This window comes from Cataglyphis hispanica, chromosome 4 (assembly GCF_021464435.1).
Source record: "Cataglyphis hispanica isolate Lineage 1 chromosome 4, ULB_Chis1_1.0, whole genome shotgun sequence".
Taxonomy (NCBI): domain Eukaryota; kingdom Metazoa; phylum Arthropoda; class Insecta; order Hymenoptera; family Formicidae; genus Cataglyphis; species Cataglyphis hispanica.
In genome coordinates this window covers 5,710,001-5,849,828 of record NC_065957.1, presented here as the reverse complement: position 1 = coordinate 5,849,828, position 139,828 = coordinate 5,710,001, and the positions used below count along the sequence as shown (strand labels likewise).

The following is a 139,828-nucleotide window of genomic DNA, read 5'->3' as shown; positions in this document are numbered from 1 at the left end:
CGCGAGACAATTTAGATAGCGCGCGAAGAAATTTAGAAACACAATACTCGAGCGAAAGCGAATCCGAACTAGCGGAAAACGTCGTCACCGAACGCGAATTTCCGTTTAATAGTTTCGACGAAAGTCTATTCCCGAATAACACGACTGACCCCACTGACAACACTCAACGCGACACCAGACGCACGAGACCGTATCCTAGCAGGACTCCGAGTAGAGTCCTCCTATCCTTACGACGCGAATTTTCGTTAACCTCATACGAAAGCGATCAATTTGATCCGGAAGAAATTTATAGTGCTCAGGCAAATAATATGGCCGAATCACGATTCGCGCAAGATCACACTCCCGCGAACGTACCGCAAGGCGCAGTAGACGTCGAGATCAAAAAGATGCGTCGATCCTTCCGACAGATGGACCAAACTATAGCGGAGGCGGATAATACCCCGCCCGTAAATCACGAAGAAAGAATAGAATACGCGCAGTTACTTGATGTTTTAAATGACCTACGCGCAAATGTGAACTCTCTAAACCGGCGAATGACTGCGATGGAAAACACATCGAGAGAAATGCCCCAAGATTATCGCGATAGAGAACGACATAACGATACGTTTGGTGAAGCATATGGACGGACTAATCGCGACATTCGAAACAGAAGAAGCATCGCACCACATTACGTACCGTTAAAAGAAGCAAGGACGATGATCCCCAAATTTGACGGGACGTCGCGACATAAATTACAAGAATTTTTAAATGCCTGCACGTACGCCGTCTGAAACATAAATCCCGCAGACGAAGAATCGCTAATGCAAGCAATCTTATATACCAAACTAAAAGGAAAAACCATGCAGGATTTCGAAACGCGAGATATACAAACGTTCGAAGAATTAAAGCATCAACTCGAGACTTGTTACCAGACTAAACAAAGTACCACATATCTACAAATCGAATTTAATTCATTAAAGCAAAAATTAAATGAAACCGCGCACGCGTTTGGATGAGTTGATTTACTAGCAATAAAATTATACGATTCTATGATCGAAGGGGAAGAACACTCCGCACACTCAAAGCGCACGATTCACGAAACAATTAAGAAACAAGCATTAATAAATTTTCAAATCGGACTTCACGACAAACTCAAGGTGCACGTACGCGCCCAAAGATATACAACGCTCCAAGAGATAACGAGTGCAAGCGCCGAAGAAAAATTACTTGGACCGACAAAATCAAATTACTTGTATAATAAGAATAAGTTCGAATCAGCTAATTCGCGACAAAATCGAAGTTTGATCCCCCAATGCTTTAAATGCGGAAAAAACGGCCATTACAGACGCGATTGTCGAAGCCGATACGCGCTCCCAAAACCGGAGAGATCCCCACGAATAAACACAATAAATAAATATTGTAAATACTGCAAAAAATCCGGGCACAATCGTGAAGAATGTTGGAGCTTAAACGGACGACTGAGAACACACGCGGATAAATCAAATAAAAAATCAAACCAAAAAATTTCCGAGTCGAAAAGACTACCACGTCAAGTTAAACGAAATTCAGAATCCGATGGTAGCAGCAGCGGAGAAGAAAAGGATAACTCTAAGAAGCAAAAGCGACCCGCAGCAGAATATCGGGTTGCACACATAAAAGAAGCACCGCGTAATCGAACAAAAAACGAATTATTGTTAGTAACCATTTCCACGACAAATAAAAAATGAGGAAATTATTGTTAGTAACCATTCCCGCGACAAATAAAAAATAAGGAAATACAAATGTTATATGATTTAGGCTCTACTATATCATTAATAAAATTAAAACATTTGAAAGACGACACGCCCGTCCAAGAGGAAAAAATTGCGCTCACCGGAGTAACCGGATGTTCGAGATTGCAGCAATCTCGAACTCGCATGTTGTCGCCGCACGACCGCGTCATCGCCGCGCGCGCGATGCGAGGCAGCGTTTCTGCGACCGAGCGAAAACGCGCAGCAACAACAAACATCGTCGCCCTTTTCGAAGGATCCAAGATAAAATTGTGACAAACAAGTCATCTAAAAACTGTCGGCGGAAGTGAGTAAATTTCTGGAACCTTCTGGATCCTTCGAGAAGGCGACGACCGTATAAAAGTGAGCCGACAACCGAGCGCGGCGCGTTCCGCTCAGAGTACTTCGACGCGTGTACGCTGTTCAAGTGAAAATAAAGATTCGGTCTCGTTTACAGAAATAGACATATTTCAGTGCCGTTGTGTGACTACCGGAATTATTCTGAGACAGACGATTTATCGCTGTTTATCCGCCGCGTGCGAATTACGATTACAGGCGTGTGACACGCGTAATCTGTCGTGCACGTATATAGTGTGCATCGTCCGAGACTTAATCGCGTTGCGATACTCGCGGGTGCGTTTGTCCGTCGGCCGTCTCATTTTGCGCTTGTCCTTTTTTTTGGGAGCACGCTCGCTCGCACGCTCACTATAACTTTCTCGCACACCGGACACAAAATATACACCATCGGAAAGATGTACGGAATAATCAAAATTAATAATCAAAAGATAAAACATGCATTTTACGTGGTAAAAGATGATATTTCAATCGAATATGAAGGGATTTTAGGAATCGATTTCCTTCGTCAACATTCCGTAACCTGTGACTATAGACACAACCAATTAAAAATAGGAAATGCCGTGCTAAATTTCCACCCATTTAATAAAATAACTTTAAAGCCGCGCAGTGAAACGATAATAAAGGCAAGAACGGATCAGAACCGAATAGGAATCGTCCGCGTAGAAGAAAAAGCACTCGGAGTATATATCGGGAACTGTATAGTAAACACCACAGACTACACGTGCCCCATCAGTGTCATTAACACTACAGACAGAGAAGCCGAGATGCAAACACTTCTTATCGCACTCGAAGAAATAAAGAGCGACATGACGTCTGAAATGTATACGATACACACAAGGAATAATTCAAAACCTAAAACCTTGCGAAAAACACATATCTGACAATTATTGCGCACCCAGCACCTAAATATCGAAGAAAAACAGGCACTCTTACGGGTATGCGAAGATTTTTGTGATATATTTCATGCGGACGGAGAATCACTGACCTGCACCGCGACGATCGAGCACGAGATAAACACGCGCGCCGATACCTCGCCGGTGAACGTGAGACCGTATCGCCTTCCGGAAAAGCACAATGGAAGTAAACAAACAAGTACAACAAATGCTACAGGATCAAATTATACGGACCAGCACAAGTCAATGGAATGCACCATTATTAGTGGTACCGAAAAAGGCAGATGCGTCGGGAAAACCTAAGCTCCGAGTAGTAATAGACTTCCGGAAGCTGAACGACCTGACTATAGGCGATTCATTTCCACTGCCCCCTTACGGATATATTGGACCAGCTAGGAAACGCTAAATATTTTACTACTCTAGATTTGGCATCAGGTTAACACCAGATATCGATGACCGAAAAAGATAAAAATAAAATCGCATTTTCAACACCCTACGGACATTATGAATTTAATAGAATGCCGTTTGGGCTAAAAAATGCGCCAACAACATTCCAACGTCTGATGAATTCAGTGCTAATAGGAATGCAAGGACTTAAATGTCTGGTTTATTTAGACGACATCGTGATTTACGGGTCAAGCCTAGAGGATCACAACAAACGACTCAAGGAAGTATTGCAGAGACTCCGAGAGAATAATTTGAAATTACAACTGTATAAATGCGAATTTTTGCGCAAAGAAGTAATTTATTTAGGTCATATTATTTCGGAGAACGAAATATCTCCGTCAAAGCTAACGGCGATAAAAGAATTTCCAACTCCCAAAAAAAAATAAAGGACGTATAATCATTAGGCTTAGTCGGATATTACAGGAAATTTATTGGACTTTTCCAAAATAGCAAAACCGTTGACAAAACTAACGAAGAAAACCGAAAAATTTGAATGGATAACGGAGCAACAAAACGCCTTTGAAATATTAAAAGAAAAACTAATGACGGCGCCAGTGCTAAGATTTCTAGATTTTAATCAAGAATTTGTAATTCCGACAGTGACCACTGATGCATCCGACTATGCATAGCGACACCATAGCGAAAAATAATATATAAATATAATATTGCAGGATACTCGTCAGCTGGAATAGCCAACAATCCAAAGGTCTCACGGAGCCCGATGAAATAAATTCATCATGCGAAATCCAAGAATTTCAACATAATCCGGGCTTATACCTTGAAAAAACCGGAGAACAATATTTTATTAAGGAAACATGGAAGTCATTAAATTGGACCTAATCACATTAAACAAAAGATATGAACAAATATCTAACTATTTAAAAGAAACCGAAAAAATGTGCGACCATGAGATTACAAAATTACTACCATCGGGATGCATGTAGTGCACTCGATATAATAGCAAAAAGGGAAGCCAGATATCTTAAAAATATAATGACACAAATTCAAACAATCTATAAACCATCGACTAATCGACGTAGAGGACTGATAAACGGAATAAGCTCGATAGCGAAATCATTATTCGGAACAATGGACGCGAATGACGAAAATCGTATCAATGAACAATTAAATCTATTAGAAAATAGGCAACAAATAATACAACACGTAGCCAAAAATCAAATAAAAATATTAAATAATACTATAGCACACATTGAAAAGACAGAAGATATAATAGATCGGAACAAAAAACTTCTGCAACAACGGGTAACAGTATACACGGAACGCGTCGAAATAAATGAACATTTCATAATAATTACCGGAGTTATTACAGAACTCATACGCGACGCGGAAAATATAATTGAATATCTAACGTACACACGAAAAGGAATAATGCACCCGAAATTAATGCCAATAGAAGCAATTATTACAAGTCTAAAAGAAGCGACGCAACAATTGCAACAGGGACTTCCCCTTTAAAATACACGCCGAAGGTTGGTTAGCAATAGAGGATCATACCACAATAAGCGTTTTACGATAAAGGAAATGTTTATACTATACTAAAATTTCCGATAATTACACAACCAAGTTACGACATTATAAAAGTAATTACACTTCCCGTACCTACATAATAATAATACATTCATTGTAACACAAATAAATAATAATATAATTGCCGTAGATAAGGAAAAACTAACCTATCTTAGAGTAACGGAAAACGACTTAGAAAATTGTATAAAATAAAACACTAAGTATACATGCGAAAATGCAATACCGGTTTATCGCACGAGTCAGAACACGTCGTACGAGAACTGTACACACAGTCACAACAACACAATTGCAATACAAAAACAATAAACTCAATAAACGCGATTTGAACTAGACTACAACAGCCACATACCTGGCTATACGCAACTAACGCAGACCAGCAAATAAATATACAATTGCGATAAGCAAACCGAACGCAAAAGAATTATTAAAAATACAGAAAAAATTTTATTATGAGGAAAATGTAAATTGACAACGCTAGACATGATGATTCAATTGACAAAAACCGTATACGAAGTAAATATAGAAACCTACTTACCAGAGTCAAATATTACACTCCTACAAGAGGAAAAAAGGACAAATGACAACGATACTTTAAAAGACGTGACAGAACACCGAGCGGAATTTATAAAATTAAAAGCTGAATTAGAAAAATTAAACAATAATGTACAATATAACGAACAAAAATTCTTTACTCAAAAACAATTTGTTTATCCCATGGCAACGAGCGGACTAATAACAATAATTATAATAGCGATTGTAACATACATAATTATAAAAAACAAAAAGAAAAAATTTAAGCAACCATCGGTAAGGATATGCGAGGAAGAACCACGTATATCTTATGGATTTCCAAGACCGATATTAAAGCGTAGTCTAAGCAATTTTAGATAATAAGAAACGATTATATCAAACATTATAAACGGGAAATGATTGTAATCATTAGAATAAGAAAGGGTATAACTAATTGTAAGAAAAACGTTGTACCCTCGTTTTTCTTTTTTCAACGGGGGAGGGATGTTATAGCTCAAATAGCTATAACCGAATTATTATTAATATTAAATAACTTAAAGAGATATTTCTTAACACGGTAGCGAGATATTGCGAAAGGCGTGTAAGGTTACCAGCGCTGTATGAAACGCTGACGAAGCAAGCCACGCGCCGAGGCTAAGCGATTGCGAAAAGGATCGAATCACCCGGAAATGCAAGGAATTTCGAACGATCTCAAATTGCATTTTCGACCTAACGATTCGAGCGACACAACCACATATGGTCGTGTAAGTGATCCCCTCCAAAAAATCAGCCAAACAGGAGGCAATAAAAGATACCACCGCGAATACGCGGCGGGGAGTCATTCCAATCAATTCATATAGGGCAGTCGTAACTATCAATTTATTTCGGACAGTCATTACTATCAAATCATATCGGGTAGTTTTATCACCGATTAATATCGAACAGTTACCGCGATCAACTCAAGTCTAGTCGCGACTCGAACTATTACGCGAACGAAGCCACAGCTGATCTTGCAACCGTGATCGCGATATCCGATTCGTGCCGACATAACTCTACACCGTGATACGCACAACTGTGAAGGGGAACGAAAAGAAAGTGACTCAATATATAAGAATAAAACTGATTTATTTGGACGAAAAGTCATAGAACTTTCAATACACCGGCTCCCGACCCGGTCCTCGGTTCCTAAGCCCTTGGTGGCGAAATCCCAAATTTCCAGTGCCTCCCCGCGAGACACAACAACAAGAATAATAAAATAATTTATTTAGACAGTTGTATTATTTTATATCAGCGCGTGAGATATTTTTATTTAATAAAAATTTTTAAACAACTGAACTTTTTTTATGTATTTGCATGCGCGATATAGTGAGAATGTCTCAATAAAATTTTACTGTTTTGCGTAGACGGTAATTCTCGATGTTCTCGTATCCAGTCTAAGAAGGGACGTAAAAAGCTCCAACAGGACTGCTAAACAGATTTTATTCTACGATCTAAATCTCACCATTGATTATGAAGACCTCACGAGGATCTTCCGATAAATATGTCTCGAGCTTCTCTTATAACGCCTGAGAACAATTTGCAAGCCGCGGATCGTTGTAACATTGTGATACTTGAGGTATGCATCTAATGCATAATAAATGTATTTTTTTTTTATTAACGTGAAATTTTTCTTTAAATTATTTATTTATAATAAAAACATAAAAAAGTAGTTAAATTTTGTCGAGTAGAATATAATCAAATTTCTAATCAATTAATCAATAAAATGTCTAAAGCGAAATAAATTTTAAATTACGCGAAAGCAACGCTATTATTATGCACGATCTGAAGGGGATATGTATATTGTAATGATTGTAATAAATTTTGATATACAGGCTGGATTTCCCGGTGATTCATGGACATATTGTGTCGAGCGAGAACAACTGGCCAGAAGATCAGAATGGTTTCGGACGATGCTCACAGGTCCACTTGCACCACCATCGACGGATTCACCATCGTTATTGCAGTTGCAACACGTTGACAAGCGGACGTTTCATCATTTTCTCAGATATACATGGAACCATTACTAGACAGTACGCAATGTACGCTCCAACGTAGGATGCAATATTTGCAGGGTCACAAAATTCTAATAGGCGCCAAATAATTTTTTAACTGTCTAAAAACATGTGAAAATTGACCGCTTGCTCTACGATGACCCTTATCCGGCTCAATGCTATTCGCTTATAAAATTTTGTTATTTAATCAGATATATTTAGTAATCCTATCAATAGAGAAGGAAGTAGACGAAAGAAAGGAATCTTGATTATAAGGATATTATAGAAATATTCGTAAAGACTAAAGCCAGAAAACATAATTTTAAATTGCTTTTATCTTATCTTTCTACAAAACGTATTAGTAAAAAAAAGATAAAATATATTAATCCTCGATAATATTAATAGAAATACAAAAATAAAAAATATACATAAAAATTTAAAAATATAAAAAAATATAAAAAAAAAGTATAAGAAAAACGGAACCATTATCTTGTTACGTCCTCGTCATGGTTCTGGATAGCTAAAAGCAGGAATTTTTGAGACTATTTTTTATTCGCTTTTGCAGCCTGGGCGCGCGAACGAAGGAGCGCCTAAGATAATTGACATCGTATATATATAAATTTGTCGCTTGATTTAATAATTTAAAGTGGAAGAAGTGCCCGATGACACTCATAATAAATATCTGAGATTGCTAAGCTAAGCTATTTTTCAATTGCTTTTGTAAATGTTTAGGATCCCGTTAATCAATATAATCTTAATCTTGAGAATCTTGCCTTTATTGATTTTTGTTTGAAACGCAAAATATTATCATAATATTATTACAATAGTCAAATCACAAAATAAATTATTTTCACAAAAATAATTTATTTTGTGATTTGACTATTGTAATAATATTATGATAATATATTATTGTAATAATATTATGATAATATATTATTGTAATAATATTATGATAATATATTTCTATCTTTGCTTTTGTTTTTAATAATATGTTCAATCTGTTGCACAGATACCTTCACGACGAGCCCGTCAATTTTATATCAGTGTCAACAGTTAGGGCTACACTCGACGCGGCTCATCAGTATCTTTGTCCGGGACTGGCGCAACTCTCTCTCTCTCTCTCTCTCTCTCTCTCTCTCTCTCTCTCTCTCTCTCTCTCTCTCTCTCTCTCTCTCTCGCCGTGGAATACCTGCAGAATCATCTAACACCATCGATAGTACTTGAGATTTATCAGGGTCTAGGATTCTATGTGAACGAGAAGGGGAAAAATGTTTCAGTTCGGACAGATCGTCAAATTCACCAACCATACCACTATCGCTCGAGACGATGCCGGTGCAATAGGTATGTATGTGCGGCTTTTCTTCTTGCGATTATATACAATTTTCTCTTCGGATTACAATTAAAATTGTAAATAAATATTTGATTCAATTATTATTTGCGCTTATAACGCGCGAATAAAGTTATATTCATAATTGATGTACAATTTAAATTATGTATTTTCTGTAAAGTCTGAAAAAAGGCAAAAATTAAAAAAAATTTGTTTTCTTTGCCTTGTTTAATTTTTCAAATATTTTGTTTTAACTAATATTTTTTGTTTACGTTCTGTGTAGCCGCTGTGTGTACTGATCTTTTGCTCAAGTGCCTGTCAGTGATCGACTCGAATCCGGCTACAGTGCTAAACCAGGAACGTTTTGAGGAACTCAGCATCCAGGAAGTTGCCGAACTAGCGTATTGCGATACTCTAAATCTTGGCAGCGAGTGCATCTTATTCTCCGCGTTAGACAGGTGGGCCGCGGCTGAATGTAGAAGACAAGGTATCGAACCTCTTCCAATCAACAAAAGGCTCGTGCTTTCGGACGATATTTGCTTCAGTGTGCGATATCTTCTTATGAACGATCGAGAATTCATAAGTGGCCCTATGGCGAGCGGCATTCTGACTAACGAAGAATGCGTGCATATCGTCTCCAAGATACTGGAACAACCCGAAAGTTCAAAAAATGATAGCGTAAGTATATATGTATGTGTACTTAATCGGATGGTAATTATTTACACTGATTTATTTCTCAAAAACATTTTTGGAACGGATTAAAAGAATTAAACTAATCGTCTATAAATAAAATTCAATGAATATAAATTTTATTATATTTTAATTTCATTTATTCTTAATGCCAATGGAGGATCTTATTACAAATCTACAACTTCGGAGTTCCACAGCTGTTCATCCGTCCAGGTTATCTAATACACCCAAGATCGCACACATATAAACGCGATGAAGACTGAAATATGTTAAGACCGGGCAAAAAAGAACTACAGGATAATCGAAAAAACAGAAGAAAGGAATTAAAGAAATGCCAGTCAAGGGCAAAGAACATGCGCTCGGATTGGAAACTGCCTTATACAAATCCTAGCTTGCATGTTTGATTAAAAAATGCTCGACTTTGATTAATCGTAAAACTTTCAAATCTCCCGAAAAAATATTCTGTTATCTTCTTATATTAATGTTGTCTTTTCGGTTGCAATCTCAGCTCGAGGAACTAAGATATAAGACAATGAAAATTAAAAGCGTTGTAAAAGTTCAAAGAATATTTGATAATCGTCTGAAAAATTAGATATTTATTTGATAATCGAATTTAACATCTATCAATCTAAAAAATTGCCAGTATAATTGTATAATTAAAGTAAAGTTTATGTTATAAGCTTTTTTTAAAATCGGCAAAAAAGATTATCGTTAGTCTTTTAAAACGTTGATTTTTTTTGTAGACCCATATTTTATAAAAAAAAATCTAGGTTTTGTGTGAAAAGGTTGAATTTATAAAGAACCTGTAATATATATAAATTTCGGAGATTTAAACATTTTTTATTTTAAAAACGTTAGAGCGCTTCTTCGCATAAAAAAATGTTTTATAGCTTTTTTTTATCATTAAAGAAATTTTGTTAAGAATAAACTAAAGATATTATATAATCGTGCAAATCATATTACTTAGGCGATATTTTTAAAACCGATAGACTGAAATATATCAAAAGAAATGTTTTATAATGTTTTTAGAGGCATATTTAGAGATCTCTGGCTAATTTTTACTGATAAAATACTATTTTAGAAGAAGAAAATGAGAGCTCGCATGCATGTATGCTGATTTGTTAAAATTTTCTATTTAGAACTGTTACGTATCACTTCCATTTTAATATTATAAAAATATTTTGTTGTTTACACGTATTTTGTTATCTTAGGAAATATTTAATCTTCTCGCTTGTAGCTTTTGCATAAGCTCTATAATTGCTACAGACGAAATCAGAAGAGACTTCTGTTTTTACAATATATATAAAATTCGTTTTCCACAATATATATTATATCTTATAAGAAAATAAAAAATTTAAAGTTTTTTATTCAGTGATCGAAAAGAAAAACTATTTCTACAGATATAAATTATTAATGAAATCTAATAAAATCTATCTTTTTTATAAACATCTTTCCTAAGTACTTTTTGTAAATCTGATATACGAAAATATGGGAGAAAATATTAGAAATTGATATACGCTAACGTATAACCTAAGTATAATCATGTCTTTGTTGTGTTCATAATTGTTGTTCAGAGTATATGATCTTGAAATTACTCTGTTGTTCAGAGTATATGATCTTGAAATTATTTATAATGATGTGTATATAGAACCATGGCTGGTCTGTGAGAATAAATGATGTATAAGAATATATAATATTATCTTGTAAATGGCGGATCGAGAGATAATGGATAATCGCCATTAATTTTTGAAAATTTATTTTTCTTATTTATTGAGTATATACATTTTTCTTGAAATATCCATATATCTATTTATTTTAATAAACAAAAATTTATTATAAACAACATTTTAAACAAAAACACAAACAAACGTTTTTGAAAAATTGAATATATCACTAAATATATATTATAAAAATGAGAAAGATTATTATTCTATATTGATAAGAATTAATAAATTTTTATAGCTTTATAATATATTACATTGTAATATAAATAATGAAGCTTTACTGGATGTAGGACATATGATAAGAGCCAACCATTCTAGGAAAACAACCTCATTTAACTACTTTTTCTAATATAATACTAATAATTCTAATAGTAATAATTTATTTTTTCTAATAGTCTTTTGAACCACGATATTTTGTGAATTTAAATATTGTAATTTTTATATTAAAAAATTTTTATATATTGTTAATATTTATATGTTTATATTGTTAATATTGTTAATACATTAGTAATATTTTAATTTATTTTTTAGCGTGAAAACGTCTAATATCAGTCATGGCATAGTCAGTGTATAGATGAACTTTCTCTTTCACACATGCACAATGCGCATCGAATGTGATGTGATGACATCCATAAAATATTTCGAGTCAGATTTAGTTCGGTGTTTGCATGTTATATACATATGTAGTGTCAAAGATGGATTTGAAATTATTGAAAAGTAAATTTCGCGGTATGATGCTGGACGTTTTAGTCGGAGATATTCTTGGAAGTCCATATGAGGGCAAAAAAGTCATATCAGCTCGCAAGAAAATCTACTTGCAACGAAGGCTCGATATGTTGGAGGGAACAAAGTTCAGAAATTAGATTTATTCCTTTAAATTTTTTTTTCATATTTCGCGCTATAACCATCGCTGCATAAAACTCGTACATTGTTTATATATATATATATATATATATATATATATATATATATTGCGACGACTTTTCCTTTCGCGAGCTCGGAGCGCGTCCGCCGTCGCGATCTCTCCGTCGCGCGGATGTTCCGTTGCACCGGCGAACGGGAGTACGATTCGGCGGTCGGGAGATACGGGAAAAGGAATCGTCAAAAACACAGGGAATCTAGAAATGGTTACACGCCGGGAGGGAACGGGGTGGAAGGTGTTCCGCGCGTGCCGTGACGAAATCTTTAAACTCGCGAGAATTGCAATTGGGCGCCAGATACGGTCTTGCACGTATCAATTTTCGTCAAATACGCGCGAAAAAGACGCGAAGAAAGAATCCGATTTCGTCACGGGCGGGCTAGCTCACTTAACGGTAAAGGGGCAGGGCGGATGTTGAACGCACACGATATAGAAGCAAGAGGCGACACAGACAGAGCGACAAACACGCGAAAAAGAAATTAAATTCGTCAAGCGTAACAAAGAAATAACAGCTTTATTAATTTAGAAACGGTGCGTCCGAATGATAAACAAAGATAAACGGTGGTAGGCTTGGTATCGATAAATTCGCGGAAGCGAGACTGGGTGTTAGAAACGGCTTAGCGTCACAGAAAATAAGACGCCGTTAAATCAAAGTCGATCGAGCCTGGGCCCGAGCGCAATTATACCAGGTCGATTATCGGACCCCTCGTGGATCGATAATATTTCGCTCGCTGTTCTGATATGCCGTACGAGTACCACATGTATCCAGTGCACCCTTAGCATGCACCTCGCTAATCTAGCTCGTAACGCTCAGAACGATACTCCATACTTTCCACGAAATCACTACCTCAATCATCCCTTCTAACGCATACGATTCGACAAAGAATATAATAAACCGAAATATTCGCACGAAACGCCCTCACTCTCGATGGTTAACAACAGGAATACCTAATCGCGAGACACACTCACACTCGGCGATTAATAACAAGAATACCTAATCGCGAGACACATTGTCACGTCTTGTCAAAAATTCTAATTTTATTTTCCTTTTTTTTTCCTCTCTCTTATAAATAATCAAAGTCCAGCAAGCGCAATTTGAATAGCGCGCCAAAGACACGCCATGACACCTGATTTCCTCGAGCGCCGAAGCGTGGCGCATCGTTAGCTCTTCCCACCACTGCGCGTCCCACCACTACACATCCCTACTCTCGGCAGCGGCCGAGCCGCCGAAACGAAGGAGCTCAGTGCGCGCTCCAACTCAGCCAGTCTCTCCCGCGCCGCAGACCGAGCAACATGGCTCTCCCGCGCCTCCGATAGAGCAACAGTCTCTCCCGCGCCACCGATCGAGCAACATGGCTCTCCCGCGCCTCCGATAGAGCAACAGTCTCTCCCGCGCCGCAGACCGAGCAACATGGCTCTCCCGCGCCTCCGATAGAGCAACAGTCTCTCCCGCGCCACCGATCGAGCAACATGGCTCTCCCGCGCCTCCGATAGAGCAACAGTCTCTCCCGCGCCTCCGACCGAACAACAAGTCTCTTCCGCGTCTCCGATGGAGCAACCGAGCTCCCTCGCGAACTCAATCAACCTTCGACTTTAAATTCAAATCCAACTCTATTTCTTAATCCAACTTCTAATTCCAGCTTTAATATTTAGTTTAATCTTAAATAATCTTAAATCATATCTAATTATAATACATATTCTAAATCGATTTAATACTACAGTGTATAAATATAAAATATAATTGTGTTATAAGTGAATCAATTCTTTATTTTTATTATTTATCCTATCTCTGGATCCAACGTGTTCTTGTATTAATTCTCGTGATTCTGTGAGTAAGTGATACACATCCTAAATTCATTTCTCTACTCTCAATCGTCTGGTTAATCGTTTTTATTAATATTCATCTGTATCTGGCTCTATTCAACCACACACACACGCACACACTTACGCTGATATACGATACTAGCAGTGCGGACCACCGCACGCTGCTATTGCAAATCAGAATAAAACACAAGATACTGCTGTGCGGACCGCCGCACGCCGTGTCCTCTGGTATTACTATGATTAAAGCCAGTAGTTATTTTAACAACTTATCAAATGCCTAAAACCAGACGAGGTGGAGTAAAGAATCGCGCGCGCAAACTTCTCCGCGAATTAACGCTACAACTCGCGGATTCTAATAATTCACAGTATTTCGGAGTGGAATCTTGTTGTGACCCAGAATGCGAAAAGTTGTTTGTGAGTCACCATACCGCGACTCTCGCGATCGCGCAACGCGTCACCAAGTGCATAACTATTATCGAGTCGCCAGCCAAGTTAACCCCGATAATTATAGAACGTTCAGCAGTTCCACTCCGCGAAATTAACGACAGGGACCCAAGGAAGGCCGGACATCCGTAAGCCAGGGCAGAGGCCCCGCTTCCTCCATGCAACATCATTAAAACATCGAAGAAAAGCCGAGCATCACAAGGTAGGAAATTATACTTACGCGCCCGCTATTATCGCCGAATTTATACTTCGCTTTATATTCGGTTTAGGGAAGGAACATAGAATTCGACCCAGAAATAATTCTATAGTTTCTGTATTTATTCCGTTGACTCGACGTATGAAGTTCTCTGGGTAGCCTCCTTAATATAAATATATATACATATATATATGTATCGGATTCGGGTTCTTGCTTAAGCTAAAATACGTAGATACAACATATTAAATACGAAACATTTTTAAACATAGAATTGAATTCAAAATACTCCGAGATATCTCAGGAATTCTGTTTTCCTCGAAGAGTTTCACTTTTACGACTTACCCTTTTTTTTGTGAGGACCGATTTCTCTTCGTGACCCATCCTTTGTTCCTCGAAGAGTTTCACTTTTATGACTCACCCTTTTTTTTTTTGCCTGCATCTCGATTTCCCTTTTGACTCACCCTATCTACCGGGAGTAGCTTAGCTTTTTTCTGACGCTTCCTCTGTTCGTGTTTAATGTTTATTTAAATGCACCGTCTTCGTTGAGACACCCCCTCATCCCCTTTTTCCGCGTATCCGTCGCGAATAACCTTGATCGCAGGTATCCCCGGGAAGAACCACGCGGTTCATTTGACCCGAAATTCGCGATCGTGTCCCGCGAAAATTTTCGAGCTCTGCATTCCCTTTCTCGCAGCCGAACTTCGCCGGGACGTAACAAGAGCAGGTTTCTCTGCAGGAAACATAATGTGGTCCCTCAGCTTTTCTATATCCTTCTTAGAATATATTCCGCTGATAGCAAGAGATCCTGGTGTTAAGTAGTCCCAAGATAAAGTTGTTAATGGTCGTAATTGTTGAGGTGGTAGTTGTCTTACTTGCGGTTCGGGTGTAAATTGAACCCAAGTATCTTCGATGCGATATATTGTAGCTAATTCGTAGCTGCACTCTCTTTGATTTCCGAGTTTGATAATTATTCGAGATTTAGGAGTAAGAAATAAGGAAATATTACGTACAGTTACTAGTAACTCTGTGTAACATTTTCCTGTCCTTCTTACTGTGACATCTACAGGTATGCATTTGACAATATGCGTAACTTCTCCATTGATGACTGTCACTGGGCCTGGTCCCTTCATAAGTCGATATGCGAATTCATCTGGTTGAAGAGTAGCAAAAGACAAGGCATTAGTTATTATTTGTCTTTCCAGTTCGCATTTTTGTTGCATGACATTATGATATAATGAAGTCATTTGATGACGAATATGTTTTTCTACATATACAAATTTAGAGTTCATATATGCAAAAATATCCAGATTATCTACGGAAATGATGCCACAACTGGCAAAGGTTTCCCTTTTTGGTTTCCAGGATAAAAAGTTTTGGATGTTCTGTGCAGAGTAGAGTGTATCCACACAAGAGTTGTTCCTTAGTTTTGGTGAGAGCAAAAGTGATGTCTTCCGTTGTTAAGCTAGATGATGGGAGACACAGAATTGATAGCGTCATCTACAATTCTGGTGGCTGGGCCTTTATAGAGGACATCATACCGATGAAAATTACATGATGTTGGTATAGGCTTCCAGTACGTGTAGCCGTCGTCTGAATCAATACAGAAACTTTCGCTGAGAGCGCAAACGGTTCCTGATTTCAATATTATTTTCCCTGAGTTTAGCTGTACAGGGACGTGCGATGATCTCAAGGATATCTTAAGGACAGCTTGAACAATAACGTCATCCCATGTGCCGTAAGGATCGGAGTATTGCATTCCTTTACAGCTTCCATCGTTGCTAATTCGTCCAGCCAGATTAAGGCTGTGAAAAGAAGTCTGGTTAGCTCTCAGACCATGGATGATGTTGCCGGCTCCTAATGAGAAGGTTCCATCTTGAAACATTCTTTGACATAAGGAGTAACCAGTCTCGTGGATATAGTTCGCTCTTCCATTGTGGACTGCCGAGACGTGCGAATGCATTCCGCAGTGGTAGATTGTCCTTGAGATTTCAACCTTGCATTGGATAACCTCTGCATGGTTGTAATCGGAAAGTTGTAAAAGTTGGACGTATGTTTCGCTGGTATTGGGTTTTCGATAATTTAGGTTGCATTCACCAACATCGAGCAGCGATACTGAAATAATGTTAAGGTGTTGTCCGCCGCAATCGAACCCGATAAGTGCGCAGAGTGGGCTTATAAAAATGAATATTGCAAGATGTCTTAACATCTCTGCAGTTATACAAATATACATATATATATATGTATATATATATATGTGATTTCCTATTTTACTTACTTAATGTCTAAATTAAATTTCCCCTTTTTTATTTTTTCTTGTCATTACTCGTAAATAGCTACATAATGTATTTCTTGAGAGTTCGGATATATAAGAGTACATTTTAATATACACATATATGTATTACGAGTAATTATATTAATAATTATATTATCGATGTTTCAATTGAAAGGAAAAGTATATATAAATGTCTTAGAATCTTAAAGCAGTATTATTATAATAGAATTTTTATAAGATAATGTATCTTTCTATAAAATTTAAAATTAATATAATATTGGTAATACAAAATATATGTACATAATATATAGGAATATATTATATAGACCCTTTTTATATATTTTTTGTATGTGATTCCTATATGGTATTACCGAGTTATATGTATTTCCTATAATTTCAATATTTTCCTTAAGGTAGAAATGTTACTCTATAAAAAATATGTTTTTTTTTCTTTTTTTTTATATATTTTCTTATAATTACATAAGAAGGAATATATATACTACTGAAATTTTAAAGCATATTAATATTATTAGTGTAACTATATTGGTATAATCTTTATAATATAATATTTCTTATATAGTTGTAAGATAACATCTTCCATGTTTCTTTCTTTATCATTCTAATAAATGTTAGTAGGTAATGTAGTGGTAAAGATTAGTGGTTAATGATTATTATTTAGATTTATTAGTAACTAGCACTAGTAATTATAGTATGGTAGTATTCCGTTAAAGTATTAAGTAATTAGTTCAGTATAATTAGTAGAAGCTGTTGAATAATGATAAGCAGATGATATGCGATTAGAATAGTGCGTTAGGGTATTACTAAGATTCTAACAGAGGTCAATGATTTCTTGGGAGTTGACATCAAAATTACAAGCGCAATCCCATTAGGGTATTGTTTCCTAAAAATAATAATAAATCAAACGTATGAAGTAAAGCATTTATCGCATCGTAAAATTGAGCGCGTATAAACTATTTTACTCTCGCAATTTTGACAAAATTTATAAGTAACTACTGTATGACGTAATCCAGCTGAAATAAAATGATAAAACAAGCGAAAATAAAATAATTTATAGTAAGTAATTAATAACCGTTCAAAAAAGAATAGAGTTGTTATCCATCTTAAGATAACCCAGGACTTTAGCACAATAAGCAAAGCACAGATGATGGTGTGCGGTTAAAGAGGAATGATGCTTTTGTCCTGAAATAATAATAAAATAATTCGTTGGCGATGCCAACGCATCTGTAACCAAAAATAATATTCACATTGTTTCATCCTGGCTCAACGTGAGCGAGTTTTAGTTTATTGATGTGTACAATTCGGGATTTATTCTTTATTAAAATTTTAACATTATATTGAGGTAAGATTTCTATAACTTCACGAGGGCCCGTATACTGATCAGAGAATTTCCCTCTTGCGGGTTCTTTTAATAAAAATACATATGATCCTACGCGAAAATTTTGCGGATTAATTTTTCGATCATAATAATATTTACTTTTTTCTTTTGCTGCTATAAGATTTTTACGTGCTTCTTCCTGTATATCGTTAATTTTATTAAATAAATCCGTTAAATATTGTTGATAAGTTATCTCTAGATTCTCGTCTATTGGTGTGTGAGCGGAGGGTAATCGTGCTATACGACCAAAAATTAATTCAAATGGTGAAAATTTAGTACCTTCGTGAACGCTGGTATTATATGAGAACATTGCCATATTAATATAATTATCCCATTCCTTTTCTTTTTCGACTTGGATTTTTAGATATTCAGTTAGTACGTGATGTGATCTCTCAATTGAACCGTTGGATTGTGGATGATAAGCAGTAGTTTTAAAATGTTGGATATTAAACTTTTTTGTTAAGTTACGCATTAAGGCGGAGAAAAAATTAGTTCCTTGGTCAGTAAGAATAGCTTTGGGAGTGCCATAAATACAAATAAAATTTTTAGTAAGAGCATCGGCTATGGCTAAAGAAGTTGCTTCTCTTAATGGTACGGCTACTGAATATTTAGTTAATAAATCTTGCATAGTCAAAATATATTGGTTACCGGTATTTGTGATTGGAAGAGGGCCTACTATATCAAGAGAAACTTTATCAAATGCAGAACCAGGTGTGTCTGTAATCACCATGGGTTGTTTTGTTTTTATTCTTGTTAATTTCTTTAATTGACATTGACGACATCTTTGAATGAAATTTTGAATGTGTTTTTTCATGTTTTTCCAGTAATAGTGAGGTCTTAATCGATTATATGTTTTAGTAATGCCTTTATGACCACCGTGAGCTGAAGAATGATTTTCATTTATAAGAGCTTCTCGTTGTTCGAAAGGTGGAGTTCGGACAAGGTTTTTGCAAACAGTAATGTGGACTGGTAAGTCTCTTAAATATCCTTGAATCTGGCCTATTATATAATGCCAGGGTAAATCGAAATTATCAGTTTTACTAATACTGAAAGAAGTTAATTGTAATTCCATTATTACATCTAAAAGAGAACGTATGCAGTTTTTTAAAGTTTGAATTTCTATATTTGTCCGATTATTATGTTTTATTGGAAGTGATATTAATTTACCGTGATTCAAAGATTTTACATTAGCCCTTTCATACATAAGATCTTGATAATTAGGTATTTGCTTCTTGATATTCTTTAGCGCCATTATCAAAAGGAGTTCCATTTAAATAAATAAAAATTACATGGTTATCTGATTGTTTCAATAAGCTATCGCGGTTTTCGGTTATGATAATTCGGTCTGTGTTTTGAGGTTCATCGTTAAGGTCAATTATCTCTTCATATTGATTACTATCTTCATCTGAATTTGCAATTAATCTATCCATTTCGTCGTCATCGCTAAAATATTCTTCTATTGTTATATTAGGTTGTTCAGATGCGGATTGATTATCTTCTAATTGTTGATTATACGGGGAAAAATCAATTGGTGAAGAGGACATTTCTCTGTCTGAGATAGGCCTTCTAGGTCTACGTTCAAAAGAAAATGTTGATTCGTTTGATGATTCATCTACTGGATTAGCGGTAAATAAGGGTAGGATGCAGTTTATAGGTGGGTTTCGGGATAAGGCGTCTGCATTATTATTCAAACTTCCCTTTTTATATTGTATTTCATATTCGTATTCTGCTAATTTTGTTCTCCATTTCCATAATCTTGAAGAGGGGTCTTTAATTGAATGGAGCCAAACTAAAGGTTTATGATCAGTTACAATTGTGAATTTTTATCATATACAGGGTGTCCGATAATTCGCGGATTATTCTTTAAGGGAAGGTAGAGGTGTTATTCTGAATAGAAAAGTCCTGTACCATTTTGTGATTTTCTCAATATTTAAGAAAATATTAATTTTATAAGATCAGCCAACGAAGTGCCGCGAAAGCTCGTGGCGCGAAAATGCCTCCCACTGTCAATTGATACTCAGTTCGCGGCGAAGCAATGGGAGGAGCAGTTTGCGAGTATGCTTCGTTATGGCAACCGAAAAAATACACACATAATGAAAAGATCACATACATTAAACGGAGCGCGCATTATGTGTGTATTTCTTTGGTTGCCATAGCGAAGCATGCTCGCAAACTGCTCCTCCCATTGCTTCGCCGCGACCAAGTATCAATTGACAGTGGAGGCATTTTCGCGCCACGAGCTTTCGCGGCACTTCGTTAGCTGATCTTTAAAATTAATATTTTCTTAAATATTGAGAAAATCACAAAATGGTACAGGACTTTCTATTCAGAATAACACCTTCTACCTTTCCTTAAAGGTAATCCGCGAATTATCGGACACCCTGTAGATAGGGTCGAAAGTGATTAATACAATAAATTATTGCTAAACATTCTTTCTCAATAGTGAAATAATTTTGTTCTGCGGTATTTAACACGCGAGATGTATAAGCGATAGGTAATTCTTTTCCGATTTGTCCCTGACTGAGTACTCCTCCAATAGCATATCCGGATGCATCGGTCGTTAAAACAAAGGGTTTAGTAAAATCAGGATATTGAAGTACCGGTTCAGAACATAATGCGTTTCTTAAAATATTAAATGCTTCTGTTGAACGTTGTGCCAATTAAATGTATTGTTTTTCTTCAACAAATCGGTTAATGGCTTAGCAGTTTTTGAAAATTGTGGAATAAATCGTCTGTAATAACCTGCTAATCCCAAAAATTGTTTAATGTTTTTCTCATTTTTAGGTATAGGAAATTCGGATATTGATTTTATTTTATTAGGATCAGGTTTAACTCCGTCAGCTCCGATTATATGACCGAGATAGGCTACTTCATGGCGAAGAAATTCGCATTTATCCGGCTGTAGTTTTAAATTTGCTTTTCTTAATCTTTCCATTAATTTATTAAATTTAACTTCATGTTCCTTTAAAGATCTAGCATAGATGACTATATCATCCATATAAACGAATAATTCGTTACCTTGCAGCCCGGAAAGGACATTATCCATTAATCGTTGAAAGGTTGCAGGAGCGTTTTTTAGACCAAATGGCATTCTTTTAAATTGATAATGACCATATGGAGTTGAAAATGCGGTTTTTGGAGCGTCTTTAGATGCCATAGGAATTTGATGGAAACCAGAAGCTAAATCGAGGACAGAAAAATATTTGGCAGATCCTAATTGGTCGAGAATATCAGTTATATTTGGAAGAGGATAAGCGTCTCCTATAGTTTTTTCGTTAAGGCTGCGATAATCGATGACCATTCGCCATCGCTTATTACCTTGAGAATCAGGTTTCTTTGGCACTATCCACACAGGAGAATTATAGGGAGAAGTAGAATATTCGATTAAGTCATTGAATAATAATTCGTTAACTTGTTTATTAATTTCGTCTTTGTGGACAGGAGGAAATCGGTATTGTTTCGTATGGATAGGAATTTCGTCAGTTGTGGGTATAGAATGTTGCGTAGCATTAGTGGCTCCAAGACTGTCGTCTGGAAGATGAAATCTATCGGAATGATTAATAATTAACGATTTAACATTGTCTGACTCCTCGGAGTTCAAATGTTCCAATCGTAAAAGCTGCATGACAGTAGATGCGCGACAAGGGGCCTTCCTTGTCGAGAAAATTAACGGGGGCAATATTATTATTATTTCTTTCATAATATAAAGTGTTATCAATAGAAGAGTTAAGATTATTATAGATCGCTAACGTCCCTAAGGCTGTGGCGATATAATTATTTTCAGGATTAAGTGAATTTGTATTGATCACTGGATGCCCTAAGGTTGCAGTGATGTATTTAGAATTATTTTCTTTATTAATATCGGGAGTTGAGTTTTTGATAAGAGGATCGTTGGTCGTTTCATTCCCTCGGGCTTCAACGACACCGTCTCTAGTGAATCCTTCAAGCGTATCCGCGAGATCAAAATCTAGTAACTCGATAGAGGGAATTTTTATATCGTATTCACATTCAGTGGTATTAAAAATAGGTAAATAAGCGTTGCCTTTAATGTTCGTGACGATTGCTTCTCCGAAATAAACATTTTCGGCTAGTGTATAACGTGGTATATATCCATATTGTTTTTCAGGATTAGTAATATTGATATAAAATGGAGATACAGATCGTTTACCAATATGAATATAAATTGTTTCCGAAAAAGGAATACTAGAGTTATCGTAATGTAAACATTTATTTTTATAATCTATACTAGCCATTCGTTCTTTTAAAAACATGTTTCCTAAAATACCATCTTGAGGAAAACCAACTGTGTCGGGAACTACATGGAAATAGGTGGGTAGATTAAACAAATGTATGGTGACGGAACCTACAATAGAGATCGGTTCAGAAGATACGTTTTGAAGAATTAAGGTTTCATTTTCATCCAAGATTATATTTTCATTAATAAAGCGTTGTTTTATGAGATTAATTTCAGAGCCTGAGTCAATCATGAAAGAACATTTAATATTTAAATCTGGAGACGAAAGAAAAACAGAGGGTAAACTACTAGATTTTGTTTTATCTTCTATTCGTCGAATACGGGTGACGGAATCAGAGTTTGGTTTTGAGGTAATGCCATAGTCACAGGCGCTTGTTGTGGAAGGGAAGGGCCCCGTCTGAATGTCGTTCCGGCGGACGCCGTTTATTACCGGAATGCTCTGTGCGTTTCCCGGATTATTATTATGGTTATTGGAAGATGTTGTGTTTCATTATATTGTGGTAAATTACTTACTTGAGGAGGGCCCGATTTATTTAAGAAATCAGCGCGAGGGGAAAAGTTAGGTTTAGAAAGCGGTACGGTCCGTTTACGCGCGTTTTCTGCTTCTAAAGTTTTTGAAAGTTGTATTGCCGATTCTAGAGCTCCGTCGAATGTATAAGATCCTTCTAATTTAACTCTGATTAAAAGATCGGAAGGGAGACCGTTAATAAAACTTGTAGTTACGCTACGCTCAATACTATCTTTTGTAATTTCGTCGATATATCCACCGGCATTAGTTTCCCCATCAATTATAGCTGCGCGTAATTCTTTTACTCTTTCTATATAATCAAATATATTTTCATTAGGTTTCATATAAATGTTTGCTAATTCTCCGCGATATTGGTCTACGGATTTGTTAGGGCCAAAAATTCTTTTTAATTTTCTTGTTAGTTCGAAAACAGTATGATATTCCGTACCTTCTATAGCAGCATAAGCATGTCCCTGTAATTTGTTAATTATTAATTGTATTAAGTGATATTCATGATAACCCGGAATTAATTCGAGGCTCGTTCACACAACAGTTTTACTGAAATAAAAAACAGGAATTTTGTGTCCATCATATTTAGGAATAGAATCAACTACATCTTTAAGGCGAATCGGGGAAGTTGTATCTGCAGGGCTAGACCTGCGAGGAAAATTTTGAGCGGAATAGTAATCGGAATTATAATTTGTTTGTTGATTGTGAGGTGGATTAGAAAATTGAATGTCGTTAATACGTTGATTTAATTGTTCCATTTGTTCAGGCAATGAAACTAAAGCAAAGATTTGTTCATTCAGATTTTTTATTATTGATTCGTGTTGATTGTTATCGGAATTAGCATTTCTACTTTGTTCGATTTCGCGTTGTAAGTTTTTCAATTCATCCTGTTTTATTTGTAACATTTTGGCATGTTCTTTAAGCATCTTTTTTTTTCGTTTAATTTTTGATTGAGGATTTCTAAATCTGATTGTGTTAAAATTTCGTTAGTATCAGAAGGAGTGTTAGAACATTGGGATCGTGTATTAGGCATGATTAATTATTTAGATTACTATAATGGATGTGTGTATATGTTTTGGTTCAAAGAATATGATTCAAGGTTTAGATTTTTTCTTACGTTGTTAAATTTATTTATTTTGGACCAAATAATTCATAAATTTTATAGATTTTGCAATTTCGTAAGATGAGGAAGAGGGTCTTGGGAAGAAAGAAGTGCTTCTTTTAATCTGGAATTTAATCCTTTTAATTTGACGTCCACCCTTTTTGGGCATCTATACAAAGATTGAAATATGTCAGAAATTCAACACAGTTCGTTGCCGCGTTATCCGGCAGCAACGATTACAACTGTCGCTACACTCCTCGTCAGCGACAATTGTTCGTTGCCACACTTTTTCGGCAGCAATAGTACTTGTTGCCACACTCTTCGTCAGCGACAATACCACGCCACACCCTTTCGGCAGCGACAATTACAACTGTTGCCACACTCTTCGTCAGCGACAATTGTTTTGTTGCCACGCTTTCAGCAGCAATAGTATTTGTTGCCACACTCTTCGTCAGCGACAATACTATGCCTCGCTGTACAGCGACGAACCTTAGGTGAATTTCAAGTTATATAAATATTGATCTTTAAGTTAAAAAATATATATATTTGTATATAAATTATTTTTTCTTTTTTTAGAAGAAAAGGATTAATTTCGAGACCTTTTTCCCTCGGGAAGATCCTTGTTAGTCCTTTTGGCAATCCCACCGCTGCCACCAAAATTTAAATGTTACGTCTCAGCGACGCTCTTTCTCTCTCTATACCTCAGTTAGTGAGAAAAAGATTGCTCTCTACTTTTATAGGGCAACCTGCTTTCACCGGCTATACCCCATGGACGCCGAGAGCTAGGACTAATCTAGTGGATCTAGGGGAATGATGTAGGCGCGGAACTTGTTGGTTACTAGGAAGTTTCACTAGGTATTTTATGGATGGACGCAACTGTAATTCGATGGTTAATCAGGTTTAAAGAATAGAATTTTAATATTATAATAAAAAGGTATTGATTATGGTTGCGTTTTAAATAATAATAGAATAATAGATTAAAGTTGACTAACTGGGAACTGTCAGCCACTTGTTAATGCTTGACAGAGGATTTCTTATTATTTAGAGGATGAAAAGATAATTAAATGATATTAGGGGTTGTCAGTCAATTTAAATAAAGTTTATAATATTTATGGAAAGATGGAGATTTACAGTAATTGTAAGTACTTACCGTGATGTGGCAGAAAAATTCTTCCTTCTGTTCAAGTTCTGGTCGTACTCTGTTAAGCCCTTCTCTCGTTCTTTAAGACCTCGGTCGTGGATGAAGTAGGCCGGATAAAAGTATACAGACGTATGCACAAAGTTTTTTATTATTTCCTTAGTTTTACACAACTTAACACTGAATCGACAATTATATTAATCGAAATGGAATAGTAAATAGTACGCGAACAATGAACGTATACGGAGCGAATACTTGTACGAAATAGTAATGAATTAGTAATGAATAATGTTAGCTAAGAATAAATGATTCGAATGCTTGAAGATCTCTTAATTGAATGACTGAATTGACTGCCCGAACTGACTGCTCCGATTTTACTGCCCCGAAGGTTCGAAATCGCCGGCTTATATACTGTCAAAACAAAGGGTCTTCGGGCCGTGCGCAGCACACGCGTCGCGCTTTGGGATGTTCTTAGAATGATTCAGTGGAGGACTTCTGAGAAGAAAGATTTTTAACAACAACTCTTCTGAGAATTGTCGATCGATATGTTTATCTGACTATTGAGTTTCGGCGCGTGGTCGTAGCCATCGCATGTCCGTTCGACTTATCGCTCGCAATATCAGGTTTCACTGATATGAGGCCTCTTATGTGCGTTCTCTTCTGAAGCTTAATTAATATTTTATAACATAAAATCCTTAATAATATGGTTAATATTTATGCTTATTAATTTATGGAATCATTTGTTCTATTTATTTCAGTTCTGATAATAAGTTGGCAATTTATATAAAGTTATGGCATTCTATAGTTTAAAAAATAAATCTTTTAGATAACATATGTATTATATGTAATGTATATAATTTATGATTCCATAGAATATAAGCCTTTTAAATTTATACTTATGGTCGCTTGATCGATACTACAATAAACTACTACAATAAAGCGTATTAATTTTATTAAAATCATTTCTTTATGGAAGCATTCGCGCATTATATAATAACCTGTTTTAATTAATATGATTTTAATTATTTATAAAGTATAATTGTATTGGATATAGTATTGAAAGTTTAATATGTGTTGTTTTGGATAAAATAATTATAAATATTGTCAACAAATTATTATTATATACGTTTTATGATTCCATAAAGTACGGCGCATTTACTCCTCAATTTAAGAGTGAGTAATTATTATATATATATTTGTCTGTATGATTAAATATTAAAATCTTAAAAGTTAGATATTAGTATCGATATAATCGAATGTGATAGTCGCTCGCAAGTTCGTTCTTAAAGTAATCAGCAGGTTAGTTCTAAAAAGTCACTGCTGTACAGTTAGCTAGTTCCAAATAATGCTTCCTGATTCGTCGATGTAAGGAATTCTCAATTCCTTGCGCCATCGATTATTATTACTAAAAGGATTAAAGTATATTCAGGTTTTAGGCTAAATAACCATATGGAATTTAAATAATAAGCGATTAATGAAATTAATTAACAATTAAAATAAAAGCAAATGGATTCCATAAGTATTTTGCAGGGATAAAAGCGGTACTTAATTACTAGCTGAAATATAGTTTTTAAAATTGGCAGGACGTTACAATATACGTCAATATATTTTTATTATTGCGCACTTCGCTTTTTCCGCGATAATAATTCCCGTTTTCGCGTTTCGCGTGGTTTATCACCTTCGGGAAATAGTCCAGGCTAATAACTAGCCCTCAATTAAACGATACTCGATCGCACAGTCGACACTAATCGTCGATAAAACGTCTTTATTCGAAATACGCAGTTCGAACATTCGCGAACTTTTCATTGCGCACTTTCCGAATCGCGTAGCTCACGGCTCTCGCTAACCAATCAATCGCAAAAGGCTTCCAGGAGAAAGGACCCCACATCCTCACGGATCTCGCTTTTATATCGCCGCATCCTACCCCGAACGTTTCCGCCAATCGACGCTCGCGATACGCTGCCGCGCTCTTCCGCCAATCAGCGGTCGTTCCCACTCCGGGACGCCGCTCGGCGGCTCGACGTTTGATCCTCCGCGTGATCAAACTACTAGATCTGACTAGACGCCTGCCCATCCTACTTTGTTTCCTTAAGTCTAAGCTTACACTACTTGGTTACTTAAACCTAGCTAAAACTACTGAAAAACTTTATTTATACAGTTTCCTACGTGCTAACAATCTAAATATATAAAATTAAGCATTCTAAAACCTAAAGCAATATGAGTTATAAATATAAGTAAGGTATATAAAATTTATTTTTGTTTTTTTTATTTTATTTTTAATAAAAGACCAAGAATATAAATATCTAAATATATATATATATATATATATATAGATATATATATATAATATATATATATATATATATATATATATATATATATTATATATATCGCTTATATTTAAGTATATATGTATGTGTGGATAATAAATGTATAATAAGTATATATTTGTATCTACATTTATATACATTTTTAACGGGCTACTTTTGCTCTCTTCGCCGCTCTCTTGGGCACCTTCTTTGGCGTCCAATCCTCATGACTCGGGATATCTTCGTCGGAAGTCTTTGATTCCTCGAAAAATTCCAACGATTTTTTCTCCCCTGCCATCTTTACTTTTGGCATGCTTCCACAGGAGATATCCATCCCCTGGGAAAGAACCACCTGTTCGCTCTGTAGACGTTGATGGTACTTGTCTCCGATTGCAAGGTCAGGGTCTTATGGGTGTTTTGGGACTGGCTGGGACTGGTCTGGGTCTGTAATGGAATTGGTCATGGTCTGGTCTGGGTCCGTTTTGGGTCTGTTTTGGTACTGGTCTAAGTCTGGTCTTGGTCTGTTTTGGTCCTGGACTTGGTCCGATCTGGGTCTGTTTTGGGCCTTGTTTGGGTCTGGTCTTGGTTTGTTTTGGGCCTGGTCTGGGTCTCGTCTGGGTCTGTTTTTGGTTTGGTCTGGGTATGGTCTGGGTGTGTTTTGGGCCTGGTTTGGATATGATCTGCGTCTGTTTTAGGCCTGGTCTAGGTCTGGTCTGAATTTGTTTTGGTCCTGGTTTTGGTCTTATCTGAGTCTGTTTTGGGACAGGTATGGGTCTGGTCTGGGTCTGGTCTGGGTCTGGTCTGGGTTTGGTCTTGGTCTGCTTTGGGCTCGGTCTGGGTCTGTTCTGGGTCTGTTTTGGTACTGGGGTTGGTCCGAAATGAATCTGTTTTGGGCCTCGTCTGGGTCTGGTCTGGGTCTGTTTTGGGCCCGTCCTGGGTTTGGTCTGGGTCTCTTTTTGTTTGGTCTGGGTATGTTCTGGGTCTATTTTGGGCCTTGCCTGGGTCTGGTATGGTTTTGTCTTGTGTATCGTCTGGGTCTGGTCTGGTTCTGTTTTGGGCCTGGTTTGGTTTTCGTTTATGTCTGTTTTGGTACTGCTCTGGGTTTGTTTTGGGCCAGGTCTAGGTCTGGTCTGGTCTGAGTTTGTTTTGGGCCTGTTCTGAGTCTGTTGAGTGTCTGTCTGTGTTTGGTTTATCTGACTTTTCTATCTGATCTGTCTGGTCCGGTCTGTTCTGTTTTGTTCGGGCTGTCAGGTTTGACTGGTCTGTCTGGTCTGTCTGGTCTGTCTAGTTTATCTACTCTGTCATTATGGTCTTTTCGTTCATTATTAAATTCATTCTTTTATTAATTCATTTTTGAATCATTTATCCGCTCTGTACCTTGTTATTGTTTGCTTATTCGTTACTACTCGTGATACAATTTCAATTAGCTTATTAGTTGTTATTAATGTCGATTCAGTATTTAAGTTGTATAAAAATTGAAGAAATAATAAATGACTTTGTCTGTGTACTTTTGTCTGATCTACCTCATCCACGACCGAGATCTTAAAAGACAGGCAGGGCCTAACAGAGTTCGATTACGATTTAAATAGAAGTAAGGATTTTCTGTCACATATCTGTATTTTCAATTACTATAATTCCCCGTCTTTCCTTAAATATCAAAAACTTTATTCTAGAACTAACCTGCTGATTACTTTAAGAACTGGTTTGCAAACTAGCTTCACATTTGATAATATCGATACTAATAAACTTTTAAGATTTTAATATTTAATCATACAGGCAAATATTCTGGAAGTTTCCGAATAACCTTCCGTCCGTAAAATGACGTATTCGTGATACATTTACAAGACGATTTTTCCTTTATCAAAATTAGAATTGAAGCGTAATTTTTTATTCATGCGTTGAATACAAAAGGCAGGCAGTCGCAGAGCGGCGCAACATTTGCTAAGATGATATTATTATAAGAAACACATTCCTGACGTAATTTTAAGACATTTTCTTCTTTACCAAAATTTTATTTAAAGAATTATTTTATGTTATAAGGTAAAATAGTTTGCGACTCATGCGGTAGTAATAACATGTCGAAAGGTCAGCATCGGGCTTTCGCGGAACGCCGCGCCATATTTCGACTTCCTGCCTTTTGTACTCGATGCGTAATTTGCTAACTATTTTTGCTTCTGTAATGTCCCCGCACATTTTACATTCTAATAAATAAATTTTTCAAACATATATAAAAAATAATAGAATATATAATAAATGTCTTTCAAAATTCAAATAAAAATTCAAAGTAAAAGTTGATAAGTATTTTACGGATATAGATTTAACATATAAGCATATAGTCATATAGTCATATAAGCTCCTTAGTATATAGTTATATAAGCTCATGCTTTGTTACGTCTCGGCGAATTCCGGCTGCAAAAAAGGGAATGCAGAGCTCGAAAATTTTTGCGGGACACGATCGCGAATTTCGGGTCAAATGAACCGCGTGGTTCTTCCCGGCTATACCTGCGATCAAGGTTATTCGCGACGGATACAAGGTTAAAAGGGGGTGGGGGTGTCTCAACGAAAACGGTGCATTTAAATAAATATTAAACACGAACAGAGGAAGCGTCAGGAAAAGCTAAGCTGCTCGTGGTAGGTAGGATGAGTCAAAAGGGAAATCAAGATGCAGGCAAAAAAAAGGGTGAGTCATAAAAATGAAACTTGGGATGCGTCAGAAAAGAGAAACTCAAAGGTTCACCTTTTGGTGAACCCCCTTTTTTTTAAAAGGGACTCGGAGTTAAGCAAGGAGTGAGTCACAGAAGTGAAATCGGAGGGTACGTCGTAAAAGTGAAACTCTTTGGGAAACAAAGGATGGGTCACGAAGTGAAATCGGGCCTTACAAAAAAAAGGATAAGTCGTAAAAATGAAACTCTTGGAAACAGGATTTCTGAGATATCTTGGAGTATTTTGTATTCAATTTTATATTCGAAAATGTTTCATATTTAGTGTGTTATCTACGTATTTTATCTATATCATATCTAAGCAAAAATATGAATCCGATATATATATATATATATATATATGTATATATATATATATATATATATATATATGTGTACTATCTTAATACTATTCACTTCCTAAATGAATAAATTTTAGTGTCTTAACATATAGTCATATAAGCGGGAGTTTATACGTTAAATCTATATACTGTGTGTCAGTAAAATACTTAATTAAATTTTACTTTAAATTTTTATTTGAATTTTGAAAGGCATTTATTATATACGCTATTATTCTTTATATACGTTTAAAAATTATTTATTAAAATTAAAAATGTGCGGGGACGTCACACCACCCCCCTTAAATTAAATTTCGGAGTGAAATTAATTAGATAATGTAATGAAGAAATTTATTCATATAGTCTGGCACGCAGATCTCGGAATGTGTAAACGATTGGTATGTACTATTGTTCACTTGTTTGTGCGTCGGTTTCAGTGCTTTGGGTACAAGACTCTTTCGGTGTGTTTTGTAAATTTATATCTGGTTGTGGTCTGTTCGCGAGGTATATAATAATAAAAGTGTGAATGAGCTCCAGATCGCTCCTCATAAATGTAGGCTGCAGCCGTATGTTGCGTGTAACGCATATCCGTAAATTAGTGTATTGAATACAATTTTTATTATTCTAATAATAATAAATATGCCAAACATTCCGACTATATCGGTGCCGAAGGTGGTGAATCCATCCCAGATTTTTGTCAAGGTGTTACTATAGATAATATTTAATGAATTTTCGTCTAATAGAACTTGAAGAGAAACTGTGTCTGATTGAAAGGCTTGACCCGTGAAGCCTCGGGCGATGGTATGCAACACTGCAATCTTTTCTGCAGGAAACATTATGTGGTCCTTAAGCTATCTAAATCTTGTTGCGTTTATATTTCACTTGTGGCTAAGACTTTTGGAGCTAGATACTTCTATGATAATTTGGTCATTGGTATAATTTAATGGGGAGAATTTATCATGTGTCACGTCCTGTCAAAAATTCTAATTTTATTTTCTTTTTTTTTCTCTTATAAATAATCAAAGTCCAGCAAGCGCAATTTGAATAGCGCGCCAAAGATACGCCATGACACCTGATTTCCTCGAGCGCCGAAGCGTGGCGCTTCGTTAGCTCTTCCCACTACTGCGCGTCCCACCACTACACATTCCTACTCTCGGCAGCGGCCGAGCCGCCGAAACAAAGGAGCTCAGTGCGCGCTCCAATTCAGTCTCTCCCGCGTCTCCGATCGAGCAACAAGTCTCTCCCGCGTCTCCGATCGAGCAACAAGTCTTTCCCGCGTCTCCGATCGAGCAACCAAGCTCTCTCGCGAACTCAATCGACATTCGACTTTAAGTTCAAATTCAAATTCAACTCTAATTCTAAATCCAACTTCTAATTCTAGCTTTAATATTTAGTTTAATCTTATATAATCTTAAATCATATCTAATTATAATACATATTCTAAATCGATTTAATACTACAGTGTATAAGTATAAAATATAATTGTGTTATAAGTGAATCATTTTTCATTTTTTATTACTTATCCTGTCTCTGGATCCAACGTATTCTCATGTTTATTCTCGTGATTCTGTGAGTAAGTGATACACATCCTAAATTCATTTCTCTACTCTCAATCGTCTGGTTAATCGTTTTTATTAATATACATCTCTATCTGGCTCTATTCAATCACACACACACGCACACATTTACGCTGATATACAATACCAGCAGTGCGGACCGCCGCACGCTGCTATTGCAAATCAGAATAAAAACACAAGATACTGCTGTGCGGACCGCCGCACGCCGTGTCCTCTGGTATTACACACCATTTTGATTAAAGCCAGTAATTATTTTAACAACTTATCAAATGCCTAAAACCAGACGAGGTGGAGTAAAGAATCGCGCGCGCAAACTTCTCCGCGAATTAACGCTACAACCCGCGGATTCTAATAATTCATAATACTTCGGAGTAGAATCTTATTGTGATCCAGAATACGAAAAGTTGTTTATAAATCACCATACCGCGACTCTCGCGATCGCGCAACGCGTCACCAAGTGCATAACTATTATCGAGTGGCCAGCCAAGTTAATCCCGATAACTATAGAGCGTCCAGCAGTTCCACTCCGCGAAATTAACGACAAGGACCCAAGGAAGGCCAGACATCCGTAAGCCAGGGCAGAAACCCCGTTTCCTCCATGCAACGTCATTAAAACTCGCTCGGTTGTAGCTTTAATTCGTGGAGAAGTTTGCTCGCGCGATTCTTCACTCCACCTGGTCTGGTCTTAGGCATTTAATAAGTTGTTAAAATAATTACTGGCTTTATTCAAGATAGCGGGTAATACCAGAGGACACGGCGTGCGGCGGTCCGCACAGCAGTATCTTGTGTTTTATTCTGATTTGCAATAGCAGCGTGCGGCGGTCCGCACTGCTGGTATCGTATATCAGCGTAAGTGTGTGCGTGTGTGTGTGGTTGAATAGAGCCAGATACAGATGAATATTAATAAAAACGATTAACCAGACGATTGAGAGTAGAGAAATGAATTTAGGATGTGTATCACTTACTCACAGAATCACGAGAATTAATACAAGAACACGTTGGATCCAGAGATAGGATAAATAATAAAAATAAAAAATTGATTCACTTATAACACAATTATATTTTATACTTATACACTGTAGTATTAAATTGATTTAGAATATGTATTATAATTAGATGTAATATAAGATTATTTAGAATTAAACTAAATATTAAAACTAGAATTAGAAGTTGGATTTAGAAATAGAGTTGGATTTGAATTTAAAGTCGAAGGTTGATTGAGTTCGCGAGGGAGCTCGGTTGCTCCATCGGAGACGCGGAAGAGACTTGTTGTTCGGTCGGAGGCGCGGGAGAGACTGTTGCTCTATCGGAGGCGCGGGAGAGACTTGTTGCTCGATCGGAGGCGCGGGAGAGCCATGTTGCTCGGTCTGCGGCGCGGGAGAGACTGCCTGAGTTGGAGCGCGCACTGAGCTCCTTCGTTTCGGCGGCTCGGCCGCTGCCGAGAGTAGGGATGTGTAGTGGTGGGACGCGCAGTGGTGGGAAGAGCTAACGATGCGCCACGCTTCGGCGCTCGAGGAAATCAGGTGTCATGGCGTGTCTTTGGCGCGCTATTCAAATTGCGCTTGCTGGACTTTGATTATTTATAAGAGAAAAAAAAAGAAAATAAAATTCGAATTTTGACAAGACGTGTACGGTCATAGTACAATTTAGATCGTTTTTTTGCTTTAATCAAATTTTCGCGTGCGATTGTTTGCGCGTCTTTTATTTTATTGAACAATTCTACCAGGTATTTCGCATAACTCTCGTTTAGCTCCTGGGTTGTGTCGGTCTCGCTGGAAGGTACCTTGGCAGTTTTTCCGAACACTAGCTCATGGGGAGTGAATTGCATTCCTTCATGAACGCTTGTATTGTAGGAAAATGACGCGAGTTTAAGATGTGTATCCCATTCGTTAGATTTATCGACATAGTGTTTCAGGTACTTCCAAAGTACCTGATGCGATCTCTACTGACCCATTAGACTGTGGTCTATATGCTGTTGTTTTAAAGTGTTTAATTCTAAACTTATGGGCTACGTTGCGCATTAAACTATTGAGGAAATGGGAACCTTGATCGGTTAGTATAGCTCTCGGAGCTCCGAATGTACATATAAATTCGTTCGTGAATGCATCCGCTACGTCTATTGCGCCCGCGTGTTTGAGAGGTAGAGCGAGAGAGTACTTAGTCAGTAAGTCTTGAATTGTTAATATATAGCTATTACCAGAACGTGTAGTGGGCAGAGGGCCCATTATGTCCATGGACACTTTATCAAAGGCGAAGTCAGGGGTATCGGTAAGCACCATTGGTTGTTTAGTTTTTACGTGTACCAGTTTTTTCAACTGGCAGGAACGACAATTTTGTACGAAAGACTACATCGGCCTTCATTCCGGCCCAGTTATACCGTTTTTTAATGCGATTGAAGGTCTTAGTTATACCCTTGTGTCCGCCTATTGCTGAACAGTGATTTTCTTCTAATATTCTTAATCTATCCTCGTTACAAGGGGAGGTTATTTTATTTGTACATACGAATATCTTAAGATTAGGTTTGTCTAATATGCGTAAAAGTGATGAGTAGATGGTTTCCCAGGGAACGTTATCTACGTTTCCCTTAGCGATTGAGATAGATTGTAATCCCAATTCTGTTACTACATCTAATAGAGAGCAAAGGGCTTCTTTTACAATAATTTTCTCCGTTATTTCTGACGATCGTTCTTTTACCACTAAGGAGATAATATGCTTGCTACCGTTCTTATTAACCTTTGCCCTTGCTAAGGCGGCGTCCCTGATTAAAGGTAATGACTGTGTTTCTTGGAGCATTCGGGCTCCCGTGTCGATCGGTGCGCCTTGCTGAGTGATGAACACAACGAGGTTGTCCCGGCGCGTCGCGAAATTATCTGGAATTTCTATAATTCTGGGTCCCATCACGTTTTTCGCGGCGGCATTTTTATTGGGGTTATCGAATATGCAAGAATCCGAATCGGAAGAGCTGCTATCCGTTTCTGTATAGCCTGATTCGTCGCTCGGCGTCTGAGGCACCTCATCGCCGCTGTTTGATAAGTGGCTTTCGCGGTTGGTCCTTACAGACCTTAGAGTGCAATTAAACAGAGATTCCTCTGAGTCAGACACTATTTTGCGCTCTATTGGAAATACTCGAGCGTTTTCTCCCTTGTACGTCCCTTCCGTTGTCGGAAGGATGTGAACCGGATTGCGAGATAATGCGTCCACGTTCACGTTTATTTTCCCTGCTTTATACTTAATTTCGTATTCGTATTTGGCTAGCTTGAGTCGCCAACGGACTAACCTAAACGTGGGATCTTTAACCGAATGCAACCATACTAGGGGTTTATGATCGGTGACCAGGTCGAATTTTCGTCCATATAGGTAGGGTCGAAAGTAATTTACGCAATAAACTATCGCGAGCAGTTCTTTCTCAATGGTCGAATAATTCCTTTCGGCCGCGTTTAAGAGGCGAGAAGTATATGCGATGGGTAGGTCCTTTCCTATGGGGCATCCTTTCCTTGACTCAGGATGCCGCCGATCGCGTGCCCCGAAGCGTCCGTCGTGACGACGAAGGATTTTGTAAAATCTGGGTATTGTAAGATCGATTCTGTGCACAGGGCTTCGCGGAGCTGCCCGAATGCTACTTCTTGCTCTTCTTTCCAAGCGAATGGTTCTTCTTTTTTTAGGAGGTTAGTTAAGGGACGTGCGATCTTTGAAAAATTAGGGATGAATCGCCGGTAGTATCCCGCCAGGCCAAGGAACTGTTTTGTTCTTCGCGTTTCGCGGTGTAGGGAATTCTTTAACTGCTTGTACCTTAGCGGGGTCGGGTTTTACTCCCTGATCGCTAATAATGTGCCCCAGGTACCCGACCTCTTTCCGTAGGAACTCACATTTGTCCGGTTGGAGCTTTAGATTTGCCCTCCTAAGTCTTTCGGCTAACTTATTGAATTTGACTTCATGCTCCTTCAGCGAACTCGCGTATAATACGATATCGTCGAGATATACGAATAATTCGTTCCTCTGAAGGCCCGATAGCACCTGATCCATGAGTCTCTGGAACGTGGCGGGTGCGTTCTTGAGACCGAACGGCATCCGGGTGAATTCATAATGCCCATGGGGGGTGGAAAAGGCCGTTTTGCCAGCATGAGACTCATGCATCGGTATCTGGTGAAAACCCGACGCGAGGTCGAAGACGCTAAAATATTTCGCGCTGCCTAACTGGTCTAGAATTTCAGTGATATTAGGGAGTGGATATGCATCTCCTATCGTTTTCTCGTTCAAGGCGCGATAATCGATGACCATACGCTATCACGTCTCCAACGTTAATACATAATAAAAAAAATTATTTCTTTTAAAATAACTATTATTATATTTATTTTGGGTCACTCTGCCTTCACCGAGTTTACCCTGGGATTCAGAAGGATTCTCAAGCAGTCGGATCACAAGATTTTCAAGAACAAATATATCAACTTACGTAAATTTTAATTTTATTTAATATTTAGTCCTTCCTCCTTAGCTCCTTAGTTTCAAGGTTCTCGTGCGGGATGTGGAATCCAGATGGATATTAACAAGTTGGTAATACATTTAATAAATGAATAAAATATTTATTACTATTTAATATAACTTGTACAGTTAATAGACACCTTGCGCGTGTCTTGTAATAAAGTCGAAGTCTTGGTAAATTATAATGGAATAATTATAAGATCGTACTGGTCGTGACGCAGAACAATAGAAAATTCTAAGTCCATTTGGACATAAAAAAGAAACTTGACGACGCGGATGCCGGATTACTATGTTCGAATTAATAAGACCGCTCGGGCCGGAGACTCTACTAGTTAGTATGACCGTACTAATCGAGGTGAAGAATAGTAATGAGCTCCGCGACTGCTGCATCTGACTCCCTCGGTTCTGCCGGGAGTAGGTGACGTGGTTGATGTGCTAGGTGGGGACTCTCTTTTGTGGGGATATTGCACGGGCCTTCTTTTACGTTGCATCAGCCTCTGAGTGCTAATGTACTGGCTATGCTTTTGTCTCCGGGCTGGGTCTTATCAACAGGCGGACAAAAGTATTGATCGGCGCGCTTGCTTGACTTTTATAATACATAGGGTGTACTATTATAAATGTATTATATAACGTTGAATATAATAAATGTTATAATTATTAATTTAAGCTCTTAATCCTATTTCCTATTGGTGTGTGTATATGTATAAACGTATATGTATGTATGTTCCATTCTATAGCGGTTATATATTACGAATTAATTATTGTACTTATTAAATATACTTGCTTATATACTAGGTGTCTTAAAATTAACTATATACTGTCTTAATACTATTCTTAGATGAATAAACTTCAGTGCCTTATTTATTTGGTCATATAAGCGGGAGCATATACGTTAAGTCTATACACCGGGTGTTCAAAAATTAATTATTGAATAATACTTTAAAATTTTATATATATGAATTTAGAAAATGTCCGCTACATATATTACATTTATTTGACATTATTTATAGGAATTGAAAAATGTGCGGGGACGTCACACTATTATATATGGAATAACCCAGTTTAGACATTATTTATATGGGCGACGATTTATAATACAAGTCGCGGACTCATTCTCTATTGCTGAAGCTTTCACTAAAGAATTTATATGCATTTATGGCGCTCCAAGAGCTATATTAACTATATCAAGCTCCAACTTTCTTTACCTCATTAATGAAAACTATCGCTTCATATTTTAAAATCAGACAATATAAAACTACCGCTTATTAACTCCAATGTAACGGCTCTATTGAACGTTAGCACCATGTTCTAACAGAATATTTAAAAATGTATATCATTAATACTAGCGAATGGGACGAACACATTAAGTCAGTTATGTTCGCGTAAAACACTTCGGTTCAAGAGGGTACCGGTTCTCCACTCCTTATTCCCTTGTCTTCGGACATCTTCCTCGAATTTCATCCTCAATCCCTATAATTGAAGAAACTACTGAATAACCAGGACTATTTGACAAAACTCTTTGACATATTTAAAACCACTCAAGGTTTAGCTAGACAAAATTTAATGAAAGCAAAAGAAAAATCGAAAAAATACTATGACAAAAAATTAAATATTTATAGATTTGAAGTAGGAGATAGTCTTTTTACAAAAAGAACCATTAAAAGGAAAATTTGGAGACCAATATTCTTAAATCCTTGCAATAATTGAAACTTTACCCATGAATAACGTCAAATAGAATTTTAAAGGAAAATCTAGAGTCGTGCATGCGAGTAAGTTAAAGCATGTAAGAACACCACTACGAATGGATCCAGGATGAAGGAAAGTGGAACCACATTTGCCTTGTAACCATAGCCTGGACCCCTGGATCCAGTAAACTAGAATTATGTTATTTATTATAGTTAATATATAAGTTTATATATACACATATTTTATATATATTTATATACCATATAACATGTACCATATAATTATGTATTTTTATGTTACTAGGTTTATCATATATTGATATTCACTAGATTACTCTCTGGCACGACAGCGATCATTGCATACGATTGTGGAGGCGCTTATCTCAACGTAACAACGGTTTCACTTTTGCGCTCCGGAAAATGCGATTTAAACATTGAAACACCAATCGCCACTTATACTTACATTCAATTATTACAATTGTCGACGTATACGTTCAGTATGCATATACATACTGAAGTAATTCAATGTAAGATAGAAATTATGAGAACAGTTAGTAATTGCGGTCAATATGCACTCACACGTATCAACAGTACAAAACGGATATGCAAGCTATTTGCAAGAAACATCACAACTTAAATGCTTGCAAATTCATAAAAAAGGATTATTAAAAATTGAAGAGTCTGAAATAATAGACGGACTACAATCAAATCATACATACTATAGAAGCCTTACTCTAGCAGGAAAAATAAATGTAGATGGTACGTGTAAGGGCATACAGTACTGAGATCACTATGGTACATGGGACATGTCATCGTACAAGCAACAACAAAAATATCTTTGAAATCTTATGTACCAATAAATTTAAATACAGGGAAAATAATATTAAAATGAGGGGCAGTTTGTAACCTTGTTGATGAGACTTGTGTAGACTCGGATGATGGTTATACTTTCGTAATAGCATACCAAATACTGCTTGCGAATTTAATAACTACGACGTATTGTACGAAGGTACAGCGACAAAATTCCAAGGCTTCCTAAATTCCCAAAATACCACCGTTTTTACCTTAGAATCCCAAGATACTACTTCCTCTCTCACACACCTACACATCGACATACCATCTGCGGATACATATTGTACAGCATCAAACACCCAAAGCTGTTTATCTTTGAGATCCAAAAAGGAAATATTTAAAAAAAAAAACCAAAACAGCAGTGACAAATTTGGATCTTTTCATCATTTATGTAAACTCTAAGCTTGTGTACGTGGAGAGATATATTGGAAACTAGATCACATCCTTATATAATAAGGACATAATAATGCAAAAATGTGAACTGGAAAAACAAGTAATTCAAAATACTTTGTCACTCGCAGCATTATTACCGGACGAATTTGATTATCAGATCATGTAATCGCCCGGCTATATGGCCGTCATGTCTGGAGAGGGAAGACATTGTTAAATGTATTCCTAGAGGTATCATTAAGAAAAAACAACACATGTTACAGCGAATTGCCGATTACATTTTGCAACACCTCATTATACATGACACCAAAATCTCACATAGTAATCAGACACAGAACACACAAAGATTGCAAACCCTTTATTACCTATCCTGTACAATATAGATGGTACTTGGCTCCAATTTAATCCTACTCCTTCCATGATAAATTCTCCCCATGAAATTATACCAATGACCAAATTATCATGGAAGTATCTAGCTCCAAAAGCCTTAGCCACAAGTGAAATATATACGCAACAAGATTTAGATAGCTTAAGGACGACATAATGTTTCTTGCAGAAAAGATTGCAGTGTTGCATATCATCGTTCACGGATCAAGCCTTTCAATCAGACACAGTTTCTCTTCAAGTTCTATAAGACAAAAATTTATTAAATAATATCTATAGTGTTACTACACCTTGACAAAAATCTGGGATGGATTCATCACCTTCGGCACCGCTATAGTCGGAGTATTTGGCATATTTATTATTATTAGAATAATAAAAATTGTATTCGATACATTAATTTACGGATATGAGTTACACACAGCATACGGTTGCAGCCTACATTTATTAGGAGCGATCTGGAGCTCATTCACACATTTATTATTATACCCCGCTAACAGACCACAACCAGATGTAAATTTACAAAACACACCGAAAGAAACTTGTACGCAAAGCACTGAAAACGACGCATAAACAAGCTGTTCGCTTGTTATTACTATTAAATACTATTTCATTATTTATTGGTACATGTATTCGCCCCGTATTTTCGTTCATTATTAAAATACATTCACTCACGAACTCATTCTCGAATCATTCATCCTCTCTGCATTTGGTCATTGTGCGCGTATTTTGGATACAATTCGCTATACAATTTCAATTAACATATTAATTATTACTGTCGATTCAATGTTTAAGTTGTATAAAAATTAAGGAAATAATAAAAGACTTTATGCATTTGTCTGTGTATTTTTATCCAGCCTACCTCATTTATGATTGTGGTCTTAAAGGACGAGAGAAGGGTATATAAAATCGATCAGGACTTGAGAGGAAAGAAGGATTTTTGCTACATCACGGTAAGTTTATTACTATGAACCCCCGTCTTTCCATAAATATTAAAAACATTATTTCAATTAAATGAAAACCCTTAATATCATTTAATTACCTTTTCTTTCACTAAATAATATGAAATCCTCTGTCAAGCATTAGCAAGTTGCTGACAGATTCTGGTCAGTTAACTTTTATCTATCCTACTATTATTTGAAATACCTTTATAATATCAATACTAAGATTTATAAATTATCCATGCAAAATATACACTACAAGCTGTCATTTAAACCTGACTTATTCTTACAACATTTTGTTATTTTCCCTGAAAATCCGTTACTGCTTTTATTATGGCGATTATGGTACTTCTGGTAACCCCCTTCTTTCCTTCTGAATTCTTGATATATTCCATAAACATAGTTGTTGAAAGTTGATCAAGGTGCCCTGACGACTTTTTCTACCGATTTAAAAACTACCCACAAGAAATGACGACAGGAGATTAAATTAAATTTTAAGTTTATTATCTAATTTTTTGAACACAACACAATCTTTGGACTTAATTGCTGAGCGTTGATTACGGTGCCCATGGCGACATTCGACCTCTTCTCTAAATCTTCTCTTTTTATCAGAAATTTTGAGTCATAATATATTCAAGTATTGATATTGAAGAAAAGACTTTTGTCACGTCCTGTCAAAAATTCTAATTTTATTTTCTTTTTTTTTCTTTTATAAATAATCAAAGTCCAGCAAGCGCAATTTGAATAGCGCGCCAAAGATACGCCATGACACCTGATTTCCTCGAACGCCGAAGCGTGGCGCTTCGTTAGCTCTTCCCACTACTGCGCGTCCCACCACTACACATCCCTACTCTCGGCAGCGGCCGAGCCGCCGAAACAAAGGAGCTCAGTGCGCGTTCCAACTCAGCCAGTTTCTTCCGCGTTTCCGACCGAGCAACAAATCTCTCCCGCGCCTCCGATCGAGCAACAAGTCTCTTCCGCGTTTCCGACCGAGCAACAAGTCTCTCCCGCGCCTCCGATCAAGCAACCGTGCAACATCCTGCATGCAACATCTTTAAAACATCGAGAAAAAGCCGAGTATCACAAGGTAGGAAATTATACTTATGCGCCCGCTATTATCGCCGAATTTATGCTCCGCTTTATATTCGGTCTAAGGAAGGAACATAGCATTCGACCCAGAAATAATTCCACAGTTACTGTATTTATTCCGTTGACTCGACGTATGAAGTTCCTCTGGGTAGCCTCCTTTATATATATATATATATATATATGTATCGGATTCATATTTTTGCTTAAATATGATATAGATAAAATACGTAGATATAACATACTAAATACGAAACATTTTTGAATATAAAATTAAATTCAAAATACTCCGAGATATCTCAGAAATCCTGTTTTCCTCGAAGAGTTTCACTTTTATGACTCACCCTTTTTTTTTTGCCTGCATCTTGATTTCCCTTTTGACTTATCCTATCTACCGCGAGTAGCTTAGCTTTTTCTGACGCTTCCTATATTCGTGTTTAATATTTATTTAAATGCACCGTCTTCGTTGAGACACCCCCTCCCCCTTTAACCGCGTATCCGTCGCGAATAACCTTGATCGCAGGTATCCCCGGGAAGAACCACGAGATTCATTTGATCCGAAATTCGCGATCGTGTCCCGCGAAAATTTTCGAGCTCTGCATTCCCTTTCTCGCAGCCGGAATTCGCCGGGACGTAACATTATATCAAAATATAACAAATTTTAAGGAAAGTTATCAACATAATTTAACAATTCCTCCTCGTGATCTAAACACCCAATTAAAATATCAATTAACAGAAAATCGTTTGAATATAGACAAATATATTAGATATTTAAATACATAATCGATATCTTTCTTTTATTATAATATTAAGAATTTTATTTCTTAAACCTGATTAACCTTTGTATTACATATATCTAGTTGCGTTCATATCCCCTAAAATACTTAGTGAAATTTCCTAGTAACCAACTAGTTCCGCGCTATATCATTACCCTAGATACATTAAGTTAGTCCTAGCTCGCGGAGTCCCTGGGGTATAGCCGGTGAAAGCAGGTTGCCTTATAAAAGTAGAGAGTAATTTTTTCCCCACTAACTGAAGTATAGAAAGCAAAAAAGCGTCGGTGAGACGTAACACCAGACCAGGCCCAAAACACACCCAGACCAGACACAGATCAGGCCCAAAATGGACCCAGACCAGACTAAAAACAGACCAAAACCAGACCCAGACCAGACTCAGACCATGACCAAAACAAACCCAGACCTAAAACAGACCCATATCAGACCAAAACAGACCCAGACCAGGCCTAAAACAGATCCAAGCAGACCCAGACCATACCCAAAACAAAACCATACCAGACCCAGACCAGCCCCAAAACAGGCCCAAAACAGACCCAGACCAGGCCTAAAACAGACCCAAACCAGACTTAGTTCAGGCCTACAACAGATCCAAATCAGATACAGACCAAGCCTAAAAAACACACAAACCAGGCCTAAAACGGACCAAGACCAGACCAATATCATGCCCATTACAAACTAAGACAAGACCCAGTTCAGGTCCAAAACATACCCAGACCAGACGCAGACCAGACCCAAAACAAACCCAGACCAATCCCAAAACAGCCCCAGACCAGATTAAAAAAAAACGCAGACCAGGCCTAAAACAGATCCAGACCAGACAAACCGATCAAGACAGACCAAACTAGACATACCAGACAAGACAAATAGGAACAGATGGACCAGATCAGACAGTCCAGACCAGACAGACCAGACCAGACCAGATCACACATGACCAGACCGGACCATACAGAGCTAGTGGTCTAGTGCTGATCTAGCTCTGATGACAGCCAAACCAATTTAGACATACCAGACCAAACAGATCGGACCAGATAGACTAGACCAGACAGACCAGATCACACAAACCAGACCATATTACACAGACCGGACCATACAGACTAGACCATACAAACCAATTCAGACAGACCTGAGCAGACATATTAGACCAGACAGATCGGACCAGATGGACTAGACCAGACAGACCAGATCACACAAACCAGACCAGATCACACAGACCAGACCAAACCATACAAACTAGACCAGACCAGACATACTAGACAAAACAGAACAGACCATACAAAATAAACCAGACCAAACAGTCCAAACCAAACCAGACATATTAGCCCAGACAGACCAGACCAGACAGACCAGACCAGACAAACCAAATCAGATCAGACAGTCCAAACCAAACCAGACATATTAGCCCAGACAGACCAGACCAGACAGACCAGACCAGACAAACCAAATCAGATCAGACAGTCCACACCAGACAGAACAGACCAAACAGACTAAGCAGAATATACCAGACTTGACTAACCAGACCAGACAGACCAGACAGACCAGAACAGACCAGACAGACCAGACCTGACAGACCGGTGTTACGTCCCGGCGAATTCCGGCTGCGAGAAAGGGAATGCAGAGCTCGAAAATTTTCGCGGGACACGATCGCGAATTTCGGGTCAAATGAACCGCGTGGTTCTTCCTGGGGATACCTGCGATCAAAGTTATTCGCGACGGATACGCGGTTAAAGGGGGTGAGGGGGTGTCTCAACGAAGACGGTGCATTTAAATAAACATTAAACACGAACAGAGGAAGCGTCAGAAAAAGCTAAGCTACTCGCGGTAGATAGGATGAGTCAAAAGGGAAATCAAGATGCAGGCAAAAAAAAAGGGTGAGTCATAAAAGTGAAACTCTTCGAGGAACAAAGGAAGGGTCACGAAGTGAAATCGGGCCTCACAAAAAAAGGGTGAGTCATAAAAGTGAAACTCTTCGAGGAACAAAGGATTTCTGAGATTTCTCGGAGTATTTTGAATTCAATTTTATATTCAAAATTGTTTCGTATTTAGTATGTTATATCTACGTATTTTATCTATATCATATTTAAGCAAAAATATGAATCCGATACATATATATATATACAGTCAACCCTCCTATAACGCGGTACTCTCAGAACGCGGTTTCCATATAACGCGGAGCTGAAAATGCGACAGCCCTCCTATAACGCGGTACTCTCAGAACGCAGTTTCCATATAACGCGAAGCTGAAAATTCGAAGCCCTCCTATAACACGATACTCTTACAGCGCGATTTCCGTCAACAGCATCCCATAAGTTCCTTCCGCGTAGCCTAAGAATGTTTAGCCTATGTTTAGTTCGTTAGGGCCTATTTGAATTATAAGGGAAAAGATGGCGCCAGTTTCATGTAGGTCCAGGCAGTCGGAAGCTACAATCGAAAACCAATGTGAAGATGAGCCAAGTGAGGAAGACATTTTGCCTATTAAAAGAAGACGAGTTAGGCGACTCATATTATCTGACAGCGAGGATGAGTGTTGAAAGATTAAATTTTACAAAAGTCTTTCTTGTTTTTGTTGGAAAACAGTTTTTCAGTTTAGTTTTGGTATCATTTCTTTATATAAACTCTTCAATTCAATAAAAATAATTTATAATTTATCTTGTCCTTATTGGTCTCCATATAACGCGGTACGAATAATGTGATTTGTACTAATTCTGCGTTTCTTATAGCGCGGTTTCCATACAACGCGGTAGACGGTTTCCATAGAACGCGCTACGAATTAGCCTGGTTTGTACGGTTAAATCCGAGTTTCTTATAGCGCGGTTTCCATACAACGCGGTACGCACTCACCGCGTTATAGGAGGGTTGACTGTATATATATATATATATATATATATATATATATTAAGGAGGCTACCTAAAGGAACTTCATACGTCGAGTCAACGGAATAAATACGATAACTGGGGAATTATTTCTGGGTCGAATGCTATGTTCCTTCCCTAGACCGAATATAAAGCGGAGTATAAATTCGGCGATAATAGCGGGCGCATAAGTATAATTTCCTACCTTGTGATGCTCGGCTTTTCCTCGATGTTTTAATGACGTTGCATGGAGGAAACAAGGTTTCTGGCTTACGGGTGTCTAGCCTTCCTTGGATCCTTGTCGTTAATTTCGCGGAGTGGAACTGCTGGACGCTCTATAGTTATCGGGATTAACTTGGCTGGCCACTCGATAATAGTTATGCACTTGGTGACGTGTTGCGCGATCGCGAGAGTCGCGGTATGGTGATTTATAAACAACTTTTCGTATTCTGGATCACAATAAGATTCTACTCCGAAGTATTATGAATTATTAGAATCCGCGGGTTGTAGCGTTAATTCGCGGAGAAGTTTGCGCGCGCGATTCTTTACTCCACCTCGTCTGGTTTTAGGCATTTGATAAGTTGTTAAAATAATTACTGGCTTTAATCAAAATGATGTGTAATACCAGAGGACACGGCGTACGGCGATCCGCACAGCAGTATCTTGTGTTTTATTCTGATTTGCAATAGCAGCGTGCGGCGGTCCGCACTGCTGGTATCGTATATCAGCGTAAATGTGTGCGTGTGTGTGTGATTGAATAGAGCCAGATAGAGATGTATATTAATAAAAACGATTAACCAGACGATTGAGAGTAGAGAAATAAATTTAGGATGTGTATCACTTGCTCACAGAATCACGAGAAATAACATCAGAATACGTTGGATCCAGAGATAGGATAAATAATAAAAAATGAAAAATGATTCACTTATAACACAATTATATTTTATACTTATACACTGTAGTATTAAATCGATTTAGAATATGTATTATAATTAGATGTGATTTAAGATTATATAAGATTAAACTAAATATTAAAGCTAGAATTAAAAGTTGGATTTGGAATTAGAGTTGAATTTGAATTTGAATTTCGAGTCGGATGTCGATTGAGTTCCCGAGAGAGCTCGGTTGCTCGATCGGAGGCGCGGGAGAGACCTGTTGCTCGGTCGGTGGCGCGGGAGAGACTCCCTGAGTTGGAGCGCGCACTGAGCTTCTTCGTTTCGGCGGCTCGGCCGCTGCCGAGAATAGGGATGTGTATTGGTGGGACGCGCAGTAGTGGGAAGAGCTAACGGAGCGCTACGCTTCGGCGCTCGAGGAAATCAGGTGTCATGGCGTGTCTTTGGCGCGCTATTCAAATTGCGCTTGCTGGACTTTGATTATTTATAAGAGAAAAAGAAAAAAGAAAATAAAGTTAGAATTTTTGACAGGACGTGACACCGGATCAGACAGATAAAAACAGATAGTTCAAACCAGACAGACCAGAACTGACAGACCGAGTCAGACAGACTAGACCAGATCACACAGATCAGACCTGACAGACCAGACCAGACCAGACAGACTAGACCTAACAGACCGGATTAGACAGATTAAAACAGACAGTTCAAACCAGACAGACCAGATCACACAGACCACACCTGACAGACCAGACCAGATCATACAGACAAGACGAGACAGATCAGACCGGACAAATCAGACATACCAGACCAGACAGTCCACACCAGACAGAACAGACTAAACAAACTAAGCAGACTATACTAGACTTGACTGACCAGACCAGACCAGACAGACCAGAACAGACAGACCTGACCAGACCAAACAGTTCAGAGCAGACAGACCAGACGAGTCCAGACAAACTATACTAATCCAAACAGACCAGACCAGACCAAACAGACCAGACCAGAACGGACAGAACAGACCCGGTAGACCAGACCAGACAGACCGACGAGTCCAGACAAACTAGACTAATCCAAACAGACCAGACCGGATCAAACAGACCAGACCAGAACGGACCGAACAGACCCGGCAGTCCAGACCAGACAGACCAGACCTGAAATATCCGACCAGACTGATAAGACCAGACATTTCAAATCAGACAGACCGGACCAGACAATCCAATCCAGACAGACCAGACCAGACAGACCAGTCCAGACCAGACCAGACCAGACTAGTCCAGATCAGACCAGTCCAGATCTGACAGACCAAACCAGACAGACCAGAAAAGACCAGTCAGATTAGACCAGACCAAACCAGACAGATCAGATCAGACAGACCTTACCAAACCACACAGACCAGATCTGACAGAGCAGACCAGACAGACTAGACCAAACAGACCAGTGTCACGTTCTGTCAAAATTTTAACTTAGTATTTTCTATTTTTTTCCCACTTAAATAATCACAGTTGAACAAGCGCAACTTGAATAGCGCGCCAAAAACACGCCATGACACCTGATTTCCTCGAGCGCCGAAGCGTGGCACTTCGTTAGTTTTTTTCATTATAGCGCATCTCACCACTATACATCCCTACTCTCGGCAGCGGCCGTCCCGCCGAATCAAATGAGCTCAGTGTGTTTTCCAACTTAGTCAGTCTTTCCCGCGTCTCCGATTGAGCAACCAAGCTCACTCGTGAACTCATTCGACATCCGACGCTATTCAATTCTGTTAAAATTTAATTTCTAATTCTAAGCTAAAATTCAACTTCTAATTCTAACTTTAATATTTAGTTAAACCGTATGTAATCTTAAATCATATTGTTCGAGATTGCAGCAATTTTGAACTTAGCATGTTGTTGCCGCGCGACCGCGTCGTCGCCGTGCGCGCGATGCGAGGCGGCGTTTCTGCGACCGAGCGAAAACGCGCGGCATCAACAAACACCGTCGCCTTTCTCGAAGGATCTCAGATGAAATTGTGACAAACAAGTCACAGAAAAACTGTCGGCGGAAATGAGCGAATTTCGGGAACCTTCTGGATCCTTCGAGAAGGCGACGACCTTATAAAAGCGAGCCGTCAACCGAGCTCGGAGCAGTCCGCTAAGAACAATCGACGTGTACACGCTATCCTAGTGATAACAGAAATTCGGTTTTGTGGAGAAATATTCATATATTTCAGTGCCGTTGTGTGACTACCAGAGTTATTCCGAGACAGACGATTTATCACTGTTCATCCGCCGCGTGCGAATTACAATTGCAATCGTATAACACGCATAATCTGTCGTGTGAGTAGTACATACTTAGTGTGCATCGTTCAAGACTTAATCGCGTTGCGATACTTGCGAGTGTGTTTGTCCTTCGGCCGTCTCATTTAACTATAAATGTAACTCTAAATATCTAACTATAATACGTATTTAGAATCGAGTTAATACAACAGTGTATAAGTTTAAAATATATCTTTGTTATAAGTAAATTATTTTTCATTTTTTATTACACCCTATCACTGGATCCAACGTATTCTCACGTTAAGCCTCGCGTCTATGAGTAAATGATACATATCTTAAAATCATTTCTTTACTTTCAACCGTCTGGTTAATTGTTTTATTAATAAATATCTTTATCTGGCTTTATTCAAACACACACACGTACACACTTACACCTGATATACGATACCAGCAGTGCGGACCGCCACACGCTGCTATTGCAAAACAGAATAAAAACACAAGATACTGCTGTGCGGACCGCCGCACGCCGTGTCCTCTGGTATTACCCGCCATCTTGAATAGAGCCAGTAATTATTTTAACAACTTATTAAATGCCTAAGACCAGACGAAGTGGAGTGAAGAATCGCGCGCGCAAACTTCTCCACGAATTAAAGCTACAACCCGCGGATTCTATGGATTCACAATACATCGGAGTAGAATCTTATTATGATCCAGAGTACAAGAAATTGTTTATTAATCATAACACCGCACACGCGTCAAGTGCATAACTATTATCGAGTGGCCAGCCAAGTTGATCCCGATAATCGTAAAGCGTCCAACAATTCCACTCCGCGAAATTGACGACAAAGACTCAAGGAAGGCTGGACATCAGTAAACCAAGACAGAATCTCGCTTCATCCGTGCAACGTCCCGGCATTGAAACATCGAGATATAGCCGAGCATCACAAGGTAAGAAATTATACTTATGCGCTCTTTATATCGCTGGACCTCCGATCTATATTCGGACTAGAGGAGGAATAACTGCGAGCTTTCCCCTCATATTTTTGCATTAGGGCATCAGGATGATGTCACGTATTAACTAGAGCGGCCTTTTGCCAACATTGTTTCTGCGATTTGTCTCGAAACGAACTTCGCGAGTGGCCCGCGAGAGATTTCCATCGCGTTGAGATCGATTACGATTTCCCAAGTCGGTCCGCGTGTTTCAAATGTCACGCAAGGTTGAGTTACGCTAGACCGGGTTTCGCGTGTCATCACTGTACAAATAAATTCATCGAATTCCAAAACAATCCTGATAACATAGAGTGGTTAATTAATCACTACGGAAGGAACATAGCATTCGACTCAGAAATAATTCCCCAGTTACCGAATTTATTCCATTGATTCGACGTACAAAGTTCTTTTAGGTAGCCTCCCTAACATATATATATATATATATATATATATATATATATATATATATATATATATATATATATATATTAGATACATATTTTAGTTTAGATATGATATAAATAAAATACGTGGAATATAAAATACTGAATGTAAAATATTCTCGAATATAAAATTGAATACAAAATGCTCCAGAATATTTCAGAAATACGGATTCCCTGCAAAGTTTCACTTTTATGACTCACTCTTTGTTTCACGAAGAGTTTCACTTTAGGAAAACATCCTTTGTTTAACGCATCTCGAGTTTTCACTTTTACGACGTACAATTTGATTTCACTTCTATGACTCACTCTTTGTCTAATACCGAGTTTCCTTTTTTTTTGACGAATCCTTGAGTTTCTCTTTGCTGACGCATCCCAAATGTTACTTTTACGATTCATCCCTTTTTTTGCCTGCATCCTGATTTCTCTTTTTGACTCATCCTACCTACCACAAACGGTTTAGTTTTCCAGACTTCTTCTGTTCGTGTGTAATATTTATTTAAATGCACCGTCCTCATTGAGTCAATCACCCACCCCTTTTTTTATCGCGTGTCCGCGAATAACTTGATCGCAAGTATTACCGGAAGAACCTCGTGATTCATTTGATCCGAAATTCGAGATCGTGTCCCGCGAAAATTTTCGAACTCAGCAATCCCCTTCTCGCAGCCGGAATTCGCCCGGACGTAACACTGGTCTGTCTGGTTTGATCTGGTTTAATCTGTCTGGTCCGGTCTGCCTGATCTGGTCTGGTCAGATCTGTCTTGTCTGGTCTCTCTGATCTGGTCTGTATAATATGTTTTGGTCTATCTGGTCTGGTCTATCTGGATTGGTCTGTTTGGTATGATTTTTCTGGTCTAGTCTGTCTGATCTGGTCTGGTCTGTTTTGTCTGGTTTGACTGGTCTGTCTAGTCTGGTCTGGTTTGGTCTGGTCTGTTTGGTCTGGTATGCGTGGTATAGTCTGTCTGATCTAATCTGGTCTGTCTGGTCTGATCTGTATGGTCTGAACTACCTAATCTGGTCTAGTCTGTCTGGTTTAATCTTGTCTGGTCTGGTCTGTCTGGTCTGGTCTAATCTGTCAGGATTAGACTGTCTGGTTTGATCTGTTTGGTCTGGTCTGTCTGATCTGGTCTGTTTGGTCTGTTCTGTCTGGTCTGGTCCGTTTAGTCTGGTCTGTCTGGTTTAAAATGTATGGATTTATCTGTCTTGTTCGGTCTAATCTGCCTTGTCCGGTCTAATCTGTCTGGTCCGGTCTGGCTGGTCTGATCTGTTTGTTCTAATCTGTCTGATCTGGTTTGTCTGGTCTGTTCTGTCTGGTCTGGTCTGGTCTATCTGGTCTGGTCTGTCTGGATTAAAATGTATGGTTTTATCTGTTTTGTTCGGTCTGTCAGGTCTGGTCTGTCTGTTCTGGCTTGGTCTGTCTGGTCTGTTCTGGTTAGTCTGGTCTGGTCTGTCTGGTCTAGTCTGTCTGGTCTAGAATGTATGATTTTATCTGTCTTGTTTGGTCTGTCAGGTCTGGTCTGTCTGTTCTGGTCTGGTCTGTCTGGTCTGGTCTGTCAGATGTGATCTATCTGATTTGGATCTCGTCAGTCTGGTCTGGTCTGTCTGGTCTAGTCTGTCTGGTCTAGTCTGTCTGGTGTGGTCTATCTGACCTGGTCTTGTCTGTCTGTTTGGTCTAATTGTCTAGTCTGTCTGGTGTGTCTGGTCTGTCTGTCTGGCATGGTCCGACTGGTCTGGTCTGTCTGGTGTGATGTCAGTCTGGTCTGGTCTGTCTGATCTGGTCTGTCTGGTCTAATCTGTCTGGTCTAGTCTGTCTGGTGTGACCTATCTGATCTGGTCTCGTCAGTCTGGTCTGGTCTGTATGGTATGGTCTAGTATGGTCTGTCTGGTCTAGTCTGTCTTATCTGGTCTGTCCGGTCTGGTCTGGTCAATCTAGTCTGTCTGGTCTGTTCTGGTCTGGTCTGTCTGGTCTGGTCTGGTTTGGTTTGTCTGGTCTGCCTGGGCTCTTCTGTTTTGTCTGGTCCGATCTGTATGGTCTGGTCTGTGTGGTCTGGTCTGGTCTGCTTGGTCTGGTCTGTTCTATCTGTTCTGGTCTGGTCTGGGGTGTCCGGTGTCACGTCCTGTCAAAGATTCTAATTTTATTTTCCTTTTTTTTTTCTTTTATAAATAATCAAAGTCCAGCAAGCGCAATTTGAATAGCGCACCAAAGATACGCCATGATTTCCTCGAGCGCCGAAGCGTGGCGCTTCGTTAGCTCTTCCTACTACTGCGCGTCCCACCACTACACATCCCTACTCTCGGCAGCGGCCGAGCCGCCGAAACAAAGGAGCTTAGTGCGCGCTTCAACTCAGTCAGTCTCTCCCGCGCCACCGATCGAGCAACAAGTCTCTCCCGCGTCTCCGATGGAGCAACCGAGCTCTCTCGCGAACTCAATCGACATCCGACTCTAAATTCAAATTTAAATTCAACTCTAATTCTAAATCCAACTTCTAATTCTAGCTTTAATATTTAGTTTAATCTTATATAATCTTAAATCATATCTAATTATAATACATATTCTAAATCGATTTAATACTACAGTGTATAAGTATAAAATATATTTGTGTTATAAGTGAACCATTTTTCATTTTTTATTACTTATCCTGTCTCTGGATCCAACGTATTCTCATGTTTATTCTCGTGATTCTGTGAGTAAGTGATACACATCCTAAATTCATTTCTCTACTCTCAATCGTCTGGTTAATCGTTTTTATTAATATACATCTCTATCTGGCTCTATTCAATTACACACACACGCACACATTTACGCTGATATACAATACCAGCAGTGCGGACCGCCGCACGCTGCTATTGCAAATCAGAATAAAAATAAAAACACAAGATACTGCTTTGCAAACCGCCGCACGCCGTGTCCTCTGGTATTACACACCATTTTGATTAAAGCCAATAATTATTTTAACAACTCATCAAATGCCTAAAACCAGACAAGGTGGAGTAAAGAATCGCGCGCGCAAACTTCTCCGCGAATTAACGCTACAACCCGCGGATTCTAATAATTCATAATACTTCGGAGTAGAATCTTATTGTGATCCAGAATACGAAAAGTTGTTTATAAATCACCATACCGCGACTCTCGCGATTGCGCAACGCGTCATCAAGTGCATAACTATTATCGAGTGGCCAGCCAAGTTAATCCCAATAACTATAGAGCGTCCAGCAATTCCAATCCGCGAAATTAACGACAAGGACCCAAGGAAGGCCAGACATCCGTAAGCCAGGGCAGAAACCCTGTTTTCTCCATGCAACGTCATTAAAACATCGAGGAAAAGCCGAGCATCACAAGGTAGGAAATTATACTTATGCGCCCGCTATTATCGCCGAATTTATACTCCGCTTTATATTCGGTCTAGGGAAGGAACATAGCATTCAACCCAGAAATAATTCCCCAGTTATCGTATTTATTCCGTTGACTCGACGTATGAAGTTCTTTTAGGTAGCCTCCTTAATATATATATATATATATATATATATATGTATCGGAATCATATTTCTGCTTAGATATGATATAGATAAAATACGTAGATATAACATACTAAATACGAAACATTTTTGAATATAAAATTGAATTCAAAATACTCCGAGATATCTCAGAAATCCTGTTTTCCTCGAAGTGTTTCACTTTTTATGACTCACCCTTTTTTTTGCCTGCATCTTGATTTCCCTTTTGACTCATCCTATCTACCGCAAGTAGCTTAGCTTTTTCTGACGCTTCCTCTGTTCGTGTTTAATATTTATTCAAATGCATCGTCTTCGTTGAGAAACCTCCTTCCCCTTTAACCGCGTATCCGTCGCGAATAACCTTGATCGCAGGTATCCCCGGGAAGAACCACGCGGTTCATTTGACCCGAAATTCGCCATCGTGTCCCGCGAAAATTTTCGAGCTCTGCATTCCCTTTCTCGCAGCCGGAATTCGCCGGGACGTAACACTGGTCTAATCTGTTTGGTCTGGTCTGTCTGGTGTGGTGTCTGTCTGGTGTGGTTTCTGTCTGGTGTGGTCTATCTGATCTGGTTTTGTCAGTCTGGTCTGGTCTATCTGGTTTCGTCTGTTTGGTCTGATCTGGTCTGTCTGGTCTGGTCTATCTGGTCTGGTTTATCTGGTTTGGATTGTCTGGATTAATCAGTCTGGTCCGATCTGTATGGTCTAGTCTGTCTGGTCTTGTCCAGTCTGTCAGATCTGGTTTGTCTGTTCTGGTCTGTTCAGTCTGGTCTGTTGTGGTTAGTCTGGTCTGTTCTGGTTAGTCTGGTCTGGTCTGGACTGTCTGGTCTGTCTGGTTTGATCTGGTCTGGTCTGTCTGGTTTGGTCTGTCTAATCTGATCTGCCGAATCTGTTCTATCCGTTCTGGTTTGATCTATCTGGTCTGGGGTGTTTAGTTTGGTCTGTCTGGTTTGGTCTGGTCTGTCTCATCTGGTCTATCTGGTTTGGACTGTCTGGATTAATTTGTCTGGTCCGATCTGTATGGCCTTGTCTGCCAGGTCTGGTTTGTCTATTCTGATCTGGTCTGTCTGATTTGGTCTGTCTGGTCTGGTCAGTCAGGTCTGGTCTGTATGGTCTGGTCTGGTCTGGACTGATCTGGTCTTTATGATCTGGACTGTCTGGTTTAGTCAGGTCTATCTGGTCTGGTCTTTCTGGTCTGGTGTGTCAGGTCTGGTCTGTTCTAGTTTGTCTGGTCTAGTCTGGTCTGTCTGGTCGAGTCTGTCTGGTATAGTCTGTCTGGTCTGGTCTGTCTGATCTGGTCTGTCAGGTCTGGTATGTCTGTTGTGGTCTGCCTGGTCTGGTCTGGTCTGTTTTATCTGGTCTGCATGGTTTGATCTGGTCTGTTTTATCTGGTCTGTATGGTCTGGTTTGGTCTGTCAGGTCTGATCTGTTTGATCTGATCTGGTCTGTCTGATGTGGTTTGTCATGTCTAGTGTGTCTGGTCTGTTATGTGTTACGTCTCAGCGACGCTCTTTCTCTCTCTATACCTCAGTTAGTGAGAAAAAGATTGTTCTCTACTTTTATAGGGCAACCTGCTTCCACCGGCTATACCCCAGGGACGCCGAGAGCTAGGACTAATCTAGTGGATCTAGGGGAATTATGTAGGCGCGGAACTATTTGGTTACTAACCGTTTTCGCGTTTATCGTGAAACGCTTTCGCGTTTTTCGTGCGCCGCTTCACTAGCCTAACCTAGCCTAACCTAGCCTAACCTAACCTAACCTAGCCTAACCTGGCCTAACCTAGCCTAACCTAGCCTAACCCTGGCCTAACCTAGCCTAACCTGGCAACCTAGCCTAACCTGGCCTAACCTGGCCTAACCTAGCCTAACCTAGCCTGGCCTCAACCTGGCCTAGCCTGGCCACAACCTAGCCTAACCTAGCCTGGCCTAACCTGGCCTGGCCTAGCCTAGCCTAGCCTAACCTGGCCTAGCCTGGCCTACAACCTGGCCCTAGCCTAACCTAGCCTGAACCTGGCCTAGCCTAGCCTAACCTAGCCTGGCCACAACCTGGCCTGGCCTGGCCTGGCCTGGCCTGGCCTGGCCTGGCCTGGCCTGGCCTGGCCTGGCCTGGCCTGGCCTGGCCTGGCCTGGCCTGGCCTGGCCTGGCCTGGCCTGGCCTGGCCTGGCCTGGCCTGGCCTGGCCTGGCCTGGCCTGGCCTGGCCTGGCCTGGCCTGGCCTGGCCTGGCCTGGCCTGGCCTGGCCTGGCCTGGCCTGGCCTGGCCTGGCCTGGCCTGGCCTGGCCTGGCCTGGCCTGGCCTGGCCTGGCCTGGCCTGGCCTGGCCTGGCCTGGCCTGGCCTGGCCTGGCCTGGCCTGGCCTGGCCTGGCCTGGCCTGGCCTGGCCTGGCCTGGCCTGGCCTGGCCTGGCCTGGCCTGGCCTGGCCTGGCCTGGCCTGGCCTGGCCTGGCCTGGCCTGGCCTGGCCTGGCCTGGCCTGGCCTGGCCTGGCCTGGCCTGGCCTGGCCTGGCCTGGCCTGGCCTGGCCTGGCCTGGCCTGGCCTGGCCTGGCCTGGCCTGGCCTGGCCTGGCCTGGCCTGGCCTGGCCTGGCCTGGCCTGGCCTGGCCTGGCCTGGCCTGGCCTGGCCTGGCCTGGCCTGGCCTGGCCTGGCCTGGCCTGGCCTGGCCTGGCCTGGCCTGGCCTGGCCTGGCCTGGCCTGGCCTGGCCTGGCCTGGCCTGGCCTGGCCTGGCCTGGCCTGGCCTGGCCTGGCCTGGCCTGGCCTGGCCTGGCCTGGCCTGGCCTGGCCTGGCCTGGCCTGGCCTGGCCTGGCCTGGCCTGGCCTGGCCTGGCCTGGCCTGGCCTGGCCTGGCCTGGCCTGGCCTGGCCTGGCCTGGCCTGGCCTGGCCTGGCCTGGCCTGGCCTGGCCTGGCCTGGCCTGGCCTGGCCTGGCCTGGCCTGGCCTGGCCTGGCCTGGCCTGGCCTGGCCTGGCCTGGCCTGGCCTGGCCTGGCCTGGCCTGGCCTGGCCTGGCCTGGCCTGGCCTGGCCTGGCCTGGCCTGGCCTGGCCTGGCCTGGCCTGGCCTGGCCTGGCCTGGCCTGGCCTGGCCTGGCCTGGCCTGGCCTGGCCTGGCCTGGCCTGGCCTGGCCTGGCCTGGCCTGGCCTGGCCTGGCCTGGCCTGGCCTGGCCTGGCCTGGCCTGGCCTGGCCTGGCCTGGCCTGGCCTGGCCTGGCCTGGCCTGGCCTGGCCTGGCCTGGCCTGGCCTGGCCTGGCCTGGCCTGGCCTGGCCTGGCCTGGCCTGGCCTGGCCTGGCCTGGCCTGGCCTGGCCTGGCCTGGCCTGGCCTGGCCTGGCCTGGCCTGGCCTGGCCTGGCCTGGCCTGGCCTGGCCTGGCCTGGCCTGGCCTGGCCTGGCCTGGCCTGGCCTGGCCTGGCCTGGCCTGGCCTGGCCTGGCCTGGCCTGGCCTGGCCTGGCCTGGCCTGGCCTGGCCTGGCCTGGCCTGGCCTGGCCTGGCCTGGCCTGGCCTGGCCTGGCCTGGCCTGGCCTGGCCTGGCCTGGCCTGGCCTGGCCTGGCCTGGCCTGGCCTGGCCTGGCCTGGCCTGGCCTGGCCTGGCCTGGCCTGGCCTGGCCTGGCCTGGCCTGGCCTGGCCTGGCCTGGCCTGGCCTGGCCTGGCCTGGCCTGGCCTGGCCTGGCCTGGCCTGGCCTGGCCTGGCCTGGCCTGGCCTGGCCTGGCCTGGCCTGGCCTGGCCTGGCCTGGCCTGGCCTGGCCTGGCCTGGCCTGGCCTGGCCTGGCCTGGCCTGGCCTGGCCTGGCCTGGCCTGGCCTGGCCTGGCCTGGCCTGGCCTGGCCTGGCCTGGCCTGGCCTGGCCTGGCCTGGCCTGGCCTGGCCTGGCCTGGCCTGGCCTGGCCTGGCCTGGCCTGGCCTGGCCTGGCCTGGCCTGGCCTGGCCTGGCCTGGCCTGGCCTGGCCTGGCCTGGCCTGGCCTGGCCTGGCCTGGCCTGGCCTGGCCTGGCCTGGCCTGGCCTGGCCTGGCCTGGCCTGGCCTGGCCTGGCCTGGCCTGGCCTGGCCTGGCCTGGCCTGGCCTGGCCTGGCCTGGCCTGGCCTGGCCTGGCCTGGCCTGGCCTGGCCTGGCCTGGCCTGGCCTGGCCTGGCCTGGCCTGGCCTGGCCTGGCCTGGCCTGGCCTGGCCTGGCCTGGCCTGGCCTGGCCTGGCCTGGCCTGGCCTGGCCTGGCCTGGCCTGGCCTGGCCTGGCCTGGCCTGGCCTGGCCTGGCCTGGCCTGGCCTGGCCTGGCCTGGCCTGGCCTGGCCTGGCCTGGCCTGGCCTGGCCTGGCCTGGCCTGGCCTGGCCTGGCCTGGCCTGGCCTGGCCTGGCCTGGCCTGGCCTGGCCTGGCCTGGCCTGGCCTGGCCTGGCCTGGCCTGGCCTGGCCTGGCCTGGCCTGGCCTGGCCTGGCCTGGCCTGGCCTGGCCTGGCCTGGCCTGGCCTGGCCTGGCCTGGCCTGGCCTGGCCTGGCCTGGCCTGGCCTGGCCTGGCCTGGCCTGGCCTGGCCTGGCCTGGCCTGGCCTGGCCTGGCCTGGCCTGGCCTGGCCTGGCCTGGCCTGGCCTGGCCTGGCCTGGCCTGGCCTGGCCTGGCCTGGCCTGGCCTGGCCTGGCCTGGCCTGGCCTGGCCTGGCCTGGCCTGGCCTGGCCTGGCCTGGCCTGGCCTGGCCTGGCCTGGCCTGGCCTGGCCTGGCCTGGCCTGGCCTGGCCTGGCCTGGCCTGGCCTGGCCTGGCCTGGCCTGGCCTGGCCTGGCCTGGCCTGGCCTGGCCTGGCCTGGCCTGGCCTGGCCTGGCCTGGCCTGGCCTGGCCTGGCCTGGCCTGGCCTGGCCTGGCCTGGCCTGGCCTGGCCTGGCCTGGCCTGGCCTGGCCTGGCCTGGCCTGGCCTGGCCTGGCCTGGCCTGGCCTGGCCTGGCCTGGCCTGGCCTGGCCTGGCCTGGCCTGGCCTGGCCTGGCCTGGCCTGGCCTGGCCTGGCCTGGCCTGGCCTGGCCTGGCCTGGCCTGGCCTGGCCTGGCCTGGCCTGGCCTGGCCTGGCCTGGCCTGGCCTGGCCTGGCCTGGCCTGGCCTGGCCTGGCCTGGCCTGGCCTGGCCTGGCCTGGCCTGGCCTGGCCTGGCCTGGCCTGGCCTGGCCTGGCCTGGCCTGGCCTGGCCTGGCCTGGCCTGGCCTGGCCTGGCCTGGCCTGGCCTGGCCTGGCCTGGCCTGGCCTGGCCTGGCCTGGCCTGGCCTGGCCTGGCCTGGCCTGGCCTGGCCTGGCCTGGCCTGGCCTGGCCTGGCCTGGCCTGGCCTGGCCTGGCCTGGCCTGGCCTGGCCTGGCCTGGCCTGGCCTGGCCTGGCCTGGCCTGGCCTGGCCTGGCCTGGCCTGGCCTGGCCTGGCCTGGCCTGGCCTGGCCTGGCCTGGCCTGGCCTGGCCTGGCCTGGCCTGGCCTGGCCTGGCCTGGCCTGGCCTGGCCTGGCCTGGCCTGGCCTGGCCTGGCCTGGCCTGGCCTGGCCTGGCCTGGCCTGGCCTGGCCTGGCCTGGCCTGGCCTGGCCTGGCCTGGCCTGGCCTGGCCTGGCCTGGCCTGGCCTGGCCTGGCCTGGCCTGGCCTGGCCTGGCCTGGCCTGGCCTGGCCTGGCCTGGCCTGGCCTGGCCTGGCCTGGCCTGGCCTGGCCTGGCCTGGCCTGGCCTGGCCTGGCCTGGCCTGGCCTGGCCTGGCCTGGCCTGGCCTGGCCTGGCCTGGCCTGGCCTGGCCTGGCCTGGCCTGGCCTGGCCTGGCCTGGCCTGGCCTGGCCTGGCCTAGCCTAGCCTGGCCTGGCCTGGCCCTGGCCTGGCCTGGCCTAGCCTGGCCTAGCCTAACCTAACCTAACCTAGCCTAGCCTAACCTAACCTAGCCTAACCTAACCTAACCTAACCTAACCTAACCTAACCTAACCTAACCTAACCTAACCTAGCCTAACCTAACCTAACCTAACCTAGCCTAACCTAGCCTAACCTAACCTAGCCTAACCTAGCCTAACCTAACCTAGCCTAACCTAACCTAACCCCTAGCCTAGCCTAACCTAACCTAGCCTAAGCCTAGCCTAACCTAGCCTAGCCTAACCCTAACCTAACCTAGCCTAGCCTGCAACCTAGCCTAACCTGGCCTAACCTGGCCTAGCCTAACCTAGCCTAACCTGGCCTAGCCTAACCTAGCCTAACCTAACCTAGCCTAGCCTAACCTACTGCCTACGCTCAGTCCAGCCCAGCCTAAACCTTTTGTTTTACGTATGCATTACGATGCAATTATTTAACGAAATACGTAGTTTATCACAAATAATACGATCCTTATATAGTTATAAACATTGGTAATACGTCATTATTTAATGAAAAACGTCGTTTAACGAAAATAATGTATCGCTGTTTTAATGAAAATCGTCTATTAACAGAAAGTAACACGTCGTTACACATATAGAAACGTTTGTAATACATATGTATTTAAGCGAGAAACGTCGTTTAAAGCAAGTAATACGTCGTTAAACATATAGAAACGTGTGTAATACATATGTATTTAAGCGAGAAACGTCGTTTTAAGCAAGTAATACGTCTTTAAACATATAGAAAAGTGTTTAATACATATGTATTTAAGCGAGAAACGTCGTTTAAAGCAAGTAATACGTCGTTAAACATATAGAAACGTGTGTAATACATATGTATTTAAGCGAGAAACGTCGTTTAAAGCAAGTAATACGTCGTTAAACATATAGAAACGTGTGTAATACATATGTATTTAAGCGAGAAACGTCGTTTAAAGCAACTAATACATCGTTATATAAAGAAACACGTATGTAATGCGTCGTTATTTAACAAAAAACGTCGTTTAACGAAAGTAATACGTGGTTATATAACGAAAAACGTATGTAATTAATGAGATATAATCAGATATAAGATAGATAAAAAATTTGAACACTTTTTAAGTGCCATCTCTGAGTCTCAAGTTTATCACCAAAGAGAAAGTAAATGCATACATAATTTCGAATAAGCCCCGCATGATGGGGAAAAGCGCTTGAAACAACACCGCCCCTCGGCGGGGACACTAAACACGGGCGGATACACTAAACAACGGGCTCAGTCACGAACGTGTTCACGCAAGCAGAACGTCGTCATATATCGAAAACAGTAAGTAATTCGTCGTTATATAAAGAAAAACGTACGTAATACTTCGTTATTTAAGCGAGAAACGTCGTTTAAGCAAGTAATACGTCGTTAAACATATAGAAACGTGTGCAATACATATGTATTTAAGCGAGAAACGTCGTTTAAAGCAAGTAATACGTCGTTAAACATATAGAAACGTGTGTAATACATATGTATTTAAGCGAGAAACGTCGTTTAAAGCAAGTAATACGTCGTTAAACATATAGAAACGTGTGTAATACACATGTATTTAAGCGAGAAACGTCGTTTAAAGCAAGTAATACGTCGTTAAACATATAGAAACGTGTGTAATACATATGTATTTAAGCGAGAAACGTCGTTTAAAGCAAGTAATACGTCGTTAAACATATAGAAACGTGTGTAATACATATGTATTTAAGCGAGAAACGTCGTTTAAAGCAAGTAATACGTCGTTAAACATATAGAAACGTGTGTAATACATATGTATTTAAGCGAGAAACGTCGTTTAAAGCAAGTAATACGTCGTTAAACATATAGAAACGTGTGTAATACATATGTATTTAAGCGAGAAACGTCGTTTAAAGCAAGTAATACGTCGTTAAACATATAGAAACGTGTGTAATACATATGTATTTAAGCGAGAAACGTCGTTTAAAGCAAGTAATACGTCGTTAAACATATAGAAACGTGTGTAATACATATGTATTTAAGCGAGAAACGTCGTTTAAAGCAAGTAATACGTCGTTAAACATATAGAAACGTGTGTAATACATATGTATTTAAGCGAGAAACGTCGTTTAAAGCAAGTAATACGTCGTTAAACATATAGAAACGTGTGTAATACATATGTATTTAAGCGAGAAACGTCGTTTAAAGCAAGTAATACGTCGTTAAACATATAGAAACGTGTGTAATACATATGTATTTAAGCGAGAAACGTCGTTTAAAGCAAGTAATACGTCGTTAAACATATAGAAACGTGTGTAATACATATGTATTTAAGCGAGAAACGTCGTTTAAAGCAAGTAATACGTCGTTAAACATATAGAAACGTGTGTAATACATATGTATTTAAGCGAGAAACGTCGTTTAAAGCAAGTAATACGTCGTTAAACATATAGAAACGTGTGTAATACATATGTATTTAAGCGAGAAACGTCGTTTAAAGCAAGTAATACGTCGTTAAACATATAGAAACGTGTGTAATACATATGTATTTAAGCGAGAAACGTCGTTTAAAGCAAGTAATACGTCGTTAAACATATAGAAACGTGTGTAATACATATGTATTTAAGCGAGAAACGTCGTTTAAAGCAAGTAATACGTCGTTAAACATATAGAAACGTGTGTAATACATATGTATTTAAGCGAGAAACGTCGTTTAAAGCAAGTAATACGTCGTTAAACATATAGAAACGTGTGTAATACATATGTATTTAAGCGAGAAACGTCGTTTAAAGCAAGTAATACGTCGTTAAACATATAGAAACGTGTGTAATACATATGTATTTAAGCGAGAAACGTCGTTTAAAGCAAGTAATACGTCGTTAAACATATAGAAACGTGTGTAATACATATGTATTTAAGCGAGAAACGTCGTTTAAAGCAAGTAATACGTCGTTAAACATATAGAAACGTGTGTAATACATATGTATTTAAGCGAGAAACGTCGTTTAAAGCAAGTAATACGTCGTTAAACATATAGAAACGTGTGTATATACATATGTATTTAAGCGAGAAACGTCGTTTAAAGCAAGTAATACGTCGTTAAACATATAGAAACGTGTGTAATACATATGTATTTAAGCGAGAAACGTCGTTTAAAGCAAGTAATACGTCGTTAAACATATAGAAACGTATGTAATACATATGTATTTAAGCGAGAAACGTCGTTTAAAGCAAGTAATACGTCGTTAAACATATAGAAACGTGTGTAATACATATGTATTTAAGCGAGAAACGTCGTTTAAAGCAAGTAATACGTCGTTAAACATATAGAAACGTGTGTAATACATATGTATTTAAGCGAGAAACGTCGTTTAAAGCAAGTAATACGTCGTTAAACATATAGAAACGTGTGTAATACATATGTATTTAAGCGAGAAACGTCGTTTAACCAAAGTAATACGTCGTTAAACATATGGAAACGTGTGTAATACATATGTATTTAAGCGAGAAACGTCGTTTAAAACAAGTAATACGTCGTTAAACATATAGAAACGTGTGTAATACATATGTATTTAAGCGAGAAACGTCGTTTAACCTAAGTAATACGTCGTTAAACATATAGAAACGTGTGTAATACATATGTATTTAAGCGAGAAACGTCGTTTAACCTAAGTAATACGTCGTTAAACATATAGAAACGTGTGTAATACATATGTATTTAAGCGAGAAACGTCGTTTAAAGCAAGTAATACGTCGTTAAACATATAGAAACGTGTGTACATACATATGTATTTAAGCGAGAAACGTCGTTTAAAGCAAGTAATACGTCGTTAAACATATAGAAACGTGTGTAATACATATGTATTTAAGCGAGAAACGTCGTTTAAAGCAAGTAATACGTCGTTAAACATATAGAAACGTGTGTAATACATATGTATTTAAGCGAGAAACGTCGTTTAAAGCAAGTAATACGTCGTTAAACATATAGAAACGTGTGTAATACATATGTATTTAAGCGAGAAACGTCGTTTAAAGCAAGTAATACGTCGTTAAACATATAGAAACGTGTGTAATACATATGTATTTAAGCGAGAAACGTCGTTTAAAACAAGTAATACGTCGTTAAACATATAGAAACGTGTGTAATACATATGTATTTAAGCGAGAAACGTCGTTTAACCTAAGTAATACGTCGTTAAACATATAGAAACGTATGTAAAACATATGGATTTAAGCGAGAAACGTCGTTTAACCTAAGTAATACGTCGTTAAACATATAGAAACGTGTGTAATACATATGTATTTAAGCGAGAAACGTCGTTTAAAGCAAGTAATACGTCGTTAAACATATAGAAACGTGTGTAATACATATGTATTTAAGCGAGAAACGTCGTTTAAAGCAAGTAATACGTCGTTAAACATATAGAAACGTGTGTAATACATATGTATTTAAGCGAGAAACGTCGTTTAAAGCAAGTAATACGTCGTTAAACATATAGAAACGTGTGTAATACATATGTATTTAAGCGAGAAACGTCGTTTAACCTAAGTAATACGTCGTTAAACATATAGAAACGTGTGTAATACATATGTATTTAAGCGAGAAACGTCGTTTAAAGCAAGTAATACGTCGTTAAACATAATAGAAACGTGTGTAATACATATGTATTTAAGCGAGAAACGTCGTTTAAAGCAAGTAATACGTCGTTAAACATATAGAAACGTGTGTAATACATATGTATTTAAGCGAGAAACGTCGTTTAAAGCAAGTAATACGTCGTTAAACATATAGAAACCTAAGCAATAACATATGTATTTAAGCGAGAAACGTCGTTTAAAGCTAAGTAATACGTCGTTAAACATAAAGAAACCTAAGCATAACATATGTATTTAAGCGAGAAACGTCGTTTAAAGCAAGTAATACGTCGTTAAACATAAAGAAACCTAAGCATAACATATGTATTTAAGCGAGAAACGTCGTTTAAAGCTAAGTAATACGTCGTTAAACATAAAGAAACCTAAGCATAACATATGTATTTAAGCGAGAAACGTCGTTTAAAGCTAAGTAATACGTCGTTAAACATAAAGAAACCTAAGCATAACATATGTATTTAAGCGAGAAACGTCGTTTAAAGCTAAGTAATACGTCGTTAAACATAAAGAAACCTAAGCAATAACATATGTATTTAAGCGAGAAACGTCGTTTAAAGCAAGTAATACGTCGTTAAACATATAGAAACGTGTGTAATAACATATGTATTTAAGCGAGAAACGTCGTTTAAAGCAAGTAATACGTCGTTAAACATATAGAAACCTAAGCATATACATATGTATTTATGCGAGAAACGTCGTTTAAACCTAAGTAATACGTCGTTAAACATAAAGAAACCTATGTAATACATATGTATTTAAGCGAGAAACGTCGTTTAAAGCTAAGTAATACGTCGTTAAACATATAAGAAACCTAAGCATAACATATGCTATTTATAGCGAGAAACGTCGTTTAACGCTAAGTAATACGTCGTTAAACATAAAGAAACCTAAGCATAACATATGCTATTTAAGCGAGAAACGTCGTTTAACGCTAAGTAATACGTCGTTAAACATAAAGAAACGCTGTACATAACATATGTATTTAAGCGAGAAACGTCGTTTAACGCTAAGTAATACGTCGTTAAACATATAGAAACGCTAAGTATATACATATGCTATTTATGCGAGAAACGTCGTTTAACCTAAGTAATACGTCGTTAAACATATAGAAACGTGTGTAAAACATATGTATTTAAGCGAGAAACGTCGTTTAACCTAAGTAATACGTCGTTAAACATATAGAAACGTGTGTAATACATATGTATTTAAGTGGGAAACGTCGTTTAACATAAGTAATACGTCGTTAAACATATAGAAACGTGTGTAATACATATGTATTTAAGCGAGAAACGTCGTTTAAAGCAAGTAATACGTCGTTAAACATATGGAAACGTGTGTAATACATATGTATTTAAGCGAGAAACGTCGTTTAAGGCAAGTAATACGTCGTTAAACATATAGAAACGTGTGCAATAACATATGTATTTAAGCGAGAAACGTCGTTTAAAGCAAGTAATACGTCGTTAAACATAAAGAAACCTATGCATAACATATGTATTTAAGCGAGAAGCGTCGTTTAACCTAAGTAATACGTCGTTAAACATAAAGAAACCTAAGCATAACATAGCTATTTATGCTAGAAACTTCGTTTAACCAAAGTAATACGTCGTTAAACATATGGAAACGTGTGTAATACATATGTATTTAAGCGAGAAACGTCGTTTAAAGCAAGTAATACGTCGTTAAACATATAGAAACGTAAGCATAATACATATGTATTTAAGCGAGAAACGTCGTTTAAAGCAAGTAATACGTCGTTAAACATAAAGAAACCTAAGCAATAACATATGTATTTAAGCGAGAAACGTCGTTTAAAGCAAGTAATACGTCGTTAAACATAAAGAAACCTAAGCAATAACATATGTATTTAAGCGAGAAACGTCGTTTAAAGCAAGTAATACGTCGTTAAACATAAAGAAACCTATGCAATAACATATGTATTTAAGCGAGAAACGTCGTTTAAAGCAAGTAATACGTCGTTAAACATAAAGAAACCTAAGCATAACATATGTATTTAAGCGAGAAACGTCGTTTAAAGCAAGTAATACGTCGTTAAACATAAAGAAACCTAAGCATAACATATGTATTTAAGCGAGAAACGTCGTTTAAAGCAAGTAATACGTCGTTAAACATATGGAAACGTGTGTAATACATATGTATTTAAGCGAGAAACGTCGTTTAAAGCAAGTAATACGTCGTTAAACATAAAGAAACCTGAGCATAACATATGTATTTATGCGAGAAACGTCGTTTAAAGCAAGTAATACGTCGTTAAACATAAAGAAACCTAAGCATAACATAGCTATTTATGCGAGAAACGTCGTTTAACCTAAGTAATACGTCGTTAAACATAAAGAAACCTAAGCATAACATATGTATTTAAGCGAGAAACGTCGTTTAAAGCAAGTAATACGTCGTTAAACATAAAGAAACCTAAGCATAACATAGCTATTTATGCGAGAAACGTCGTTTAAAGCAAGTAATACGTCGTTAAACATATAGAAACGTGTGTAATACATATGTATTTAAGCGAGAAACGTCGTTTAAAGCAAGTAATACGTCGTTAAACATATAGAAACGTGTGCATACATATGTATTTAAGCGAGAAACGTCGTTTAAAGCAAGTAATACGTCGTTAAACATATAGAAACGTGTAGAATAACATATGTATTTAAGCGAGAAACGTCGTTTAAAGCAAGTAATACGTCGTAAAACATATGGAAACGTGTGTAATACATATGTATTTAAGCGAGAAACGTCGTTTAAAGCAAGTAATACGTCGTTAAACATAAAGAAACCTAAGCATAACATAGCTATTTATGCGAGAAACGTCGTTTAAAGCAAGTAATACGTCGTTAAACATAAAGAAACCTAAGCATAACATAGCTATTTATGCGAGAAACGTCGTTTAATGCAAGTAATACGTCGTTAAACATAAAGAAACCTAAGCATAACATATGTATTTAAGCGAGAAACGTCGTTTAAAGCAAGTAATACGTCGTAAAACATATGGAAACGTGTGTAATACATATGTATTTAAGCGAGAAACGTCGTTTAAAGCAAGTAATACGTCGTAAAACATATGGAAACGTGTGTAATACATATGTATTTAAGCGAGAAACGTCGTTTAAAGCAAGTAATACGTCGTTAAACATATAGAAACGTGTGTAATACATATGTATTTAAGCGAGAAACGTCGTTTAAAGCAAGTAATACGTCGTTAAACATATAGAAACGTGTGTAATACATATGTATTTAAGCGAGAAACGTCGTTTAAAGCAAGTAATACGTCGTTAAACATAAAGAAACCTAAGCATAACATATGTATTTAAGCGAGAAACGTCGTTTAAAGCAAGTAATACGTCGTAAAACATATGGAAACGTGTGTAATACATATGTATTTAAGCGAGAAACGTCGTTTAAAGCAAGTAATACGTCGTTAAACATAAAGAAACCTAAGCATAACATATGTATTTAAGCGAGAAACGTCGTTTAAAGCAAGTAATACGTCGTTAAACATAAAGAAACCTAAGCATAACATATGTATTTAAGCGAGAAACGTCGTTTAAAGCAAGTAATACGTCGTTAAACATAAAGAAACCTAAGCATAACATATGTATTTAAGCGAGAAACGTCGTTTAAAGCAAGTAATACGTCGTTAAACATAAAGAAACCTGAGCATAACATATGTATTTAAGCGAGAAACGTCGTTTAAAGCAAGTAATACGTCGTTAAACATAAAGAAACCTAAGCATAACATATGTATTTAAGCGAGAAACGTCGTTTAAAGCAAGTAATACGTCGTTAAACATAAAGAAACCTAAGCATAACATATGTATTTAAGCGAGAAACGTCGTTTAAAGCAAGTAATACGTCGTTAAACATATGGAAACGTGTGTAATACATATGTATTTAAGCGAGAAACGTCGTTTAAAGCAAGTAATACGTCGTTAAACATAAAGAAACCTAAGCATAACATAGCTATTTATGCGAGAAACGTCGTTTAAAGCTAGTAATACGTCGTTAAACATAAAGAAACCTAAGCATAACATAGCTATTTATGCGAGAAACGTCGTTTAACCTAAGTAATACGTCGTTAAACATAAAGAAACCTAAGCATAACATAGCTATTTAAGCGAGAAACGTCGTTTAAAGCTAAGTAATACGTCGTTAAACATATAGAAACCGTATACATAACATATGTATTTAAGCGAGAAACGTCGTTTAACAGCAAGTAATACGTCGTTAAACATATAGAAACGTGTGTAATACATATGTATTTAAGCGAGAAACGTCGTTTAAAGCAAGTAATACGTCGTTAAACATATAGAAACGTGTGTAATACATATGTATTTAAGCGAGAAACGTCGTTTAAAGCAAGTAATACGTCGTTAAACATATAGAAACGTGTGTAATACATATGTATTTAAGCGAGAAACGTCGTTTAAAGCAAGTAATACGTCGTTAAACATATAGAAACGTGTGTAATACATATGTATTTAAGCGAGAAACGTCGTTTAAAACAAGTAATACGTCGTTAAACATATAGAAACCTGTGTAATACATATGTATTTAAGCGAGAAACGTCGTTTAAAGCTAAGTAATACGTCGTTAAACATATAGAAACGTAAGCATATACATATGTATTTAAGCGAGAAACGTCGTTTAAACCAAGTAATACGTCGTTAAACATAAAGAAACCTAAGCATAACATATGTATTTAAGCGAGAAACGTCGTTTAAAGCAAGTAATACGTCGTAAAACATATGGAAACGTGTGTAATACATATGTATTTAAGCGAGAAACGTCGTTTAAAGCAAGTAATACGTCGTAAAACATATGGAAACGTGTGTAATACATATGTATTTAAGCGAGAAACGTCGTTTAAAGCAAGTAATACGTCGTTAAACATATAGAAACGTGTGTAATACATATGTATTTAAGCGAGAAACGTCGTTTAAAGCAAGTAATACGTCGTTAAACATATGGAAACGTGTGTAATACATATGTATTTAAGCGAGAAACGTCGTTTAAAGCAAGTAATACGTCGTTAAACATAAAGAAACCTAAGCATAACATATGTATTTAAGCGAGAAACGTCGTTTAAAGCAAGTAATACGTCGTTAAACATATGGAAACGTGTGTAATACATATGTATTTAAGCGAGAAACGTCGTTTAAAGCAAGTAATACGTCGTTAAACATAAAGAAACCTAAGCATAACATATGTATTTAAGCGAGAAACGTCGTTTAAAGCAAGTAATACGTCGTTAAACATAAAGAAACCTAAGCATAACATATGTATTTAAGCGAGAAACGTCGTTTAAAGCAAGTAATACGTCGTTAAACATAAAGAAACCTAAGCATAACATATGTATTTAAGCGAGAAACGTCGTTTAAAGCAAGTAATACGTCGTTAAACATAAAGAAACCTAAGCATAACATATGTATTTAAGCGAGAAACGTCGTTTAAAGCAAGTAATACGTCGTTAAACATAAAGAAACCTAAGCATAACATAGCTATTTATGCGAGAAACATCGTTTAAAGCTAGTAATACGTTGTTAAACATAAAGAAACCTAAGCATAAAATAGCTATTTATGCGAGAAACGTCGTTTAAAGCAAGTAATACGTCGTTAAACATATAGAAACGTGTGTAATACATATGTATTTAAGCGAGAAACGTCGTTTAAAGCAAGTAATACGTCGTTAAACATAAAGAAACCTAAGCATAACATAGCTATTTAAGCGAGAAACGTCGTTTAAAGCAAGTAATACGTCGTTAAACATAAAGAAACCTAAGCATAACATATGTATTTAAGCGAGAAACGTCGTTTAAAGCAAGTAATACGTCGTTAAACATATAGAAACCTAAGCATAACATATGCTATTTATAGCGAGAAACGTCGTTTAAAGCTAAGTAATACGTCGTTAAACATAAAGAAACCTAAGCATAACATATGCTATTTAAGCGAGAAACGTCGTTTAAAGCAAGTAATACGTCGTTAAACATATAGAAACGTGTGTAATACATATGTATTTAAGCGAGAAACGTCGTTTAAAGCAAGTAATACGTCGTTAAACATATAGAAACGTGTGTAATACATATGTATTTAAGCGAGAAACGTCGTTTAAAGCAAGTAATACGTCGTTAAACATATAGAAACGTGTGTAATACATATGTATTTAAGCGAGAAACGTCGTTTAAAGCAAGTAATACGTCGTTAAACATATAGAAACGTGTGTAATACATATGTATTTAAGCGAGAAACGTCGTTTAAAGCAAGTAATACGTCGTTAAACATATAGAAACGTGTGTAATACATATGTATTTAAGCGAGAAACGTCGTTTAAAGCAAGTAATACGTCGTTAAACATATAGAAACGTGTGTAATACATATGTATTTAAGCGAGAAACGTCGTTTAAAGCAAGTAATACGTCGTTAAACATATAGAAACGTGTGTAATACATATGTATTTAAGCGAGAAACGTCGTTTAAAGCAAGTAATACGTCGTTAAACATAAAGAAACCTAAGCATAACATATGTATTTAAGCGAGAAACGTCGTTTAAAGCAAGTAATACGTCGTTAAACATAAAGAAACGTGTGAATACATATGTATTTAAGCGAGAAACGTCGTTTAAAGCAAGTAATACGTCGTTAAACATATAGAAACCTATGCATATACATATGTATTTAAGCGAGAAACGTCGTTTAAAGCAAGTAATACGTCGTTAAACATAAAGAAACCTAAGCATAACATATGTATTTAAGCGAGAAACGTCGTTTAAAGCAAGTAATACGTCGTTAAACATATAGAAACGTGTGTAATACATATGTATTTAAGCGAGAAACGTCGTTTAAAGCAAGTAATACGTCGTTAAACATAAAGAAACCTGAGCAATAACATATGTATTTAAGCGAGAAACGTCGTTTAAAGCAAGTAATACGTCGTTAAACATATAGAAACCTGTGTAATACATATGTATTTAAGCGAGAAACGTCGTTTAAAAGCAAGTAATACGTCGTTAAACATAAAGAAACCTAAGCATAACATATGTATTTAAGCGAGAAACGTCGTTTAAAGCAAGTAATACGTCGTTAAACATATAGAAACGTGTGTATAACATATGTATTTAAGCGAGAAACGTCGTTTAAAGCAAGTAATACGTCGTTAAACATAAAGAAACCTAAGCATAACATATGTATTTAAGCGAGAAACGTCGTTTAAAGCAAGTAATACGTCGTTAAACATAAAGAAACCTAAGCATAACATATGTATTTAAGCGAGAAACGTCGTTTAAAGCAAGTAATACGTCGTTAAACATAAAGAAACCTAAGCATAACATATGTATTTAAGCGAGAAACGTCGTTTAAAGCAAGTAATACGTCGTTAAACATAAAGAAACCTAAGCATAACATATGTATTTAAGCGAGAAACGTCGTTTAAAGCAAGTAATACGTCGTTAAACATAAAGAAACCTAAGCAATAACATATGTATTTAAGCGAGAAACGTCGTTTAAAGCAAGTAATACGTCGTTAAACATATAGAAACGTGTGCAATACATATGTATTTAAGCGAGAAACGTCGTTTAAAGCAAGTAATACGTCGTTAAACATATAGAAACGTGTGCATATACATATGTATTTAAGCGAGAAACGTCGTTTAAAGCAAGTAATACGTCGTTAAACATAAAGAAACCTAAGCAATAACATATGTATTTAAGCGAGAAACGTCGTTTAAAGCAAGTAATACGTCGTTAAACATAAAGAAACCTAAGCAATAACATATGCTATTTATGCGAGAAACGTCGTTTAAAGCAAGTAATACGTCGTTAAACATAAAGAAACCTATGTAATACATATGTATTTAAGCGAGAAACGTCGTTTAAAGCAAGTAATACGTCGTTAAACATAAAGAAACCTAGTAATAACATATGTATTTAAGCGAGAAACGTCGTTTAAAACAAGTAATACGTCGTTAAACATATAGAAACGTGTGTAATACATATGTATTTAAGCGAGAAACGTCTTTTTAAGCAAGTAATACGTCGTTAAACATATAGAAACGTGTGTAATACATATGTTTTTAAGCGAGAAACGTCGTTTAAAGCAAGTAATACGTCGTTAAACATATAGAAACGTGTGTAATACATATGTATTTAAGCGAGAAACGTCGTTTAAAGCAAGTAATACGTCGTTAAACATATAGAAACGTGTGTAATACATATGTATTTAAGCGAGAAACGTCGTTTAAAGCAAGTAATACGTCGTTAAACATATAGAAACGTGTGTAATACATATGTATTTAAGCGAGAAACGTCGTTTAAAGCAAGTAATACGTCGTAAAACATATGGAAACGTGTGTAATACATATGTATTTAAGCGAGAAACGTCGTTTAAAGCAAGTAATACGTCGTTAAACATAAAGAAACGTGAGTAATAACATATGTATTTAAGCGAGAAACGTCGTTTAAAGCAAGTAATACGTCGTTAAACATAAAGAAACCTAAGCATAACATATGTATTTAAGCGAGAAACGTCGTTTAAAGCAAGTAATACGTCGTTAAACATAAAGAAACCTAAGCATAACATATGTATTTAAGCGAGAAACGTCGTTTAAAGCAAGTAATACGTCGTTAAACATATAGAAACGTGTGTAATAACATATGTATTTAAGCGAGAAACGTCGTTTAAAAGCAAGTAATACGTCGTTAAACATAAAGAAACCTAAGCATAACATATGTATTTAAGCGAGAAACGTCGTTTAAAGCAAGTAATACGTCGTTAAACATATAGGAAACGTGAGTAATAACATATGTATTTAAGCGAGAAACGTCGTTTAAAGCAAGTAATACGTCGTTAAACATAAAGAAACCTAAGCATAACATATGTATTTAAGCGAGAAACGTCGTTTAAAGCAAGTAATACGTCGTTAAACATATGGAAACGTGTGTAATACATATGTATTTAAGCGAGAAACGTCGTTTAAAGCAAGTAATACGTCGTTAAACATAAAGAAACCTAAGCATAACATATGTATTTAAGCGAGAAACGTCGTTTAAAGCTAAGTAATACGTCGTTAAACATAAAGAAACCTAAGCATAACATATGTATTTAAGCGAGAAACGTCGTTTAAAGCAAGTAATACGTCGTTAAACATAAAGAAACCTAAGCATATACATATGTATTTAAGCGAGAAACGTCGTTTAAAGCAAGTAATACGTCGTTAAACATAAAGAAACCTAAGTAATAACATATGTATTTAAGCGAGAAACGTCGTTTAAAGCAAGTAATACGTCGTAAAACATATGGAAACGTGTGTAATACATATGTATTTAAGCGAGAAACGTCGTTTAAAGCAAGTAATACGTCGTTAAACATAAAGAAACCTAAGCAATAACATATGTATTTAAGCGAGAAACGTCGTTTAAAGCAAGTAATACGTCGTTAAACATAAAGAAACCTAAGCATAACATATGTATTTAAGCGAGAAACGTCGTTTAAAGCAAGTAATACGTCGTTAAACATATGGAAACGTGTGTAATACATATGTATTTAAGCGAGAAACGTCGTTTAAAGCAAGTAATACGTCGTTAAACATAAAGAAACGTAAGTAATAACATATGTATTTAAGCGAGAAACGTCGTTTAAAGCAAGTAATACGTCGTTAAACATATAGAAACGTGTGTAATACATATGTATTTAAGCGAGAAACGTCGTTTAAAGCAAGTAATACGTCGTTAAACATAAAGAAACGTGTGCATATACATATGTATTTAAGCGAGAAACGTCGTTTAAAGCAAGTAATACGTCGTTAAACATATAGAAACGTGTGTAATACATATGTATTTAAGCGAGAAACGTCGTTTAAAGCAAGTAATACGTCGTTAAACATATAGAAACGTGTGTAATACATATGTATTTAAGCGAGAAACGTCGTTTAAAGCAAGTAATACGTCGTTAAACATAAAGAAACCTAAGCATATACATATGTATTTAAGCGAGAAACGTCGTTTAAAGCAAGTAATACGTCGTTAAACATAAAGAAACCTAAGCATAACATATGTATTTAAGCGAGAAACGTCGTTTAAAGCAAGTAATACGTCGTTAAACATAAAGAAACCTATGCATATACATATGTATTTAAGCGAGAAACGTCGTTTAAAGCAAGTAATACGTCGTTAAACATAAAGAAACGTGTGCAATAACATATGTATTTAAGCGAGAAACGTCGTTTAAAGCAAGTAATACGTCGTTAAACATATAGAAACGTGTGTAATACATATGTATTTAAGCGAGAAACGTCGTTTAAAGCAAGTAATACGTCGTTAAACATATAGAAACGTGTTTAATACATATGTATTTAAGCGAGAAACGTCGCTTAAAGCAAGTAATACGTCGTTAAACATATAGAAACGTTTGCAATACATAGCTATTTAAGCGAGAAACGTCGTTTAAAGCAAGTAATACGTCGTTAAACATATCGAAACGTTTGCAATACATAGCTATTTAAGCGAGAAACGTCGTTTAAAGCAAGTAATACGTCGTTAAACATATAGAAACGTGTGTAATACATATGTATTTAAGCGAGAAACGTCGTTTCTCGCTTAATCTATATATATATATATATATATATATATATATATATATATGTATATAAAATATTAGTTTATTATTTTATTATTATTTTATTGCATCAAAATCCAAGTAAATGTATATTAATGCAAAGGAAAGCACATAATATCATATTATTTGATAAAACGCAGAAATTTTTGGACTCGATGCAAATTTCGTATATTCGTATTTAATACCTTTGTCGATAATATTGGCATTTTCCAAATGGCACAAATTTATATTACGAGCTATTTCTCTGCATAATGACCTATTTGCGGGTCGAAAAATCAAATTATTCGAGTCTCTCAAACATATTTGCATTTTGTTATAATATGAGGATTATGAAATCCTGCGCGGACGCGAATATTTACAAAATGCAAGCTCGCCCTTTTTCGTAATACATTTTATCTTTGATTGCAATAAACGTTTATATGCGATATTTCATTTACGTGACAGTTATCACTAACCGAATAAATTTAACAATTTAAAAATTCAGATAAAATAAAGTTTAATATTCTCTCCCCGCCATCTCCCTTCCTCTCTCCACTCCTGAATTATCACAGTAACGTATTTTTAACATATGTATAATAACATATGTATTGGCGCGCTATTGTTTACGTACCTCGACTCTGGTTTCGTTCGTGCGACGACACTCGAGCAGGAAAGTAGTCGTGCGAGACGCTCCGAATTAATTTCTAAACGCGATCGCGATCAAGTATCAATAAATTATTTGTTTATGATATAATTAATTCCCATTTATAAATAATATATAATTGCATACATATCGTGACGATAGATCTCGAATCGCATATTTCCTAAAAATTTATTTATTTAATCAAATAAGAATTAAAGTAATAAGGACGAAAATTATTGTTTTGTTACAATCTTTACGAATAATAATTATTTCTTTAACAATACATAGAGTCAAATATGTATAATTGATCTATAATTTAAAATATGTATCTAACTTAATATTTCGCATATATATTTTATATAATACACATAAAATATTTCGACAATAAATTAACAATATCTAACATAGAATTTGGCCTTGGCGACGTAAATATTGGCGCGCTATTCTTTACGTATCACGGCCTTGTTAATTCATATAGAGATACATTGAATAGAACTGTGGGGTGAGGCTCAAATTCCTTTCTTACGTGTTTATCATTCGCTCGGCGATACTCGAGCATTAAAGTGTAGAGCGCGAGACACTGCGTCAAATTCCTTTTCTAAATACGATTGTGAGAAGTATTGGAAAATAATTTGATACGATAAATATAAATTATCTTTTACATAATACCTTAAATAATACGACATTATATCGCAATGATAAATCTCGAAGCGCGCGTGTTTCGCGCGTGATATATACACGTATAATCAAGAATCGAAATAATAGGAACAAAATTGTAAATTATTGTTCTATTACGATTTGTCTCTCTCTTTATAAGTATATATAATTATTTCTTAAAAAATACTTAAAGTTCAATTATATTTCGTCCGATGCTTTATCATTTTACTTTTCGACGATTTAAATATGATTCGGATTGAGAACGCGCAATAAAATAGTCGAACTGCATGTTCTAATAATTGACATAACGATAAGAGCTACGTAATATATTAGACATTTATTAAATAAATAAAACTTCAAATACTTGTGTATAATTTAATATTCCTGTCATAATATATACGTCATAGTATATGAATATTTCTTCAGCAAATTATCCATAATACGGTATGCGGCCTTGGCGGCGTAAACATTAGCGCGCTATTGTTTACGTTTTACGTATTACAGCTTCGTTATCATTCGCACGGCAACAGTCGAACAGTAAGGTAGTAAAGCGCGATACATTCCGTCAAATAGATATTATAAACGCGATCGCGATAGAAATTAAAATATAATTCGCTATGATTATTACAATTAACGATTAATTAACTTTAAAAATAAGAAATAAAAATAATATTTCAATACTAGAGATTCTTACAAATGACGCATGATTTTAACATAGTAAACAACAAAAATCTTATTCTTTGTTTTTCTCTTTTACGATATAATAATGCGTATGTTTCGTGTAATTGTTCCGCGATCGCGAGTGCCGGTGTAAAGTATGCGATTGTCGCATATTCGACTAATAATTAACTGTGTTTTCGCGAGTGAATCAAAACAACAAGAGATGAACAAGATAAGAAAAGGAGATATTAGAAAGCATCCGACGATGGATGGAGCAGAAGTATGTGTGGTAAATAATTTATTTCTATTTACTATCTATATTAATTTCAAAATATACATTGCACAGTTTTTCTTCGTTTCTTTAATGATGTATGAGATTCAATCTAAATTATCGTATAATATAACATATATCATTTGTTTCATCAAAACATATCTACACCGCATCTCTTTTAATCGAGAGAAAAGAGGGATGCGATATAGATAATTTATGTTCAAATATAATCTCACGTTATACGGATATAATTTTGTAATATGATGTATATATATATATATATATATATATATATATATCATATTACAAAATTATATCCGTATAATACCCTCCCAGGGTGTAACCTTGGCGTGGTGGGAGGGCATAGTACCCGGATGGTACCTTAAGGGTCTTAAAGACCTCCTGAGGTTACTGAGAAGGGGAAACCAAGCACCCAACGCCGTCGTCGCTGTCATCGTGCCGCGGACGGCTCGTCGTATCGTTAGTGCTGTCATCGTGCCGCGGACGGCTTATCGCGGCGTCGGTTCCGTCAACGTGCCGCGGACGGTTTCGCGTCGCGACGCCGCTCCCGTGTCCCGTCATCGTGCCGCGGACGGTTTTCGCGTCGTCGCGTGTCCATACTGCATTGCCACGAGTCGTACAATGACTCATATGTGGCACGCACATCTGTGGAAGACTTTAGTGCGTTGCCTTGTTGTTCGTCATCGGAGCGTACGAGCAACGAGAGAGTCGCGTAACCGTATATCCGCGTTTTCGCGTCGTCGCGTCTTCGCGTCGGACTTCTATCCCGTTTTCACAATGCGAGGATCGTACTTCGTTGCCGACTAACTGGGATATCTCTCAGCGTTGCTATCGGTAATATATTAATACCCTATTAATATAATTAATTTTATATGATATTAGGTAACGTTAATACAATATTAATGTTATATATATTATATAAATATTTATGTATTAATAAATTTAATATATTAATGGAGACGCAACGTTAAAACGCCTCAGTATCGCGGCTGAGGTGAATGCCGGCCGCGTAGCAACGTATGATCATGCATAGTATAGATGCGATGATCGCGCGGTTAATCAAGAACTTCGGTTCGAGAATTGGCTGTTGGGGGCACGCTCTGCTTCGACGAACGGTTCGGCCTGAATCGGTAAGAATTCGATCGATTTTTGAATCGTCGTTCCCTCATCTTGTACCGTCTATCAGCTATACTGTATCGCATTGAGGACAGTTGGCTGTGTTTTATTAGGTTCGATCTTCGCTCGCTAGAGAAGCTGATTTCTCATCTTCTAAGTGATCTAAATTGTGAACACTTAGGACTTGGGTATCTTCATTCTCGACCCGTCTCTCAGCCTTATGATAAGCGTAAGTTTCAGTCTGTATGATAGAAACTTGGTGGTTCTCTGTGATCGTTCCTAATAAAGTTCGAGTCGGCCCTCGGTGAGAACAAGCGCGGGCAAGAATTGAGCGTCGATTCCATCAATCGATTTCGTCTTCTTCCTTTGCTCGCTTAACCCTAGCTCGGAGTAATCGTGAATTCCCGACTTGTCGACTCGCAGTATGATTCTCGAGTGAAACGGGATTCGATCGTGCCGAAATTCGAAAGTGCGGGAGTTTCGTTTAAGTATCGCGCGTAAAAGTGCGGAAGTATTTTTTAATAAAAGTGCGGGTGTGCCGTTTAAAGTATCGCGCGTGTGAATCTACCTGAGAGGAGGAGGAGGCCTAGGAGAGGCATCGGGCATCGGTGGAGCAACTCTGTGGTAAGTAATTTTTTATTTTTATATTAATTATCTATTAAATATCTATTAATTGTATTTAATTATTAATTGCAAACGTGCAATTTAAATTAAGCAATTAATCGCGTAATTTTATTTTTTCGTTATATAATTTAAATAAGAGAAAATTAGAGAAAAAGATATTTATATATAAAAGCTATAATCTTGTAAAAGTTTCTACTTTTAGCTAATAGCTTTTGTATGAAATTATTACAGTTATTAGTAGATTTTTCAAAATTTATAAAAGTATTTTATTAATCTGCTTATTATTACATGCATCAAATATAAAATTCAATGCATATAATAAATTTTTGGAAATATTAATTATTTTGAGCATTACTACAATTTGCATCTCCTATTTGTATGTTCAGATCAACGTAGCGACCCTGACATCCTGAGAGGAGGAGGAGGCCTAGGAGAGGCATCCTGCACCGGCGGAGCAACCCAAGGGTGAGTATTATTATTTGTATATTAATTATTTATAAATCCCATAAATGCATTAATTCGATTCGATCATTATTTTAATAGTTTAAACAAGAGAGAGACTCTTACTATAAAAGTTTTTAATTAAAAAAATAGTTTTCTTTTTTAGAGTTTATAAAAGTATTTCATATTTATATACCATATTATTATACGCATATTTATATACCTTATTATTATACGCATCGGATATAAAATTCGATGTATACAATAATAATTTTTTGAAATATTAATTATTTTAATTGTTGCTATAATTTGAATTTTATATCTTTGTGTTGCAGACAACGTAGCCTCAAGACCAAATCTCCGCTGTTGCGCATCAGTGCCGGTGAGTGATGAACTTTTATTTAATTTTAAAGTAACGGATTCATAGAGATTGTAGATGTAGATTATAGATTATAGATTGTAATAAATCCGTTACTTTTAAATGGATGAGCTTAAACAGATTCAGTTGAATAACTTTGAATAAGTTTTTTTAAATATGTATTGCATCTATTGCAAAAAATACATTATATAAAAATAAATTAAAGTCTATGTTGCAGAAGGAAGATTATAGAAAACATTTTTTTCCAATTCGTAGATTTTATCTAATTTACTGAATAAAGAACGATAGTAATTTTATCAATTATACGTGTCATGGTAATTCATTCTTATAACGCACGGCGATTTTATCCTAATTTCTTATAGCTCATCCAGTTGTAGAATTTGTTTGTAGACTTTGTTTTTAAACTTTAGTTTAACTGAGAGACCAAAAATTAATCAATTAATTATAATATGATAACAAATAGCATAAATATTGTGTAGATTAATATTATTTTATTATAATTATATATTATAATATATATTTTATTATAAATATATATTATTATATAAATTAATATTATATATTATTATATATATGGATTATTATATTATTAAATAAATTATATATTAATATTCAAATTTTAATCAAATTTATATATTTATCATATTTTTTTTTCATAAATTTTTAATCAAAATTTTGAATAATAATTTGGCTTTGTCTCAGTTAAAATAAAGTTATATTAAAATGAATATTCAACGATCGTAAAATTGTACGATCATCAACGAGCGTAAAATATTTGCGCTCATCTACTGGCGACAATATTTAGCCGCCAAAAGGAGTTTATCTCCTTACGAGCGCAAGATAAATATTTAACGAAAGTAATACGTCGTTATATAAAGAAACACGTATGTAATGCGTCGTTATTTAACGAAAAACGTCGTTTAACGAAAGTAATACGTGGTTATATAACGAAACACGTATGTAATTAATGAGATATAATCAGATATAAGATAGATAAAAAAATTGAACACATTAAGTGCCATCTCTGAGTCTCAAGATTATCACCAAAGAGAAAATAAATGCATACATAATTTCGAATAAGCCCCGCATAATGGGGAAAAGCGCCTGAAACAACACCGCCCCTCGGCGGGGACACTAAACACGGGCGGATACACTAAAAAAGGGGCTCAGTCACGAACGTGTTCACGCAAGCAGAACGTCGTCATATATCGAAAATAGTAAGTAATTCGTCGTTATATAAAGAAAAAAGAATGTAATACTTCGTTATTTAAGCGAGAAACGTCGTTTAAAGCAAGTAATACGTCGTTAAACATATAGAAACGTGTGTAATACATATGTATTTAAGCGAGAAACGTCGTTTAAAGCAAGTAATACGTCGTTAAACATACAGAAACGTGTGTAATACATATGTATTTAAGCGAGAAACGTCGTTTAAAGCAAGTAATACGTCGTTAAACATATAGAAACGTGTGTAATAACATATGTATTTAAGCGAGAAACGTCGTTTAAAGCAAGTAATACGTCGTTAAACATATAGAAACCTGTGTAATACATATGTATTTAAGCGAGAAACGTCGTTTAAAGCAAGTAATACGTCGTTAAACATAAAGAAACCTAGTGCATAACATATGTATTTAAGCGAGAAACGTCGTTTAAAGCAAGTAATACGTCGTTAAACATAAAGAAACCTAGGCATAACATATGTATTTAAGCGAGAAACGTCGTTTAAAGCAAGTAATACGTCGTTAAACATAAAGAAACCTAAGCATAACATATGTATTTAAGCGAGAAACGTCGTTTAAAGCAAGTAATACGTCGTAAAACATAAAGAAACCTAAGCATAACATATGTATTTAAGCGAGAAACGTCGTTTAAAGCAAGTAATACGTCGTTAAACATAAAGAAACCTAAGCATAACATATGTATTTAAGCGAGAAACGTCGTTTAAAGCAAGTAATACGTCGTTAAACATAAAGAAACCTAAGCATAACATATGTATTTAAGCGAGAAACGTCGTTTAAAGCAAGTAGTACGTCGTTAAACATAAAGAAACCTAAGCATAACATATGTATTTAAGCGAGAAACGTCGTTTAAAGCAAGTAATACGTCGTTAAACATAAAGAAACCTAAGCATAACATATGTATTTAAGCGAGAAACGTCGTTTAAAGCAAGTAATACGTCGTTAAACATAAAGAAACCTAAGCATAACATATGTATTTAAGCGAGAAACGTCGTTTAAAGCAAGTAATACGTCGTTAAACATATAGAAACGTGTGTATATACATATGTATTTAAGCGAGAAACGTCGTTTAAAGCAAGTAATACGTCGTTAAACATATAGAAACGTGTAGTAATAACATATGTTTTTAAGCGAGAAGCGTCGTTTAAAGCAAGTAATACGTCGTAAAACATATGGAAACGTGTTTAATACATATGTATTTAAGCGAGAAACGTCGTTTAAAGCAAGTAATACGTCGTAAAACATATGGAAACGTGTGTAATACATATGTATTTAAGCGAGAAACGTCGTTTAAAGCAAGTAATACGTCGGTAAACATAAAGAAACCTAAGCATAACATATGTATTTAAGCGAGAAACGTCGTTTAAAGCAAGTAATACGTCGTTAAACATAAAGAAACCTAAACATAACATATGTATTTAAGCGAGAAACGTCGTTTAACCGAAACGTGTGTAATACATAGCGTCTTTATATAAAGAAAAACGTATGTAATACGTCGTTATTGAACGAATAACGTATGTAATACATCGTTATATAAAGAAAAACGTACGTAATACGTCGTTATTGAACGAATAACGTATGTAATACGTCGTTATATAAAGAAAAACATACGTAATACGTCGTTATTGAACGAATAACGTATTTAGTACGTTGTCATATAAAGAAAAACGTACGTAATACGTCGTTATATAAAGAAAAACGTACGTAATACGTCGTTTTTGAACGAATAACGTATGTAATACGTCGTTATATAAAGAAAAACGTATGTAATACGTTGTTATTTAACGAAAAACGTCGTTTAAGGAAAGTAATACGTCGTTATATAAAGGTAAACGTATGTAATACGTCGTTATTTAACGAAAAACGTCGTTTAACGAAAGTAACACGTCGTTATATAAAGGAAAACGTATGTAATACGGCGTTATTTAATGAAAAACGTCGTTTAACGCAGATAATACGTGGTTATTTAACGAAAAGCGTTGTTTAACGCAAGAAATACGTCGTTATATAACGAAAAACGTTTATAATACGTCGTTATTTAACGAAAAACGTCGTTTATCGAAAATAATACGTCGTTATATAACGAAAAACGTATGTAATACGTCGTTATTTAACGAAAAACGTATGTAGTACGTCGTTATTTAACGAAAAACGTCGTTTAACGCAAGTAATACGTCGTTATGTAATGAGAAACGTATGTAATACGTCGTTATTTAACGAAAAACGTATGTAGTACGTCGTTATTTAATGAAAAACGTCGTTTAACGCAAGTAATACGTCGTTATGTAATGAGAAACGTATGTAATACGTCGTTATTTAACGAAAAACGTTGTTTAACGCAAGAAATATGTCGTTATGTAACGAAAAACATATGTAAACGTCGTGGGTGTGTGTGTTTATGTGTGTCTGTGCGCGCGCGCACGTGCTTCCTTTCATGCATGTATTTTGATATATTTCAAACTTTTTTTGTTAATAACTTTTTAATGATGAGTGATCAACGGCTAAAATTTTTTTTATATTATTCAGGGTCATGACCTTGACAACATATGTCAAGGTCAAGGTCTGAGGTGCTCCTCTAAAAGTAAATAATTACCGATATTTCCTCCAGAATCCAACCTTGTAATCAAAAAAATTAAAGCACACTCTCACACACATAAAACGTTTCAGAAAATATTAAAAATAAAGGAATGATCAATTTATAAATAAATTGGTTTATTACAAAGTTGTACATGGATACAAGGTATCGTATTTCTTATTATAAAAAGGACCGATCGTCCCGTCCGTTGCACAATATTCCGGCCAAAATTAAAAAAAAAAAAAACGTTTCCGGCCAATGAGAACCGACGAGATTATCGTCGACGATATAATAATAATATATCCCTATAAATATACACAATATATAATTAATTATACACAATAATCGGAATTATTTTATACATATATCTGTAATGTAATAATTATATATATATATATATATATATATATATATATATATATATATATATAAAGGCATACTAATAATAATATAACATATATAATATTAAATTGATTTAAAAAATTCATTCGTTTTAATTTATTATTTTTGTTATTAATATTCCTCATTCATTATTAATTTTATCAAAACTGTAAAAAACGAATGAATTTCTCTGATCAACATAATATATAAATATATTAATTTTACGGCAGTCGTTAGTTTTGTCGTCATTAAAATTTCGTAATATATTTGCACAAACGATCGATTAATGGAATAATCTCGCCCTTATACACACGCATATAATATGTATGTGTGTATGTTTACATACACAACACACACACACACACACACACACACATATTTCAGCGTAAAAAATATTATCTAAATATATTGGTCAGTCTCACAATCATTATTCGAAATGTTTATGCAAAATTTTATCTTCAATCTTTGCTTATCTCTTACAAAAGCTTTTGGAGTTTTGAAATGTTGATCTAAAGTTGACAGATACATTTAAAAGAATTATAAATATAAAATTATCTTTTTATATAACATTAAATTTTAATATAAAACTTCAAAATCTTTGAAATGCTTATAAGAACATGAAATATAAATTATATAATAATGCATTTGCAGACATATCAATACTTAGACCCTCTTTACATTTTTTATCAATTAAATTGTAATACACGAAAACACGCGTTTATTATAGCGAATATTTTATTATTATACTGCAATATGTAATTTCACAAATATTTATAAAAAATGCATATACATATATATATATATATATATATATATATATATATATATATATATTGTATAAAATTATGTGTACACAGTCCGATCATCTGTCTATTATTAGAATAATTATAATTTATATATATGCATATGTATGTATATATATATATATATATATATATATATATAAATTTTCAATACATCCAGTTTATATTATATAATAAATTATAATTATTTTAATGTAAGTATATGTATATACATATATATGTGTATGTATTTTTTAATCAACAAATTTTGATTAAAAATAATACAAAATATATAATACAATCGGAATCTTATAATCAACCTAATCAAATTGAATTAAAGATTTTTTTTTGCAATGATAAACACCATTATCGCGTGTTCTCGTGAATTAATTAGTAATTATATAAAATTATTTTATAATATTAAAATATATTTAGTATATTAAAATTATCTTATATAAATAAAATTATTTATTTATATAAAAGTATTTAGAAACTGAATGTTTACCATCTTGATACCAATAATTTGTTGATGAAATAACATGAATTTACATAAAATCACGAACAATATGTTGACAATATCGATATTAATAGATCTACTGATATAGAGTTGATATATGATATTCGCACTTATCATGAATAAGAAAAATAACTTTTTAGAATCATGAAAACAAAAAAGAAAATTTATAATTTAAATATTTTTGTTACAAACTTATTTCTTACAATAAGTTTAAAATTTAAGTAATTGTTTAATCATAAAATCACATTATTGATTTTTTAAAAATACTTTAACCATATAATTTCATTTACACTGTAAAATTACATATATGTAAAAAATAATTTTACAGTTTTACAATATTTTTTATAATTACAGAAATTTTGTAATACGATTTTAAAAGAGCGTTCTTTATTTAAATAACTTTGTTGATCTTTCGCTCCACAATTGTCTTCACCATATTTGTATATAATTTTTACGTTATTGTATTTTTATATCATGTATATATTTTATATATTATTTTTAATTTTTTATTAAATTATTAATTTAATAAAAATTATTAAATTAATTAAAAATTAATTGATCTATTAAGTAAATCTTTGTATTCTATATACTTTAATGTGTGTATGTACACATATCTTCGTATCTTTCTCATCAATAAAACTTCAATTTTAATTTTACCTCCACTATTCTAAAATTCAAATATTTTTTTTAACACTTGAATACTTTTCTATTATTACATTGATACGCCATTTATAACGCCATATTTGCAATTATTTTGCCATTTTTTCTTCAATTTAATATCATTGATAAAATTATTATTAATATAATATTAGCTAATTAATATTAATCAATTAATATATCAAATATTAGTATATATTAATATTTATTAATATTAATTTATTGATATTAATTAATTAATATCAATTTAATAGTCTTAATATTATATTAATTGATTACTTAATAATACAAAAATACAAATAATTTTCACGATATATTGATAGCATTGTCATCTGTTATTTTTCTGCGTTTTTTGCTTTCTGATATTAAAAACAATAATCTGCTATAGAAATTATGAAGCAAACTTTACACTGATCCGTAAAAAAATATATATATGTGTGTGTGTATTCAATACATAAATGAATTTACGTAGAAAAGGAATATTAAACTTAGTTGCGAGTCGACTTATCACACACAAATAAATAAATAAAACTATATATAATCCAGACGGAATCATAGCATTCTTTGCTAAGCTTCTTTTAATTTTATAAAACATTAAATGCTAAATTTAATTTAAATGTAAATTTAGATTTAAATATTTTTTTTTAACAAAAATATTAGAAGTTAAATTTACAATTCAAATATAAACTTATATTTAAGTTTATGAACTATATGTGATTCAGTCTCGATCATCACAAATATTAACTACGATAAATCATAATAGGGAAACGATATAATAATTATCAGTATTATATATTTCACAGTAAAGAAATAATAAGAGATCATACAAGAAATGTACAATTATGATCTATCACGGGAAAATGTGATCAATTGGCGTTATCCTTTGATAGATCAATTTTTTCGATGTTTGATTATGAAAAAACTGTTATCACTTCCTGGTTATTATACAATTGTCGATAAATTTTCGTAAATACGATGGGCAATTTAAACGAGCTTTTCCCCCGATTTTCCAAATGATGCTTCGCGATTCAATAGCGACAAAAATTCAAGATCTAGAACTTTACATTTCAGGAAACTTTGTGATATATAAATAATTATACATAATTGCCGATAATTATATATAATTTTTAATTAAATTTTAATTCGTTTTAATTTAGATTTAGTTAATTTATATAATATTAATTTTAATATATTTAATTTTATCAAATTTTTAATTTATTTTGATAATATAATTTTAATTTAATTTTATGTAAAACAAGTTTATATTTTCTGGTTTTTTTTGTTTTTGTTTCACTTTTTTTTAATCATAGTAAAACGTTGTCGAATCTTAATAATTTTGATTATTACAACTTTGGAAATTTTACAAATAGCTCTAGTCTCAATTCTTTTCTTGAACAAGATAAAAAAATAATGACTCGCTTAGCACTGGACGGGATCGATAATATCTATTGCACATTTTATTTTTATAGTAGATCAGATCCAATCTTTAATCCCAGAGTCATTTTATTTAGCCTTTTTTACAAATATGTAATGATTGATAGATCTGTGGTTCTTTATATCCAAAATGTGAAAATATATTTTACCTTTCGAATATTTAGATATTTTATCATCGCAATATGTATCACATTTTTAAAAAAATAATTAAACATGATAAAAATCTTAATAAATTTTGAAAAATTAGCACTAGTTTAATTCAACCAGGTTTTTGACTCAATCGATAATCAATTCTAAGTTTAATTAATTCTCGATACATCATAGATCCTCGGCTTCATAAATACATATAAATTCTGGTTTCATCGAATCTGTTTAAATATTAAGTTGATTGTTTAAAATTTTCTTATGTTATATTCTTAAACTGAATAAAATAAACAAACACAAACTTTTTCATCAACTTAATATATCAAACAGAGAGAGAGATTCCAATAATTTTCATTTATTGCAATAGACACATTATTTTAAATTATTCTTGCATATCATCAAATAGTTAATTTTCTTTTCTTTTTGTGCGTGTAATTAGAACGAAACAATCTGAAAACAACCCCATGATCACAGTTGCGACTTGTTCTCAGCAGGTACTTGGCTTGTACATTTTTTAGCCCGTTTTTTTTCTCACGTTTAGCGTTAAATATAAAGAAAATAGTCAGAAATTATTAAAACTGTTTCCTATTTTTATTTAAATCACTTTGATTTTTCCGACTATTTCCTTTTGCTCCAATAATGATTTTTATACTTATTTTATACTTATCATCATCTATAGATTTATACTTATCATCATCTATATATTTAGTGATCGGCCTGGAATTCTTTTTTCATATTTTCGTTAAGGAAAATTGGATAATAAATTGATGAAAGATCTATAGATGATAAAAAGCAATCTGGAAAACCTTCTATAAAATCAGAATTGAACAAACTTTTTGCTAAACGTGTAATCAGAATGTGCCCATCTCTTCTTTATTAACTAGGAACTAACAGTTTTTACTTCTTTACTCCTTTTTTTCTCCCATTTTGTGTCTCTCTCTTCTCTCTCTATAGAAATATCTCTAAGTATCATATTCTCTAAAATTACCTATCAAAAATTTGCTGGTCCAGTTTGCCAATCTGATTGCCACTTTCAATTTTTCTATCTGGATCTATATCTTTTCTTCTTCGTCATTTTTTTTTCTCTACTAATACTGTCTAAATACAGACTAAAAACAGACTTTGTCAGTCCCCCTGCTATATAAATGTTGTCTTTATTTATTGCTATCGACTTGGGTCATCAATGTAACTGCTATTTATTAATTTACGTCATGGAACATCGCGTGACACGGAAATAAATGCAAAAACTTTTTTTCTTATTTTCGCTTTTTTGGACTCGGGCGAGAATAGATTGGCAGCTTGGAGCTTGTACAGGTTGTCCCAAAACAACTATCAAATATCCTTCTAAAAAATCAACTCTATGATAGTTAATTATCAGATAATTTTATCTGGATAAAAAATATTGAAATTCCAAAATTTGTGCTCTACATATATTTGTAATTAAATCTTAAATTAAGTTATGTCATATGAAAAATTTTGTTATCACATTAAAAAATTTTCAAATAATTTATAAGTTATATAACTTATAAAGATTCTGTAATGTTTTTTTACCTCATAATAAGAAATCATTTTCATAATCTCATCTCGATTATATGTAAAACTAAAAAGATCTAATTTTATAGAAGAATCTTAAAAATCTTTAAAAATTCAAAAAATTTTTAAAGAAAGAATTTCTTATAAGTATCCATAGAGTTGAAATTGTATTTAAAGAGCTGAAAATTTTAAAATTCGTTTTCGACATTTTTAATGCAATAGTTTTAAGTTAGAATTTCATAGATAAATATTAGTTTCATTATCTTTTATCAGGATTGTTGGCTTTGGTTGTTTTAGCACACCTTGTGTACATCTTTAAGCAGTGGCACTTGAGTGTAGAAAGGCGAGAGCGTAAACCACCAGTTCAAACCACTATTCGGTGTAAGAAATCTGAGTATTTCTTACTTTACAATATCATCACAGTATTTTGATGTTTATATTGCTATATCTTAAGACTTAAAGATTATCGGCTCGAAAAATGGCGGTTTACGTCAGTCCATTGCTAGAATTAATTTATTATTCTTAACACGATAAATTGCATCCAAATGGTATTTAAACCTTCAAAATGAGGATCAAAACCCTTTCAGAGCCATTTTGCTGCCCGGAAATGCACTTACTTAACTTAAGCTTAAATCTATCATATACAGGGAGATCCATACATACTATAACAAATTAATGACATCTCAAGATATGTTATTTCTAAAAAGATGTTTTAAGTAAAAAATTTTTAAATTTGAAAAAACCAGAAAGTTTAATAGTTAAGACACTTTTCTCATAAATGACACTATTTTCAAGCATTAAATATTGACTTTTATTATTATTCAGTGTTCTTTTACTGTATATTCTTCTTTAATATTTAAGAATTACAAAATATTCTTTTAAAATCTTAGAAACATTATTTTATTTCATTAAAATAAAAAAAATATAATCTTTTACTTTTTTATATAAAATATTAGTTTATATAAATTATTTTTATATGAATAAGAAAGCAAGTTTTTGCTTTATTTATTCAGCATTTTTGAATTAATAATGCTTAATAATAATAAGAAAAAATAATTTAAATGCTGAATAAGATCAAAAATCTTACTTATATCTCATAAAGTTAAAATTCGAATATTCTTTTATTTATTGAATATTCCTTTATTTGAATATTTTTCCCACAGGAAAAAATCGTCTTTAAATTGAAATTCAAAGATTAGTTGAAGACTTTTTTAATCTGAAATAACCCTTCTCCATCCCCCCATCCTCCTCCCCAAAAAAAGAAAAATAAATATTGCAAGTGTCGAATGTCAAAAATTAGTCTTATCTCAGAATTAAAAATTAAATTTTTATGCTATAAAGAAAAAATTCTTTCCAAATTAAAAATCTTTCAAATTATGATAATCTTCCAAATTGATATTTCAGTTAAAGCTTGTGATTAAAAAATTACTGAATGATTTGTATGGATACCTCTTGTATATGTATATATATGTACATATTTATGCGTATTTTTTCATAAGTAAAGGAATAAATTAACCTTCTACAAAGGGCCGACATTAATTGGAGACCGACTGGAGTGATTGATTACCAACATTGATAGTTTGCAAGGATTTACAATCCGATAATTGTTCAAGTTCTATGGACCTTACTGGTTCTTCCATTTCCATATCTTCCTTGATGTGAACATTCTTCGCCATCTTGCTCTCATACTGATTGGAGGATTCATCATATCCGGAATCAGACGACGAATCACTGAATATCTTGGTACTTTGTTTGGAATTAGTTTCCGTATTTGATGATAATGTAGATTCGACGCTATGAGCAGGACTAACAGATGCCGAACTATGAATGGGACTGACAGATACCAAGGAAGCAGTAAGTTGCCGTCCGGCAAAGCAGCTTATACAAGGTTTAAGGAAGGAAGGATACATTATAACCTCGCCATTAGCACCTCTGAAAATGCTGCCGCAACAAATTACCTCTCTAGAAAAAAAAAAAAAGAAAAAATATCTATAATAGATACATTAAAACCTCACCATTGGCATCTTTAAAAATACTGCCACAACAAATCATTAAAAATGTTTAAAAACTGCAAATGTATAAAAATACATATTTATAGTACAAAAATATTTTTAGCATTTTTAAAACTCTTTGTTGTTATAATAATTTATAAAAATTGATTAAATAATTTTTAAATGTTACCTTTTATAATATGATAAATCGATGAAATTAACATTGTCTTTTTCAATATCTTCATCTTTAGAAGTGAGACTCAGTTGTTTTTCATTAGCATTAATATCGTCGTTGTCTGAAGCACTTTCCGATCTTCTCGAAGTTTTGCTATCCGTTAATCTATAATCTTCTGCAATAATGAAAAGGACATTTATATATATATCATCCTTTTACTGTATTTTATTGGGATAAGAAGCTTAGTATTTTATCACTGCATATTACATATTAAGTTGATAAAAAATTTAATATACTTTTTTCTATATTCTATATATATTTTCTTAATGTTTACTGGATTAATTAATTTTAATTAAAAAGATTATAAACCGTATTTAGAACTATCATATAAATATTAAAATATTTATATATAGAATTTTTTATATTAATGTATAAATAAAATATACATGAACAAAATCAAGTTTATAATTAAAATTTTATAACTAACCAGTCAAATCGTCGCTCATCGCCGGACTTTGTTCTCGATCTGCTTCTGTTTTCATGAAAATGTGTTTTTTTTTGACAAGCTTGTCAGGTTTATCTTTAAGCTTCCTTTTATTTTTTGCTTTGAATTTCATCAACGACTTAATACCAGGACCGGCACGCGCATCCACAACCTGTACAAACAAATTTTCTTCCTTAAGAAAAGTGATTTTAAAATTACAAGATAAAAAATGTATAACATTAGTGTGCAACATAACTTTAGAAAAATTAATGCAAATTATGTGCATATCCTTTCTTATCATTATGTGTTACCAAAAATGTTTTTGATCAACTATGATATATTTATTTTGATCAAGTATGATATATTTATTGAAAAAATAATATATTGTAACATATGTAATCTGAAATTACTTTAATATTGATAGTATAATAATTTATTGATTATAGGATATAGGATATTGATTATAAGAAAAAAGATATTAACATGTTTCCAGTTACGATTACTTCCTGGAGGTAGCTTCTTGAATCTCTTAACTAGAAGCACACACGCATTACATATTTCACCGTTACGCCTCTCCTCAAGTTGAAAACATGGCATAAAGTCGTCCTCATACTTTTTACTGTCTGTAAATCTCGAACTGTAACAAGATTTATAAGAATTTATAAAATATATGTCATGATACTAACTTTAAATAAATAACACTTACATTACAAATTATATAATATAAATAATATTAATTTAATAATATACTAAAATAAATATCAGTAATTAATGTACATATAATTCAACAGCAATTTATTACAATTTGCTATCATTATCATTTAATATACAGACATAACTATTTTAATATACAAACACACAGATATAACTTTAGCAAAGTTTCTCTACCTGCTAGATTTGGCTTTACAAATGCAGCAGCCTGTACTAGATCGGTACACCTTTGGTTTGTGAAAACTGAACATCCTGTCCGTTATATGAATCACTATCGATTCTGTAATTTAAACAATATACACATAAATATATTAGAAAATATATTTAAAATAACATAAACAATTAAATTTTATTTCAACAAAATTTCCAAACATTTTTACTAACTTTATCATATTAAAAGTTAAAATATATATTATTTATAAAAATGCAATTTGTTGCTTCAATTTTGTTCACGCAATACAAATATCCTAAAAATTAAAAAATATCACAATAAAAAATTGTTAGAAGTAAAAATATACATATAAAAAGTAACGATAAAAATTAAAAAAAAAAAAAGAAAAAAAATTTGAATGTAAAATAATTTTTAAGAATATATTTGTAAATTTCATATGGTGTGCATATATATATAAATATATATATAAATTTTACATAATACAAAAATAAATGTTTAATTGTACAATATGTTAAATTAGATTGATATTTGAAGTTAGACATGCCTTAAGTTCACGAAGTAACGAAAATGTAGAATTGCCCAAAAAATATGATCGTAGTAATAAACACGAAATTAAGTCTGTGTAAGAATTATTATGATAATCATTAATTTCATTGAGCACATTTACAATTAACTTCATGTTTCGTCAAAGAAACACAAACAATTGAGATCCGAATTTCCCGAAATTGATGGGAGAAGCACTGCCACAATGTTGACGTAAAATATGTTGCCGAAATGTATTAAAAGTAATGCCGGACACGGTCACGTGTTCTCCTTACTCCAAAATAATGATTATATTTGTCCCTTTCGAGCCACAGTAACACACTTCTCTTCACCTCTTTAATTGTTCTTTTAATTGTTTCAAAATTAATACTAATTATGTCAGAACTTTTGTCAAATATGGAGGACACTTTTGCAAAGTATAAAAATGACGCCGTTTTAATCTGATTATTTATTCTTCCAAAATGGAGATATATGTGTCCTCTTGAGATATAAGCAGCACTCCTTCACGTTTTTAATATTCTATAACTTATTTTTGTTAGAATTAATTCGTTAATATCAAAAACAAAAATGTCGTTGGCAATGTTCTTTTTAGATTAGAAATAACGCCGATTCTCCACTCAGCCACTTGTTCTTCCAAAATGGAAGAGAGAAAATCTGTCGTCTCTTGCTGCTTTGATAAAGCAGCCCTTATCCACTTTTTTAACACTCGCCTCTTCTTTTCAGCTTATTTAAGATGGCAACAATCAGGGAGACTTATATTTAATATATAATCAATAATATTTTTAGATAAACAGGCGCTTGTTTACAACGATACTGATATACTTGACAATCGTGACATTCGTGACGCTCATAGACGTGACGTGCAAGAAGCGTGGCTATGCTAGGCGCGCGGCGCGCACCGGGTAGCGTCACCAAGCGATGTGCGCATGCTCATCTTTCGTTCCCTCTCCGTCCATCATATTTGTGCAAACTCTCCCCTCTCCCGTTCTCTATCTTTCTCATTTTGTAGTCTTTGACCATATAATTGTAAGCGCTGTATTTTGCGCGTTACCTTCCCCTCTTGACCAAGAATCTTGTCTTGGGGGGAGGGGGGCGTCTCGATTTCCCCTCGATCGAATCCACATTATTCGTAACTCGTATCTCGGTTAAACTTCACTCAAAATTCTCTCTTGTTCTCTTCACTCGCTCCTTCTCTCTTCATTCCTATCGTTTATCATTTTGTGCGCATCAAACTTTATTCTTTATTCATACAAGCCATGACTTAAAGTTCCTTCAATTTGACAGGACAAAGTTATCTTATCTGTTAAACTTTACTCTGCGCAGTTTCCACAGCGTGAAGTTTGATCATCGATCTGAAAGGACAAAACAGTTTTACCTGCTCGCGTATTTGTAAATATTGATTTATTATAATGTAATCTCATTCTCTTATTGTTAGATTCGATTAATATTTATAAATATTTCATTCAAAAATCCACATTTATTGATATTGACGTTTCGTCGGCTATCACTTTTCTATTCTTTTCAAGCTAATATACTTTCGATATCGTTGTGTAAAAAAAAGTACGAGTGATCGAAAGTTGTGTGACGCGCAGAAATGTCCGTTTTATCGCATTTAGCAATTCATACAAAATAATATGAACATTCTCATTCGTTTATATCGTACATATATTATCACCAAGCAGTTTACCGAGCTCTCACGAGATCTTGTTTACCGAATTTTAAAAGCGGGTCAGCAACGTCACGATCAAACGATCAGCCAATAGGCAAAGAGGCCGGGCGAAGGGTGTGATCGAATTCGTAATCTCGATTGGCCGACAGTGAGAGATCGAGAGAGATGTAGATATACACGCTCAACAAACTCGTTCTCCTTCGGAATCGCTCTCGACTATGTGCACACGTGCACTCGTTCACGTATCCATCATTCGCTAACGAAACACTTTCGAATGACAAGGTTAGAGTACCGACAAGTACACCCGCAAATGGAAGATTTGCTTCCATCCATTATTGTTTTAAATCTGGAACACGTAAAAAATCCTTGAGATTTTGTTCTTTACTTATTCTTTCCCCCGATGTAAGATCTAATGAAATTTCAGAATTTCAGGATGTCAAGAATATCCAAAGTTTATAAAAATGTACTAATACATATCATTCTCGATATATGATATTTCTAGCTTTTTCTCTCAAAATTATTTTCAGACTCCAAAATAGACCATCACTGTAGACCATCACCATCATTGAAAAGAATAGCCGACGCGTTTGTCCATACAAATATTATTTTTATACAGATTCTTTTGATTTTATCATCTGATTTAATCCGATTTAGGAATAAAAAAATGCACGATATTTGGGAGCTTTGTTTATCGCGAACTGTGCTAATGTATTTTCGATCGTTAATCGAAGTTGACCGATCTTTCGAAGGCCACCGTTGATAGCGGTGCAACATACGATTGCATGTATCTCATTGTGAGATAAGACGCTATGTGGTACGAAATTGTTAATTGATAGCTAATAATTAATTATTTATTTACACGCGTGCGAATCTTTATTTTTATTTCTCGCGAGATCTATATTTAATGTTACACATATATAATTACATTATGTATATCTTTATATTTTTAGAATTATATATTAATTTATTAAAACTTTATAATTTAGCTTATAATTATTTTTATATTACTAATATTACTAATATTTCGAATCGATTTTGTAAGCTTTGCGAATTTCAGCTTTCGTTAAAAAAATTTTGTTGGAAGAAAATATGGATAGGGATATTAAAAAAAAGCGTTATTTTGAGAACGTGCCGCACCTCACATAATAATCCGCACATTGCACTCTGTTTTGTACTTTGTGCTATTTTTAGCTCATCCTTGTTTTGTCGACACGGCATCGCTGTTTTCTACATCGCGTACTTCATTTCTTTTTTCTCTCCCTCGCTTGCTTTTACAGATTTTCATATCAATAATTATACGGCATTTTTTTAATTCGAGAAATTGGAAAAAAAATAGAAGGAAGTGAGAGTGATACTGTATCTGTTCCAAAGGAAACAGATATCTATAAAAAAAATAATCTCATTGTCAATGAATTATAAAACAAACATTTTTTCGCGTTCTGATATATTCTGATGCTTATTAAAGTTATTATAGATAAACAAACAAATAAAAATCTATAACATGTCTATATAACGGAACTATACGTTATCTTGATTAAAAATTAAGGTAAATCTGGAAATATATAATATTAATATAATTTTTAATATCTCTAATAAAATTAATAATTATATTTTTGATCAATGTTTCCTACCAAGATTGACACACATCTTTTTCCCTCACACTGTGTCTCTACATATATCATTAATTCTTTAAAATTAATTTCTTCAATAACCGACAGAGATTAGACCTGTTTTGGAAAGAAATTAATGTTCAATGTGCTGCGATTGCGCATGCGCATACGAGAAAAAAAAGTTAATGCGCTTTCCCCTCATTGCACGCAGTTGACGATGCACGACAACGAAAGGGAGTCGAAAGGGGTCGCGCGAAAGGACGTGTACGAGCGTGGCCGCGACATGGCGCGTGGCAGACGCCATCGTGATATCCCTCCCTCCCTCCCTCCCTCCCTCCCTCCCTCCCTCCCTCCCTCCCTCCTCTCCTCCTTCCTTCCTTCCTTCCTTCCTTCCTTCCTTCCTTTCTTCCTCATCTATATACTAAATAATCAACAAGATGTTGACAAACTGACAGAATACATCAACATCGCGCAAATATTAATTACTGCTCGATTCTTTCAGATCATTTATCTTAGATTAGAATTTTTTTTTTTTAAGTTAAACTCATATGAAAAGGGGGAGATTGTATTATCTTTAAATACAGACTGCCCGACAAACATAAAGCAATGCTAAACTGCAATAATAATAAAATTCTTCGGAAAACATATGTTAGCAATAGAAATTTCTACGCGTATATAAAAAAAATAAATCTCAAAAGTCGTATTGTTAAAAACTAAATAAAAACTTTAACATTTTAAACTTAAATTCTTAACTGTTAATGTTAAACCGCTAGAATAAACCGTGTGGCTAGAGATAGATCGGCAGATAGGTTAGAATTAGGGGTTAGGTTAGGTTAGATTACGGTTGACAATCCATGAGATGAGAAGTCTGTTCTTTTTAGTTGTACTACAAGTATTGCACTATCCATTAAATAGCAAATGTATTAAATGTAAATATGTACAACTCTTGAGCATCGTTTCTTTCCGAAATATCAAAGAGGAGACCACAGGAAATTTGTAGAAAAATAGAAAACACGATTGAAACGCGAACTAATCTGAGATCACTGTGACCCGAGCCAACCGTATGACAACGGCGGCGGCATGCGCCATGACAGATGATGACCTGCGACGCTTACGCGCGGTACATATGACACAACCGTAACACATAATGCATAATTTGTATGTACAAGTATGAGAAATCGCGCGCGTGTCCGCATGAAACGCACGTACATTCAAGTAACCACGAGGACGATGACGCCATGCGTAAAAATCTATAAAGCTGTTCGCGCGAATCCGCGAGAGAAAAACCCGCGCCATAACCATAAGAGACAAGACGGGAGAGATCACGTTTGCGACTAATTTTTCCTTGACAGAAAAGAAGTTGCGCGCGACATCGACATCGGTGTCATCGTCGCGCGACCCAGCGATGATACTACGATGACGCGATCGCGGGAAATCGCGATGCGACAGGACGGTAGTCGCCGAACATATTTGCCAGTCGCGCGGCTATTATCGACATGTGACACTCTTGCGCTTGGCGACAATTTTTCGCGACGCATTACCACGGCCGCGCTTACGCCGCGATCCCGCGGTCTTTTTCTTAATAAAGCGGCACTTACGGAATAATAAGCACTTACCTCAAGACTCGTGAGATAGGTGACGGCGGCCGGATACTTTTGAGACGAGCCTGTTTTGCGCACGCTCTTCGCGCTGTGCACGTATGCAGTGTTGCCAGACACATTCCGGACGTGAGAGGATCTGTGGAGAATTACGCTAGGGAATAATGCATGTTCCTCACTCGATGGCCAATCGGTTTTCGGAGAGAAGAGCTTGGTTCCGTGAATTTTTGCGCATGTGAGATGATTTATCAACTTATCGCATTTTGTATGCATCAGTTCTGAGAAAGATTCGATTTCATTGCTAACAAAGTTTTTTCTTTTTATATCTGCAAAATGTTCGTTTCTTATATAAAAAAAAAACTTGTATAATATTAAAGTAATTAAGAAAAATATAGTTTTATTTTATAGCTTATCTTTTGATTAAAAATCGTAATAAATTGATATTTAGACATGATAAAATGGATATTTGAATCGAAAATCAAATATCCATTATCTGAAAGTGGAAGTTAATGAAACCATTCTTTCGATTTTTTTTTGGCTAATAAAATGCTTGAAATATGTATCGTTTATACATTTACAACAGAAAATTAGATTATACTTATTAGATTATTAGATTATATTTGTAGCATTTATATTCTGGTTAACCAAGATAAAAAAGTAAAATTGTATCTTTGTTTATCATATTGGAATTAATTAATTTTATTTCACAATATCAACTCTATTAAATATGTACATTCTGTATAATAAAATATATTTTTCGATAAATTATTGAAAACGATTTTTCATGGAATTTGCCTGAAATTTTTTAACTGCATTTTCCAATATATATGTTAACAATTTATCAACCATCAATACTATCTGCCATCTAGGACTGTATGGTATATCATCTAACACTTCTTTATATAGAGTACCTTGCGATGTCATGTGATATACTGATTGCAATGTAACTTGCGGCTTCTCTTTTGGAAATGTTGATGGAAGGTGAAAATGTATAAGAAAATGAAAGTCTCGATATTCCATCAGCATGCTAATCCAATTAAATTCTATAGCATCATATTCCAATATACTACCACGCTGCGACACAATTAGAACCGTAATAAAACTTCTCCTGCTCTCAAAACTTTGTATTACATTGTGCATCTGCAATAAAAAAGCATATATATATATATGTGTGTGTGTGTGTGTGTGTGTGTATATATAAAAATATTTTTTTGTAAATTGTGTCTTCTTTTTGTACCTTCTCTTGTATAAACTTCTTCACTTCAGGAACATAATCCATAAGATATTTATTAGGTGGAAATGGTGGAATACGTAAAGACTCTGGTCCACCAAAAATATCTTCTAAGGTCTTAGATAGATAAAGTTGTGGTAAAATACGATTCCAATCTGGCCCACAAAATGTGATAATAAGCATAGCTTCATCATTTTGTGATTTGTTAATACGCGGAGGTAATTGAGAATAATCCATTGCTATGCGAATTAAAAATTTTGTCTCTGTAGGCTTTGTTCCTAATGGTAACATCATCACTTCTATATCTTCTGTAAGTATCTCGGTTTCACCAACAAGTGTGCTGTATTCAAATTGCAAACGTTCTTGTTTTCCAAGTAAATGTAACTAAAAAAACATTAGTTTAGGTACCAAATATCAATTTCTTATAAAATCTAAAGAATATAGATTGAATTTTTTTGATATCTCTAAGATGCTTATAATTTCATAGATCAATAAAAGCTATATAATGGCAATTACTGTGCTTACCTGATGTTCTTTGTAATACAATAATAATTCATTTAGCACATTCAGTAATGCATCAGTATCATTAGGATTCCATTTAGCAAGACTAGGTACCTTAGTAGATAAGATATCAATGTCTGGGTCTGCTAAAAAATTTTGATCATTGAAAATAAAGTCTGGACCCATCTCAGGATATTGTGAATCGAATAATACATTCCAGACAAGATGCTCTCCAGCATAAGGGATTAATAACTTAAAGCAATCATTTTTGCTTTTATTACAACTTGATGATGCTGAGTCCAATTTTATCAGACCATAACATATTCCTTGAGAACACATAATATATACAGTCACAATGAAAAAATCAGACTTATTGAATAAAATTAAAACACAATAAAGATTAACTTACCGAGTCTTTTGGTTTGCAAAACACGCTTCAAAAGTGGTTCTATATAGGAATCTATAGTGTTCAAGAGAGGATGTTGTTGATTTAGCATCTTACTGTAAAATTTAGAAAAATTATAATTGCATAATCTAGATGAGTCAATATTTGAATCTACTGAAGTGTTTTTAGAACAGGCTCTTAATTTTCATTTCCAGGTTCTCAATTTTTATTTCCAATGATGTATAATGTATACTATATGTACAATTAAATTGATTTTCGTAACATTCTCTTTTATACAATACTATTAAATAAACTATTAAATTTCACTGTTTTTGCAAATTGAACATTTCTCGAACTCCATGTATGTATGTACTCTTTGCAATGGTTCAATCAGCAATTATTAAAAAATAATTAAAAGCGCGAAATATTACATCCCGATCTTAACAGGATATATATACATTTTATAATCACGTAATTATTAAATCAATATACTTGGCAAATCTTTAAACGACGTCAGTAATGCCGATTGTTCTTAGACATTAGTTAGCTCAGGTTAATTATAATAAACATTCAGTCAGTTTATTGTTCTTTCTCGCTTCGTATTATTGCCATGAATATAAGCGAGAAGAAGAAGAAGCATTACCTGAAATATGATTATAACCATAGAGTTTATAAATTCGAGAAGGATAGTCTGATCTGGTCAGATAGGCCCCCCTCTTACCAATAAAGTTTGATTAGGGCTCCTGCCCACAGGACGCGTCAATGGCTCTTGCAAGAGAGAACTCGTAGCCAGTAAATAATTAAGAAAATAGTACACATATATATTAAAGATCAAAGTCCAATACTACGAACTCAGCTAATTTCTCCGGGAGACGGGAGACGTTGGGTGACTTGGGTGCTAAGCTGCTTAGTGACAGTGACTATATTAAATTTGATTGTGAAAGAGAGAAGTTTCAATACGATATTTATACAAAATGTTTCCTCTCCTGAAAAATTGCATGTTGGCAAAACAAGGAATTAATTATGGTATGGAAAGTAATTTTAGATTTTACGAATTCATTAATATAATTAATTAAGTAGGAAAATATAGATTATATGATTAGTACAAAGTCCACATACTCCACATATACATGAGAGAGTGAATATTATGAATTATATTTTTATAATCGTATTAAGTAATTATCTTTTCCTTGTAGGATTACAATTATGTGATATTTATTTTTAGCATGCATTTCTGCAACACATTGTATCATGTAATCGTACAACATTTACAACAGATCTGACAAATTTAAATTAATATATATAGTTTGCATAACTGTAATGTTTACAAGTGTATTAACATTACCTGATTCAATATATTGCTTTAGGATTTCTAATTGTATCTTTGATGTTTTTAGCAGAAGCTGTTACCCATTATTCTGGAATTTTCCTAAACAAGACTTATTCTACAAAAAAGGACAATGCCTCAAAAAATATTGTATTCGTCGATGGAGTACGGACTCCATTTTTACAGTCTGGGACTCACTACAAGAATCTGCTGGCATATGATCTTGCAAGACATTCACTAGTGTAAGTTAAAATCAATTCAATAATAAATTAGTGTAAATAAATTATAAGAAATATTGTCTTCACAAGAGATAATTTACCTATGTGTTCTATTTCCTTTCAATATGTTTCTAATTTGTATTCTAATTGTAAGAATAATAGAATTTATTATTCACTACTTTAGGGGCTTACAACAGAAGATCGGTTTCCCTAAGGAAATAGTCGATTACATCGTATATGGCACAGTAATGCAAGAAGTGCGAACTTCTAATATTGGGAGAGAAGCTGCTCTGGCTGCAGGATACAGCGAACATACTCCTGCACATACAGTAACGATGGCGTGCATTAGCAGTAACCAAGCTATCACTACTGGCATGGGTTTAATTGCTTGTGGTGTTTATGATACAATTGTGGCAGGTGGAGTCGAATTCATGTCAGATATTCCAATTCGACACAGTCGACGCATGAGATCATTAATGCTGCAAGCAAACAAGGCGAAAACTTTAGGAAGCAAATTAGCTCTTTTGGCTAGTATTAGACCAGCCTATTTCATACCAGATGTAAGTTGCATGATTTTTTTCTTAAGAAAGTAACACGAGATTCAAATGTTGCACATATTTTACAATAACAGTATAATACTCTTATTATAAAACTAATGGAACTTTTTTCGTCTTATGAATGCTTCTTTTACAACAATTTATTTCTATATAGCTACCAGCCGTGGCAGAGTTTTCAACTGGTGAAACGATGGGACACAGTGGGGATCGTTTAGCTGCAGCTTTTGGTGTGACACGCAAAGAACAAGACGATTACGCATTGCGTTCTCATACCTTAGCCGCGCAGGCTCAACAGCAAGGACTTTTGTCGGATGTAGTGCCTTATAAAGGTACATTAACGTTTCTCTCATTTAGGCCCGATTAGACACCAATGTTATTTTTTTGGCTTTAAATGAGACTGAAAATTGATTTTTGGTAATAACCAACGTTATTTGGCTATAATTTAATCGTTGATTAATTTATAGTCTAAAGTCTAAAGCTAAAAGCCAAGTTTTATGTCTCACTTAAAGCCAAAATGACATTAGTGCAACCAGGCCTTATTTTCATTTCATACTTAATTTTTCTACAGTACCAAACGTTACCGAAGTTGTCGACAAAGACAATGGTATTCGCGTGTCTACAGAAGAACAGTTGGCAAAACTAAAACCTGCATTTGTTAAACCTTACGGAACTGTCACTGCGGCCAACGCATCTTTCTTGACCGATGGTGCATCCGCGGCATTAATAATGAGAGAGGACAGAGCTCTCCAACTTGGTTTGAAACCTAAGGCATACCTGCGAAACTTCACTTATGTATCCCAAGATCCAGTTGATCAGTTGCTCCTGGGACCATCATATGCAATACCAAAGGTATTCACAAGTCTTACCCATATTAATTTGCCATTTTAATAAATAATTAAATATATATATATATATATATATATATATATATATATACCTACACACACACGCGCACACACACACACACACACACACACACACACACACACACATACACACAAGACTATATATAAAATTATTCGTAAGATATTGTACTAAATAAAAATTATTAACAAATTATACAGATCCTGAATAAAGCAAAACTAAACATAAAAGATGTAGGAGTATGGGAAATACATGAAGCGTTTGCCGGACAAATCTGTGCCAATTTAAAAGCATTAGATTCGGATTTGTTCGCGCAAAAATATTTGAATAGGAGTTCAAAAGTCGGAATACCAGATCTGAGTAAGTGGAACGCTTGGGGTGGATCTTTATCGATTGGTCATCCGTTTGCTGCTACAGGAGTAAGATTAGCAACACATACTGCTAATCGACTTATCAAAGAGGATCAACAATTCGGACTTATCGCGGCCTGTGCAGCTGGTGGACAGGTAGATCAAAGTTTATGCATAGAAATATAAAATATATAATTTTTATTATCTGATAATTTTCGCGTATTATAATTTTGTTTCTTTTTATATTTGTTAATATTCTATTTTATAGGGAGTTGGTATGATCATGGAAAGATATCCTGGTGCTACAGTTTGATTTGGTTTTTAGAAAAATGATATTGATATATAAAAATAAAAAACAGAAAAGAAGAAATATTTTTCTATTCGAGAAGATACATAAATAATCATCCGGTATTGTTACAGATTTTATAAGAAAATAATTTTGCAATAAATTGTGTTTATATATAATAGAGATATTAAATTGTAAAATGTTACAGCACTGTGTGAAGTATATTGCTCCTTTCCTGCTATTCAAGTGAGTTATGTAAAAAAGATGGCAATAAATTTGCTGTCAGATGATGCCTCACACCACTGTCCAATATCTCCTTTATGTCCTGGCAACCTTGTACTGCGCGTTGCTTGAGCGCTTCCAAACGTGATAAATGTAATCTTTGTCCTGCTCCATGTGCTACTACTATCAAACCACTCCCATCTACTTCAACTTCGTTATTTGTTTCTGGTAATGCGACAACAGATAAGGTAACTCCTGGTGAACATTCCTCTACAAAATTTGCATCTAATACTCCTGTCGCTAATGTCTTATCTTCTTCTTCTGTTGTCAATTTGTTAATGAGAGATACAGTACAGCCTACAGCATAATTCTGTAACAAGAAGTTTATTTTGCAAATAACAATATAAAGTTTGCTCTGTATAAAGTATGTAAAAAGGCAATATTTTTTTAGATATTAACCTTAATTGGAATTCCAGCATCGATCAATGCAAGAGTTGATGCATTCACAGATGCACAATAATCACTACCATCGACTTGTAAAACTTCTACAAAAACATCAATTTGAGAACGTGGATATAACTCTAAGTGTATTATGGCTTCCATCGCATGGCGTAACTGAGCCGATCTCTCTTGAGACTTCCAATCCCCCCTGGGTCTTCGTTTCCGTTCCCCAGAGGTAAAACTAAATACAGCCATACTGTACTGGCAATTTATGAGAGCTTTTGTACTATTTCTTGATATATTGCTTTTTGGCTAAATTATGTAATAAAATAATAGAAATTACACAGTTTATAACAATACATATGTAAAAAAACGATGTATTGAAAAATGTATTGCATTGAAGAAAAAAAAAAACATAAAAGAATGAGGAAATGAAGTATGTTAAAAAAAAATTACTTGTCATATTGACATAATTTTTCTAATATACATTTTTAAGAGTGTGTTTATAATCTCTTAATTGAAAAATCATACATTTAATAGTTAACGCGCTTCTCCAAATGCAATCATAAATATTTTAGATTAATTCAAACCTGATGAGGACCATATACTGCGGCTAATACTTTTGTGTTGCCATGTTCTATGTACGCACTGCCGTCGGCTTGACCAAATACTCCCATTCGCATACGGATTTGTCTCAATTCTAATGCTCGTCTACCATCAGTGCGTAACCCACCTCGGTTGTCTTGATCCGGATCCGTCATCTTTCTTCAATTGACGATATGGATACAAGTTAATGATGGATCTAAATATACACGTGGACACCATTTATTTACAAACGATAGGAAATAACCTAGCATAAAGTATCGAGTATCGAATATATCGCGCATATTCATGCATATCGATATACATATATGGAATGTGCACGTGCAAAGAAAAATAACCTTTTTTTCTCTAAAAAAAATCAAAAAAAAGGAGGAAAATTTGCAGCACAAATAATGTATGTACGACACACACACGCACACACGTACATATATATATATATATATATATATATATATATATATATATATGCACATAAATAATATATCCCGTATTTTATGAACAAACGTAATCGACATGCAGAGTCAAACGTTGATTGTATTCTCGAGGTTTACAATTTGATGTCGTTATTAGTAAACAAGTATGAGATTCTTGATTCGTTCAATCTACATATTGCGATATGAAGAGGATCAAGATCATGCCGGACAGACCGAATCGCCTGTTCGAGATCTGGTTGGAGGAATGGAGGAACGATGCAAAGCTCCGAAACTCCGAGTTGTGCAATCAGTTCACGAAAGCTTTGGATTCGCTGAAGCGATACCCGCTTCCGTTGGAATCCGGTAAAGAATGTATAATCTTGCAACATTTCGGCACAAAATTGTGCTCGATGCTGGATAAGAAATTGGAAGAGCAAAGAAGACACGAATCCGCTAAAGCAGCTGACGCTAACTTTTCCAAAGCAATCGATAATGCGGACTGTATTACTGCGTCTAGGAAGCAACCTGTGGATAAAGTTGTTGAAATACAGGAGAAAACAACAAAAGTGGTCAGACAAGCTAAGAACACAAAACAGAATATATCGAAAAAATTAGTAAATGTAAATGAAATTGCATCAAAGGAAAGTGACAGGCAAATTTATTTAAAACCTAATACTTTCGATGTTATATTATTGGTGGATACACAAGAAACTTGCGGGTGAGTATTTATGATTCAATCAACTTATCTATGAAAAGCTTTCAACTATATAAAGTTTATTTCAGTGGAAAAACAAAGCCTCAACATGATGCTACGCTTATGGAATTAACACGGCTTGGTGTATTGTTTGAAGTGCGTCATTTGAAGATTGGTGACTTTACATGGATTGCCAGATGTAGAGAAACAAAAGATGAATTGGTTATACCTTATATAATAGAGAGAAAACGAATGGATGATTTAAGTGCTAGTATTACAGATGGGAGGTTTCACGAACAAAAGGTATTTTAGGGAATTACCTTTTTATATCCTTGTTTCTATTTAATTAATTCTATTCCTTAATTCCATATTTCAGTTTCGATTGAAGCAATCTGGTATTGACAATCTTATGTACATAGTGGAAAATATTGACAAGAATTCCCGATTTTCTATACCACTCCCGTCATTGTTGCAGGCTTCTGTAAATTGTCTAATACAAGATAATTTTACTGTAAAATATACAAGAAATCATAAAGATTCTATGTTCTATTTATCATGTGTGACAAAGACTCTAATTAAAATCTACAAGGTGTATAAGAAACATTCTAATATATATATATATATATATATGTATAGTATGTGTGTGTGTGTGTGTGTGTGTGTGTGTGTTATAATAAAATTATAATTTTATTTTAGGATAAAAAACTTGTTGGATGTAAGAAAGAACAACTTTCTCAGACTAATGATTTGAGTAGTACAATACATCTTATAAAGTTCAAAGAATTCAATAAAGCGTCTTCTAAACAGAGAGTATTTATTAGAAATTTTATATTCGAAAGTAATTTATGTAAAATTTAATGATTTTTTATTGATATATTTTTCTTTCAGAAATTTAAAGTAAACGAGATGTTTATTCGCCAATTATTACAATTAAAAGGCATGTCCATAGATAAAGCGACAGCAATTGTAGAACGTTACCCCTCGCCACAGATTCTGATCACAGCTTTGGAAAATTCTGCTAAAGATGAGCAATTATTAGCAAACATTCAAGTTGGTGACAAAAAACGGCAGCTCGGATCTATCATCAGTAAAGCTGTTTATCAACTTTACACTATGAACGAACTGAGTTGACTTATAAAAAGATACATATCTGGAATATTCGTTTATATCCCACATGTAAATAATATTCTACAATTTTCGCATACACATTTTCATCACTATTATACATCAAAATATATCCTTTTTATTCAGTAATAACGATCCTTCATATAGAATTAAAAAATTATTGTATTAAAACAATTAGAACATACAGTAAGAAAGTACTTTAATATAACTATCTAAAACTTTTCTTAAAAGTCAGTTAGAGAGAAAATTCGTTATAAATAAATAAGATATGTTTTACACCATTGCTTCCACAATATGACATATTACCACATACATTACCTTCTGCAAAAATAATATTCTCGTATCATGGCGCAATATCATTCAAGAAATAGAGAGAAATTTTCAAGCCGAGAAAAGTCTGAAAAATAGTGAAAGTCAGATAGAAAATTTGTATATTAATTTTTTATTTCCGCAAAAAAAAATTGCGTTACACCAATTTTTTGTGCTCGTCTGCGTATTTCTCATGAATATATAATATTTGAAGGAGTGGATCGATGCTATTAGTAACTTAATACAATTGCATACGGAAAGTGTAAATACATTAGGCAAATAAGAGGGCAATTTGCGACATTTATTCTCTCTCGTGCTGAGGGGAGAAAATTTTCTCGCGTGAAATGTAGTAAGACGGAGAGGGGAACGATTATGGCGTGTTTCTCCCGTGTAACAGACTTTTCTCAGTTGTCGTCCGATCCCCGAAGTAGATGGAATTCTCCCTGGATCGGTACTACAAGTTGAATCGCCTGCTGTTGTCCGTTATCGGACTATGGCCTTATCAGAGTGCGATGAACGCTTGGTTCCACCGAGTGCTTGCAGCTTCTTTTATGATCTGGAGTATAATCGGTCAGGTATCTTAATATAAATTTGTAATATCTTTTTCGTAGATGTTTCGAAATTTTTATTAAATTTTATTCTTAAATTTTAACTTGATCTAATATTCATATTTTGTAGCTTAAATATATGTACCATGGACATTAACTCTTTCTATTCTCTCTGATAAATTTTTTTTATGAATCTAAGAATAAGTAATGGAAGATAGATATTTTTCTAGATAGTTAAGATATGTATGTCAGAATTAACTGTGGATTTTACACTCGATTGCATGCCCATTATCATTTCTACTATTGGTATAACGCTGCAATTTATTGGCCGTATAATAATTAATGACAAAGTAAGAAATTTTTGAATGTTTCTGTGTAACTGACCAAAATATAATATATTAAATAATAATATCAGTTTTTTTCGCTGTAATATGATTTGCAAACTCAATGAGCTTTTTACTTTTCAGTTGAGGAGTTTACTCGATCATATTAAAGCCGACTGGGAACGCACTAGGTCTCAGGATGAAATTAAAATTATGCGAGAATATGCCGCGAGTGCAAGAATAATCACGACACTATTTTCGTGTAAGTGAAATTGTGATCTGAGTATAGTAAAGCGCGCAAAAGAATCATGATATTCACGGGAGATTAACGTTTTATTTTTAAAATATTATCATTTTCTTGATATTTTTCACTCGAAAGATAATTGTTTCCAAATTTTTTTTCTGTAATGTAGATAATTAATTTTAATTGACTTTATATTTTTCAGTTTATGTAATCGTAGGTACAAGTATGTATATCATTATCACGAGTATCCCGCAGATTCTCGATGTATTTCTACCGTTGAACGAATCACGTTCGCGCGAACATCCGTTTCACATCGAACTCTTCATCGACGAAGAAAAATATTTTTATCTTATCCGAATTCAAATGTATATTATGTTACTGGTGGGAATGGGAATGATTATTGCCAACGGTACTATATTCGTTGTTTACACGCAACATGCCAGTGGAATGTTTACCATACTAGGGTATTGCATTTTCTTCTATACATTTTTAGTGTTTATAAAACGTAAATTGTTTTTATTTACATTGCTTAATATTTAAAATAATTTGTGATCGCGCTTAACTTTTGGACTCCAATTAATTATACTGAGAAATAACTTCATCAAATATCTAAAAATATATATAAAGCACCAAAATATATAATAATAATTTAGCATAAAACATATATAAAAATAAATACATTAACGTTGCATAAAAAAGCATGACGAACAATAAAAAAATATATTGAAATATTTTCAATATATTGAAAAAATAAGATAAGCATGCTCACAGAAGGGTTCAATCCAGGAATGAGATATAATCCACTGATGTCCGTTCCTATATGTTTATTTTAAATTATATTTAAAAAATGCATTAAAAAAAAGATAGATTTTATACATTTATCTCATTTTTTGACATTTATTGAATTCTTCATATGGAGCTACGTATCGTAAAATGTATCGTATTATTCTTGTACACATTATTTATATAGGTGCCGCGCAGAACGATTATTTAACCAACGTTCTTCTAAGACTGGACGATCTATCCGTGGAACTGAAAAAGATTACAGGAACATTGTACTTTTTATTGAGGATCATCGCAGTGTTATACAGTTAGTAATCTTTTGACAATATTTTACGTATTTGCTAATGTGTACATGTAAAATGCATACAAAATGATAATGATATATAAAACGGCAGACCACTTCGTTTTTCTTCCACAGGTATGTTCTACGCCGAGTAAATATATGATAAACTACAAGTACCAATTTTTCTTATCGCGAGACTAATTCTAAGACTTGATAATTAACGTTCTATTAATCCGCCAACCTTCTTGTTATATTAAGGTTTGTGGACATTATTCAATCGAGCTACAGTTTTCATCTTCTCAGTGAATATTTGTTTTTTATGATCCTGATAGGCTTGACATTGGTACAAGTGAGTGTTCTATGTGTACATTAAATTAATTAATCTATAATTTTTTCCGCGTGCGCGCGCATAAATAAAATCGTTAAACGAAATTAAATTGCAATGATAAAAAAAAGCTGCGAGAAGAAATGTTAAAAGATAAATCAGGGTAGCCAAACATTGTTGTTTAGATAATAAAATTCTCCGGATTATCGGATCGGCCAATTAGATCTATAGCTTTCATCATCGGACAATTATTTTATCTGCTTATGTTTAGCTATATGGGTCAGCATATAATTGACACGAGTGTACAGTTGTCCACGAAGCTGTGAGTATCGTGAAACGGGGATGCATATTTTGCACAATGATATATTGATCAATATATATATATATGTGTGTGCGTGCGGCGTGTGCGTGTGCGTGTGCGTGCGTGCGTGCGTGCGTGCGTGCGGTGCATGTGTGTGTGCGTGCGTGCGTGCGATGCGTGCGTGCGTGCGTGCGATGCGTGCGTGCGTGCAGTGCGTGCGTGCGTGATGCGTGCGTGCATGCGTGCGTGCATGCGTGCGTGCGTGCGTGCGTGCGTGCGATGCATGCGTCGGCGATATGCGCATGCGTGCGTGCGATGCGTGCGTGCGTGCGATGCGTGCGTGCATGCGTACGCGATGCGTGCGTGCGTGCGCATGCGTGCGATGCGTGCGATGCGCATGCGTGCGATGCGTGCGTGCGTGCGTGCGTGCGTGCGTGCGTGCGTGCGTGCGGCGTGCGTGCGTGCGCGCATTTTTCGTTCGTTTTGACGCGCGATATTTTATTAAGAAATATCTATATATAAATATATAAAAAAATTTTAATTGTACGTAATCTCGGACGTAAATCTCGTAGGTATTGCGGAAAATGGCACAATATGTCCGTGTGGAAACAAAAGATTATGTTATTCGTTATGATAAGATGCACACGAACGGTTTCCATTAATTCATGCAGTATATATACTCTGAGTTTAGAAACTTTCTCAACGGTAAGCAAAATATCGGCGATATATCGTTTATAAAATGCTCTCCTTATCCTCGATAATGTCACTGTGAATTTCGTTTCAAGATTGTACAATCGGGCATATCGGTTTGTATGTTACTGAAAAGTGTAGCAAACAGTTTGTAAATTATTTGCAAATAGTAGTAGCATTTTTGCATGTATTTGATATACCTACATAAAATTATTACAAAACACTTTTTTATGTTTCAAGCTCAAATTGCTTTATTTTTCCCATCTTATTTGAATAAAATGCGAAGCGGTTGATATGTAAAAACTGTCTGCTCTCTCTTTCCTTATAATAATATACATTATTTATATAATTTACATAAGAATGCATGGTCATAAATTACGAGTCATAATCGCAAACTATTTTTTCGTGCCCCTTTGTTTCTGACGATCGAGTTATAAAATTATCACGCGTTTTCCTTGGCATATAAGACTTCTCTTCAAAGTATAAGTAGCACATTGAAAGAAATTTTAAATGTAAATGTATAGTATAAGTATACGCAAAAATATGTTTCAACATTTTTCTTTATTTTGAACAGAAAGAGAAAGAGGCAGCACATCAAATTTTTATTATTGAAAACATTTAGTCTTTATGTAAAAAAAATATGGATTTATTTTATTTTATTTAAAAATATTATTAACAAGTTGCATATATGGATTGATTATCTGCGAAAAAAAGGAGAAACAAAGTGCATTGAGAGAGAAAAATTTTCAGAACTTTTAAAAAATAACATCCGCAAATGGAAGATGAGAACATGAAATGGCCAGCATAGATTAATACATCACAATTTCGATAACCTCCGAAATTTGAATCTATCGAATTTAATATTATAAAATTAACATTGATGTATCGCCAGTAAATTATTAATTCTAGAATATTCATAAATACATGATTTATAGACCATGTCTCATCATCATTCCGATTTTCATTTTCAAAAGGATAATGAGAAAGAAGGACAAAAAAATTTAACATATAATTTTATTATATTAGAAGGATTAGAAACGATTATTTTTCAAGATTATCATTGGAAGGAATGTTAGTACCGTAAAATAAGACACCGATGTTTTCAAAACCTTTAAAAAATATTAAATCTTTCGCCATATACTCTGTTCTATCATTATTTAAACTATTATATAAATAATTATAAAATAAATACATTTCATTGTGCCAAAGCTTTCAATGGATAGAGCTACAATGTTGATAGCATTTACTCTATACAATGATATCGGTCCATTCATCCAGAGAGATAGAGTTCTCCCTGTAGTATAATATTCAAAGTTTTGCTATACAACTAATTGTAAGAGAAACAGGATTAATTACGAAATAAACGAGGAGCAAGAAATCTAGAAAAAAATTATTTTCACATTTATTTCATCTTTATTTTATATATAAATATATATAAATTATAAAAAAATATATATATATAAATTATAAATATATATATATATATATATATATATATATATATATATATATATGTGAAGATATTGCCATAAAAGAAAAATTAATGAGAAATGAAGCGAGAAATATAAATCATGTTGAAATATAAATGTTGTAAAAAATATACGAAAACGCTAAACTTTTCGATTCGTCCCAAAGTTTTCTTGATGCTTTAAAATAAAAAAAAAAGAATTAGAAAAATACAACAATTAAATTATGAAGTTATTAATATGAACAATCATATGTGCATTTTTAGATTCGAGCAAATTCTTTGCAAATGTTTGCTGTTGGTCAAATTATTTATACATTCTCTTTCGACTAACAAATTTGGAGACAACATAGTAATCGAGCTTAGAAACATGAATATACTATTATGTACCTGTATTATACAATGTATAATATTTCCTTTTGTATGTTCACATTTTCATAATTTCTTATATTAATTTATTCTTTTATTAATTCTTTTCGCGAAGACTTTTTTTTCATCAATAGCATCTACATGAATCAATCATTTTAAATACGTTTTTTAACAAACGCAAATAATTCTGATTTTAGAAACTTAATGTTTTTTTTTTTTGTAATAATTGGAAAAAAATAATAAAATAATGATACAAGAATAATACAAAAAAGATAACAAATGTATAAGAACATAAGATAGCCAGCAAAGATTAGTACAACATAATTTCGATAATTTCTGAAATTTAAATCTATGGAATTTAATATCATAAAATTAACATGTAAGCTATATCGCCAGTGAACTGTGAATTTTAAAATGTCCATCTAGATTTGTGAGCTACGTTTCATCATCAGCCTGATTTTCCTTTTCAGAAGAACGATGACAAAAAAGGACAAAGAGAATTTTCATGTACAATTTTATTATTTACTAAATAAATTTATTAGTTATAACTTCTTTTCTTGAAATGATATCATTATCACTGGAAGGAACGTAGTACCGTAAAATAAGACATTGACGTTTTCAGAACCTTTAAAAAATATTAAATCTCTCATCATTAAATCTCTACTTTTTCATATAATTACTCAAAATTTTATGTATATAAGTAATTATAAAATAAATACAAATGTACAATTTTACTTTACCACGCTAAAAGTTTCGATTGATAAAGTCATGATTTTGCCGGCAGTTATTTTGCAGGGTGACATGGTTCTGCACATAATTAGAAGAAGAATCTTCTTACATTTTTGTGAAGTACAATACCATCTTCCTCTGCAACTGTAACACAAAGCGCAATTCATGTTATTCTGGATATGGTAATTAATGATAAAAACGTTTATAAGTGTAATATCTGTGCTTTATGATAAAAAGACCATTTCAGACGACTTAATATAAAATGAATCGCAATGTGTGTATGTGTATGTATATGTATTACAAGCATGAAAGAATTAATTAAAAATAAATTGTAATATATATCACACAACTCGAAAAAATTCTAACATAGATTCGTATGGAACATCGCTGGAGTTCAATAGAAATTGGCCCTGCCAGAATTGTAAAAAGAGATGAGCGAGTTGCGCAAAATAGACAGATAAAGGTGTTGCAATATTGCCTGCGCTGTTTAAATTCATTATCACCTGGAAGACAAATTTAATTTTTTGAATCAAAAAATTTCTTGACTTTAGTTAGCATTAATTTATTTCAGTGGAAATATATAAACACATATGCAATGCTTCGAAAAAATTCTGTTCGAAATTGCAGATTAAAATATTGTCTTATATTTCCTTTTTATCAACTATAACTGATTGTAATCAAGTTATGGAATTTTTTGAGTTACTGCAAAGAAGAATATTCATACCTGTATACCGCATAAACTGCCACCAAGAATATTCATATTTACGCTTAATAAAAACAAATTTGTAAATATAGACTCAATCAATTTAGCAAATCTGCAAAGTCACGAATCTTAATGTATATATATTTAAAACTAATATAATCAAAAATACCGATTTATAGCGAATATTATTTGCTTAAAAAATTTATTAACAATATAAAAGGAGAGAGAGAGAGAGAGAGAAAGAGAGGTCGCATCATTAACACGTACTCTAATACGCGAAGATGCCTACGCAGGCAGTTCAGTGCCATATTATAATTATCGTCTTTTATTTTTTTTACTTCTAAATGAAAATTAGCGTCATCATTTTTGCCGATGTTTTCCAACATGTTTCTGAAAGCGTTAAAGCGTATAAGCATTGGCGCAAGATACTTTTATCTAAATTTTTTATTATTTTTTTATCACTTTTATATTATCATTGACACCTCATATCCTTACCCGATAATCGAAAACATTCCGCAAGCATGCTGGATTATAGTATAATAAAAGCCATCAACCGCGATCGTGGCGGTAACGTGAGCAAATATAGCTAGACAACAGTGGAACATTATCAAATAAAAATGCTGATCCAATTTCTCGCCGTATTCGACGCGATAAGGTAATTTCGAAGCTCCTGGTATCGATGATTTTATGTTTTCGATATCGTTTTTCAGTAGCATTGTGATGATGAAAGGTCTGATTATGTGGAACAATGCCGGAACAAGTATAATTACTAGAATGTTACATGACACAATATATATTGTATGAAGAGTTCTCTTTGATAAATGTTTAATTTAATTTAATTTTAATATATTTTAAATTAATTATTTTAAAGAAAGTAGATGTGCAATAAAAATTTGAGAACAATAGTAAGATTTTTTTAATGTCTTTTATATTTTTTTCGAGATATTTCTAAACTTAATATTAAAATATTTATATAACAAAAAAATCGTTTCTCTAATCGCAGATATACAAGATGTCTTTCCAAAAATGTAATTTTATTAATTGGCATAATAAGCTATAATTTCTTCATGAATTCTTCCTCATTCTACCACTCTACGTACTCGCGTAAAATTTCGTAAGATACTGTCCGTATTCGGTGTACTGTCGCAAGATTGTCTTCTCGATATCCGTGTTCAGCGATAACCAATCCTCCTCTATCATCTTAAAACAGGCTTTTATCTATAAATATGTGGCTTTTATCTATAAATATACTGGCGCTATTTTTCTCCTTGCATAAAATTGCGTCAAGTGTTTAATTATATGATGTTAATCATATCACTATATTCATGTGCAATCTCGAGTATACCTACTTTTTTATTGTTTATCATCATAAACACTAATTTAGAGCTGAATAATATAGTGATTACCATCGACGGCACGCACTCGAACACATCGTCAATGTCGATCGAACCATTTAGCAAATATAGCACCTATATTTTTTAAATTAGTATCGCAGAATATATCGACAATATTGGAAAGTCAAAAATATATGTAGCTAATTCCTTCCATATGTGAGTGAATTTTAATAAATAAATTCTCTATATGAATAACGAATGTTTTGAGAGAACGCGATATATTAAAGGTGTAATGATACCTGGGGTATAAGGATACTGAAGGAGAACGTAAACATGGTGACGAAATGCAAACACTTAGTGCCAATCGTGTTATATGGCCATATTCCCACCAATGTCATATACATTCTGACTACTGCATAATAGTGAGTTTGCCAAATGCTTCTTTGCGTGGTCATCGTCAGAAATATTAGGCGACAACAATCAACGATTATTTGTGAATTCAATGAAAAGACCACGGACAGTAACAGTTCCTTGTGTTATATGCCTGTTCTTTATGTTATATACACGATGCGTATATGAGACATATGTACTCTCCTGCCATTATAATAATGAATGCCGTAATTATTCTCTTCTATCGTGCTCTCCTCTTTCTCCTCCTTCCCTTCATTACTACACACACAGGTAAAGCCTCGCAACTTTGCTAAGAACTGAACAAACTGAATTTCTAATTAAGTTATAGCGACTATAGCTAAAGATTACATACTTGGACAATTAGATGATGAAACAAAACACGCAGCATTTTCTAATAGTTATTACGAGTTTGTTGCAAGAGATACAGAGTCCTAAGATTAAAATTTTCCATATATCATATATCTTTGATATTTTTAAATTAATTCCAAATTAATAGCAGAAACTGTCACGATAAAGTTATGTGTAACTTTTCAAATTTCATTAACAAGCTACTGGATTGCACAGATGATGTCGATAATCAATTAAAGAAACATCGTCAAAAAAAAGACGTTTTTAGAACCCTCAAAAAATTGCTAATTATTTTCTTAAAAAAATTAATTTATAATAATTTATAATATTGTAGAGATAAAGTTGGAAATATGGGCATAGTTTTACTCATTGTGCCAAAGCGTGGACAGAGCCACGATGTTGCTAGCAATTAATCTATACATATACTATGATATTAGTTTCATTCGTGATAAAGAGATATAGAGTTCTTTCTGAAGTATAATATTCCAATTTTTGATGTACAATTAAGAGAATTAATTAAACAGGATTAATTACGAAATAAATAAATATAAAAGAAAATATATATAAAAATAAATATATATATATATATATATATATATATATATAAAATAACACACAAAAAAAAATTTATTTTATTTATTTGTTTTGCACATGTTATATACATGTATGAAGAACTTGCCATAAAAAAAAAAAAAAATTAATGAAAAACGGAGCGAGAATCAAAGCGCAAGTTATATGCGAGTGATCATTATTTATGGCACAAGTAAATTATGTCAAAATTTAAAATTGTAAAAACAAAAAACAGAACGCTAAACTTTTCAATTTGCCCCGGAGTTTTTAGAGACAATATAGTAATCGCAGTAAGAACATAAATACGCTATTACTTATCTGTATTTCTTTTCGAGTGTCCACATTTTCATAATTTCCTATTTTATTAACTCTCTCCGCAAAGACTTATATATATTTTATTTCTCAATGATATCTACATGAATCAATTTTTAGATGCATTTCTTACAACAAGCGATTGGATAATTCAGCTTTTAAAAACTTAATGATTTTTTTTGTAATAATTGTAAAAGAAATAATAAAATAATAATAATATACAGAATAATACAGAAAAGATAAGAAATGTATGTGAGAACATGAGACAGCCAGCAAAGATTAACAACATACAACATTTCGATAGTCTCCACAATTTATATCTGTCGAATTTTAGTATCATAAACTTAATATGTGAGGTATAGTGTCAACGAACTGCAAATTCTAAAGTATTTATAAATCATGATTTGTGGGCTATATCTCCATCAGACTGATTCATTATCAATAAAACGACAAAAAAGGTCAAAGAGAATTTTCATGCATAATTTTATTATATATATTAATCAACTTTATTAGTAATGACTACTTTTCTTGAGATGATAACATTATCACTGGAAGGAACGCAGAACCGTAAAATAAGATATCGACGTTTTCAGAACCTTTAAAAAATATTAAATCTCTTGCCATAAAACTATTCTACTTTTTTATATAATATAACTCAAAGTGTTATGTATATAAATAATTATAAAATAAATATAAGTGTACAATTTTATTTTACCGCGCTAAAACTTTCGATTGATAAAGTCATGATTTTGCCGGCAGTTATTTTGCAAGGTAACATGGTTCTGCTCATAATTAGAAGAAGAATCTTCTTACATTTTCGCGAAGTACAATACCATCTTCCTCTGCAACTATAGCATAAAGCAAAATTCATATTATTCTGGATATGACAATTTGTGATAAAAATCACAAATGTTTACAAGTGTAATATTTGTGCTTTGTAATAAAAAGATCATTTCAGACACAAAATGAAGTGAAATTGCGGTGTGTGTGTGTGTGTGTTTTACAAAACATGAAAGAATTAATTAAAAATAAATGACAATGTATCACACAACTTGAAGAAATTCTAACATAGATTCATATGGAACATCGCTGAAGCTCAATAGGAATTGGCCCTGCCAAAATTGTAGAAAGAGATGAGCGAGTTGCGCAAAATAAACAGTTAAAGGTGCTGCAATATTGCCTGAATTGTTTAAATTCATTATCACCTGGAAAACAAATTTAGCAAATTTAACTCGAATCGAAAAATTTCTTGACGTAGAATTAATTTATTTCAGTGTAAGTACATACACATATATGCAATGTTTCGAGAAAATTCTGCTCGAAATTGATTAAAATACTGTCTTCTATTTCATTTTTATCAATTATTGATTGTAATTAAGTTATGGAATTTTTTTAGTTGTTGCAAAGAAGAATGTTCATACCTGTATACCGCATAAACTGCCCACAAGCATATACATATTTACGCTTAATAGAAACATATTCGTAAATATGGACTCGATCAATTTAGCAAATCTGCAAAGTCATGAACGTCTTAACAGTATTTACTAGCTAATATAGTTAAAAATACCGATTTATAGCGAATATTATTTGTTTAAAAAAAATGATTAATAGTAGAAAAGAGAGAGAGAGAGAGAGAGAGAGAGAGAGAGAGAGAGAGATCATGCCATTAAACACATACTCTAATACGCGAAGATGCCTACGCAAGCAGTTCAGTGCCATGTTATAATTGTCATCTTTTACTTTTTTTACTTCTAAATGAAAATTGGCGTCATCATTTTTGCCAATGTTCTCCAACATGTGTCTGAAAGTATGTAAAAACATTGGCGCAAAATATTGTTATCTAAATTTTTTATCATTTGTTATCAGTTTTGAGTTATCCTATATCGATATCCTTACCCGATAATCGAAAACATGCCGCAGGCATGCTGGATCGCAGTATAATAGAAACCGTTAACCGCGACCGTGGCGATAAGGTGAGCGAATACAGCTAGACAACAGTGGAGCATTATCAAATAAAAATGCTGATTCAATTTCTCACCGTACTCGACGCGATAGGGTAATTTTGACGCTCCTGGTATCCATGATTTTGTTATGTTCTCGATATCGTTTTTCAATAGCGTCATGATAAAAGGCCTAAGTATGTGGGACAAAGCCGGAACAAGCATGATTACTAAAACGTTACATAAACAATTGTATAAAAGGAGTTTCCTTCGAACAATGTTTTAACTTATTTTAATATTTTTTACATAAGATATTTTAAAGAGGATAGATGTACAATAAAAATTTGAAAACAATGAAAAGATCTGAATGTCTTTCATATTTTTTTTTTTTTTCGAGATTTTTCTAAGCTCAATACTGAAATATTTATATATAATAATGAAAAGAATCATTTCTCCGCAGATACACAAAGGCATCTTTCCAAAAATGTAATTTTTGGAACCTTATCAAGCTGCATAAACTATAAACTATATACGTACTCGCGTAAAATTTCGTTAGATATTGTCCATATTCAGTGTACTGTCGCAAGATAGCCTTCTCGGTATCTGTGTTCAGCGACAACCAATCTTCCTCTATCCTTTTAAAACAAGCTTTTATCTATAAACATACACTCGTCCTATTTTTCTCCATATAAAACTGCGTCAAGTGTTTAATTACGTGACATTAATCGTACCATTGTATTTATGTGCAATCTTGATATACCTACTTTCTTATCGTTTATCATCATAAGCACTAACTTAAAGCTCAATAATATAGTGATTGCCATCGACGCCACGCACTCGAATATATCGTCAATGCCGATTGAACCGTTTAGCAGATATAGCACCTACGTTTAAATCAATATCGCGGAATATATCGATAAAATTGGAAAATGAAAAAAATGTGTAGCTAATTCGTTCCGTACGTGAGTTGATTTTAATAAATTCTCTGCACGAGTAACAAATACTTGAGAGAACGCGACATATTAAAAAAAAATGCAATGATACCTGGGGTATAAGGATACTGAAGGAGAATGTAAACGTTGTCACGAAACGCAAACATTTAGTGCCGATCGTGTGATATGGCCATATTCCCACTAATGTCATATACAATCTGAGTATCGCATAACAGTGAGTTTCCCAAATGCTTCTTCTTTGCGTGGTCATCATCAGAAATATGAGAGAAATAATCAACGCTTAGATGAAATGTGCGAATTTAGTGAAATGTCCGTGGACATAAACAATTCTTTGTGTCGCGACGCAACATTGTATATAAGACGCACATGCCCTCCTGCCATAATAATGAACGCCGTAATTATTCTCCTTTAGCGTGCCCTTCTCTCTTTCTCCTCCTCCTCCTCCTCGTTACTACACACACACACACACACAGGTAAAGCCTCGCAACTTTGCTAAGAACTGAACAACCTGAATTTCTAATTAAGTTATAGCGACTATACCTAAAGATTACGTACTTGGACAATTAGATGGTGAAACAAAACACGCAGCATTTTCTAATAGTTATTACGAGTTTGTTGTGAAACATACAAGTTCTAAGATTAAAATTTTCCATATATCATATATCTTCGATATTTTTAAATTAATTCCAAATTAATAGCAGAAACTGTCACGACAAAGTTATGTGTAACTTAAAAATTTTATTAACAAGCTGCTAGATTGTACAGATGATGTCAATATAATTAATTGAAGGAGCGCAGCATCGTTAAATAGGACATCGACGTTTTTAGAACCTTCAAGAAATTGCTAATTATCTTTTTTAAAAAAAATTAATTTATGATAAGATATTTTAGAGAGAAGGTTTTGCTCACCGTGCCAAAGCTTTCAATGGATAGAGCCACGATTTTGCCAGCAGTTATTTTACACGGTAACAGGCTTCTATTCATTATTAAGAAAAGAAGCTTTTGGCATCTTCTTGAAGTGTAATACCAATTTGACCTGCAACTGCAATTCGGGAAAAAGAAAAACAAGAAAAAAAATAAAAATGAGAAATATTTAGCTTCGCAGTTATCGCATCAGTTTGTGACTAAAAAAATAAAAACAGTGTTTTAATTATCGTAAGTATAAGTAAAGAAATATAGCGGTACAAAAGAATTATATGATTTTGTCGTAATATGTTCTAACGATAATTTTATAGATAGATTTAATGATATATATGTGTGTGTAATGATATACGCTAAAGTGGGAGAGAAAGCGTATTCTTACATTGACTGGTAAGGAACGATACTGTAATCTAACAGAAATTGTGCCGGCCAGAATTGTAGGAAGAGATGAATGAGTTGAGCGATATAGATAGCGAGGGGACCTACGATATCCTTCGCATCGTTTAAATTCAGGATCACCTAAAATATACATATGTACTTGTTGAATTTCTATTTTTCCTTCAAAGATTTGAGATCAGTGAATCAGTGTTGTCGGATTACTTATTGCAAATTTAATTTTTGTCAAGTATTTTATGACACTACTCAAAAAAAAAAAAAGAAATAAATAAATAAATAAATAAATAAATAGGGATCACTTTTTACATTCTAAAAATTGAGCTACTTTCAAACCGCTCAACGAAAAATCGTAGATAAAAAATTAAAAAATCATTTTGAAGGTTGAAGTTTCAACTTTAACACGCTATCAGTGGTTTTTTTTTTAAATTTTTTTGACTGACAATGAGTTACACGATTTTGAAACTAAACCTGTATTTTCTAAAAATAAGAAAAAATCAAAAGAATTTTGCTTACGATAATTTTTCGTCGAATTTCAGCCGTTTTAAAATAGCGCAATTTTTTAGAGTATGAAAAATGTTTATGCCTATTTTCTTTTTTTTTAGTATTTACAGAAACTTTCTCGTTGAATGATTTTATCACAAAGGAATTTACAGAGGAATTAATATACATGTATATATGTATACCTGTATACCGATCATACTGCCTCCAATCATGTTCAGACAAATGCTGACGAGAAATATGTTGGAAAACGTCGACTCGATTAGCTCCGCAAATCTACGAAAACACGAAACGTGATCGCGATTAAAAAAGTAATATGAAAAAAATGATTACGTATGATAAACTTTTGCGTCCAAAAACATTAAGATGAAAAAATTTATTAAGATTAACGTAACTGTATCACGTGCAGATGCTTGCGTAAACAGTCCAGAGCTTTGCTGTAATTGCCATCTATAATCTTGTTGGGTTTCAGATCAAAATTGCCATCGCCATCCTTGCCGATACGTTCGAGTGTGTTTCTGGAAACCGCTCAAATGATAAAACAAAGCTCCTCCTGACGAGATGAAAATCAGCCACAGACTATTCGAACTGACTCGAAATTTGACGAAAGACGTATTACGGAAACTCACATACGGGTATATCTCAATTCTCAATTATATCTCAATTTATAATCGTTATTCTTGGATGATGAATTTAAGCTCTTACCCGACAATCGCAAACATCCCGCACGCATGGAGAATTAGAACAATGTAAAAGGTGTCGACCGCGATTGTGATACTCATATGAGCAAATACGGCTAGATAACAGTGTATTGCCATCGGGTACAGATACCGGTCGAATCTTTTGCCGTATTCTACGCGAAATGGAAGCTTCGACTCCGCCGCCAGCGAAGTTATTGTCGCATCTGACGTGTCCTCTATCAGTATCACGACGAGCGATTTAAATATAAGAAGAATTCCCACGAATTGCATAAAGACTGAAAGAATAAAAATCAATCTGTGTTACATCATGCATCGCAAAAAAAATTCTCCACCAAAATTTTCACTCTTTTCGAAGACGTACCTCCGTATGTCAACGTGATATACTGTCCGTGAGCACTGTGTCGCTGTAGAATATCTCTTTCCGTGTCTGCATTTAACGTGGACCAATCATTCTCTATTGTCTTAAGACAAGTCTTCAACTAGAAATATAAGCGCACATGTTCCGCGGCGGCATCGACCAAGATTAAGAGCTTAACATTTATTGTACATCGATCGCATTGTGCGAAATTCATCAATTATCAATTATCATAGCATACTTTTTTGTTGTTTATCATCAAACTTCCTAATTTGAAGCTAAATATTATGGTGATCCATATCGACGGAGTACACGCGAACACATCGTCAAGATTCCTCGCGGTGATTAGCAGATATAATAGCTACGTCAAAATTAATATATATATATATATATATATATATATATATATATATATATATTGTAGAATATACGAAAAGAGAACGATGAGTAATTATCATTTTCTTGTAAGCAAATCGATAATTGCAAATACCTGGGGTACAAGGATGGTGATGGAGAATGTAAACATCGGTGCAAAAAACAAGCATCTGTCGCGAAACGCATGATAGGGCCATATCCCTGTCAAGCTCATGTATACTCTGGGAATCATATAACAGCGACTTTGCCAAATATCCTTTCGCTCGGCCATCTTCAGGAATAACTAAGATTACGATCTATCAACGATTCCTTATGAATACCACTCGGCAAGACGTTATTATCAATTCCTTGTGTGTCGCAGGTGTATTTGCGAGGCCGCGCGTTACACAGTAGTTACACGTCATTATAGAATTATACGCAATTATTTCCCCGCTAACCTGTTTCATCTCCCCTCCTTGCCATTTCAATCTTTTGATCGTGGCTTTGCCAAGTAACTAATTCTTTCTCGCTATTTACAGTCAGAATTTACAGAAATATTGTTCGTGTTGAACAAATTGAATTTTCAAATGGCAAAGCAATGAAAATTTCTTTAGAATGAAAAAAATTAACCGTCCCGATAGATGCGACGATAACATTTTTCGATTACAGTAAAAGGTAGAAAATTTTTAGTTGGCCTAAAACTTTTTTCATCCTATATTTTCGATACACGTTTAGACAATTAAAACAATCTAAATCTATCGCCGCGTGTGTAAAATTATTATAATATGCATCGCATGTGAATAAATGTGACTCTTAATTGAAATTTTTTCAGCAGATTCTTCCCCGCATTTCAATTGTTAATGGAAGGAACGCAGCATCGTGAAATATGACATCGATGTTTTCAGAACCTTTCGAGAAATAGAATCATTCCATCATCATCATCAATCTTAAATATTTTACAAATGCAAAGTAAGATTTAAAAAAATAACAATACTCTGACTTACTACGCTAAAGCTTTCGATGGATAAAGTCACCACTTTGCCAGCAGTTATTCTGCATGGTACTACCGTTCTGCTCATGATCAAAAGTAGGAGTTTTCTACATCTGTTCGAGGTGTAATACCAATTCGCCTTACAACTGTAACACGAAAGACACGATTAGTATGCAGATAATAAATGAAGAATTTCGTTCGCATTTATTATATCTACTATTTTATTATCGAACGATAGCGTTCCGAAAAGTGAAAAACAAATGCCTTTGATTCAATTTAAAAAAAAGCTTGATGTCTTACATTGATTCATACGGAAGAACACTGTAATCGAGTAAAAATTGAGCCTGCCAAAATTGTAGAAACAGATGAATGAGTTGAGCGATATAAATCGCGAGAGGTGCTATTATATCTTTTGCATCATTTAAATTTATCAATACCTAAAAAAAATTATTTTTTATTTTTATTATGTCACGTCAATAACTTCAAGGATAAATATCTACGAATTGAATTAAAAAATTTTTTCCTCTTGGCGCTGAAACAATTTTCATTTTGTGCTGAAACAATTTAGAGAATTTGCGATACACACCTGTATACCGCATATACTGCCCCCAATCATATTTAAACTAACGCTGACCAAAAATATATTCACAAATGTAGACTCGATCAATTCCGCAAATCTGCTAAATCGCAAAATTTAATGTGGTTAAAAGGAATATGAAAAAATCACAATTGTATATATAATTTTGTTAAAGAACATTAACACGTACTCTATGACGTGCAGATGCTTGCGCAAACAGCTCAGAACCTTGCTATAATTAATGTCCTTGATCTTATTGGGCTTTAGATCAAAATTGTCACTGCTATTTTTGCCAATGCGTTCCAACGAATGTCTAGAAATCACTAAAATAATAATACTCTTGGAAACTTTTATATTTTCAGATTTCGGATAGTTTTATAAAATTATTGATATCATGAAGATTGCCATGTCAAGAGGATAAAAAACATTGATAAAAAATAATGTACAATAATTTATTTCCAGTAATAATAATAATTAGTTATACGTGAGTTTTGTTTGAATTATCTTAATTCGTGAAACATTATTCTCGATTATTCGTGATTATCTTACCCGACAACCGAAAACATCCCGCATGCATGCTGGATCAAGGTAAAATACAGGGTATCAGTCGCGACTGTAGCGGTCACGTGAGAGAATACGGTTAAATAATTATGGACCAATATCAGATAGAAATATTGATCTATCTTGTGACCGTATTCCACGCGAAATGGTAATTTTTTCGTTACCGCTAGTTTGGTCGAGTTTGAGGTATCATCTATCAGTATCAATACGATCGACTTGAGTATGTAGAGAAATCCTGTCAGCTGCATAAACACTAAAAATATGCGTTAGACAGAGAGATCTGCTCGAAAAGATTCGGTCAATTTACGAGAAAAAGTTTCGATTCTTTTCAATTTGTCGCCAAAAATTTTTCACCAAAATTTTCATTTTTTTACAACGTACTTGCATAAAATATCGTCAGACATCGACCGTATGCAGCCTGTTGTTGCAGAATAGCCTTCTCGTCATCCGTACTTAATGACAACCAATCGTCTTCTATTGTCTTGAGACATATTTTTACCTATAAACATATATTCTCGTATAAAACAAGGATATTCTTCACGATATCGATGTTATTTATTACCGGAATAAATAAATATGAAAGGTTTAATTATATTAATAATAAGACGTTAATCGCGATTAATGGAATTGTTTCCTACTCCTTTTGTTACCTACTTTCTTACTGTTTGCCATCAAGCTCGCTAATTTAAAACTAAATATTATCGTGATCAACATTGTTGGAACACATTCGAAGAGATCATCGATATCCGTCATGGCAATGTGCACATATAGTAGCTGTATAAAATATTGCGATATCAATATGTGTTACATAATATTAATAGTAATGTGATGATCTAAGTATATTTTTGGAAATTGAAAGCTGAGCTTTGATACATTTGGAAAAAATATGTGCAATATAAAAATATATATGCCGCAAGAAAAAAAATATAAATATTTTATATAAAAATGCTGATAAGAAACTAATTGAGCTGATTATTTTAGATGCTTTTATAAGATAGCAAATTTCTACATAAAAATATATAAAAATACACATAACACAATACATATAGTATATACATTTTTATACCCAAGCAAAACCTGTTTTAAAACAAGCAGGTTTGCTTAATAATATAATATAAAAAATATTATATATCATTTATATGTTTAATTTTATACCTGGGGTATGAAAATAACAAAACAGATTGTAAATGTCGGCACAAAATGCAGATATCTATTACCAATCGAATGATATGGCCATAATCCTGCTAAGGTCATATAAAATCTAGGAATCGTGTAATATCGACTTTGTAAAATATCCCTTCCTTCAGTCATTTTCAGAAAGAAACTAAGAACGCAAACTATCAAACGATATCTTATGAATGTTGGCTACAAACAATAAGCGACGCTGGGGACATTATTAACAATTCCTTATGCACGGCTGTACTTGTGTCATTATAGCATAAGTGCGTTTATTTATGCACACTGCAACTCTCTTTATCGCTGCTTTCATCGTAATACTTTATTAGATAATCGACTCTTTCACAGTACGCAATAATAGCATATTCCGTTGCTCGAATCATTTGTAAATTTATTCGTACCATATGTGCAGTGAAAGACAATATCTACTTCGTATCCGTGAAATATAAGGAAGCAATATATCGTAAATAAAAGAAATAACATATATATTGTTACATAGAAAATGTGTCATTAATATGAAATAGTGTGATACTGTTGGATAAAAAATACATTTTTTTTTTCGATGAGATTCATGTGTAATACAAATATTATATTGTACAAGAGTTCAAAATTTATTGCAAATTTAAAAATGAGTACTTAATTTTATAAATTGTTAACACTTAGAGAGGTCATAAGATGATAAGAAATAGATAAAGGTAAGAAATATAAATGGATAAAAATCAAATACAGATATCTTTTCTTCAATTTAATTATGCGGTATTTTTACTTTCGATAATATTTTTTAATAATATTGTAAGTACAGTTACAAAATAGTAAAACAGTTACATAATAATTAATAATTTTTATCGTAGATATATAAATATAGATATAATAAGTGTATCAAGTGCAGCGTATATCTATCAAAAAAATATCGTCTTTTAGTTGTGCGTTTGCAAAGAATCAATTTATTAATTGTAATTGCAATATTTCAATTATCTCTCTGTTTTAAATATATTTTCAAGATAAAAATATATATTTACATTACATATTTACATACAACAATTTTTTTTGAAAATATAAGAAATTTGTTAAAATAAAGATGTATAAAAATTTAGAAAACCTCGATTATTTTGTCTAATATACTTGTAATCCTTAAAGTTTCGCTAAAAATTCTATTTTAAATTTACAAAAACAATATATTTCGCTGTTATAGTTATAATGTATAATATCTGTTACATCTATTATATGTATTATATGTATTATATGAATTATATATACAAGCAACATTATACAAAATTTAATTAATTTACATTTCTTTTCTCTTTCTCTTCTTTCGACGAAAAGAAAAAGTTAAACAAACTTCCATATTTTTATTTTTAATTATTTGAACATTTAATTTGAGAAGCAGTTGTCACAATTAAAAGCGTAAAAAACGTGATTATTACAGATGCATCGCATATATAAAAAACGACAATTTTTTAAGTATTTATGATTTTGATATAATGTGCCTATACATAAAGAAATTATACTAATTTTAATTTTAATTAGAAATCGTGTACAAGAATTAGTGGCTGGAGAAAATGGTTCGTATAATATCACAGGAGACAGACTTTTGCTTGAATGCTCACAATCAAATTTATTGCGTGTCATTTAAAACTTACATTTGTATTACAAACTCGATTACACATCTCTCTTTTTCCAGATAATGCAGAGGATATTTTATTTGATGATGTTGGTATTTTTCTGATTTTTCGATAAGTATATCCTTATGTATCAAAGATTCCATTTCATTGCAAGTATCTCTTTGATGATTAATGTCCTACAATGAATTTTCATGTAATAAATACAAACAATCAAATAATATAATTATTAATTTATTCAATGTTTATGTAGTTAGGCACTGATATAATAATATATTCAATGTACATATATATATATATATATATATATATATATATATATATATATACAGGGTATCCAAAAATTCGCGCAACACCCTTAAAGAAAGGTAGAGGGTGTTATTCTAAATAGAAAAGTCCTGTACCATTTTTTTCTATAATGCTTAATAGAAGATTATTATTGAGTGAAGTCTGGCCTATCATCGCCGATCTTTAGCTGGACGCACGATTGGCGAGCCGCGCGCCTGGTAGTGTGCGTGAGCGCTCAGATGTACAACAGCTCACCGACGTGCGCCCGATTGAAGATTAGCGATGATTGGCCAGACTTTACTCAATAATAACTGCGTTATAGAAAAAAATACGGTACAGGACTTTTCTGTTCAGAATAACACCTTTCCTTAAAGAGTGTTGTGCGAATTTTCGGACACCCTGTATATATACACACATATGTATAATTAATAATTATTACCTTATGGTGTTTCACAATTTTTGCACGCACATTAATGGAACAATTGAAAATTTTGCTGCAAAATATAGATAAAAAAAAAATGAAGAAAGAAGCGATACAGAATAAATAAAAATATGACAAAGATAATGTAAAAAAAAATAATATACAAATTGTATATATATATATATATATATTCCTTGTAATTGAAATTTTTTTATTATTTCTTTATATTATGCTTTCATTTCATATTATTTTATATATAAATACGAAATAAGAGGATTATCACAGTGATTACAAACTGGGCAACTTGTATATTGCGTGGGCAGTTGATTTTTACTATATCTCTAACTTTTTATGTTCCGTTTCTTTAAAATATGATAATACAAAATTTGGCCTTTCCCTCCCTTTATCGAGTTCTTCAATTAAATTGTCGCACTGAAAAGTGGCAATCGTTCAAGCTGTCAGATCGATAACGCGACCGTTGTTCAAATGACTACGTTAAAGAAATACATACCTGACCGTGCAACTGACAACGTGACATGATAAATATTCACTACGTCATTTTTATCATACATTTTTATTAGCATGATACTTTAACGTATAAAGCATTCGCTCGTCATATAATTTTCGTATAACAGATCGTCCATCGAGACGCATAGATGCAGCATGCAATCGGATATACTACGTTACTACCGCGTTAACAAGACTTTCATGTCGCAAATCGGCATTTGGCCTTATCAGAGCAAGACCATGAGGATATTAATACCGATTCTGCTAGCGATCATCGATATCAGCTATGTTACAGCAGAGGTAACCACTCGATCTCGTGGCTGTTTATCATCGTGCGTACATCTTTCTCGTGGTACATTTGTTCTGAAACTGTGCTTATGAAAATATTATCGATATAAGAGTAAAAACATATTAAGAAACCATATTTTCCTAGTCTGCAAGTTTCTTGGCTAATTTGCTTTTGATATTAACTATTATAATTATCATCGGGAAAAATATTGCAGTGTCATTGTACTATAATAATTACCATGTACCCATTTCTCCAAAAGAGAAATTGTAATATTGTATAAATTTTTACATCTTATTTTCCTAGATGATACGAATGTTTGACACTTGGGGTAATATCGACATTGCTGTTGAGTGCATACTTTCGACTATCATAGTAATTGCCTGTTTCACAAAGCTATTCAATCTTAGCTTTAGAACTAATGAGGTACACGTGCACACACATGTCATTAATTTTATACAAATTTTTGTTGTCCTATATAAATCTTTTAGATGCGATATCTATTTTCTCTGATCGATTATCATTGGCAAATATTTAACAATCCTACGGATGTCGAAATCTTACAGAATTATGTCATTTTCTGTAGAAAAGTGGTAATATTTTACGCAAGTAAGAAGAAACCAGTCACTCACTTTTTCAATCATATTGAAAACATTGTAAATTTATTTATATCTTGCAAATAGTTGTCATTTTAAATATTATTACATGACGTATTAATCATTAATTGTTGTTCGCAGCTTACGTTTATGTGTCGACATCATTGTATTTGTTAATGCCAATATCGCCGCAAATTCTGGATATTGTGATGCCTCTCAATGAGAGTCGTCCGCGAAAGTTTCTGTTTGAAGTTGAGTATCATATAGATCGGGAGAAATATTATTATTTCATTTTGTTTCATTCGTATGTGGCAGTTGTAGCGGTCATGTCGATTGTAGTGTGTGCCGACACTACTTACATAGCGTACGTGCAGCATGGCTGCAGTTTATTCGCAGCCGTTGGGTAAATACATTTTTAATATTTATTACGATGTATATAATAAAACTGTATCTTCTTCTTTTTCTCTTCTTATTATAATAATATTAAAATTATTTGCGCGCATAAAGTGATAATTTTTATATCTAGAATTTTAGATATACATAAGCAATATTATTAGGATATGCTAAGAAAATTTTCAGTAGAAAATTTTTGAAAATCAGTACCTATTATATGTTGTTAGAAAATTGATTCGTTTTTCTCTGCAATTGTAATATAATCTTTGGAAAAACTTGGGTACCTGTTTGAATTTAATATTTGTTTCAGATATCGATTAGAACATATAATTATAGTTTCGAAAGAACACCACCATCTCAGTCGGATGAGCTATCGTACGAAAAATGAAGAAAAAACATGTCTAGACATGGAAATAGAAGATATTTATTTCAAACAGCAGACAGTATTTCGCGAATTAGTCATTTGCTTGCGAAAACATCAACTGGCAATACAGTTTGTATTACTTTTTCACTTATTTCAATAATGTCATCATGAATATTAACTTATTTAGAGGTTGATTCGTAAAGAATTTCACAAGAATTTATATCGAATATATTCCTAAATTTACTAGTTATATCTTTACCGTCAGGTATGCGCGCTTATTGGAATCTTCATTTATGTTATCGACAGGCATCCAATTGTCATGTAACATGATCGCTTTGAGTCTTATAGGAATTCAAGCAAGTATATAATTAAATATTTCAAAGAAGAAAAGATAAAAGATTATTTTTAATCAGAGTACATAGCGTTGTATTTATAGATGTTCTATTTATCTAGGTAATAAGTAACCTTGATAATACCGAGGATTTCATTAGATACATCTCTTTGTGCGCAGGAGCGTTTTTTCATCTTTTATGCATGTCTCTGCCAGGACAAAGATTGATGGATCATAGCATAAACATATTTGATAAAACGTAAAAATAACAGAATAAGTTATTTTAAAAAAATATCTTTGGGAAATTTTGTACTATACATTGTGAATACCATATGCATTTAAAATGCATATAATATAATATATATATATATATATATATATATATATATATATATATAATATATATATATATATATATATATATATATATATATATATATATATATATATATATATATAGAATATATTATAGGGAATATCTTAGAAACGCAATACTTTAAGATACAAAGTCTGACAAGAAGATTACTATATCATTAGCATTTTTGCTATTTAACAGAAAATGTAAAACATCTAGTAAGTGTTGTAAATATATATATATATATATAATCTTCTTGTCAGACTTTGTATCTTAAAGTATTGCGTTTCTAAGATATTCCCTATAATATATTTTAATATGCATGCAGAACGTGGCAAAATCATCGAATATCTTTTTAATAGTAGATTCTCTGATCAATTCGGAGACAATTTTTCTTTAAGCAAAAATGTCGAGACGATTAATAATTTCTGAGTTATAAGAGATTGTAACAAGTTTTTTTTTTTCATAGATTGTAATTTGTGGAGTTAACAATATTACACATTATTATTCAATTTATTTCAAGCAAAATTTATTTCATAGAAATAAATTATATCATAAAAATTTTTTTTAATTTGAGTTATAATTAAAAAAGATGTATATAACGTGGAATATGGAAATATACAAAAAATGATCTCTTTCGACATTTTCATTAACAAAAAGTCGAGATTGATCAATGAATCTATTATTAAGGATACTTGGTAATTTTAGAACATGTTAAAAATATATTAATAATTATACATACATATATATATATATATATATATATATATATATATATATATATATATATATATTAATGTGTAGAGGATTTAATAATTGCCTCAGACAAAAATAAAAATAAAAAATTTTTTAGTTGTAGATCGCATTGGTATGCATTCTCCTTGAAAAGCAAAAGATTGTTACGGATATTATTGTATAGGAGTATCGTGCCGTGCACGTTAACCGCCAGTAAAATATACGTGATGTCAATGGCCAATTATAGCACGGTAGAAGAAAGTTATATAATATTATAAACTATATATTTATAACGATTTCATAGCATAAGACATATCGCACTAAAATAATGATGTTTTCATTTTAAGGTTGTACAGACCGCTATGTCTTATTTCATGACATTCTCCTCTCTAAAATAAGGATTGCTTATTTTAATCAAATATCTTTCGTAGCGTTATATACTGTAATAAAAATAAATTTTTAAATATTTTTAAAATGTGTCATGTGTACTCATAAATGGTATTTTGCAAAAATATATTATATATTTTATATTTTTATAATTTTCCGTAACAAACGACGTAAATTATTAAAAACCGAAACATCAACTATATCAATATATAACATAATACGTATACAGAGTGTTCTAAAATCATTGAATGTTTGTTAAGAGCAGATTCTCCGGCCAACTTGATTTCTCCTTGGTAAAAATATCGAGAAAACTTATCATTTCTTTGTAAATTTTCAATTTTTTAATCATATGTCTTGTAACTAAGACCTAAATTAAAATTTTTTCTTAAAATAAATTTCATTTAAAATTAAATGTAAAATGAATTTTTGTTAATCTTTTGAGTTTACAAAATTTAGTTTATAAAAAATCATACTTTTTCAACTATTTATAACTCGAATTAATGCATCAAAATTTTTGCTAAGAAAAAATTGAGAAGAGTTTGTTATTCTGCCAGAGAATTTGCCGTCAAAAAAATGTTTAATGATTTTAAAATAACTTATATATTAGATGGATAGTATATTATGTAGATATTAAAAACAAATCAATCTGCGTGTAAAAAGTATACAACGATAATATCTGTGCTTTAAAGATAAATTGAAATAATTGAAAATTACTCGATTCTCTTTTTTTCGAGCATTTATATGAGATAATTATATATTTTTTCGCTGAGAAAATTTCAAAGTATTTCTCGATCATCTCAAAAACCTTTTGCAATTTTTACTCGAATAATTTAAAAAAATTCTATAACTAGTAGAGACGGTATCTTTCATTGATTAGTTAAATATATAGCCTTCACGGCTCGCATATAATGTTTGACAAGCCAGTATTATCTTAATCATATTGTTTTTGTTCCACGTCATTTCTTCCTCATGTCGAACATTTAATAAGGAAAAAGCTGATTCGCGACAAAATATTCGCACAAGAACTGCCTACGACATAATGTATGCGGAGATGGAAGAATACTATGCCACAAATAAATTCTTTTTGTCGCAAATTGGTGGTTGGCCATATCAACATAAAGTGCTCAAGGTGCTGTTACCGTGCTTCTTAACAATAGTACAGTATTCCGTCATCGCAACTGAGGTAACGTGTCGTGCAATATAATAATGTAAATGCGTTGGTAAAAGAAATTAGTTAGGAAATACATAAACCATCTATTTTCCAAATAAAAATATATATAAGTTACTACGTAATTATTTTATTGTTGACCAATATATTTTTATTTCATAGATAATTTTATTACATGATACCTGGGGTAATGTAGATATAGCTGTCGAAAGTGTAATTATCATTATTCCTATTGTTGGTTCTAACGCAAAATTGATTAATATCATTATAAATAATGACAAAGTGAGTTTGCAGATAAGTATCACTAATACATGCATATTTGTTGTTAATCTTTTCTTTTTATATTGTCGATCAGTTTCGATGTCTACTACGATTTATGAGCGATCATTGGAGAATCTTTAACAGTGAATCTGAACATTATATTTTGAAATATTATGCTGATATTGGTCGAAAATTGACGAGATATTATGCAGGTAAAAAGTAATGTTTTTAAATGATAATTTAAAAAGAAATCCACGTAACATTGCAAGATTGATACTTGGAACTTTTTTAGTGTAATTAAAAAAACGTTTTTTATTCAAAAAAAAGTTTGCCCATTTTGAGGAATCTGATCATATGATCATGATCATATATATTAATTTTTAGAAAATAATGGAAAAATACGTAATAATAATTTTGTAATCTAATAAAAAGCCACAAAGTTAAGTTCTGCGATTTTCTACAATGTAGTTGAATCAAATAAATCTGAGTCGATATATTTAATCTATTAGGTTATTTAAAAAATTATATTTAATTTTACACTAGCTTAATACAGCTTTAAATTTGCTTTAACGTATTTTCGATTAGCCTAACACGTCTCGTAAGAAAGAAATAAAACTTTGATAATAATTATATGATATATTTGCAAATAGATAATTTACAACTTTTTTTGAAAAAATCAATTTTATTATTATAAATTTTATTCACCTGTTGTTCGTTCGATGACTCCTCGGGCCTTCTCCTGTCTCATTCATTCTTTGCGGTTCTTTCACGGTAGTCACATTCATTTGCAAAAACGCAATGAATTAATGGACATTAATTTATTACGCGTAAGTTGATTGAGACCGTTAATATGTAAAAATTATAACAAATAATTGCATGTAATATCTCATAGCACTTATCGCAATCGCGTATACGGAGAAGTAATACGACGACATATGAAGCAGATCGCATCGGTACCTATTCGCTCGAGTCTCACCGAACGACTGACAAGACGAGCGCGAAAACACAATAATATAATGGCGCATAATTCGACGTCCTGTCTTTGCGATATGTGTATGTATAGCGAATCATGTCGCGCTATACACCGAAACAAACGTCAAACTATATGATATATCTTATATATGATTAAACATTACACATAATATAGGCCGTGTTCCAAAATTCACTGCCAGTACAAAAAAAATCTATAGTTCACGTAACATATATTATAGATTTTTAGTACTGACAGTGAATTTTGGAACACGGTCATAATAAGTATAATATAAAATTTAATATAATAAGTATAATAAATATAAGATATAAATGCAAAATATTTTCTCTTATCTCTCTCGTTGAGTTTAAAATTAAAATAAATCAGATTCTTTCATTTCATATATATTCCAATTTACAAAATTATAACGCAAAGAAATTATTTTTTTAAATATGATATGTACTGTAGTATAAAGTACAAATATATGCTTTTTTTACAGCATATTGTTGCGCAATTTTAGTGCTGTATTTATTTATTCCATTAACTCCAAGGATCTTAGATATTGTAATACCATTGAATGAATCACGGCCATTGAAATATGTATATCAAGCAGAATACAGAGTGGACAAAGAGAAATATTATTATCCAATCCTATTTCATGCTTATGCATCGAGTGTGATCACTGTTGGAATTGTGTTATCCATCGATACCACGTATATAATATGCGTGTTACATGCTTGCAGTTTATTTACGGCTATCAGGTGAATATTATTGAAAATAAATATGAAATATCGTTTCTCTAAACATCTTAAAAATTTATTATCGTCCTAAAAAACTTTTTCTTCACTCATAAACACACATAAAAAATTTGTCGATACAGATTATCCTAACTTATTTATCGTTTTATTTCTAAGCCACCGTCTTGAAAATATTGTGGGCCAGACAAATGTTAGGACTGACAATAATGAGAAAATACGCGCAAGAATACACTATCATTTATTCGTAGAAAGATACGATTCTATAGATGATGATTATCGTGAATTGATGCTATGCTTGAGAAAACATCAACTCGCATTAGAGTTCGTAATTTTATTATCGATAATAATAGTCAAATTAATGAAATTAATAATCTTAACAAAATTATTTGATATCAATAAAACTATTTTATTTGATTTTTAATATTAAATTATTCTATCCTGATCTGTTATTGTTAGATATGTTCAGTTACTGGATTCTACATTTACATATGTGACGTTTGTTCTTTTAACTTTCAATGTGCTGATGATGAGCGTAATTGGAATACAAGTAAGAATTTAAAAAATAAATATACTTTCATTAAAAAACGTATTTCATATAAGTTTATCATATAAGTTTAAAGCTATCCAATTTTTTTTTTTTAATGGAGAATTTCTTAGCCAATTTGAAATAGATTTCTTTGAAAATGTCGAAATATAAATAATTTTCTCATAGACGATTAAAAAAAAAAACTTTCCGCAAACTAAATTTTAAGAGGAATCAAATAACAAAAGAACATTTTTCAAAAGACTTATTTTTTTAAGTAGAATTCATTTTAACAGAATTTAAAGTTTAATTACAAAGATGTATATATATATACATATATATATATATATATATATATATATATATATATATATATATATATTATAAACAATCAATCTGCAATTAAAAAGATACTCGGTAATTTTAGAGTAATTAATATTCTCCATGATATAATTGTTATAGCTTATCAACAAATTAGGACATACGGAAGAAGTAATAAGATATATTTGTGTAACTATGAGTGCATTTACTCATCTTGTATGCATGTGTTTTCCCGGACAGTTACTAATAGATAAAAGCACAGACGTCTTCGACAAAGCGTAAGGATCATATTTTGATTAGCTCTTTAACTTTATACTTAACTATATGTATAGCATGTGAAAGAGCTTGATCTTAATAAATAAGCTAGAATTACTTCGCAATTATAATGTATTGTATATATTCATTACTTCCATATCACAATCTACGAAATAACAATGTCATAAATATACAACGAGAAGCTTTATTATAAATGATTATTCTTGAAAAATTTTACTTGATTTTACTGTAAAAAAATTTTAATCTCTACACGCATATAGTCTTCGCAAAGCATAATTTTACTTGATAAGTATTATTGCAATCATTTTTCAATGGCGATGTTTTTTATTATTTTTCATGTTATCTCACCTAAAATTATCGTCTTACTAACGATTCGCATAGCTGCTGGGAAAGCAAACTACTGAAAGCATTTTAATGATATTTTGTTTTTGTTTTTTTTTTTTAGATACAGTTCAGGATGGTACACGTTCTCCGTAAAAAGCAAAAATTTATTAAAAATACTTTTATATAGAAGTTTCGTTCCTTGTACACTTTCGGCTGGAAATATGTTTGTTATGTCAATGACTATGTGCAGTTCGGTACGTGTTTGTCACTTATATATCTTTTAACACCTTTTACAATGCCTATTGCATAACACTGCAAAGCATTAATATTCAATTTTAAGGTGATGCAAACTGCTCTGTCGTATTTCACTACCTTAGCATCCATGAAATAGAAGTGCATGGTTGTAACGTCTTTATCTTTGCAAAATCATCATACAGGAGCATATTTAGGAGAATTATTAGTGAAAATCCATTGTACCGTGTACGAAAGAATATTTGTAATATCGTCATAATAAAACGATATAACGCAGTATATTTCACTTTATTCTACAGAAAATTTATAATTTTGTAATCTATAATTTCGTTTTACAGGAGGAAGATCTGTACGATAATTTTGAGTTGTCAGGAAACGAAAATGTTGGAAATGTTACTCGCCGTGAAAGATAAATATTTAATAGCGAGCAGTGACGCTTTTTATAGATCGATTGAATATCCACCTATCGTGGCGCGTAAATGTTTTCTGACAACCTGAAATTATCGTAATGATATATCCTTCTCGCCATTGCATTTGTTTTACATTTTTTTCTTCAATTTGATATCCAGCAAGAAGACGATCAGTCTCGCAAACGATATGCAAGGGGACATGCTGAAATACTACTCTAGAAATCAATTCTTTTTGTCGCAGTTGGGCATTTGGCCTTATCAACCTAGAGTGATAAAGATATTGTTACCGTATTTCTTAGTAGCCGCCGAGATGTCTGTTCTTGCAACTCAGGTAAATCGCGTAGACACATTATTTATACAAATAATTGTGTAATTGTGTCATCACAGCGAATGTGATAACCAGCAAGAAATATTATCAAATGATTCCAATTTTTTTTTTTAATGAAATATTTCTGTGATATACTTGTCTCTCTTCTTCTCATTCAGTCACCGATCGATATTGTTATTATCCTTAATTCATATAGGTGCTTCTTCTGCTTAATAACTGGGGTGACTTAAGTATGACTATCGATGGTATAGTTACCTCTATTCTTCTTGTTGGTGCGTCTATAAAATTACTTAACATTGTTATAAATAACAAAAAGGTAAATTCCATTTCAATTTATGTATGCATGTGTATTGCGTAAATTGCATGTACGATTTTTATTTTTTTTTCAATGACAAGTATAAAAAAGCATATTTTAGACGATCTTGATTTTTTGACAGAATTGCATTTATGATTTTAATTTCATGCAATTATATCATCATACATACAAAATTATAAATACAATTTTATATTATAAATCATAATCATTCTAGTATTTTTTGTAGTATGCATAAACATACATGGAAAATCATAAATATGATTCGACCAAAGAGCTTTAATTTTTATATTCCATAGACTACTAAATTTTACACGTACATCCATTACACATATTTACAAATAATAAAAAAAATATTACTTCATTAAACCTCGCTAATGTTTCTTTCTGCTTCAATGTTAGTTGCAATATTTATTACAACTAATGGATGAACATTGGCGATTGTTTCATAGCGAATGTGAGCTTCATATTTTAAGGCATTATGCTAACATTGGTGAAAAAGTGACAAAATATTATGCGGGTAATTGGATAATTATTTTTAAATTACATAAACATATCAAATAAATTCTATAATAATTTAATAGTCAATTGCTTTGAATCTGTATTAATTGACGCTCAAAAATATATCAAGTTTGGAAGAATATTTCTATATTATAAAAAATAATTAATAATAATAGAATATTATTGTAGTCATGTTCTCTTTGCAGTGTATATTAACGTATTCGTAGTAATGTTTATGTCAATACCGGTAATACCAAAAATTCTAGATATCATAATACCGTTGAATGAATCGCGGCCAACTATACATGTGCTTGAGGGAGAATGGGGAGTAGATAAAGAAAAATATTATTTACCAATATTGTTGCATTGCTATCTTGCAGCTATAATTAGTACTAGATGTATGGTAAACGTTGATACCATGTATATAGTGTGTGTGTTACACGGTTGTAGTTTATTTAACGCTGTCAGGTAAGTAAAGTAAGAGAAATATTACTTCATCTTCATTTAAAATATTACTTCATTTTTATTAGATAATTATTCCATTTTAAAAAATATCTCGA

The 139,828-nt window shown here is 35.0% G+C and overlaps 15 protein-coding genes, 2 long non-coding RNA genes and 1 pseudogene across 41 annotated transcripts in view; 8 read left to right on the top strand and 10 right to left on the bottom strand.

The window, feature by feature from the left end:
• Positions 1-1,339, bottom strand: part of LOC126849129 (uncharacterized) — a 2,928-nt gene extending 1,589 nt beyond the window's left edge. Inside the window, exon 1 of the mRNA XM_050590709.1 lies at positions 676-1,339. Within this exon, the coding sequence (XP_050446666.1) occupies positions 676-841 (166 nt within the window). The 5' untranslated portion in view covers positions 842-1,339. The remainder of the gene's footprint in view (positions 1-675) is intronic.
• Positions 1,340-6,192: 4,853 nt separating this feature from the next.
• Positions 6,193-11,571, top strand: LOC126849293 (uncharacterized; annotated as a pseudogene).
• A 16,473-nt stretch (positions 11,572-28,044) lies between these two features.
• On the bottom strand, positions 28,045-34,088 carry LOC126849292 (probable serine/threonine-protein kinase samkC). The gene is made up of 2 exons (XM_050590981.1): positions 33,984-34,088; positions 28,045-28,824 (listed from the first exon to the last, which is right to left on the bottom strand). The coding sequence occupies exons 1-2, from the start codon at positions 34,086-34,088 to the stop codon at positions 28,045-28,047; spliced, it is 885 nt and encodes a 294-aa protein (XP_050446938.1).
• A 32,099-nt stretch (positions 34,089-66,187) lies between these two features.
• On the bottom strand, positions 66,188-81,942 carry LOC126849124 (uncharacterized). 13 transcript variants are annotated; one of them, XR_007687365.1, is made up of 6 exons: positions 81,804-81,942; positions 81,512-81,657; positions 73,136-73,281; positions 69,324-69,761; positions 67,202-67,931; positions 66,223-66,325 (listed from the first exon to the last, which is right to left on the bottom strand). It is a non-coding gene; the product is annotated as an uncharacterized LOC126849124 (long non-coding RNA). The 13 variants fall into 13 exon arrangements; XR_007687361.1 differs by having other exon boundaries at positions 81,731-81,936; XR_007687359.1 differs by having other exon boundaries at positions 66,188-66,325; positions 67,567-67,931; positions 81,512-81,936.
• LOC126849125 (uncharacterized) lies at positions 77,675-79,741 on the top strand. Its single transcript, XR_007687370.1, has 3 exons — positions 77,675-78,857; positions 79,244-79,322; positions 79,634-79,741. It is a non-coding gene; the product is annotated as an uncharacterized LOC126849125 (long non-coding RNA).
• Positions 81,943-90,061: 8,119 nt separating the features above from the next.
• LOC126849341 (SIN3-HDAC complex-associated factor) lies at positions 90,062-98,084 on the bottom strand. 6 transcript variants are annotated; one of them, XM_050591073.1, is made up of 7 exons: positions 97,913-98,084; positions 93,019-94,369; positions 92,480-92,582; positions 92,075-92,228; positions 91,595-91,763; positions 91,123-91,282; positions 90,063-90,903 (listed from the first exon to the last, which is right to left on the bottom strand). In XM_050591073.1, exons 3-7 carry the CDS (start codon positions 92,551-92,553, stop codon positions 90,477-90,479), a joined length of 984 nt encoding a protein of 327 aa, XP_050447030.1. In that variant the 5' UTR covers positions 92,554-92,582; positions 93,019-94,369; positions 97,913-98,084; the 3' UTR covers positions 90,063-90,476. The 6 variants fall into 6 exon arrangements, with proteins under 6 accessions (XP_050447028.1, XP_050447030.1, XP_050447031.1 ...); XM_050591074.1 differs by lacking the exon at positions 97,913-98,084 and adding an exon at positions 95,824-96,049; XM_050591075.1 differs by lacking the exon at positions 97,913-98,084 and adding an exon at positions 94,730-95,183.
• A 485-nt stretch (positions 98,085-98,569) lies between these two features.
• On the bottom strand, positions 98,570-100,859 carry LOC126848572 (BRISC and BRCA1-A complex member 2-like). Of its 4 annotated transcripts, none has more exons than XM_050589560.1 (6): positions 100,733-100,795; positions 100,470-100,654; positions 100,036-100,127; positions 99,651-99,952; positions 99,132-99,509; positions 98,570-99,034 (listed from the first exon to the last, which is right to left on the bottom strand). In XM_050589560.1, exons 3-6 carry the CDS (start codon positions 100,121-100,123, stop codon positions 98,660-98,662), a joined length of 1,143 nt encoding a protein of 380 aa, XP_050445517.1. In that variant the 5' UTR covers positions 100,124-100,127; positions 100,470-100,654; positions 100,733-100,795; the 3' UTR covers positions 98,570-98,659. The 4 variants fall into 4 exon arrangements, with proteins under 4 accessions (XP_050445517.1, XP_050445514.1, XP_050445516.1 ...); XM_050589557.1 differs by having other exon boundaries at positions 100,504-100,654; XM_050589559.1 differs by lacking the exon at positions 100,470-100,654 and having other exon boundaries at positions 100,733-100,859.
• Positions 100,832-103,818, top strand: LOC126848562 (trifunctional enzyme subunit beta, mitochondrial). 2 transcript variants are annotated; one of them, XM_050589541.1, is made up of 7 exons: positions 100,832-101,037; positions 101,412-101,580; positions 101,741-102,116; positions 102,268-102,442; positions 102,682-102,962; positions 103,178-103,483; positions 103,596-103,818. In XM_050589541.1, exons 1-7 carry the CDS (start codon positions 100,986-100,988, stop codon positions 103,638-103,640), a joined length of 1,404 nt encoding a protein of 467 aa, XP_050445498.1. In that variant the 5' UTR covers positions 100,832-100,985; the 3' UTR covers positions 103,641-103,818. The 2 variants fall into 2 exon arrangements, with proteins under 2 accessions (XP_050445498.1, XP_050445497.1); XM_050589540.1 differs by having other exon boundaries at positions 101,409-101,580.
• Positions 103,691-105,519, bottom strand: LOC126848581 (exosome complex component RRP41). Of its 2 annotated transcripts, none has more exons than XM_050589570.1 (4): positions 105,384-105,519; positions 104,867-105,078; positions 104,295-104,588; positions 103,691-104,205 (listed from the first exon to the last, which is right to left on the bottom strand). In XM_050589570.1, exons 2-4 carry the CDS (start codon positions 105,035-105,037, stop codon positions 103,852-103,854), a joined length of 819 nt encoding a protein of 272 aa, XP_050445527.1. In that variant the 5' UTR covers positions 105,038-105,078; positions 105,384-105,519; the 3' UTR covers positions 103,691-103,851. The 2 variants fall into 2 exon arrangements, with proteins under 2 accessions (XP_050445527.1, XP_050445526.1); XM_050589569.1 differs by lacking the exon at positions 105,384-105,519 and adding an exon at positions 105,218-105,305.
• Positions 105,496-107,142, top strand: LOC126848565 (crossover junction endonuclease MUS81). Its single transcript, XM_050589545.1, has 5 exons — positions 105,496-106,010; positions 106,076-106,289; positions 106,363-106,575; positions 106,683-106,796; positions 106,875-107,142. Exons 1-5 carry the CDS (start codon positions 105,496-105,498, stop codon positions 107,115-107,117), a joined length of 1,299 nt encoding a protein of 432 aa, XP_050445502.1. The 3' UTR covers positions 107,118-107,142.
• A 493-nt stretch (positions 107,143-107,635) lies between these two features.
• LOC126848571 (odorant receptor 42a-like) lies at positions 107,636-112,045 on the top strand. Of its 3 annotated transcripts, XM_050589553.1 has the most exons (8): positions 107,636-107,995; positions 108,199-108,318; positions 108,436-108,553; positions 108,738-108,999; positions 109,506-109,625; positions 109,860-109,950; positions 110,112-110,248; positions 110,800-112,045. In XM_050589553.1, the coding sequence occupies exons 1-8, from the start codon at positions 107,852-107,854 to the stop codon at positions 110,963-110,965; spliced, it is 1,158 nt and encodes a 385-aa protein (XP_050445510.1). In that variant the 5' UTR covers positions 107,636-107,851; the 3' UTR covers positions 110,966-112,045. The 3 variants fall into 3 exon arrangements, with proteins under 3 accessions (XP_050445510.1, XP_050445512.1, XP_050445513.1); XM_050589555.1 differs by lacking the exon at positions 108,199-108,318; XM_050589556.1 differs by lacking the exon at positions 110,112-110,248.
• Positions 112,046-113,192: 1,147 nt separating this feature from the next.
• Positions 113,193-115,996, bottom strand: LOC126848596 (odorant receptor 13a-like). Its single transcript, XM_050589589.1, has 9 exons — positions 115,817-115,996; positions 115,533-115,652; positions 115,284-115,401; positions 114,679-114,952; positions 114,451-114,573; positions 114,205-114,295; positions 113,847-113,983; positions 113,492-113,624; positions 113,193-113,376 (listed from the first exon to the last, which is right to left on the bottom strand). The coding sequence occupies exons 1-9, from the start codon at positions 115,970-115,972 to the stop codon at positions 113,326-113,328; spliced, it is 1,203 nt and encodes a 400-aa protein (XP_050445546.1). The 5' UTR covers positions 115,973-115,996; the 3' UTR covers positions 113,193-113,325.
• Positions 115,997-117,691: 1,695 nt separating this feature from the next.
• On the bottom strand, positions 117,692-120,748 carry LOC126848568 (odorant receptor 13a-like). The gene is made up of 9 exons (XM_050589550.1): positions 120,143-120,748; positions 119,863-119,982; positions 119,636-119,753; positions 119,055-119,328; positions 118,837-118,959; positions 118,580-118,670; positions 118,227-118,363; positions 117,874-118,006; positions 117,692-117,754 (listed from the first exon to the last, which is right to left on the bottom strand). Exons 1-9 carry the CDS (start codon positions 120,302-120,304, stop codon positions 117,704-117,706), a joined length of 1,209 nt encoding a protein of 402 aa, XP_050445507.1. The 5' UTR covers positions 120,305-120,748; the 3' UTR covers positions 117,692-117,703.
• Positions 120,749-120,809: 61 nt separating this feature from the next.
• Positions 120,810-123,742, bottom strand: LOC126848597 (odorant receptor 13a-like). Its single transcript, XM_050589590.1, has 9 exons — positions 123,413-123,742; positions 123,164-123,283; positions 122,929-123,046; positions 122,572-122,842; positions 122,262-122,384; positions 122,052-122,142; positions 121,355-121,491; positions 120,961-121,093; positions 120,810-120,882 (listed from the first exon to the last, which is right to left on the bottom strand). The coding sequence occupies exons 1-9, from the start codon at positions 123,566-123,568 to the stop codon at positions 120,832-120,834; spliced, it is 1,200 nt and encodes a 399-aa protein (XP_050445547.1). The 5' UTR covers positions 123,569-123,742; the 3' UTR covers positions 120,810-120,831.
• A 7-nt stretch (positions 123,743-123,749) lies between these two features.
• LOC126848599 (odorant receptor 13a-like) lies at positions 123,750-126,716 on the bottom strand. The gene is made up of 9 exons (XM_050589592.1): positions 126,561-126,716; positions 126,060-126,179; positions 125,787-125,904; positions 125,394-125,658; positions 125,035-125,157; positions 124,854-124,944; positions 124,568-124,704; positions 124,281-124,413; positions 123,750-124,184 (listed from the first exon to the last, which is right to left on the bottom strand). The coding sequence occupies exons 1-9, from the start codon at positions 126,714-126,716 to the stop codon at positions 124,134-124,136; spliced, it is 1,194 nt and encodes a 397-aa protein (XP_050445549.1). The 3' UTR covers positions 123,750-124,133.
• A 2,484-nt stretch (positions 126,717-129,200) lies between these two features.
• On the top strand, positions 129,201-132,874 carry LOC126848569 (uncharacterized). Its single transcript, XM_050589551.1, has 9 exons — positions 129,201-129,716; positions 130,009-130,128; positions 130,194-130,311; positions 130,440-130,701; positions 131,002-131,184; positions 131,321-131,411; positions 131,509-131,645; positions 132,595-132,727; positions 132,824-132,874. Exons 1-9 carry the CDS (start codon positions 129,573-129,575, stop codon positions 132,872-132,874), a joined length of 1,239 nt encoding a protein of 412 aa, XP_050445508.1. The 5' UTR covers positions 129,201-129,572.
• A 3,388-nt stretch (positions 132,875-136,262) lies between these two features.
• On the top strand, positions 136,263-137,855 carry LOC126849291 (odorant receptor 49a-like). The gene is made up of 5 exons (XM_050590980.1): positions 136,263-136,341; positions 136,477-136,567; positions 137,006-137,142; positions 137,586-137,718; positions 137,805-137,855. The coding sequence occupies exons 1-5, from the start codon at positions 136,307-136,309 to the stop codon at positions 137,853-137,855; spliced, it is 447 nt and encodes a 148-aa protein (XP_050446937.1). The 5' UTR covers positions 136,263-136,306.
• Positions 137,856-138,299: 444 nt separating this feature from the next.
• LOC126848573 (uncharacterized) overlaps positions 138,300-139,828 on the top strand; it is a 2,930-nt gene continuing 1,401 nt past the window's right edge. The window contains exons 1-4 of the mRNA XM_050589561.1: positions 138,300-138,457; positions 138,651-138,770; positions 139,170-139,287; positions 139,475-139,736. Coding sequence (XP_050445518.1) covers positions 138,314-138,457; positions 138,651-138,770; positions 139,170-139,287; positions 139,475-139,736 — 644 coding nt within the window. The 5' untranslated portion in view covers positions 138,300-138,313. The remainder of the gene's footprint in view (positions 138,458-138,650; positions 138,771-139,169; positions 139,288-139,474; positions 139,737-139,828) is intronic.

Excerpts from the sequence above, each read along its gene's own strand:
- LOC126849292 (XM_050590981.1), bottom strand. The coding sequence starts at position 34,088 with ATGCAATTCACTCCCCATGAGCTAGTGTTCGGAAAAACTGCCAAGGTA. Across the intron at positions 28,825-33,983 it reads AGAGTTATGCGAAATACCTG|ACAGACACTCAACAGACTCA; the intron begins GTAGAATTGTTC and ends AACCAAACACAG.
- LOC126849341 (XM_050591071.1), bottom strand. Across the intron at positions 92,229-92,479 it reads TGTAAAGCCAAATCTAGCAG|TTCGAGATTTACAGACAGTA; the intron begins GTAGAGAAACTT and ends ATCTTGTTACAG. Across the intron at positions 91,283-91,594 it reads GATGAGCGACGATTTGACTG|AAGATTATAGATTAACGGAT; the intron begins GTTAGTTATAAA and ends TCATTATTGCAG.
- LOC126848572 (XM_050589559.1), bottom strand. The coding sequence starts at position 100,123 with ATGCTAAATCAACAACATCCTCTCTTGAACACTATAGATTCCTATATA. Across the intron at positions 99,510-99,650 it reads TGTATTACAAAGAACATCAG|TTACATTTACTTGGAAAACA; the intron begins GTAAGCACAGTA and ends ATGTTTTTTTAG. Across the intron at positions 99,035-99,131 it reads AGAAGTTTATACAAGAGAAG|ATGCACAATGTAATACAAAG; the intron begins GTACAAAAAGAA and ends TTTTTATTGCAG.
- LOC126848562 (XM_050589540.1), top strand. The coding sequence starts at position 100,986 with ATGTTTCCTCTCCTGAAAAATTGCATGTTGGCAAAACAAGGAATTAAT. Across the intron at positions 102,117-102,267 it reads CAGCCTATTTCATACCAGAT|CTACCAGCCGTGGCAGAGTT; the intron begins GTAAGTTGCATG and ends ATTTCTATATAG. Across the intron at positions 102,963-103,177 it reads CATCATATGCAATACCAAAG|ATCCTGAATAAAGCAAAACT; the intron begins GTATTCACAAGT and ends CAAATTATACAG.
- LOC126848581 (XM_050589570.1), bottom strand. The coding sequence starts at position 105,037 with ATGACGGATCCGGATCAAGACAACCGAGGTGGGTTACGCACTGATGGT. Across the intron at positions 104,589-104,866 it reads CAGTATATGGTCCTCATCAG|CCAAAAAGCAATATATCAAG; the intron begins GTTTGAATTAAT and ends TACATAATTTAG. Across the intron at positions 104,206-104,294 it reads ATGCTGGAATTCCAATTAAG|AATTATGCTGTAGGCTGTAC; the intron begins GTTAATATCTAA and ends TTCTTGTTACAG.
- LOC126848565 (XM_050589545.1), top strand. The coding sequence starts at position 105,496 with ATGAAGAGGATCAAGATCATGCCGGACAGACCGAATCGCCTGTTCGAG. Across the intron at positions 106,290-106,362 it reads GGAGGTTTCACGAACAAAAG|TTTCGATTGAAGCAATCTGG; the intron begins GTATTTTAGGGA and ends TCCATATTTCAG. Across the intron at positions 106,797-106,874 it reads AAGCGTCTTCTAAACAGAGA|AAATTTAAAGTAAACGAGAT; the intron begins GTATTTATTAGA and ends TTTTTCTTTCAG.
- LOC126848571 (XM_050589553.1), top strand. The coding sequence starts at position 107,852 with ATGGAATTCTCCCTGGATCGGTACTACAAGTTGAATCGCCTGCTGTTG. Across the intron at positions 109,000-109,505 it reads GGAATGTTTACCATACTAGG|GTGCCGCGCAGAACGATTAT; the intron begins GTATTGCATTTT and ends TTATTTATATAG. Across the intron at positions 109,951-110,111 it reads TAGGCTTGACATTGGTACAA|ATAATAAAATTCTCCGGATT; the intron begins GTGAGTGTTCTA and ends ATTGTTGTTTAG.
- LOC126848596 (XM_050589589.1), bottom strand. The coding sequence starts at position 115,972 with ATGACCACGCAAAGAAGCATTTGGCAAACTCACTATTATGCAGTAGTC. Across the intron at positions 113,984-114,204 it reads GCAGTTTATGCGGTATACAG|GTGATAATGAATTTAAACAG; the intron begins GTATGAATATTC and ends TTTGTCTTCCAG. Across the intron at positions 113,625-113,846 it reads GATGTTCCATACGAATCTAT|TTGCAGAGGAAGATGGTATT; the intron begins GTTAGAATTTTT and ends TTTGTGTTACAG.
- LOC126848568 (XM_050589550.1), bottom strand. The coding sequence starts at position 120,304 with ATGATGACCACGCAAAGAAGAAGCATTTGGGAAACTCACTGTTATGCG. Across the intron at positions 118,671-118,836 it reads AGGCATCTTCGCGTATTAGA|ATTTGCTAAATTGATCGAGT; the intron begins GTATGTGTTTAA and ends ATGACTTTGCAG. Across the intron at positions 118,007-118,226 it reads GATGTTCCATATGAATCTAT|TTGCAGAGGAAGATGGTATT; the intron begins GTTAGAATTTCT and ends TTTATGCTATAG.
- LOC126848597 (XM_050589590.1), bottom strand. The coding sequence starts at position 123,568 with ATGGCCGAGCGAAAGGATATTTGGCAAAGTCGCTGTTATATGATTCCC. Across the intron at positions 122,385-122,571 it reads GGGATGTTTGCGATTGTCGG|AAACACACTCGAACGTATCG; the intron begins GTAAGAGCTTAA and ends AGCGGTTTCCAG. Across the intron at positions 122,143-122,261 it reads AAGCATCTGCACGTGATACA|ATTTGCGGAGCTAATCGAGT; the intron begins GTTACGTTAATC and ends GTGTTTTCGTAG.
- LOC126848599 (XM_050589592.1), bottom strand. The coding sequence starts at position 126,716 with ATGACTGAAGGAAGGGATATTTTACAAAGTCGATATTACACGATTCCT. Across the intron at positions 125,659-125,786 it reads TCTGACGATATTTTATGCAA|TGTTTATGCAGCTGACAGGA; the intron begins GTACGTTGTAAA and ends GCATATTTTTAG. Across the intron at positions 125,158-125,393 it reads GGGATGTTTTCGGTTGTCGG|ACATTCGTTGGAACGCATTG; the intron begins GTAAGATAATCA and ends AGTGATTTCTAG.
- LOC126848569 (XM_050589551.1), top strand. The coding sequence starts at position 129,573 with ATGCAATCGGATATACTACGTTACTACCGCGTTAACAAGACTTTCATG. Across the intron at positions 130,312-130,439 it reads AGTGGTAATATTTTACGCAA|CTTACGTTTATGTGTCGACA; the intron begins GTAAGAAGAAAC and ends TGTTGTTCGCAG. Across the intron at positions 132,728-132,823 it reads CAATGGCCAATTATAGCACG|GTTGTACAGACCGCTATGTC; the intron begins GTAGAAGAAAGT and ends TTTCATTTTAAG.
- LOC126849291 (XM_050590980.1), top strand. The coding sequence starts at position 136,307 with ATGCTATGCTTGAGAAAACATCAACTCGCATTAGA. Across the intron at positions 136,568-137,005 it reads TGAGCGTAATTGGAATACAA|CTTATCAACAAATTAGGACA; the intron begins GTAAGAATTTAA and ends TAATTGTTATAG. Across the intron at positions 137,143-137,585 it reads ACAGACGTCTTCGACAAAGC|ATACAGTTCAGGATGGTACA; the intron begins GTAAGGATCATA and ends TTTTTTTTTTAG.